Here is a 144179-nt window from a genome sequence, read left to right as displayed (position 1 = left end):
AGGTCATGATCTCAGGGTCCTAGGATTGAGCCCCGCATCAGGTTCTCTGCTCAGCGGGGAGCCTGCTTCCTCCTCTCTCTGTCTGCCTCTCTGCCTACTTGTGATCTCTCACTCTCTGTCAAAAAAAATTAATGAATAAATGAATTAATTAATTAAATGCTCAGGATCCGTGTGTCTCTCGTGGACCCCTCCAAGTGCCGCTTGCTCGCCTGCCGCAGAGAGACCTCTTGGTGGATCTTCAGAAGAGCACCATCTTGTTCCCGATGCAGCATCACGAGGGAGCGGGAGGAAGCTGGGTTTCGGGCAACCTCACTCAGCTCTGTGCAGCTGCAGCTCCAGGTGCCAGGCGTGGTGATAAAGGCTTCTGCTGCCTCGAGACTCCCTCACGGGTCCCCAGTTTCCCATCATCCTGAACACAAAGAATCTGCTGATTTGGAAGTTGTGCCTGTAAGCCTTTCCCTCGGGAACAGCTTCCTCCAACGCCATTAGAGAAGGCAGGAGGAGAGGGTGCTGCTGTCCACACCAAGGGTCAGCGGCTGGGGGCAGCCGCCTCCGGGGGTCCCCACTCAGGGGGACTTGAGGCCTTCTTGCTCTCCAATGACCACAACGTCAATGACCACATTCTGCCCCTCAGCCCGCCTTTGCCAGGAGCCCCAGCCCTTGCTTCTCTAAGCTCAAGTCCACCGGCCAGCTTTGATTGAGGCAGGGGATCCCCATCCCGACTGTACCTCAGAATCAGCTGAGGGGCATTGCTGGCACTGATGGCTGGACCTCCACCAGACCCACTGTGATCAGCCACGGTGGCGGGGAGTGGCGGGGGGGAGGGGGGTGAGGCTCAGACAGGGTTTACATTCACACTCCAGGCAATTCCAATGTGCAGGGCCCCTCATGGGCTATTCCATTTTTTGCTCAATTCAGTCTCATCTTGCAGAAATCCCTCATAGCCTTTGGCATGTGGGTGACAATGTTTCCTATTTTTCAGTGCTGACACGGGTTTTTTTCCTATTATTATATTGAGATCAGTTCAGATTTGTCTGCAATATAAGGAAGGCTCTCCTAACTGTCAGTGTTAGGAAATAACTGTATAACATCAGGAAAATAGGAAATCTGCCTCCACAGAGCTTATGAAAACAAGCCAGAGTCCTCTTGTTTCCTGCAGCTCTCTAGGTGAACAGCTACCAGGCCTGAGTCCTCCCCTGTGCTGTGGACTTATGCTGTAATCTTAATCCATCATACTAAGAGTCCCTCCATCGTGTAAAATTCTCCATGGGCAGTCCTTTCTTAGGGAAGGGGCCGAGATGAAGGGTTGTCCCTGGGCACGATAAGTAAAGAAATCTGGATGCCTTTGCAACACGAATTCCTCCTCTCTCCATCACTGCGATATTGTATTGATGCCCGATTTTGAAAAATACATTGTTTACTCTAAAGGCAAATTCAAGACTCCCAGACAATGTAGAACTTCCCTCAGAGGAATAAAATTGATCGCTGTGTCTATTCCCTGCACATTTAAATATGAAAATGTAACCATCACACAATGCATCAGATTACATTCAGCCTCTAACTTGTCTTTGTCCATTACCCTGAGCATCAGTAATTACTGTCACTCTGTGCCTTAACAAGCTCTCATATTTGTCCACTCTTTAGGCAACGGAACATGCATTTCCTCTAGGATTTTGTTCACCTTAATTTACCTGCAGGGCTTGCAATGGAAAATTGCACCAACTCAGATAGCTGGCTTCTTCACGCAGGCCTTCTCTCCCCCAAGTAGAGCAAGCAGATTGCTCTGCTCCCTTCCTCTCCTGCACACTATCCAGGTGCTGCACACAAGAGGCCGTGAATAAATGATGAAACCAAGTTTTAGCTTAGAGCTTGCTGTGTTTCATTTGCATAGCTATAATGTCAGATTCATTATTCATGAGCATATGCTACAATGGCCCTCCCCTTATAGCTCTATCCTCCACCGCTTCTGACTCTCAGATGTACAAGATGAACCATCTCTCCTGCAGCTTGCAGCAATTTCTCCTTTCTGAGTGCACAGTGGAGTGATGGTCCTATTTTTTATGCAAGTGTGGATCCTTGGATGAATAACATTTACAACATAACATAAAATAAAACTGAAGGTTTTGATACTGGAAGTCGTAAGCATATTGGGTCAACAAAAAAAAAACGAAGGAGCAGGGACTCCCTGTAGAATTCTGGTGGAGGGAAGAATTAGTCCAACTGTCAATAGAAGTAAATTATGACAGTGTATTGTAGGAGGCATGCTGGGAAGGCCTTACTAACCAAAAAAATCTCTCCCCCATATGGGTACCTCTCATGCCCGGGATTCCACTATTAAAAAATGTCAGGAAACATTGTCTCTTGGAAGGAAAAGATCCTTGGGAAGAACAGCATCCTGGACACTGCAGTGTACTTTAGCAGATCTTTATCCTCTCTGTGAATAAGATCAGCCCACTCTGATATGTGCTTCCTATGTAGCAAGCATTGTTCTAAGTGCTTTCCACACACTGATTCATGTGATCCTTAAAATAGCTGTAGAATGTGGACAGTATCATCACCATCATCATTGTCATCATCATTATCATCATCATTGTCATCGTCATCGTCATCATTGTCGTCATCATCACCATCATCATTGTCATCATCATCATCGTTGTCAACACCACCATCATCATCATGGTCATCACCATCACCATCATCATCATTGTTGTTATCATCATTACATCGTTGTCGTCACCACCATCATCGTCATCATCGTCGTCATCACTGTCATCCTCATCATCACCATCATCACAATGTCCATGTTCCAGGTGAGGCAAGTGAAACATGGAAAGGTTGTGTGACTGGCCCAATTCACCTGCAAGAGTTGATATTTGCAGCCACATAACCTGATGGCAGAGTCTGAACACAAGCACTGCACTGCACTGCATGGCCTCTGGGGGATGACACATGTGTGAGGGCTCTCTTGGGATGTCTGGAAATAACAGACACAGTGGGAAACATTCTGAAAATATGAAATATGGAGGCTTGCTGGATAGGGCAAGGGACAAAAACCTCCCGTAGCCTAGGATCTGCCTCCAACCCAATTATCTTCATTCTCGTCTCATTGCTGCCTTCCCCTCACTGCGCTGGCCTTCCTGCAGCAACCTGATACAGCACACTCACTGTTCTGTCTTCCTGGAATGCTCAGAGATCCACGTGATTCCCTCCTTTACCTCTTTAAAGGTCTGATGAAGCTACAGTAGCTTCATGTAGCTTCATCAGAGAAGTCTTGTCCAGCTGTCCAGTATAACATAGCACCATAGCATCTATCCCTCCAACCTTCCCAGTTCTCCGTCCCATTTCCTGCTTCCTTTTTCTCCACAGCACTTATAACCATATGTGTTATACATATCCTCATTTATTTATTAACTGCCCTCTACTACTTACCTGCCACTGGAATGTGAGCTCCAGGAGAGAAAGAGCTTTTCGTCTTTTGGTTCACTGATCCATCTCTTACTAGTACCTAGAACTGTCCACATTCAAATCTCAATAGGCATTTAGTAAATGAGCAGATGAATGATTATGAACTACTTCCTTTACAAGTCTTCCCAAGACAACCTCCAATTGGAAGATAAAACTTGAGACATCTTATAGGTCTGTCATATTCTATTTGGTTATGTGTGTCCAGGGCTGTAATTTAACAAGGCTCATTGGCAAATTAAATTGACTGATCTCCTTAGCAGTGACAAGGTTAGACCAGAAACATTTTTAGATGGAGACCAGTATAAATATAGCATCTGCCTAAGAAAAGGTTTTTGGTAGAGATGCTGACGTGTTGCTACTAGCACAGATCCTAGAAGCATTAGGCATGCAATCAGTGGGAGATAAAAGTGAAAAGACGGAGTGGGTGTTGCAGAAATGACCAAAGTCTTGCAGTTCGATCTGGTTTCAAGTCCTGGGTCTGCTATTTATTGTTCTATGACCTTGGGCAAATTAATCAACCTCATTGCACTTCATTCTTCTCATTTAGAACAATGGAAATAGGTAGCAATATGGCAGCACTGACCTTGAAGGACTATTGAGAAGGTCTAGTCAGACAATGTAAGCCAAACCATTTAGTACACAATAAGTTTCCTTTTTTTAATCATGACTCTTTCTACAAAGGCAGCGTGATTTAGTGAGACATCAGAAGCACAAGATAATCAACAAGACTTTGTTTAAATAGGAAAAACAAAAAACATAAAATTCACAAGGTCTCCAGCCAAGTACAACTGATCTTCTTTACTTCCAACAGCTCCCATAGTTCTACTTCATTACTTTATTTAAGCAAATCCTTCACTAAATTAATTTATTTACTGAGCTCTCACGAAATGCCAGGTGTCACCGCTTCGTGATTGTGTCTTTAAGCTCTCTCTTATGATTACTACTTTACTGGTTAAGGATACTTTTACTGTGTTTTCCTCTTCTAGCATACAAGTGTGGAAGGAGAAAGCGTTGTCAGTCCTTGAGCTGCCTGGGTTGCATAAGGAGAACAAGGATGCTGTCTGTTATTCCCAACATAAACAACCAAAATACCTTGAGAAATACTTCATGTTTTCAGTAGAATGAATCTGTGGGTGACAAAGGGTAGATGACGCCTCTGCAGGATAAAGTAGGAATGAAATGATTAGTTTGGGCCCAGGGTCCTTTGTTCTCCTAGTTTATGTGTAATCACTGTCAACTTCTCTCACGGGACCATTAACATCCACGTGCGTGGCCTCAAGCCTAAGAAAAGAAGAAACATTGCATGAAGTCTTATTTTATTATTAATTAGTTCTCTCCGGGCTCAGGGGATGCTCTATGTCTTTCTGTTTCTGTTGTGGAACACACTGTCTCAGGGCTGTTCTCTGACAGCCGTTTTTTGGCAGAACTGCATGCACAAAGAACTCCCATTCATTTCAAGGAGAGCGCTGTTGCTGCCAAGGCCAGGAAGGGATCGCTGGAAATCGCTGCAGAGGGAATAGTGGAGCCCAGGCCGAGGCCTGCGTTGCACAGCACCCATTCACCTAAGCTCTCTGGATAACGTCTCACCTGGAGTAGGCAAATCAGGGCTTCCGCTCCCCCTCACACCCACTCTTAAGTTTGGGAGGGATTCAAGGTGGTGTATAAAGTCAAATCCTTGTCTCAGGGTTTCTAGCTAAATGGTGACCGAGTAGCAACTAGATCTCAACCTTTGAAATCCTTGCAAATCCATGTTAATTTCTCTTCTTCTCACTATTCTCCCTTTCACCCTCAGTCCACATGGTGAGCCGTTGTGATTTTTGTTTTTTTCTGTGAAATGTAGCCCATCATTTCCTTGAGGGATACTTCTTGGAGGGTGGTACAATTGTGAAGAATACATAACAAAACTTTCCTGAGAAAAGTCCTAAAGTAGGGAGGCATTTTTCATTCTTATAATTCTCATGGTCCCCACTCACATGATGGGAAAAGTGAAAGTCTTAAAGAACTGGTGAAATGCATTTCATAAACCAAGTGGACAATCAATTACCGCAAAAAAATGATCCATTTGTTCTAGCCAAAAAGCAATATTACTCCTTGATTATAAACATATTTATTTAATGAAAATTGTGGAGGTTATATTGTTCATAGAAAACAGCAAGAACCCCGGGAATCAGTTGCTTTGATGGTAATAAATGTCTGATACATTCACAAAATCTCATGAAAACCAAAAGAAGGAAAGAAGAAAAAATAATACCCTAAGATTTGTAGTGGATTTTAATTTTATTGCATGAGCATTTTATTGGCTCTTTTCAAAAAGTATAAACAACACATTTGCATTCCCATCAAGTTTATAACCTTTTTCCCCTGTCCAGAAGGAATGTGAACTATCTCAGAGAGATGACTGTGACTTACAATTACAAAAAGAAAAAAAAAAATCATTTAGGGGAAATGGGTCTGAATTATCCATACATCTAAATACAAAATAGTTTTAACCATGATATGATCTCAAATATATTACAAGCAAATCAGACTACCAGCCATGTCTTTCTACATGGTTGGTTTAATGAATGAATGAGTCATTTATGATGAGCAGCACTCCTGGGCAGTAAAAACAATTTTGTTTAAAATTTTAAAGGTTATTTTCTTAGTAAATAGACCCCAGGAGCCCTACCCCTAGTATCACCATGAAAAAAGAAAACATTTTACTGTTGGTCAGCAAAGCTGGGAGATATAAGGGGCTAAATATAGAAAGAAAAAGAGAGAAAACATGTTGATACTTTATATTTTCTTAGCAGTCCTCTGTTTCACAAATATTTCAGTATCAATTTTCCTCTAACACCTATAGAATTATCTCTGAATCTTATTGCCGGTGCTTATGTCAAGATGATTTAACAGTACACGAATTTAATTATATAAAAGTTTAAGTTCTCCGAAAGTAAAATTCCTAAGAAAATGTCAGTAGTCTGACTTTCATTCCCAAGGGCCCAGACCTGCTCTAGCCCCTCAGAACACGTGGGATGCTTCCTCTGGGAATTTAGTCACCATAGGGAGAGGAGCCCATGGGGATGGGAGGGGTTGGGAAGTGGGTCATGGAGAGGTGCTCCAGTCTACAGCCCCAGATCAGCTTTCAGCTGGGTCCTCAGCAGCAGCCAGCAGCAACTGCTAGCCACATGAGTGAGCCACATCGGAGGTCTGGCACAGATATGACACCAGAAGACCACAGTCTCCAGAAGGATCTGACAGCACCAAAATCTGAAAGCAAGAACTGTCCAGTTGAGACTAGTCAAGTCACTGGACTGTGATAGATAAGAGACTATTGTCTGAAACCATTACATTTTGGAGTGGTGGGAGGGGTAGAAATAAGTCATTGGAAGAGTCCTAGGACTAGGATTTGGTCCTTATTGATCCCCTTTAGTTCCTTGTTGCTGGATCTACAGTAAGTCTCTAAATCTGCTTGTTTAAGGTGTAGACAATTCCCTGATCTCTAACTGGTCCCAACTACTTCCCTGTCCCCAAGTCCACCTTCCCCCACAGCTGAAACACTGGACATACACTACAACTCAATCTACCTTAGATTCTGAAACCAAATCATCTTTTTGCACCTCGTAAATCCCAACTCCTTGTCTTGATGGCTTTCTGTCAACAGAGCTTCCACCAGTTCTCAACCTTGCTGCTCATTGGGATCATTTGGGAAGTATTAAAAAAGAACTGGTTCCTAGTTCCCACACCAAGAGACCCTCATCTAATTGGTCTAGAACATGCTTTCTCCACACTGGCACTACTGACATTTGGGGCCAGATCATACTTTGTTTTGAGGGGCTGTCGCCACATTGTAGGGTACTTGGCAGTATCCTGGCCTTACCATTGGATGTCAGGAGCACCTTTATAGTGGTATTAATGACCAGAAATGTCTCCAGATATTGCTTAATGTTTTCCGAGGGGCAACGTCATCTCTGGTTGAGAATCACTAATGTGGGTTTCGGCCTGGGCATCGGGTAATTACTAAATTCCCCAGGTGATTCTAATGTCCAGTCAAGGTTGAGCAGTACTGATCTAAGTAGTGCTACTTTTCACACTTACACGTGTATATGAATCACCTGGGGGTCTTGTTAAAATGCGGATTCTGATTCAATAGGTCTAGGGTGGGCCAAGATTCTGTATTTATAACAGAGCTATAGGTGATTCAGGTGTGATTCTCAACCCATTCTTTGAATAACAGGGATGTAAACATTGCAATTTGCCTGAGGGCTTCCACTTAGTACCTTCACCTGAATACCCCAGAACCCTTCTCCCAACTGCTCCCAGAGGAAAATGGTTGATTGTTGAAACAGGGTACCTCTGCTCTCCGTAGTAAGCAAAGATGCCTGAAAACATGGTAGCAGAGAAATGACTTCAAGTGGATTATTCCCTTCTTCGGGATCCGTGCGCGGGCTACATACTGCATTTCACCAAGGTAGAACGTGCGGGTAGATTAGGGGAAAACTTCCCTACAGTTTGCTGCTTGTTGTTGCCAAGGAAGAAAGCCAAACAATGCCTGAAGCTGCCAGCCTTTTTCAATAACACAATTCACCTTGCCAGTAGCGAGAAAGCCTAAGTGTGGGATGGAGATTCCAGCCTCCTACCCCCACCCCCGCCAGAGCCCGGCCTTAGCGCTCCTTTGGCAAGTCCGTGGCTTTAATGTTATATCGCAAGGGTTAAACAAATGAGTCAAGAGAGCACATCTGCAGTTTGAAAAGGGATTTCAGGAAGTCAATTCCAGTCCCTACAGGACAGAGGTCAAGCTACAATGGAGTCAAGACAGACTAGCCTTCTGGAATTTACACAGAACTGTGGAAAGGTTACGTCTCCCTGCACTCAGGATACAGGTACGCGGAGGTTTGTACGACTCTGTTCTGCCTTGGCTTTTGTCCAAGAGAAGTGCTCTCATTTCGTTCTGGTGGTATTTATTTGCACTAAAATTACTTCAGAAGTATATACACTCTCACCTGTAAATCTAGCTAGGAACTTGACAGTGCTCGTGGCTAAGGAGTCTTCTGGGCATATTATTTAAATCCTACTGGCTCCATAGGCAGAAAAGGCATCTCGCTGTATGGGGATCTACAGTGAAGTACCAACCTATCTGTAGACTGTCTATAGATTCTCTCTCGGTGTATAGGATGTAATATCGCTGTACTTGTCACCTAGAAACCACCCCCCCGGCGGCGGGGGGGGGGGGGGTGCAGTGTGAATTGACTGCCCGTGGAAACAATTCTAATTAATTTCAGAGCATGCTTTGAGCGTAGCAACTATAGGAGAGAGTTCTTCTCTTCTACTTTCCTTCATGTCCCCAAGAGATAATTCTTAACAAACTTCCAGTTGATGAACACTACTTAATTTTGAATAGATGATGTCCCCAGTAACTCATATTTACTTCTATAATGTGAAGCAGGATAATGACCATGAAAGAAAGTTCAACTTCCTATTTACCTCTTTTTCTAAAAACCTTAGACCCAGTCAAACTAGTAACTGGCTCCTACATATGTCTCCCCTTTGATGAGGGAGCAGGAGGCTGGCTGAGGACAAAGCAAAAGCTGGCGCCTTGCACCCCCCCTTCATCCGCTCCCCTCCATATGTGTAGCATTTCTCAGGCACCCCTGACTGCCATAAAACGATAAATGATTAACTTGCTGAGATCACAATCCTGCAAGACAGGAGTCTCCCTTGGTTTGCAAATTTCCTTGAGATTACAACAAAGAAGTTACCTTATCAATAGCCCAATTTCCAAAGACACAGAACTCAGTTCCTCAAACCTAATGTTACCCTCCCCTCCATAAAAAACCGAGGGAGGTGGAAGTAGAAGGAAAAGTAAATAAAGTTAAATTTCTTCTAAACCTAAATCTCATTAACAAGGATGCTTGATAGCAGGAATGTAACATTCCACCAGACTTCCAATTGTCTTTACTTGCTAGCAACTAAGCCTTCAATATCCTGATAGTATTCTTTGCCCCAATAGCCCTTCTGAACACCCCTTTGTCCTCACCTACCCAACTCCTGTGTATATAACCAACCACTCCTCACAACCCGGGGCAGCCGCATCTCTGCCTGCCCATGGGTCCTGTCCCCGTGCTTTAATAAATCACCTTTTGCACCAACGACGTCTTAAGAATTCTTTCTTTAGTCGTCGGCTCCGAACCTCCTCACCCCACCGAACCTGACTTAGGTTCTGGGACTTCATCACCTTGACGGTATCTTAGCTCCTCTTAGGTAGAGAATAGGCAGGAGGATTAAAGCCTCCAGGGATATTCAGCAAAATCTGGAAACATTATTGGTTGTCCCTGTTAATGATGGAGGGTTGCTCCAGGTGGCTAATGGATAACAATTATCCCACCGAAAATATCAATTTGCTACCGTTGAAAACCCTGTCTTAGAATTTTAGCAGCTCAAAAGACTCTCAAGTAAAGTCTACTAGAACTGCAGGCCTCACTCATCCCACCACCCAAAATTCTAGCCTAGAAGACAGGGGAGGAGGACGAGAAAGGACTCCTTTGAGGAATTCCTGTCCTTCTCCACAAGGTTGGAGATCTTCCCACCCTGCTCCTCTCTGCTCCCCCAGAAGGGAACAGGGCCTGACATGTAGCAGGTACTTACTTAGTAAATATTTGTCCAAGAAATAAATCAGTCCCATCCCCCAAGTTCAAGGATTTCCTCATGGAGGAAAGGAAGAAGAGAAGTCATAGCTGGGACTTTTTCAGGACGTCTACAGCACAATGGTGTTCCTCAAGTTTAATGTGTGTGTGAATCACCTGGGGGTCTCATTAAAAATGCCGACTGATTCACTAGGTGGAGGACCCTTGCAGCCTGAGAGTCTGCCTTTCCCCCAGGCTTCCAAGCGAAGCCGGTGCAGGCCAGGTCCCGCTTTGAGCAGCAGCTGTAGACTTTCTCAGCTCCCCGTTCTGCTCCAGAAAACAGGGAAGGTAATAAAATCTCTGCTGTGCCCTCCTGAAAAACTTGTTTTGATGACTAAATTAAAAAATAATAATAATAGATGGGTATGTCCTGACATGATCTAGAAACTTTACGAGGGACTTCAGAAAATACAGACACTGAGCTCTTTCATTTTTCAGTGAAGAAACAGAGGCCCCAATTCACCTTAACTTGCCCAAGGGTCACAGTGGTGAATGGCTGTGGGTCGGAATCCAGCCATCCTTCCCCCTCTCCGCGGGCTGGCGGGCAGCACACACGGCCTAGCACCAGCTGTTGTTTGTTTGTCTCTGCTCTTCCCCTCCTGGGGCTGGATCATGCCTTGGCGAAAAAGGAACCCGGACCACTCCTCCCAGTGCACCTGCCACTCCCTCTGCATCCGATTGCCACAGCCAGTGGGATTGGCCAGCTGCAGCCACATCCCCGAAATCAACGTTTCTACTCCGCTGCTCCTTTTAGTGCTTCACAATGTCCTTCTTCTGGGTTTTGCTCTCCTGAGGTCTGAGAGATGCACAAACCAAATTAACTACAGGCAGAAAGAGCAGTTAGCCCGGTGCCAAACAACAGGGCAGGCACAGGGCTGGGACGAAAACCCCACATTTTGATTCCCGGCGCGTTCCCCACATCCCTTCAGAAAGGACGCGGCGGCCCACTGTTTACACCAAACCCTCATTAGTCCAACAGCCTGTTTTCTTAATACTAAAAACCTACTCATCAATAGCAATTTAGGTGAGGGGAAATTATATTTAAAGAGAAACGGTCTATCATTTATGGGTTCGCTTTAAGAATCCTACCCTCCAATTGTCTCGAAATAATCTTGAGTCTGCTTTTCTTCTCCGGCAAAGTAGATAATGCTGTTCTGAGAACCGAAGTTGTATTCCTGTCCTGTGTCTTTCCTTGCCACCCGGTTGAAGCGTCCCTCTGAGTCTCATGGATTTCAAGTGCCATCTAGTGGTGAATCTTCAGACGTTAGGCATAATGCAACTAAGTTTCATTTGGCAACTGTAGCCAGGTCTCCAGAAGTTGGTGGGATCATCTCTTCACCCAAGAATCATCAGATCTGCCATATGTGAATTACCAGTATTCGGCAGTGCTAAATTCGTTTTTAAAATAGTTCTGAATATTAATTTGAACGTCACTTTTTAAAAACTCACTTCTCTATCCTAGAGCTTTAGAAAGATCCTTATAGTTAGTCTTTCTCTTATATATTAGGAACAAATGGGAGAATTCTGCATATATTTTTAATTTGAAGACAGGATTTTTAAACCAAAAAGAGCAGTTTAACCCTTCTGAGTACCTTTTATTGGTATTTTCTTTTTCTTTTTCTTTTTTAAGATTTTATTTTTTATTTATTTGACAGAAAGAGAGGTCACAAGTAGGCGGGGAGGCAGGCGGAGAGAGCAGGAAGCAGGCTCTCTGCTGAGCAGAGACCCCCCACACACCATGTGGGGTTCGATCCCAGGACCCTGGGATCATGACCCAAGCCGAAGGCAGAGGCTTTAACCCACTGAGCCACCCAGGCGCCCTCATTGGTATTTTCTATTTGCTTTGACAACTCTATTTCTTCCATTACAGAGAGTAGCAACAACTCAGTATTTCATTCTACAGAGAGACCAAAAAAAGTCTTTCCTCACTTCCTCTTCTTTGGAGTAGAGGGAGACTGGAAAGACTGTGTCTCTTCTCTTCCTCCACCCACATGAGCCCTTAGCACCTGCTCCCTCCCATCTTTGGAGCCTCCCAACCCACCACTGCACTTAGGTGAATCTGGCTGAGTATTGTATGATTTAGGCTCCTTTGTCCGTTCTCTGTACAATGGCAGAAAAACAAAAGGGGAGCAGACATTAAGGAATGTGTCTACAGACTTACCACTAGATCATAACAGAGTTAAAGTTATTTAGATTTTCAGCTCCTGGTCTAATGCTTCCTCTTCAAGATCAAAAGAAGTTGTGGCAGAAATGCACTTAAAAAAGTAGACCCCAGGTCTTCAGAGTAAATGTGTACAGATAAAACACAGCCAGAGAGGTATGAAAACAGATGTGCCTCCAGTAGCACAAATGGAAAGTTCAAAAGGAGTTTTTATTAAAAATTATTAGATATCTTTGAACAGCAACTACTATTAAATGCTAGCTCACTACAATTTAATTCACTTTGTTTCTGATAACATTAGTTTTTCCAAATAAAAATGGTAACTATAGAAGATACAGACAAAAGCATAAGTGAAATATAAGCTATCCCTCATATATCCTGTGGATAGAGCCCTATTAGTTTCCCTTGGGTTGTTTTCCTATAGATGTCTAGGTATAGAGATTGGGATTATATATGTATAATGTTTTGTCCAGTGAGGCTTTTTCTCGTTTAACAATATATTATGAGCATTTTCCCATGTCATTAAATATATTCACAACATCAAAATATCCCATCTTATACATGTATGATATTTCGTTTAACCAGTACTTAATGATAGACATCAGATTGTTTCTAAATCCTTGCTCATACAGTTAAATCTCAAATGAACTAACCTGCAGACAAATAAGACAAATGGAAATATTTATTACAAATAGACTCCTAGGGTTTGAATTGTGGGATCAAAGGACGTGAATGTGTTTATGTTTTGTGATATACCACTACCGTTCCCTAAAAATATGACCATCAATTAACATTCTCACCAGGACCTTGTAAGTGTGCACTGGGAGGACATTTTCTTGGAGGAGGAAGGCCCCTACCTCATCAGCGTGTCTCCTTGAGCATCCAGCAGACCTGTCAAAAATCTCAACCTTTTACCATTACTATGCATGTGTGCAGGCCTTCTTCTCTCTTGAACCTGTGAGCACCTCCACATTTAGCTCAAGACGTCTCACAAAAAGCAGGTTATACATAAGACCAGCACAAGTGCATCCCTGGTCTCAAGGAGATGAGAGAAGTTTTAGTTGTTCTGTCTTCTACTTTTCTGTATAAATGTCTGTAAAATTCTGTCCAGACTTTGTAGTCACTTTTCTCATGTAGTGCTACCTGACATGAACAGAGATCTGATAATTACCTCGTATTACACTGACCTTCTCTTTCCCTTGTCTAGGTTGGTCTTTGGTTCGTGAGACTGTTTTCTTTTCCTCACAACCCTGTGAGAAGACCTATGTCCCACAAGTCAGAGTTTCAGTAGATATGGCTGCCTGGTAACAATAGGAATGGGAGAAGCAGATAATGTAATTCTGGAAATTCCATCTGAATTCACATAATAGAATTCTTTTTAAAAAATAGAATATTTTACAATTGACAAATTTTAAAAATTCTTATCATGTTTCCCTGGCTTCTTTTTTTTTTTTTTAAGATTTTATTTATTTATTTATTTGACAGAGAGAGACACAGCAAGAGAGGGAATACAAGTAGGGGAGGTGGGAGAGGGAGAAGCAGACTTCCCACCCAGCAGGGAGCCCGATGCGGGGCTTAACCCTGGGACCCTGGAATCATGACCTGAGCCAAAGACAGACAACTAATGACTGAGCCACCCAGGTGCCCCCCTGGCTTCTTATACATTATTATTTTCTGGATAACTGGTGGCATTCCTCAATTCTTTTAAATAAAAAAAAAAAAACCCTAGAAATATTTTTTTAAATACGTACCAAAGCTATTAGTCAAACTAACAAATTCTACTCTAAAAAAAAAAAAAAAAAAAAAAAAACCTCTGACTGAAAATTTGCTTTCTCATTCCTATTTAAGCTCCCTTCAATAATCAGGGGAAGCTCATCAGTTTTGCTGATTATTAAACTAGGCCAGTAGTCAGGACTTTGGCTGAACACTCCCAATTTCTCTCTTCTCCAAATCTGTCAGGGAGGGTTTTCAACTCTGAACACAAACAAAATAACAGAATGTATTATTCTGGTTGAGACTGACTAAATCCACACTGTAATTAGGCTTGACACTATAAAATTGACAATATTTGACTATTTGGTTTAGGGAAAAAATGGCAATTTTATATGGCACAAGCTAATAGAACAATTTATAATTACTAAATCATAGAATCAGACATTCAGAGGTGTCCCTACAGTGGGTTCTAGAGTTTGCTACCAGTCCCTCTTTGAAGATGCATTGCTGACCACTGAGCCAAGAGTGGCTGCAGGAGTGGTGTCTGCAAGACTATGGACCCAGCCTTCCTTTTTTTTTTCAATTTTTAAAAAAACTTTATTTATTTATTTATCTGACAGAGAACACAGTAGGCAGAGAGACAGGCGGAAGCAGGCTCCCCACTGAGCAGAGAACCCAATGTAGGGCTTGAACCCAGGACCCCAAGATCATGACCTGAGCGGAAAGCAGAAGCCCAACCCACTGAGCCACCTAGGTGCCCCAGACCCAGCCGTCTTTATCTGGCATCATCTCTGATCTGGTTCTCCACAGATCCCAGTTGATGGCCCATGCTGACTGGACTATTCCATGTCCTGCTGGTCATTTCCCAATGTTACAAGTCATTAAGTAGAGGTGAAGACTAAAGACCCCATCATTCGACCACCAGGGCTGGACCCATCCTCGGGCAGACCCAGAGACTGCCACATTGAACCCATCTGCACTCCACCCACCATCCTCAGGTCCTGTGTCTGTTATCAAATGACTAGGTAGGATCTAAACAAATCATCAGATTAAGGGAGCAGAAAAGTCAGCTTTTCCTTTTGATCCCATTGAATGAGAGAGGAAGACGCCCCCCCTTTCCAAGCTAATAGAGGAGGCACCAGAGACTCACTCGCTGAGATGCGGAGGCCTGCAAGAAAAGGAGACACATCTCTCCTTGAAGCTGGCTTTTGAAGCAGACTCACCAATAGGTCCTCCTGTGCCCATCTGAGCTAGAGGAGATGAGAATCCTTGAGAGGTAGCCACAGGAGGAAAGCCCTGAAGTGTCACCCTCTGTCCTGGCAAAGCTGTGTTAGTTCTGTTGGGTCTGGTGGACATATGGGCAAGAGAGCTGGACCTGAGCTTCCTTATTATTATTCAGTTAGAATCCAGGAACAAGAGACCAGGTTGGGGAGGGGGGGTTCTAGAGGGAGACAGCTGGGTGGCAGGAACAGGGAAGTGGAATAGAAAAGCAGAAGCCAAAGTCACAGCTTCTACAGAGGAACTGGAGGTCTTCCTTCTAGGGCCTCAGAAAAACCTATCCACAGGTTCCAAGAGAGAAGAGCACCTCCATCCTTACACAGAGAGGGTGTCACCCCTCCATCACTGTTGACTGGAGGAGCTGCGGTGTGCAAGAAAGGACAAAAGGGCAATCCAGTAAGTACAAGGGCCTCTGCCCTTTGACCCTGTTCCCTCCCCCCACCCCCACCCAGACTAGCTGCAAGAAGTACAGGAACCGCCACATCATCTTCCCACTATAAATCCGTCTGGCCACAGACCAGGCATCCATCGAGAATTAGGTAGATGAGTTTGGAGTTGAACGGAATTGGGTATTAATATCCACAAGTGCCCAAAAGGTAGTTAAGAGGCAAGAAGGGGAGATGCAATGGAGCATGATTAAAAGTAATGAGTGGAGACACATATTTTCATGCTTGTATGTCACCAAGTTCATATTATTCAATAGTCAGTTACATTAGTATCTGGACTGATGAATTAATTGAAATTTCTGGGTCTCTGTGGGTTCATTTGCTAAAAGTTCAGCTTTTAAGGGATAATTGAGTTCAAAGACAAGGAATCACCAGTATCAATTATAAAGGAGATGAAGATGAATTTTCATTTATAAAGAAATTCATCAAATTAAGCTAAATATAATGTGTAGTTTCATGTCAACTCACTGCAGCCACATACAATGCTTAAGAAGCAGAAATAATCCAATCCAGTAGTAGTAACCATGGCACATGAAAAAAAAAAAGAAAAGTGAATTTGGCTTATTTAATTGGTAGAACGTAAGGAGAAGAGTAAAGTTAGTTGTTTTTTTGTATTCTAAAAGTATGTTAAATGAATTTTTTGCTTTTCAGTTGTCCCCAAAATTCTAATTTACAATCCACAGATCATAGTGATACATTTATTCGAACAGGGTTGCCTTTTGGAATTTGATTCCATAAAGTTTAAGAGATTCAAGTCAGATACAATGACGTGACTTCACACAGTGCCTTTTCAAGGTTATTAAAGATGTTAACTACTTTACTTTTCACCATAACCTAGCCCACCACAAGGTAAAAATCGAATGGACATTATTTACTCATTATTAAGACATGTCTTTAGTTAGAATCATTAAACCCAAATATTATTCTCTCTAGGTCATTAATTTGGAAATTTTCTTATGAATGATAATAATCTACTTAGCTTCCTGTGAGACCTTGTAACTCTATTAGTTATTTTACTTTCTTTGCCTTGGGCATTTAGGATCTTAGAGTTTAATATCTCTGGAAATTTACGAAGCTTGTCTAAAGAGATGGCCACCGCAGTTTAACTTCTATATTAAATAGCGACTAGATTCTGGTTAATTCCTCATCTGTCAAGAACTTCTTGAACTTGAAATGGTCGTATTTCTACCAAAATTCTTAAGAGGAATCTCGGTTCTTCAGACACTTGAGACAAGTATGTTTCTTCAAAGCACTTTTAAAGTTCAAATATAGCACATTTATAACCATCTGCTTCTAGAAAACTTCAATGACTATTTCAAACACTAGCAAGTTTTCTGTCTCTTGTAGCTAGAAGCAATGTCTGCATGTCCTTTCAATAAGAAACGGCTAAGGCTCCTATTTATTCAGCAACATGTAAGTAATGGATAGGTGATTCAGGCATGGAATTGACAAACGATACTGTTCATGGCATGAAATTTGTAATTCTTTTTTTCACTTCCTCAAGGTTATCATTGTATTTCATAATTTGCTAAAACTCTCTTTCCCTTTCAAGTAGCAGAAAACATTTATGTTACTAGCCTTCGGGTAGGACCAGCTCTCCAATGCTCTTCCCAAACAGTACACACACCCAACACTTTGAGTTCTTGATAGCATTCTGCCAAAAAATGGCATAGACCGTGCACTGGTTTTGCCACTCATTATGCAAGCCTCAAATTAATAAGATGGTGTTTTTCTATAAATGATCTGTAATTATTGTCTTTCACTAATCTAATTCAAATTGGTTTCTCCTATAGAAAGTACAAAATAGCTACCTTCTACCCTCCAAGACAAACAAAGCAAGGTCTAGTATCTTTCCCAGCTAAGGCAGAGCCCAGGTTGTTAAGACTAGACTAACATCAGTGTGCTTCAATGGCCTGAGGTTGTAGGACAAGAAACTTAGGGCTAATCATGGCAAATTTAAAAGCAGAACAGGAAGTCTATTTAAGGGATGGATACAAACAACAACACTGGGCAGAGAGCTAGAATCCAGCAACATGGCAACAGGGACACCAAGCAAGAATAAGAATAAGGAAATACCCAGGGAGTTGTTGAAGGAGGAGCCTAGATAAGTTTCCAGGCACTGTGCAGCATCTACAGCACCTATGGCTTTAATAAAAAATTCAGAGACCTCGCCAAAATATGTTGGCATTCTTTTTTAAAGATAAGGCTCAAAAGTTCCAGCTAATCTCAGCCTAGATTCTCTGGAAATGGTTCTAACTTCCAAATCTTTGGAGTTCACTTTTCTCATGTGGAGAGTTTCTCTGCTGTTACGCATTTGAATTATGTCCCCCAAAATTCATATATTAAAATGCTAACCCTCATGTGACTGCATTTGGAGACAGATCTTTTAAGAAGGTAACTAATTTAGGTCAGTTCATAAAGATAAGGCCCCTGTTCAATGTGACTTGTGTCCTTCTCCAAAGAGGAAGGGGTGCCAGCGAAGCACACACACACAGACAAAAAGCCATGTGAGGACACCATGAGAAGGTGGCCACTGCAAGCCAGAGAGAGAGGACCTGGGAGAAACCAAATCTATCAACACCTAGATCTTGAATTTCCAGTCTTCAGAACTCCAAGAAAATAAATTTCTGTTGGTTAAGCCCCCCACCTAGAATATTTCTGAAACATCTGGGATTACTATTTAGATATTCTATCCATTGTCCTGTATTCTAAGAGAGACACTCTTAAAAATGTGACAGTATTTTTATTTGGCACAGTGACATCTACTTCTTTTATTTGTTATTGACCTACAATGTTGTATTAGTATCAGGTGTACAACCTAGTGATCCAAAATGTCTGTACATTATCAGTCTATTTTCAAAGGACAGCATTCTTATAGATTCTTGTTTAAACAGTAAAAAACTATACAAGCAAAGAGTACCATGTTCATTTAGTTGTTTCCACATCCTGCATAACCACTTACACTGATACAAGATTTACCTTAACTCCTTGGACTTCTACTCTTAAGGAGAGATGGGTGATAGCTATTATCTTTGTACGGTTTTTTATTTATTTGTTTGTTTATTTGTGAAGTATAATTGGCATAGAATTTTATATTAGTATCAGGTGCACAACATATTGTTTTGACGATTGTATACATTACTCAGTGCTCACCCCAGTGAGTGAAGTCACCATCTGTCATTGTACAACACTACTAAATATTATTGACTCTATTCCCTGTACTGTACCTTTTATTTCCATGACTTATTTATTTTATAACTGGAAGATTATACCTCTTAATCCCCTTCATCTACTTCACACATTCAGAACAGATTGCTGTCTGGCAATCACCAATTTGTTCTCTCTACTTAAGAAACTGAGTTTTTTTGTTGATTTGTTTGCTTTGTTCTTTAGGGTCCATATATAAGGGAAATCACTGGTATTTGTCTTTCTCTGTCTGACTTATCTCACTTATGTCCATCCGTGTTGTCACAAATAGCAAGATTTCATTCTTTTTTATATCTAAGTATTACTCTATGGCATATATACATACCTCTTCTTCATCCATTCATCTGTTGGTGGACACTTGGGTTGTTTCCATATCTTGGCTAATATAAATTATGCTGCAGTGAACATGGGGGTGCATGTGTATTTTCAACTTAGTGCTTTCATTTTCTTTGGGTAAATACTCAGTAATGGAACTATGGGATCCAATGGTATTTCCACTTTAAATTTTTTGAAGAAACTGCATATTGTTTTCCACAGTTGCACCAATTTTCAGTCCCACCAACAGTGGACAAGGGTTCCCTTTTTTTCACATCCTCACCATCACTTGTTATTTTTAGGGGTTTTTTTGTTTTGTTTTGTTTTTGTGGTTTTTTTTAAGATTTTAAAAACAGAGAGACAGGTGGGAGGGGGGCAGGCTTCCCACTGAGCAGAGAGCTACATGTGGGGCTCAATCCCAGGACCCTGAGATCATGACCTGGGCTGAAGGTAGAGGCTTAATCCACTGAGCCACCCAGGCACCCCTGTTTTGTTTTTGTTTTAGTTTTTGATACTGACTGTTCTGACTGGTATGAGGTGATAATCTCATTGTAGTTTTGATTCAAACTTCCCTGATGATTTTATGTGTGTGTAAGCCATCTGTACATCTTCTTTGGAAAGAAGACCTCTTCATATCATCTGCTCATTTTCTAATCAGATTATTTGGGTTTTTTGGTGTTGAGTTGTGTAAGTTCTTTGTACATTTTGGGTATTAACCTTTTATTGGACATATCATTTGCAAAAATCCTCCCCCATCACCAGATTGCATTTTTGTTTTGTTGATGGTTTCCTCTGCTGTGCAAAAGCTTTTTATGTTGGCATAGACCTAATAGTTTACTTTTGGTTTTGTTTCCCTTACCTCAGGAGACATATTCATAAATGTGTTACTAATGCCAGTGTCTAAGAGATTACTGCCTATGTTTTCTTTTAGGAGTTTTATGGTTTCAGGTCACACATTTAGGTCTTTAATCCATTTTGAATTTATTCTTATGTTTGGGAAAGAATGTGGTGCAGTTTCATTCTTTTGCATGTGGAAGTCCAGTTTTTCCAACACCATTTACTGAAAAAACTGTTTTTTCTCCATTGTATATTCTTGCCATAGATTAATTGACCATTTAAGTGTGGTTTTAATTCTGGGCTCTCTATCCTGTTTCATTGATCTATATGTCTCCTTTTGTGCCAGTACCATACTATTTGATTACTATAGCTTTTTAGTATATCCTTAAATCTGGGTTTATGTTACCTCCAGCTTTGTTCTTTTTTTCTGAAGATTGCTTTGACTTTCAAGGTCTTTTATGTTTCCACACAAATTCTAGGATTATTTGCTCTAATTCAGTGACAAATGCTATTGGTATTTGGTAGGGATTGTATTAAACCTGTAGATTGCTTTGAGTAGTATGAACATCTTAACAATGTTAATTCTTCCTACCCCTGCGTATGGTGTATCTTTCCATTTGTTTGTGTCTTCTTTAATTTCTTTCATCAATGTCTTAGAGGTTTCAGAGTATAAATCTTTCATCTGCTTGGTTAAGTTTATTCCTAGGTATTTTCTTCTTTTTGGTGTAAGTGTGAATGGATTGTTTTCTTAACTTCTCCTTCTGCTACTTCATTATTAGTATATAGAAACACAACAGATTTCTGTATATTAATTTTGTATCCTTCAACTTTAATGAATTCATTTATCAGTTCTGGTAGTTTTTTTGGTGAAGCCTTTAGAGTTTTCTATATGTAGTATCATAACATCTGGAAATAATAAAAGTTTTACTTCTTCCTTACCAATTTGGATGGCTTTCATTTCTTTTTCTTATCTGATTGGTACAGCTAGGATCTCCAATACTATGCAGAATAGCAGTGGTAAAAGTGGCATCTTTGTTTTTTTCTAGATCTTCGAGAAGACTCTTTCCCTTTTTTACCATTGAGTATGATGCTAGCTATGGGTTTTTCATATATGGCCTTCATTATGTTGAGATATGCTCCCTCTAAACCCACTTTGTTGAGAGTTTTTTCATGAATGGATATTGTATTTTGTCAAATATTTTTCTGCATATATTCAGATGATTTTTTTAATTCTTTCTTTTGTTAATGTGATATATCACATTGATTGATTTGCATATATTGAATCACTCTGCATCCATAGAATAAATCCCACTTGATCAATATGAATAATCCTTTTAACATTGTTGAATTCCATTTGCTAATATTTTGTTGAGGATTTTTGCATCTATGTTCATTGGACTTATTGATCTGTAGTTTTCTTTTCTGGGGAGATATGGGTATGGGGAATGTCATTGTCCAGTTTTGGTATCAAGATAACACTGGCCTCATAGAATGAATTTGGAAAGTTTTCCTTCCTCTTCTATTTTTTTTGGAATAATTTGAGAAGAATAGATATTAATTCTTCTTTAAGTGTTTGGTCAAATTTGCCTATAAAGCCATCTGTTCCTACACTTTTCTTTGTTGGAAGTTTTTTGATTGCCAATTCAATTTTGTTACTATATTTGGTCTGTTTAAGTTTTCTGTTTCTTTCTGATTCCGTTTTAGAAGATTGGATGTTTCTAGGAATTTGGCCACTTTTCTAGGTTGTCTGAATTGTTAATATAAATTTTTTTAACAATATTCTTTTATAATTCTTTTTATTTCTATGGTATTTGTTGTTATTCCTCCTCCTCTGTTTCTGATTTTATTTATTTGAGTCCTGTCTCTTTAATTCTTGATGACTCTGGCTAAAGGTTTATCAATTTTGTCTAGCTTTTTAAAGAACCAGCTCTCGGTTTCACTGATCTTTTCCTTTTTTACTTTTTGGCTTTCATTTTTTTTTTCCTGCTCTAATCTCTGTTATTTCCTTCTTTTCACTAGATTTGGACTTTGTCTGTTCTTCTTTTATTAGCTCCTTTAAATGTAACCTTAAGTTGTTTGAGATTTTTCTCATTTCTTGAGATAGGTCCATATTGCTATAAACCTCCTCTTAAAACAATTTTTGGACAAATATTTTGGACTGTTTTGTTTTCATTTTCATTTGTTTCCATATTTTTTTTATATTTACTATGATTTCCTGATTGGCCCTTCCATTATTTAGTAACATGTTATTTAGTCTCCATGTATTTGTGTTCTTTCCAGATTTTTTTCTTCTTGTGGTTAATTTCCAGTTAGGTGGTGTTGTGGTCAGAGAAGATGCATGGTATGATTTCAATATTTTTGAATTTGTTGAGACTTGTTTTGTGGCCTAATATGTGATCTATTCTAGAGAATATTCCATGTGCTCTTGAAAAGAGTGTGTATTCTATTGTTCTGGGATGTAAAGTTTTGAGTATAGAAGTTAGATCCATCTGGTCTAATGTGTCATACAAAGCCACTGTTTCCTTATTGATTTTCTGTTTGAATGACCTATGCATTGATGTAAGTGGGGTGTTAATCCCCTTCTATTATTGTACTGCTGTAAATCTCTCCCATTATGTTTGTTAATATTTGCTTTATGTATTTATGTGCTCCTGTATTGGGTGTATAGATATTTTAAATGGTTACATCCTCTTGTTAGATGGATCCCTTTATCATTATATAGTGCCCTTCTTTGTCTCTTACTACATTCTTTGTTTTAAAGTATATTTTGGGGGCAACTGGGTGACTCGGTTAAATGTCTGACTCTTCTGGTTTCAGTTCAGGTCGGGATCTCAGGGTCCTGGGAACAAGCCCCATTTCAGGCTCTGTGCTCAGTGCATAGTCTTCCTGTCCCTCTCCCTCCTCTGGCTCTCTCTCTCCACTCTATCCTTTTCTCTCTCTCTCTCTCTCAATCATTCAAATAAATAAATAAAACCTTAAAAATAATAAAGTATATTGTATCAATATAAGTACTATCATCCCAGCTTTTTATCACTTCCATTTGCTTAGAATATCTTTTTCCATCCCTTCACTTTCAGTCTGTATGTGTCTTTAGGTCTGAAGTGAGTCTCTTGTAGGCAATATATAGCTTGATTCTGGTTTTTTTAATCCATTCAGTCATACTATGTCTTTTGATCAGAGCATTGTCTATTTGCATTTAAAGTAATTATTGGGGCGCCTGGGTGGCTCAGTGGGTTAAAGCTTCTGCCTTCGGCTCAGGTCATGATCCCAGGGTCCTGGGATCAAGCCCCACATCGGGCTCTCTGCTCAGCAAGGAGCCTGCCTCCTCTCTCTCTCTCTCTCTCTCTCTCTCTGCCTGCTTGTGATCTTTGTCAAATAAATAAATAAAATCTTTTTTTTTTGAAGTAATTATTGAAATGTTAGTATTTTTGTCATTTTCTTAATTGTTTTCTGGTTGTTTTTGTAGTTCTTTGCTCCTTCTTTTCTTGCTCTCTTCTCTTGTGGTTTGATGACTTCTTTAGTGTTATGCTTTAATTCATTTCTCTTTACTTTTTATGCATCATCTATAGGTTTTTAATCTGTGGTTACCACTGGATTCATATATAACATCTTATGTGTATAACAGTCTGTATTAAGTTGATGGTTGCTTAAGTTTGAACATATCCTAAAAACATGAAATTTTTACTCCCTTTTCCATGTTTTCTGTATATGATGTCATATTTTACATCTTTTTATTTTGTGTATCCCTTGGCTATTTTTATACATATAATTGATTTTACTACTTTTGTGTTTTAACCTCCATACTGACTTTTTAGGTAATTAGTATAGTATCTTTAGTATATGTTTGCTTTTACCTGAGCCATTCTTTCCTTTCATAATTTTCTTACCTCTGATTACTGCCTTTTCTTTCCACTTAAGGAATTCTTTTTAATATTTCTTATATGGCTGGTTTAGTAATGATGAACCCCTTTAATTGCTGTTTGTCTAGGAAATTCTTTGCCTTTCCTTTTATCTTTCCTTCTATTCTAAGTGATAACCTGGCTAGGTAGAGTATTCTTGGTTGCATATTTTTTCCATTTAGCCCCTCACATGTATCATGTTACTTAATTCGAGCCTGCAAAGTTACTGCTTATTAACTTGTAGCTTTAAGAGATTCCCTTATATGTCACTGTTTTCTTTTCTCTCACCATCTTTGAAATTCTCTCTTTATCACGATTTTTTGCCATTTTAAATATTATGTGTCTTGGGTTCATTTTGTTAGTGGTTCTCTTTGATTCCAGAAAATAGAAAAAGACTTTTTTTTCTTAGATTAGAAAAAGTTTTTTTTTTTTAAGATTTATTTATTTATTTATTTGACACAGAGAGAGAGAGATCACAAGTAGGCAGAAAGCTAGGCAGAGAGAGAGGAGAAAGCAGGCTCCCTGCTGAGCAGAGAGCCCGATGCGGGGCTCGATCCCAGGACCCTGGGATCATGACCTGAGCCAAAGGCAGAGGCTTATCGCACTGAGCCACCCAGGCACCCCAGATTAGAAAAAGTTTTTAGCTGTTATTTCTTTGTGTACATTTTCTGCCCCTTTCTCTCTCTTCTCCTTCTGGGATTCCTAGAGTATGAATGTTACTATGCTTGATGATGTCTCAGCATTCACTTAACCTATTATTATTTTGTATGTATTACATATGTATATATGTATTTAGCTATTAAGCCTGGGTGCTTTCCATTACCCTGTTTTCCAGATCACTGATGCATTCCTCTGCATCCTCTAATCTACTATTGATTCCCTCTGTTGTATTCTTTATTTCAGTTATTGAATTCTTCAGCTCTGACTGACTCTTTTTTATATTTTCCATCTCTTTGTTGTAGTTCTCACTGGGTTCATCCAGTTTTTGCTCAAGTCCAGTGATTATGGCCATTCTTTTGAACTCTTTATCAAGTATATTGCTATCTCCATTTCATTTGCTTTTTCACTGTGATTTTTGTCTTTTCTTTCCTTTGGAACATATTTCTCTATCTCCTCATTTTGTCTAACTCTCTGTGGTTGTCTCTGTACTATGTAGGTTGGCTGCATCTCCTGGTCTTGAAAGTATTGGCCTTGTGTAGAAGAGGTTTGTGGTGTCCGTGGTGCAGTCCACACCCTGGTCACCAGAACCCGGCACTATAAGGGTGTACCCTATATGGTCTGTGTGCACCCTCCTATTGTGACTGAGTTGTGATTGCATTCAGCCCAGCTGGCTGCAGTGACCAACTTTGTCTGCTGTGAGCACAATGGGGAGGGTTTGTTCCCCGTGTTATTGAGAGACCTGGCTATAGCTGCTATAGACTTTTGGGCAGAACTGGCAGTCAACCTATCTGCCTGTAATTAGCCTCTCTGCGACAGCTGCAGATGTATCAAAGGGCTCGCTCCCTAAGCAGCCAGTTAAGAGACCCAGCTATAGGAATTGTAGGCCCACTGCTGTGTGACAGTTATCTGCCCCACTCTCCAGGGCAGGAGACACTTTGGAAGGATGCCTGCCAAGGAGGGAAGGTGGATAGAAAAATCTGCAGGGGAATGCCAGGGTGGGCACTTGATTCTCACAAAGTAGATAGAAAATGTTAGCACTGGACCCTGCAAACATTGGCTATCTAGGACAAAGGAGGGGAATAATAATGGAACCCACCAGCACTTTTGTTCCCAGAGAAATCTCCTGCAGATCCAGGCCTTTCCAGCAAAAATTCTCAGATTAGTCAATAAATTTCATTTGCATGTACTCCAGGTGCTTTTCAAATTGCTTCTTCTGTGCCATGCCTCAGGATGAGTTATTTAGTATGCTGTATCATTAAGGGCAGGGACTCCATTTCCTATTACCTTCTGGAAGTCCTGGAGTTATTCCCACTGATTTTTAAAGTTCCCAGTTAAACTTCACTGGTTTTCAAAGCCAGATGTCATGGGGACTCATCATCCTACTGCAAGCCCCCAGTTCTGGGGTGCCCAGTGTGGGATCTGATCCTCTAGCTTCTCCATGCTTGTGATGTCCCTCCCATTTATGGTTAGCCATGATGGGGATTTGGTTCCCAGCCATCTCTCTGCCCCTTCTACCATTTTCAATGTGGCCTTCTCTCTATGACTAGCTGTGCAAGGTCTCTGCTAGGCTTCAGATTGTTTTCAGAGTTAGTCATATAAATGTAGTGGTCACTTCAGTGTGTCCATGGAACAAAGTGAGCTCAGGATCCTCTTACTCCACCATCTTTCCTAGATGAGCACCATTTTATGCCTTTTTTAGCTTTACCACTACTTTCACCTTTTCTTCTATTCTGTCATTTATTAATTCATTCTACTGATATTTATTGAGTGCCTATTAACGTTCCAGGCACTGTGCTGGACATAGGATATACATACTTCTCCTGCCCACATGGAATATATAACCCAATGAGGAAGACAGAAGAGGAGAATTAACATAAACAAATATAGAAGTATAATTTGCTGTATGTGCTGTAAAGAACATGCATAAGATGCAGGGATAGAAAATAATGAGGGGCTGAGGGAAGAGTGGACATGCCTACTTAGTGTTTAGGGGAAGCCTCTGATCTAGTTTAAGGTCACACTAGCAGCTGCTGTAACAGATAAACTAGAAAATATTTGTGGTTTAACATAATAAATTTTTATTTCTCACTCACATATAACCCAACCAATTGTTAACTAGTCAGCCTTCCACATAGTGTTTCAGAGACCCAGGCTCCTTTCATCCCTTGTCTCTATCATCTCCTAGGACCTCGGAATCTTTTTTTTTTTAATTCAGTGGATGCAAACAGAGAGGATAGACGAGCCAAGGCCGTTTTTTTAAGTCCTTTAGCACTGAAACGGCCACATCACTTCTGCACACATCCCATCAGTGAAAAGTGGCCATATGACCTCATCCAGATGCAAGGGGAAATGGGAAATGTAGTCTGTAACTGATCAGCCACTTCCCTGAGACAACTACACACTATGGAAGGGAAACAGATGTTGGCATCTTTGCCCTCATATCCCTCTGAGGAAAAGATAACTAAAGAAGAGATCTGGAGCCCCTCGGTGGCTCAGTCAGTTAAGTGTCTACCTTTGGTTCAGGTCGTGGTCCAGGGCCCTGGGATGGAGCCCTGCATCAGACTCCTTGCTCCACAGGGAGCCTGCTTCTCTTTCTCTCCCTCTTACCACTCCCTGTGCTTGTATTTTCTTTCTCTCTCTCTCTCTCTCTCTCTCTCGCTCACTCTGTCAAATAAATAAATAAAATATTCTTTAAAAATAAATAAAAAAGGAAGGGGTCTAAAGGATAGCAAGAGTTCAGACTTGAAAGCTGTGGGAGGGTGGGTTGAGCCAGAAGGAACTAAATATTGGAAAGCCAAACTCTCGACAGAAAGAGCCTTTTGTGTTCTAAGATCAGAAGGAAGGGACTGAAGTGAAGTAGGCAGGAAAAATAGAGGAATTTCCTGACGTTAAGGCAGAAAAGGAGACAGATCTGTGGGCTAGGATAAGCCACACTAAGGAGTTTGGGATTTTTTTATCAAGATATCCAAATATTTTTATAATACTTGGATAATAATCTTACTCAAGTTATTTTCAAAATTATTTCTCTACAAGTCATGAGAAGATTGGCAAGAGGTGAGAAGTGAGGTTGAGAGACTTGAAATGACTCCTTTATTGTCTAAGCCAAAGGTGGTTGTGGGTGGAGCAAATGTAGCGATTATGGTGGAAAGAACAGAATCTGGCAACCCCAACAAGCAGTAGTTCATTTGCTTGACCAAACATGCACAACTCACTCATCTGACATGAAGCATATGGCATATGGGTAGCTCCTAGACCTTGCATTTTGGCAACAGTCTGACACATGTAGTGGTCCTGGGAAGGGGAGGCCCCCTAGACGAGGATAAATGATGGAAGAGACACCAGCATCCTAGTACTCACATTTGCGAAGAAATTCTAGATGATAGGGAGTTTAGCACATAAATATTGACAAACTAGAATGACAAACTATATTTGACTGCCCTTGTGATCATGGACATGAACGCAAGCAAATAATAATAATCTGTGTTTCCAGATCAGCCGTATTTATTTGGTATTTATTGGGCTTAAGCAGGAGAATGCTTTCCCTTCGTCTAGACTTTCAGTCTACTGCTGTGGGTGAGAATTTAAAATGTTAAGGGATGGGTAGCCTTTATTTGATCTGAGACTCCGGTTTGAAAAGTGAAAATGTTAGGGTTCCTTTCACACATCAAAATACCACGTTAGACAAATCTGAGTATCAAAGGATCTGAGAAAAGAAGGTGAACATGATTCCAAATTTGAGGCATCAGTGGAAGTTGCTCTCTTCACAGAACCCAGGGTGCTGTTCTCCCGACTTATCTGGAGCATTATCTATAAGCTTAGCTGCGTCCGATGAATTTTCTGAGGAAAGAAACCAACCCCTAGACTCTTTTAGAAACCCACAGATAAGGGGTGTGCTAGTGCTTCAGTGTAGTTCTGGTGTTTTTTACATAACCCAGGACTCTACATGCTGTGTGCACGGTGTTTTGCAAGAACACAGAAGATTCGTTTCTGCCTTAAAGGGCTAAGATACAGGTGATTTTTCAAAAGAGCTCCTTACTTGACACAGGATTAGGATAACTGGTATGAGTGAAAATAAGGTGATTGGAGGGCTTTACCCAAGGCAGGCAGCGCATTGTCTGCCATAGAAGGGATCCATTCATAGAATTAGGTCTAATGACAGGAAAAAGAGCCCAACATGAAATTATACTAATAAGGAAAGAAAAATCATCATAATTTCTGAAAACCCAGCTCACTGCAAAGTGAGGCTTGATAAGCCCTTTTGTGGAAATTCTGGATGATTCTACTAGACTTCCTCACTTAAATAGTATTAATGATATGAATACTTAAAGGAATACTTTGGCAATTTTCATTAAAGCTTTTGAAGAGGATCAAAGCCACCAGTGGGTGGACAGGGGCAGATTCTGATTAAAAGGAATGTTTAATCAGTTTTTTATCCAGCTTCTTGGCTACATGGGCCTCAGTCGTTTTGCAAGAACCTTTGTTGAGCTGTTTTGGGAACAGACTGACTTGCCAAGCACAATTAATAACTGTGAAGGGTTGGAAAACATAAGCATTCCTCTCTGCAGTTTCCAAACTCCAAGCATAAAGAAAAGACATTTTTAAAAATAAGAGGAAAGGACAACCTCATTGCCTGCATGTGCAAAGGTAGTATTGTGTCCTAGCACTTTTCCCAGGAAGCAGATGATCGAGATTGTCTTGCCAGCACTGCACACGTCCCAGTGGGATGGCTCTGGCGGGGTGTTAAGCCCCTCCGAGCCACAACTTTCATTTCTACAAAACGAAGGTGTTGGAATAAATGACTTCTAAATTGCCTCTTTTCTGTTCTAACGTGGAGCCTCTCCGACACAGTAATGGATTGGAAGCTTCACGTCGAGTGGGCAAAGACAACAGAAAGCACCGGTTAGGAAGGTCATGGAAGACACTGACAGATTTGGAGGTTTTTGCCCGTGTCCCTCTTGATGGGGAAGCCACATGCCAAGTGCCGAGCTTCCACCCACAGATCTAAGCTCATTCCACACTCAGAGCTCCAACCAACATTAATGGGACCTGAGCGCACACATCAATGCTGGGAGCAGTGGCTGCGGCAAAAACCCCAGAATGGAGCCAAAAGGAAAACTATGGCTGTAATTTAAAGCTGGCCTTTTGAGCAGACAGAACTTGATTTTCAAAGGAATAAAATGTCTTGATGTTTATGGTCTCCCTCAGAACACTCACGCTTTACCGTATGGGGGCGGGGGGGGATAGAATTAGAAACATTGTTTTTAGTGAATTAAACTCTTTCCAAATGATGGTCTCAAAGAACAAAAGAGTCTCCCATGGTCTCCCAGGGTTTCTCTCTTCACTGTGTGGCTTGTCTCATGGCATGTTGATCATCAGGGATGCAATGCAACAGAAGAGATGCAGAACCATTTTTAAATAATCATTTTCATTTGTTTTCGGTAAGTAGCATTTACAGAATTAGTAGCAGCCTGGCACAGAGCTTTGTAAATCAGTCAAGAAATCATTTAGATTGCCTTTACAGTTTTTGATAAAAATTAATTTGATTATCAGCTGGATATCATCGGCACACAAGATGCTCAGTATATAGAATATGATAGGAGAAGCTGAGGCAGAATAGTAATAGCATTTCAAAGCATTCTGGGGTGGAATGTAATTTAAATGGATAGTGGGGAGGACAGAATACATACCATAGAGAATAAAGTTCTGCTAAAAGACATTACTAGTTTATCCGAATACCCAAAATAGGCCATTTTCAATTTACCGTTTTTAAAATGTCCTTAATTTCTTCCTGTGAATGCAGCAGCAATGGTAAATAACATTATTTATTAAGTGCTTCTGTTTGGCGATACTGTTTTACATATTCCATTTAGTCATTCAGCAAATGGTTACTGAGCATTGACTCCTTGCCCCACACAGTATGAGGTGATAGGCATCGAATGGTAGAATCCTACCCTATCTGGAAGCAGAGGCAGAAACTGAATAAACACACTCATTCATACATGATTACAGACTGTGAACAGTGTGATTTTTGTTTTAAATAAAAAAATTTTAAGATTTTATCTATTTATTTGACACAGAGAGAGAGAGCACAAGCAGGGGGAGCAACAGGCAGAGGGAGAGGGAGCAGCAGGCTCCTGACAGAGCAGGGAGCCCGATTCGGGGCTCGATCCCAGAACCTTGAGATCATGACCTGAGCTGAAGGCAGATGCTTTACCAACTGAGATACCCAGGTGCCCCCCTGTGTGATTTTTTTTTTTTTTAATTAAGATGCTCAAGGAGAACGTAACTAAAAGAGAGAGAATGGAAATCCTCACTGTGAAAATGTCATTTGAGTCCACACCTGAAAGTCGTCCATCTGGCAGCTGGTGGGAGGACAAGCACTGCAGAGAAGTGATCTTGGGCAAAAGCTTCTGGGAGTAAATACTATCCCTATCCCTATTTAACAAAGGGGTCAGCTAAAGCTTACAGAAATTAACCAACTTTGCCTAAGGCAATGCAGCTAGTAAGTTGCAAGAAGCAAGGAGTCAAAGGCACAAGTAATACCAGAACTCTAATAACAAAGGGCCCCTGGAAATTAACAACAATTCATTCTCTATTATCACAGGGGTGAATTCATCACATCTCGTGCTTCAGATCAAAGGCGTCTTCTCTGAAGGTACCGGAAACAAAACTTCTTCCTTCATGTATCGCATCCTACAATGCCTGGGCAAATCATTATTGTCATTATTATTATTTGGCTCCCTCAGAATCTCCAGGCATTGGAGTGCTGCCAATGACAGGAGATACGAGGTTCACTGAACCAGAAGAATCATACCATAAATCCTGATGCCATTTTGAGAACAGTAAAAAGCAAACAACCCATTACATTATAGAGCAAGAAGATGAACAAATATCACCTTCCCCCTGAATATCAGTATGAAGTGCATTAGATAAACAGAAGGCTGACTGTGCAATACCAAGGGCACAGAGAACTACTGACGGAAAACAGGTGAACAAAATTAATCGCACTCTCTCGACTGGATAGCCCAGGTTCCCCAGTAGCTGTTTGTGGAGCTGTTGGAGACATCTGCCCAGGTTCCACTCCTGACCAACCTCTGTTTCTACTCTTTTTTCCCCAAGTAGCATCTCAAAAGTAAATAAGTCATTAATTCAAGAGTCTCTCCAAAATCATACAGCCAAGTTTAGAGCAAAGAACGGAACTCAGCGATACTGATAGGACTGAATCTCTGCCAGGTACCTTTCAAGGTAATTTTCAAAACAGGTAGACTCCTGACTCTCATACGGATATAAAACAAACATATATTGAAGATTTTATTTAACTCATTATTCATTGAGGGAGTTAGCAAGATGGAAAAACTGATTCAAATGAGAACCCAAAGAAGAGACATATCTATAGGCCAGAAATACTAATATTTGTGTGCAAATGGAGCCAAAACTATTCTCTTTCACAGTAGAGAACAGTCAGTTGAGTTTCTGCTGGATAGGACAGAATTCGCCTGTGTAAATATTGCCCTGTAGACTAGGGAAACCTCCAGGCCCAGCGACCTCCTTCCAGTCTATCCCCTGGAGGTCGCCAGAGGGACTTCATCTTGTCACCAGAAAAGAATACAAGGCCAGATCAGACAGTGGCTGAGGGGTGCAAGTGAAGAGTTCGTTAAACGAGAGAGAGCTCACTCTCTAGATGTGAGAAGGGGGAGCTGCATGCCCTACTCTATCTTTTATTGGCAGCTGTTAACTAGGGGGAGGAATATTTATTATTCAGGGAGGGGATGTTGTTGCAGGGATTTGTGCCTTTTCTCCATTACTTGGTCAGGGTGTCCAGCCTTCTTTGTCTTAGGCCCATCTAGTTTGATCTGGCTTTCTTGTGGCTTTGTTTTTGGAGTGCTTCAGAGGAGGTCGGGGGGAGATATCTGACTTTCCCAACGGCTGACTCTGACTCCGTCTTTGCTGGCCTCGAGGCATCCTGTTCAAACCTAACCAGCTGCTTACTCTAACATCTATGCAAGAATTATTTTGCATTGCCTTCCGTTATCTCTGCAGAATGGCAAAATGGCACAAAGACGATGGAAGTCTAGAATTGGGTAACCCTGGGGATGTGCTCTAGAAGGTGCATGGTTTTCCATGGAAGCACCAAGTCTCCTACACACAGATAAGATAACCACCACGGACCTTGCCATTGGATCCCTGCATAATGTAAGGATAAAGAAAACTTGAAAATAAGAGACTTAATTCTCCCTGTGGAAAATAAAAAAGCATCCCCTTTCCTTTTTCTTAGAGCACTGACTTTAGAAAACTTAAAATTGTAAGTACTTTCTTCTCTCTTTGAGATCTCCAAATCTTTTTGAAAACTAGATTGACCTTTTGTCACCTTTATGACCCAGGAATGTCTTTCTTAAGGACCGAGGGGCCATCTTTCTGAAAATGCAAACATCAAGGGAGAGAGCACTCCTGTTTCTGTGAGAGGCAAAGATGCAAAACTACCTCTTGTCATAAAAATACTCGATTTTCTCTAGATAAAGCCAATTAGGAAACACAGGGGATTGCCCCAATTACAAAATAAAGTTAAGATGACCTGTGTGTGACCAAGGGTACTATCAAGTCCTCTTACTTGAGGACTAGCTAGTGTTTACCTTGAGACTGTGTATGAAATAGATTGTGTCTGCTTGGCTATATTTGAGGGTGAGGTTCCTTTTGTCTTTGCAGTCCTTGGCAGATTGCATGATGCACATCAAAGTCTGGCTCAATATTTAACAATAAATCCATTTTCTTTCTCTGCTACTTTTATGAAGGTTTTCTAGGTCGGAAGAAAGATTTTGTTTTTAGTTCCATTTGCCCAGTAGTAATGTCCCAAATATACCACGAATCCCAGAAGCATTCAGCCAGATAAAAATCCTAGGAACCAAATCACTTGCTTCTGTTGGTCATTTCCTCCTTGCCTCTAGACACAGTGAGGACCTTTTGCAATCAACAAAAGAGGACTGAACAAATTGCCCCCATGCCAAGCATCCAGTAGGCCATCAGTAATGCATATGGGTTGATGTAGGCAATCAGGAGGACTGCGGACAAAAGGAGGCCCAGGAAAAGGGGAAATGTTGGAAACAAAGATGGCATCCCTTGATTATTGTTACTGTCATCTCTGAGCATGGAAAGTTGGCTCCCCGAATACCACTAGCACATCGTGTTGACAACGTTGTGATAGGCAATGTATGTATCACAGCATGTGATAGACAAAGCTGAGTTCATTGCTTACCATGATTAAGAGAGAAAACCATCTATGGGGCACCTGGGTGGCTCAGTGGGTTAAAGAGGGAAAACCATCTAGCAGTGCTTGGGCAGCATTCTAAGATGTGAGACGGTAAGGTCAGAATGCATTAAAAATTGGAAGATTGATTTAAGGCAGGTCTTTCAAGGGAGGTTAAGGGGAAAACTTGGGGGTCTGAGTAGGATTGGGTAAGGATTACAATATAATAGTCCAGGACTGGAGGAAACAGTAAGGTCAGGATTTTGAGGGAAGAGATTTAAAAACTCTTAAGGCTTGTCTGTCTGTTGATGTTTTCCACTGAGGATCTGATGAGTCTTTGGAGAAATTCCTATAAAGAACATTCAGATCATTTGCCCAAAGAGTGAAGTTCTGCTACTGAAGACAGAGGGATGGCATAAAGTAACATTAATGTAGACAGTAAGGCATGGCTTTAATTCTCAGGCTGAATGTGGGGGTAGAGGCTTTTGATTATTAAAAGCTTAAGCCAAAACTCGGATGTGCAGGAAATAATCTTTTAATTTTTCTCTAACTCAGCTTATTTTCTATTTTGGATCCTGTTAAGTTTTTAATATCCATATTTATTAATATTATCCTGAATACACACATGAGGTTTCTGGAGCAGAGCAGATTATCCACGAACAACAAAAAGTACAGGAAGATTTATTTTCCCACAGGCCCTGATTATCCTGGAAAACCCATCTCAGCCCATTAGGGTCCTTCATGCCTCTTTCCTCAGGACTGTAGCTAGGTTTCAGGGGCTCTCAGAGTACAAGGCAAGTGGAGGGAGCCCTTTCTGGTTCTCTGTACCATCTGTTCTCCCTGGAGCCTTTCCATCTGGCTCTTGGTCATCAATCCATCATTTACCCTTGAGGTATCCCTTCTCCCTCTTACCTGGTATGTTCACCTGGCAGCAACTCTCTCTCTCTCACCTCTGTGCTTTGGGCTAAGGGACAACTGAGGCTTTGGATGGTCATCTCTGAGGCTATCCAACAGGCCTTCTGGATCTGGACTCAACTACCTCCCCATGTCTTCTATCTCCCCACAGGTCTATCCAGGGAACATGGAACAAGGTTCCTGTGTATGAGAGATAGCCCATCTCTCATCTCTTTGCCTCTATTCAGCTCGTGCAACCCAAGAAATCTTAAAAGATGGGGGAAACCCTTGCTGTTCTCAAACATTCCATCTAAGTCTCTCCACTCCTCTGTACTAGGCTTTCTCAACCATATTCCCCCCCATTAACATGATAATTCTTTGCAGCATGGGGCTTGTCCTGTGGATTGTAGGATGTTGCTAATATATTGTGAGCTAATACTTAGCGCCATCCTACATGTACCTACTGGATACCCCCTGGCTGTGACAACCAGAGAGGCAAAATGTTTCTTTCAGGGAGAAAAATAGCCCCATGTCAAAAGTCATTATCTTAAAAGCTTGACTTTTCATGAAACAAGCACCAGGAGGAAAGTCTCTGAGTGTTTCCCTCCTGCTTGCCTCATGTCTCCCCCTGAGACCCTGAACTCAGGAAAGCCTCCCTGTGTGATGGAGCAAGGCAAAATGAAAGCAAATTTGGTGGAGGGAGAACACAGATTAATACTTCACCAGAATGCTCTATCTCAGTGCTACTCGTCATCTGGTGGCTCATTAAAAATGCAGAATCTCAGGCTCCACCCCGTAATTACTAAATGAGAGTCTTGGTTGTATATCAGCAAACTCCCTGGGTGATTCTTATGTCATGGAGACATAAAGGAAGACCATCCAGATGAGCACAAGCAGAGGCTTACTATTCAGAACTGGCTATTGCAAAGGAATCCGCCACCCATTGGCAAAGACTCAAAGGCAGGCAGAGGGATGGGAAAGCTTTACAGAGGGAAAAACAGAAGGCTTCAGATGTACCCTGCTTGGAGGTTCTAAAAGTAAGGAAGCTGAAGGAAGCTAACTAGACGTGTGACATCCTATGAGATCAGTTTGGGAATCTATTTCATTTCCTCTGGTGGGTCCCAAGTTGAGAGCAGGGATAAAAATTAGCAAAGCTGGCAGTGATCAACCAAAACCTCATGGCTCTGGGCAAATAGTTGTAAGTAAGGGTTGTGGTTTGGCTTCCCAGGCTGGGTGCTGCACAGGTTGTGGGTCAGGTTCTGTTGTCATAGATAGTCTGGCAATTGTCTGTCTGTCTGTATCATCTCTCAGCCACTAAAGCTTGAGAATTAGTGCCCTTTCCAAAATACCTGGCTGAGCCAAGGGTTAAAGATTTGAAGAAGGTGCCTTCTGGAGGTAAACTGTGGCTGACAGTTCAGCAGAGGAGCAGAACATGAAAACTACCTGCCACACAAGCCACACTGAGGCAGAGGCCCACGAGGGTGGTCAAGACAAGGTGTCCTGAGAACTGGGGGATGGGAGGAAGTCCCCCTGACTGGGAGATGAGGGAAGTCTCCCAGAGGATGCAGTGTATGGTGAACCTTGAAGGATCAGTGGGATTTCAAAACAAAAAAGCTGAACTAATAGGAAACTGTTACTTCTGAAAAAAATATATATTTTTAGTCAAGGGAGAGCCTCTTCAGGGCTCAGAACTAAAATCTGGTCTCTTTAGATTGCAGGGAAGGGATTGTACCTACAATTTTCCTAGCAAACCACCTCTTAGATTTTGCTGTATCTGTCTTTGTACCAGAAAAGACAGTAAGGCCAGGGCCAGTTACAGACTGATGTGTGTCCAGAAGCAAATGGCCTCGCCTTCCGGCCAGGAGCATCTCTGCCCCTGCGCTGCCCTTAAAGACTAAAGACACTCAAATAGCAGCAAGGTGTAGCCGAAGGAAGCCTGGGAAAGCGCCAAATCCTGGAAGGGGAGGGAAAGAAGGTAGGCATCGTGTGAATAACTTGAGCAGTGTGGAGAGGGACAAAGAAGACAGACAAAGGGGGGACAAAACGGGTCAGAATGAAGAACTGAGACAACTCAGGGACAAAAAGAAGATGCAAAATGTAGGAGGTTGAATGAGGAAGGAAGGGCCAGAGAGGACAAGCCTTTCTGGAGAAGCCATTGTGACCCCAGGAGGAAGAAGAGGGCAAAGCCTCCACGGGGATAAGGAAGGGGTGATGAACTACTTGGTACCACTGGGATTACAGAAAAATGGAAGAGCAGAGTGATCATGTCTAGAGGGTTATAGTCCCTCATGTGTGGGAATTCCTAATGCCCAGAGTCTGTTAATGGCCCATCCCCACCCTTCTGGCCCAGAGTTGGGAACCCACTGGTTGGAGCTGCCTAGTGAGTCCCAGAACAGGGCAGAAGGGAGAAGAGCTCAAGACTCTCTGCACAGGGAGGTGTCCAGGGCTTGCTTCCTTCCCAGGGAGCAAGGCAGTTATAGCGGCCTGTCTCTGCTCATCCGCCTTCCAGAGCTAATAATTCCTCTACCCTTCCCCTCTTTCATTCCCAGTGCTCCACTCTTATCTTTATACGAGGAAAGCAAGCGGGGATACAACGAATCTTCTAAGCGCTCTTGTTCTCCAAGAGATGTTAAAGACACATCCTCCTAGATTTTAATCAAAGTCCAAATATGACTATGCCCTCAAATCCACAACATTTTCCCCTACTTCCTTTCTCAACTGAAAAATTCTGTTTCCAATTAATTTTCTCAGTATGTATCCTGAGGCAAGGAAACCTAGGCAGGCACAACTATCTCTGAGAGAACCAGCCCTCCGCTCAAGGGTAAAGTAAGTGTAGTTCGTCCTTCTATGAGGGAAAACTAAAAAAGGAAATTCATATCTGATGGCAGCTGTTATTTGGCAGTCACTGAGATAAGTACATTTATATAAATTTGTACTTAATTTGAGTAACAACACTAGGAAGTTGGCACCGTGATCCAGGATTGACAGCGAAAACACTGAGGCTAAGGTGTTAGCAAACCAAGTCACTCCTTCAGAAAGCAGAGAAACCGAGGCCCAAACTCTGCCACTGGACCTCGGTCTTCTGCTCCCTTTGCCTTCATGACAACTTATCTCTGCCCACCGAGGAGCTTAGTTTCATGATGTCTCCTTCAATTCCCATAGAACCTTGCCTTTTGGAAAGAATTTGTTGCCGATCATTTAACCCTGAATCTATTTTCTAGAGAACATTGGTACTCTGAATCATGGGTTCCATAGGCAAGTAAATGTGGAAAGCACTGGACTAAACAAATGCAAACATAAATGATTACTGCAGGACTTTCTCAGAACCTTGATCATGGTTGTGGACACTGTAAAATAAGAAGTGGATATGGTGGTATCCTGGCATGGGGTGAGGCAAGATAATGCAGTGGGTTCCTCTCCCAGTGTCTGGGGCCAGATCAGTTAGGTTCCAATCCCAGATCTGGGCAAGTTACCAGGCTTCCTATGCTTTATAAAATGGAGATAATAATATAATTTATCTCCTATATGGGTTTGTTATTAAGGTTAAGTGAAATGATACATACCAAGTATCTTTAGATTAAAACCTGGGTGACAGCCGTGAAAATACACCTCTCAGACATCCCGCTGCAGGGAGCGAAGTTGGCTGATGGCCCCAGCTGCCCGCCTTCTGGATCCCCCTCTGAGTTGATGTAGACATCACATTTTCTCTCTAGCAGGGCACTGTGTGGGTCCCAGAGGAAGCCCATTCCCATGGGACATGGAACTTCTCCAGCAGGTGACTTCAGCTCGAGAGCCCCTCGTGCTCGCTGAAACTTTCCCGGCCCCACTCCACAGCCCGAGACTCTTCCTGCCTAATCCTCCTTCTTTCTCCCTCTGTGTTCCTGCCTGCCCCAGCTTCTTCGCTTTTATTCTTCAGCTGTTTTCCTAATAAATCTCTCGCATTTCTAATCCCATTTTGGCGTCTGTTTCCTGGAAGACCTGAACCGACCTGGGCTTACCATGAGACACAGTCCCCGAAGTGAGTTAGCGCACGGAGTCCCTTACTCAGGAAGCTACTCAAGCGACACATCCTGTGCAATGCATTTTGGGAAATTAGTGACTATATCGAGTTGAGTTTGCCTGTAGGTGGAGACATTTTAGGCATTTGTTACCAGGGAGGGAAGAAAGGGGACATAAGGGCAGGAGGATCCTCAAGTTAATCTGAAATCAAATTGCATACCAACGAACTACCCAACCCAGCACATATTACTGGCTCTAGCTGGCGCAGCAAATAGATTCTGCTGGGACTCGCAGACACAAAATAATCTGTGAAACTCTAAATTCACTTCCCACCATAGAACACCATGGATGTGAATTTAACTCCATGAGAACCCAATTTGCCCTGGAGAGGGCTGGGGGGGGGGGGGCAAGGACTGGAGAACACCAGCCCTCAGTACTGCCATTCAGCAGTGCCCTCACTCACTTCCCAAAGAAGGATTGGGTTGTCAGTAAGCACTGGTTCCATTCCCAGGTGCCAAGGATTATCTGACACAACAGTCAGATGTAGAAACAACTTCAACCCATGCGATGAAGGTCGTAAGGGAGTGTCAGATGCTACAGGAGCACAGAGGAGAAAGAACTTGACTTTGCCTAACACTGAGGAGGAGTCTTTCAGGGTGGCAATGAGTAAAGGGCATTCCAGGTGGACAGAACACCTTGTGAAAGAAAGAGCACACCTTGCTCGGAAAGCTCACCCTAATCTTAGTGTCTAGAATGAGAGCCTGGGGTGGGAGGAGACTATAAAGACAGGCAGAGGGCAGACCCCAGTGGGCATCCCCCTAGCACACTGAGGACTGTGTGCAACCCTAGGGTCCCTAGCCGGATGGTGTGAAACAAAGGATGAGACATCGGAAGATGATGTCAGTGTGGATGTGCAGATACCACCACTAGAAGAATTCACTGGGAAAAAAATGTAAAAACCTGTTGTCAGTATATATATTTTTTTTTTAATTTTTTTTTTTTTAAGTAGTCTCCACACCCTGCGCAGAGGGCACCATGGGGCTTGAACTCATGACACTGAGATCAAGACCTGAGCTGAGAGCAAGAGTCAGGTACTTAACTGATTAAGCCACCCAGGTGTCCCTGTAGCTGGTATTTCTTAAATTTGCACATATGCATGGTCTAGACCAACAGCAATGCATTCACCTGTGTATCAAAATAAAAGTAAAGGTTTCTCATATGAAAAAAACAAAAACAAAAACAAAATCAAAACAAAGAAAGATTGGACCCTTGCCCATGCAGAAGAGGCAAAGAGCTGTGCCGTCCGTCTTGCAATGAAGCCCCAGACACTCAGTATGAGGAGCTGGAAACCTCCCTTGAGGGAGCTGGGCCCAAACTGGTATCTGCAGGGCCCAATCAGTTCATGCTATGGGTGTAATAAAGCCAGGAATGGAGCATGTGAGCATTTACACAGGAACACATGTGTGTTACTGTTTTGTCCCCAGAAGAAAGGAAGCCCATTCTGTTGAAAATCATCAATATAGAATTGATCTGAAGCACTTACAATTTGCAGAAATGCCTTTGTTTTATACCATAACCATAGAAAGAATATGACTTGGGAAGAGCTGAGATTTCAGAGAGCTCTGTGATTTTTTTCTAACAAGTGGCAGGGTAAACTGTAGTTAACCAAAAGAACAGGAGATTTCTAAATTTGAAAAAATACAGTTCCAGCACCCTGGTATCATGTGACTCTTCTTTGTGCCCTCATTTTACTCTGTGCTCACAATTTCTTTAATCCCCATTTTAAAAACCCATATGCATATTTTATGAACTGAGCCTAAATGTCCCATCACCACAAGTTCCTAGGACTCTTTCTGCTCAAGAACTGATCATTAGCGAATTCATTTCGTATTCTGGTGGTTGTCAAAGGCAGTTCTGAAGGTGTTACATGGAGTTTTGACATTAATTGATGAACACTTAAACTCATCATAACTCTGCTGGGATTCAGAACAGCAGAAATTAGAAAGATGAATTTCAGGAGATGAATCCATTGAAAAGAAATGTGACTTCAGAGTCATTACTCTTGAATGCTCAGAATTCCGTGATACCCACACAGAATGCAATAAGGGCTCTGGTTGCATTCGAGCACAGGGCTCCGGTGGGAAGAAAGGGGGTTATTCTGCATGTGTCAAGCAAAGCTGGACCCAATCACAGTTCTCTGTCCTGGGCATGCATGAGAACTAGGTTTGCCTTCTTTTAACTCATGAAACACGAGCATCTCCACAAGATAGGAGAAAACTCTTTAGATGGAAATCATAAAGAGTTTTTATTTCTGTAACTACCAAAGGATTTGATGAAATAGAAAATGTCAGTCTTGGGCTGGCAGTCAGGAGTCAGAGCCATGGAATCCCATCGGCTCTGACAAGCAGGTGCTAAATAAAGTCATGGAGCTGACAGGGAAATAGAGCAGTTTCCCTTGGCGACAATGATCATGTACCCGCTTAGCGATGCCATTTGAATGGCTCCGTTGGGAGCTCAGGATGTTGCTCGATATTACAAAGCTTTCAGGAAACAGGAAATGATGATGGAATGATTATTACACAGGTTAAAATCGGAAAATATTCAAATTCTGTAGCTGTTATCCCAGTGTGGGTCTAAACCCTCTGGGGTCACATCCTTGGAATCCAAAGTCCAATCAATACAAATGACTTTCTTTCTATTTGCTTTACTCTTCAAAGCTCCACAAGGGAGTTTGTTTTCTTTTGTTTACTTAGACTCTAACCTACAGGCTTCCAACTAGTCATGAGAAAAACTATGTGCCAAAAGGTATGGAGGAACATAGAAGGCTTTATGAAGACCTTGTCTCAGTGAAGGCAAGAAAGTAATTAACTAAGCTTTTAGGAAATACTGCATTCATGAAAGTAATTAATAGCTGTACCTTCTTTGGTCCTGGCATAATGCTAGCCTCCATATACTTTTACTTCTCATGCATGAGGAAAGAGATACAATTATCTCTAATTTACAAATGAATAACTTCAGTCTTGAAAAAGGCCACTGAATTTTCAATCATATGGCTGGTAAATTTTGTACCCAGATTTCAATCCCATGCACCTTAACCTCAGAGCCCAATATACCATTTTATCTCCCAACTCCTGCCTAAGTTGACTTATTCATCATGAATGTCAAGTGCCATTCTAGCTGAAGGCAGAAGAGAACTGTTCTCACGTGACCAGCCAGCCAACCAACCGAGACCCTGTGTTTGATTCCATGTAGATTACAATGGTGTTACTAGTGGTCACACAATTGTCAAAGAGCCTTCTAGTGAACATTGCATTCAATCTTGCCCCTCCAGGGGCACCTAGGTGGCTCAGTCATTTACGCATCTGCCTTCAGCTCAGGTCATGGTCTCAGGGTTCTCAGATGGAGTCCCGCATGGGGCTCCCTGCTCAGCAGGGATTCTGCTTCTCTTTCTGCCCCTCCTTCCTGCTTGTGCACCCTGCCCCTGTCTTTCTCTCTCAGTCTCAATCTCAAATAAATAAAATCTTTAAAAAAAAATCTTGCCCCTCCAAACCATTTATAGATTTGGAAGCCAAGTAATAAATAAGTCATTCTAGTGATTATATTTTCTGGAATCTAGCATGCACCTCGTGTTCTTATGAGTTTTGTAACCTGTTTTGTTGTTCTTTAAAGATTTTTTCCTTAACCAACTAAGCCACCCAGGCACCCTAAGCATTTTTTTCTTGTAGTGAATATAATCTGAGCCAACGTAAAGGACCATATCCTTGAATTTGATTCATAAGAACCAGAGATCTTATGCAGTTTTGAGTCTTAATAACTTCATGAATTTAAGTAATCACAACGCATAGACAGAGCATGGAAAAGTCCAAAACTACCAACCCATGGCCAAGGTTCTTTCTTGTTCCAGTTCAGATTAAGCATACAGGGCTTTATGTGAAGGGTACAGGTAACATTTATACTTATTATATAGTCAGGAAACATCTCTATTTTATACTTTGAGAAGTATACATAGCTTTTGTGACGTCTTCCACTGACTTATGCTCCGGAAACCCATAGATTCTTGGTTAATTTAGCACAAGCAATTCTAGACAGACCAGGTACCTCTTGCTAAAATTGTGTCACAGATTCCCTACTGTTAAATACTAATAATGCGTTTGCTAGCAGGTCTTCCATTGACACATTCACAAAGGGACTTAACCAAGCCATCTTTCTGTTTCCCCAGTCCTCCCTCCATAAAGTAAAAGAGCGAACTCAGGGCTCCTGCCAATCCTTTCCCTCCCAAATAATACTCATTGGCGACATCTTTGAAAATATAGAAAACTGCCAGATGAAACTAGAAATCACCTGTAATTGCTCATTTAGAAATAATTACTATTAAAAATATGTTGTGTTTCAATCCTAGTCATTTCTCTGTACAGATTGTATCTCTATGCAAATTAATTACTGAGAATCGTATACTCTGTATCTGATACGCTGTAAACCACTGATTCTAGAAAATACATCGGGACTGCATTCCCTTATTTCCACATAATCTTCCAAAATATTATTTTTAGTGATTATATATTATTGTAGCATTTGGATTCAACATTCATTTTTATTTTTTTTTAAGATTTTATTTATTCATTTGACAGACAGAGATCACAAGTAGGCAGAGAGGCAGGCAGAGAGAGAGGTAGAAGCAGGCTTCCCGCTGAGCAGAGAGTCTGATGCGGGGCTCAATCCCAGGACCCTGGGATCATGACCTGAGCCGAAGGCAGAGGCTTTAACCCACTGAGCCACCCAGGCACCCCCAACATTCATTTTTAATAGCCATTATTGTGTATTTAGATTTCTATATGCCAGTAAAGTTTTCCCCCATAAAATTTGCAATTAAATACTACTCTCCCAATGAGGTATTCAAACACCAGAACTAAGCTATTTCCCAAAGCTAGATTTTAATAACATATTTTTAAATTTTATTAATTATATAGGAACCTATACCAGTCTGGATCTCTCAGTGGCTACAGTTGGTAGAGCCCTCTTACTGCTCCATACTGGTCATATGACATGACCAAAAAATAAATTGTTATGTTGAGTTCTTGATAGTTGGAGGCTATTTATTACTTCAGCATAACCTAGTCTATTTCTACTGATACACTTGCAAATACTTTTCCAATTTATTTCCTCTAACTTAAGTTTAGCTAATTTTCTTCTGTACAAAAATTGTTATAATGGAAAAAAATTGTTATAGTGGCAAATATCTCTGGCTTTGAAAATTGTAGGTTCTTTCTTTGTGTTTACTCATTGAAAGTTCTTTGCTAGTGATGAGATAAATATTCACCGGTGTTTTCTTCTAGTTCTTTTATGGTTTTGGTTTTCATATTTAGTTTTTCTTTTCTAAATAGCATTCATGACCTATTTTTCCTACTTGTGGGATTAATACACACTTGAAGCAAAAAAATCTTTAAAAACGTAACAGTAAACTGTTGAAATAAAGAAAAAAATCTTATAGTATGTCACCATCCAACGATGACCAGTGCTAAATACTAATTTATATATGTTGTCAGGAAATCTTTTTCCTATGCAGAAACATACATCTAGGTGAATAAATGAAATGACACTTTTTGTAAGATTTCAAAACCCATTTTTCAATGACATAAAACATCATACATGTCTTCTTAGATGCATACTTTCTAAAATTCCTGCCTAGCATTTTGCCATGTGCAGACACCAAATGTAATTTTTCTAATTCATTATTTCGGGGCCTTAAAATTATTTCCAGAAATAAATAATAGTGCAAAGACTATCCTTACATATGTAGCAGATAGCAATAAGAAGGACAACTGGGCACCCACTTGATCCTGGTGCTAGCAAAGAATGATTGCTCTTTTGAAGGCTCCCCACAATCCCCAGATCTTATGGTCTCCTGTCTGTGGATCCTTCCTGTCCTTATATTCCCCCCATGCCCCTCACCCTGCCTGTGACATCTTTTCTCTACTCTGAATGTAGGAAAAGTAGGATTTCTGCCTACCTGATTGATTTCATTCTCTCTTTGGTCTTGTTTTTATTTTACTCCAGAAATATTATTATGGCTGTGTTTGTCATTTCAGAAGGCCTCATTTGTGTAAATTTTCAGTCTTCCAATCTTGCTCCAGTAACATATCTCATGTCTAATTAGCTCCATATATTTCAATAGCAGCTGATAGTCTGGTTCCGACTAATTACAGCTATTAATGCAAGCTAATGATATAGTGGTAATAAAAAGACCACATCTCTTTTCATATTTTGGAATTTACTATAAGCTCCTCTGTAGCTCAAAAGAGGATCCTGTTTTCATTGCTCAGCTCAGAGACTAAAAGAAATGTCAGAAATCACATTTCAGTACACCATTAATATTTCTTTGCCCAGCTGGCTGTGTGGGCTTTCAGATTACAATCTAATCTGTTTTTGCAAGCTTTTCTACCTAATTCTTGGCTTTATCCCCAGATTAGATATTGAACACTGTTTTAGCTGCTAATTTCCTTGGTCAGGCCATCAGTACTACCAAACAGAGGCAACATTTGCAGTCATTTCTCAAGTCACAGAGATAACTGATACAGTTTGCCATAAAGCAACTAGGGAAATATATCAATTAATATCCCACTCCCTTCAAGGTCCAGGGACAGGTAGAGGTGAATAATAAAGGGATTGACAACTGCCTTATAGAAGATTGGGAATTCTCTTATGTTTATTTTTAATTTACCACAAGTCAGACAAGATAATACAATTAAAATCTGTAAAGTCAGAAACTCCATGAATACAGAGGCCAGGGGATTGTTCTATAAATTCCAACATTCAGTAAAATCCATATCAAAAAAAGGTGAATGAAGAGGAATAGAGGTCACTGATAATCCCAGATTAAATAAAACCGGTCAAAGCAGAGTATGAGATGAACTTAACATGCATGTATTCTATAGATGATATGTAAATGTGGATTTTTTTTTAAAGATACAAAAGATGAAAATAGTCTGTTGTTATGGTTTCTTATGAGAATTAAAGATTGAGAAATGAGATCTGAACTTAGAAAACTAAACATGGAAATTTACTAAAATGACAAAAAAGCAAGACCTAGCCCCCACTGCCACCCACTGCTCTGGGAGGAAAAAAAAGCTAAAACCATAAAAGTTCCCACAAACAAATTGCTTTGAAAACCCCATTCTAGGCCCCAGAAACAACTGAAAGTGACTACAACCTGCCTCCTCTCCTGATCCCAAATTGTTAAATTCCATCCTCATATCACCCCAGCTCTAACCCTAATCCCAATCCTAGGTTGATAAAAACCTTTCTGGAAATGCTCCTTCAAACCAGCATTGAGCCTTTGTTCTTAGCAGTTCTCTCCCTTGTCTGAAAGAACATGAATAAACTAGCTTGTATGGTTGAGGGGGTGTTTCCTCAGTGATCTTGGCGAGCTCTATAACACATGTGAGCTGAGCTTTATGGGGGGGGGGTATTTTTTTTAAAACTTTTGTTTTGTTTTGTTTATCTTCTTCTATTTGCTTGTTGGGATTTTTTTTTATTATTACTATGGTGAGAACACAACATGAGATCTACCCTCTTAATAAATTTCAAGTGCTTCATGCCATATTGTTAACCCTAAGCACAATGTTGTACAGATCTCTAGAACTTTTTCAACTTGCAAAAGTCAAACCCTATACCAATTGATCAACAACTCCCCAATTTCCCCCGATCTCCAGCCCCTGGCCACCACCATGCTATTCTCTATTTCTATAAGTTTGACTACTTTAGGTATCTCCTATAAATGGAAACATGCAGTATTTGTCCTTCTGTGACTGGCTTATTTCACTTAGCATAATGTCTTCAAGGTTCATTGGTATTACTACATATGGCAGCAGAATTTCCTTTTTTTTTTTTTTTAAGGCAGAATAATACTTATTCTCTTGGGGCACCTGGGTGGCTCAGTTGGTTAAGCATCTGGCTTCAGTTCAGGTCATGATCCGGGTCCTTGAATCAGCCTGCATCATACCCCATGTCAGGCTATGGGCTCCTTTCTCAGCAGGGAGTCTGCTTGTCCCTCTGCCTCTCTCCCTCCTCATGCGCTCTCTCTCTCTCTCTCAGATAAATAAAATCTTCATATATATATATATATGCAAATATATATATATATACATATATATATATGGTATGTATATCCTATATATTCTTTATCCATTCATTGGTTGATGAACATTTTGATTGTTTCCACATCTTGGCTATTGTGAATAGAGCTGCAAATGAACATGGGAGTGAATGTCTGTCCTTGAGATTCTGATTTTAATACTTTTGGCTAAATATCCAGAAGTAGGATTACTGGATCATATGGTAATTCAAGTTGTAATATTATTAAAGGAAACACCATACTGTTTTCTGTAATGGCTACACCTCTTTACATTCCCATTAATAGTGTGCAACAGTTCAAATTTCTCCACGTTCTCACCAACACTTGTCTTTTTTTTTTTTTCTTATAACAGTCTTTCTGCTAGGTATAAGATAATTTCTCACTATGGTTTTGATTTGCATTTCTCTGATGATTAGTGACATAGAGCATCTTTTCATATACCTGGTAACCATTTATGTCTTCTTCAAAGAAATGTCTATTCAAGTTCTTTGTTCACTTTTAAATCAGGATTTTGTTGTTGTTTGTATTGAGTCAAAGGAGTTCCTTATATATTTTGCATATTAAGTCCTTATCAGATCGAAAAATTACAAATATTCTCTCTCACTTTATAGGTTGTCTTTTCACTCTCAATTATTTCCTTTGCAGTGCAGAAGCTTTTTAATTTGACATAGTCCCACATTTATTTTTACTTTTGTTGCTTGTGTTTTTGTTGTCATAACCAAGAAATCATTGCTAAAACCCATATCATGAAGTTTTTCCCCTAGGGTTTCTTCTAGCATTTTACAGTTTCAAATTTTATTTTTAAGAGTTTCACATACTTGGGTCACCATACTTGGTAGCTCAGTGGGTTAAAGCCTCTGCTTTCGGCTCAGGTCATAATCCCAGGGTCCTGGGATCGAGCCCCACATCAGACTCTCTGCTCAGCAAGGAGCCTGCTCCCCCCCTCTCTCTCTGCCTGCCTCTGCCTACATGTGATCTCTGTCAAATAAATAAATGAAATCTCTAAAAAAAAAAAAAAAGAGTTTCACATACTTTAAGTTGATTTTAGTGTATGGTGTAATGGTCCAATTTTATTTTTTTCTGTGTAAATATCCAGTTGTCCAACATCATTGGTTGAAGAGACTATCCTTTCCCCCACTGCCAGTCAAGGTTTTCTTGAAATAAACTTACACATAACCATCTGATCTTTCACAGGCATGCCAAGATCATACCATGGGTTTTTTTTTTGTTGTTGTTGTTTTTTGACAGAGAGAGATCACAAGTAGGCAGAGAGGCAGGCAGAGAGAGAGAGAGGAGGAAGCAGGCTCCCTGCTGAGCAGAGAGCCCGATGCGGGACTTGATCCCAGGACCCTGAGATCATGACCTGAGCCGAAGGCAGTGGCTTAACCCACTGAGACACCCAGGCGCCCACCATGGGTTTTTTTAATTGAGGATTTAAATAAAGTCAATGCAACATTAGCTTTCCATGATGCCAAGTTCTCTCCTCACCAACTAAGCACTCCAACTACTGTCTGAGTCAGCAACTAAATGTTCACACAGCATGTCTTGCTCGCCCTTCATGCTATGCCTCCTGAAACAACTACCTAAGGCTGTGAGACCACAGTTCACACTCAACGTGCTCCAGACATTCATTCAAATGTTCCATCCCCCTCCTCCTTAACGTCAGAGCCTTGTAGAGTTTTTCTTCCTTACATTGACTCCTGGGCCTAAAGTAATTGTATAAGTACTATGAAAAAGTACCGTATCAAAGTTTAAAAGACAAGTTCTAGCCTACATGCTAAGTGCTGTATAGACTTTGTTACGCAATAGCCCCCTTTCCTCATTTGGACGATTACACTTGTGGAGTAGAGAATGAACAGATACATGTCTACAGACCTCATAAATTCTAAGTCACATGTCCTCAGACTCAGGAAATGCCACTAGATACACACAACAACAACAGTGACAACAACAACAATATCAGAAAGACTCAAACCTTTTCTTGTGCATCTTGAAAACCAGAAAGAGATGTTAATGCTTAATCCAGAGAAATGCTACATAAAATCTTCACCTCTTTCCAATACCACAGTTGCTCCAGGACCTCTCTCTGAAACTCCTACCCCTTGCCCCCCAATATATCTGTCTTCTTCCTCTTTTCCTTTCTCAGTAGTTTATTCCTCAGTACTTTCTCAGTACAATGGGCATCAGAATCATTTGGAGGCCTTGTCAAAACACAGATTAGGCTCCATCTCAGAGTCTCTGATTCAAGAGGTCTAGGGTGGGACCCAAGAATCTGCATTTCTAGCAAGTCCCCAGGTGATGCTGGTGGTCCAGAGATCCCTCTTTGAGAACTGCTGTTGTAGATCCTCTTAGTTGCTCTGGCTTTGTCTTTTCTTCCTGTCTCTATCATCCTGTCTCCGCTTTCTACTCTCCCAGTTCTCCACCACAGAAATACCAGAAACACAGCTCTGAAACTCAACTCTTCTGAAATGACAAAGACTGAATTCCTCTTGGCGGGCAGATTAATAGGAGGAAACTAAGTAGTCTCATTAATAAAGATTAGACCAGAGCTTATATAAAGTATGCAATACCATGAATGAATCTCAAAAACATTATGCTGAGAAAAAGAAACCAAACGCTGAAGATTACATGCTGTATGATTCCCTTCACGTGAAATCCTAGAAGTAACAGAATTACATTGACAGGAAACAGATTAATGGTTGCCTCAGGCTGGGGATCTGGGGAGAGGATTGACTGTACAGAGAGGCACAAGGGAACTTTTTGGAATGATGGAAATGTTCCATATATTGATTGTGCTGGTGGTTTCATAGACATATACAACTGTCAACACTCACTAAACTGTACACTTAAAAATGAGTGAATTTACCACATGTAAATTATGAGTCAGTAAATCAGGGGAAATATATATGTGTGCATAAAATGAAATGTCTCCAAAAATAAAAAAAAGATTCCTTTTAAATTCAACCAGTGGATCCTGCCCACTTTTCCTCTGATTTTAAAAGAGTTTTCTTGTTTTTGTTTTCTGTCTTCTACCCCATGTGCAAAAGGACTGCTATCCAAGCTATATTACACAAAATCTACTTCTGAGTTCATGAAAGTGAGCAAGACTCATTCTCCTCTCCCTGGCTCGGGTTCAAAGGAGTGTGTAGAATTGTATTTGTGAACCAATGAACACTGGCTAGAGTTGCGTGAGTGTGCACGTGGTTTACCCTATGAAGAAAAGGTAAGCAAAGTTCAACAAAAGAAACGGTGTGATTGAGGGCAGATCTTCACAAATCTTTCTCCGTGGCAATGTTTGGTGTCGTTCCTTCTTCTCCATCTCCCAGAGGAATAATTACACAAGTTCTGCTTTCTGCTCACCTGCCTCCTCATGTCAGATCTGGCATCTCTATTGCAAGATAATTGCTGCCTGGAATATTCAATTAGCTTTTAATTAAATATTGCTCATTAATATAACTGCAAGACAATAAAACATATGTCATTTGATTAGCCAAAAATTCAAATATAAATTACATTCATTTTTATGCCAACATGCACTTTACCTAATGAGACATTTGTCACCCTGCTATAAAAAGATCGTGTGTGATCTTATTTTCTGTTAGAGATTTTTTTAATGCCTGCAAGCAAAGTTTATAAATTATACACAACTCCTATTCTTTTTCTCATCTCCAGGTTAACCATCTAGAACAGAAAATTACATGCAGTTACATACAATAAAATTTCATAACAGCAGGTGTTTGCATAGTAGCTTAGCCCCCAATTTTTGACTGTGCCACTTTATTTATCAAAATCTTTCATTTGTTAAGGGGCAGATGTCTTTTAATTTAACAATGAATTTTTATGATTATAAAGGAGAGGGATATTTATATAGGAAACTTTCAGAAAATACAGAAGAGGAACTTGTTAAAACATTGAATATTTTCTTCCAGTTCTTTTTTTCTAAGAATGTTTTCTATGTTTCTTATTCTGCTTTTAAAATTTCAAATTATAGGGACTCCTGGGTGGCTCAGTCAGTTAAGTGTCTGACTCTTGGTTTTGGTTCAGGTCATGACCTCAGGGAGGTGAGATCAAGCCCTGCCTTGGGCTCCATGCTCAGTGGGGAGTCTGTTTTGCTCTCTCTCCCTCTGGCCCTCCCCCTGTTCACACACCTTCTCTCTCTCTCTTTCTCTAAGATAAAGAAATAAATCTTTTTTAAAAATTTAAACCAGGGGCGCCTGGGTGACTCAGCTGGTTAAGCGTCTACCTTTGGCTTAGTCATGATCCCGGGGTCCTGGGATTGAACCATACGTTGGGCTCCCAGCTCAGCCAAGAGCCTGTTCCTCCCTCTACCCCTTATCCTGTCCCCACTCATGTATGCATCCTCTCTCTCTCATTTGCTCTCTGTCTCAAATAAATAAAATAAATAAAATCTTTAAAATTTTTAAAAATTTGGGGCACCTGGGTGGCTCAGTGGGTTAAAGCCTCTGCCTTCGGCTCAGGTCATGATCCCAGGGTCCTGGGATCGAGCCCCGCATCAGGCTCTCTGCTCAGCAGGGAGCCTGTTTCCCTTCCTCTCTCTTTGCCTGCCTCTCTGCCTACTTGTGATCTCTGTCTGTCAAATAAATAAATAAAACCTTTAAAAAAATAAAAGACTAAAAATTTTAAAATTTAAACTATAGCATATATTGTTATATTTAATTGTGTTTTTTTCTTTTCAGTATTATACTGTGAACATGTACCATACCACTAACTCTCCTGAAAATAAAAGCTATATAATGTTCTATCATATAAATGAGCTATAACTTTTGTAGATTAGGGGCTTTTTCCCCTAAATTTTTTTGCTTTTACAGAGAAAAGTTAAGGCAAATATATTTATGCATACATCTGATCACATCTCTGATTATTTTCTTAGGATTGATTTCCAGAAATAGAATTATTGGTTTAAAAGTATTAAGAGAATACTGTATTTTCAGCTCCTTTGTCTTTTCTTTTTTTTAAGATTTTATTTATTTATTTAAGAGAGAGGGGGAGTACAAGCATGGGGAAGGGCAGAAGGAGAGAGAGAGGCAGACACCCTGCTGAACATGGAGCCCACCTTGGGCTCGATCCCAGAACCCTGAGATCATGACGTCAGCTGAAGGCAGACGCTTAACTTACTGAGCCACCCAGGTATCCCCAGCTCCTTGTGTCTTTACAGAGCATAGACAGTCCAGATCCAAACACTCTCAGACCCCATGTAGACCCTGAACTTGACCTTCCCGTGGGAAGAGTAACTAATGTGGTTGGAGAATTGGAGAGAGTGAGCCTCTGGTATAGGTTTGGTTAACTGCAGTACACCCCATCTCTTGACGTCTTGGCTCACTCAGCTCCTGAAGTAAGATTATCAGACAGGGACCCCCCACCACCACCCCAGCAAGGAGTGACTGCCTTTTTAAGCCTCACTACCTGTGAGATGGAGGAGTGTGTAGTCGGTAGTCAGAATTATCAGATCCTTGGGACTAGGATTGGAGGTGCCACCAGTTCTCCAATCCACTTTACTCAACAGGCCTATAATCTAGAACACTTTCTACTCCTTGACACAGTTTGGGGCTGTACCTCATCTCCAAAAACCTAAGTATGGAATAAAGGTGACTAGCAGGATTCAAGTGACAAACCCTTCATTAAACCTCTAACAAAAAGATATAAAATGAGAGCTCCGGGAAGACAGAGCAGTACACTCACACTTCGAAACACTGCTGCTCCAAATACATAGCAGTAATAGAAAAAAAAGAATGAAAACAAAAAACAAGTAGAAACTGTTTGGAAACAAAAAGATATATACCTTCATAGGTCATACATGGAAAAGAAATGCAAAATGGGAGCTCGGCTCTGGGCCAAGAAGCAAAGAGGAGCTATTAGAAATTCAGTTCCTACGAAGTAATGGGGAATAAAAAATGATTCACTAGACCAGGCAGTAAATCAGAGCAAAGCCACTGTCTAAGACGGTTCAGTAAAGGATCTGCACTTCATGAAAGCAGGCTAAAGAAAACTACTATCAACTCTGCCTCAGAACGTAGATTATAAGATCCATGGGAAGCCAAAGACATAGACAAAATAAAATCCCAAATAACATGACGACATCTAGTGCTAAGAAAGATGCTTAACAAACTTAATAGGATAAGCTTGAATTTATTCCAAGTGAAATTAATTTTAAATAACAATCTAAATGCCTTTTAAATAAACATTTTAGGCCCTCCAATTACATTAACAAAAGATATACAGCCATAAAAAAGAAGAAACTATAGAATAAAAATAAGAAGAAATTTTTAAAAATACAAGTGGATATAAAAAAAGATTGCTAGAAATATGAAAATATAAAATTTTTTAAATCAATGAATGAGACAAACTGTAGAAAAGATAAAACTGAAGAGAGAATTGTTCATCAGAAAATAGTCTGGGGATTCACCAAAATCACAACAGGAAAGACAGGGAAAATTACACATACACATATACATGTATGTACGTATATACAACCTATGTGCATACATACATGTATGCGTGCATATATAGAAAGCAGTAAGAGGCCTCGAGGGAAAAAATTGAGATATGTCAACATATGTCTCCTAGGAATCCCACAGACTAGAGGGAAGAAGAGAAGGGCAATTTTTAACAAAGGAGTAGCTGAAATTTTTCCAGAATCAAACATATGTCCTCAAGTTAAACACAAACTCCAACCACTGAGTAAGATAAATAAAAATAAACCCAAACTTAACTAGAGAGAGGAATTAGAGAACATAAGAAAAGAAAGAAAATCTTAAAAGCTACCAGACAGAAAAGATACATCATTTAAAAGACACACTAAGATTGACAGTCGATTTATCTTTTCCAGAAAGAGATTTCAGAAGATAATGGAGTAAAATCTTAAAAGCACTGAGACATAACGGTCTGTCTTGCATTTATGTATGTAAGCATGTATGTATGTGTGTTCTTCATGATCTGTCCAACATCTAAATGTTGGAACATTCCAGGGTTCAATCTTTGAATCTCTTCCTTTATCTCTTTTCACTCCCTCATGAGCTCATCTGGCCTCGTAGCTCCACGCCATCTGCATGTCAAAGAATTGTTTCAGCTATCTGTTGTTGCGTAAGAAACTTCCCTAAAACGTGATGGCTTAAAATAGCAATTTATGGGGCACCTGGGTGGCTCAGTGGGTTAAAGCCTCTGCCTTCGGCTCAGATCATGGTCCCAGGGTCCTGGGATCAAGACCCAAATAGGGCTTTCTGCTCAGCGGGGAGCCTGCTTCCCCCTCTCACTCTGCCTGCCTCTCTGCCTACTTGTAATCTCTGTCTGTCAAATAAATAAATAAAATCTTTTAAAATAAATAAATAAAATAGCAATTTATTATTATCTCTCACTGCTCTAGGGGTTTAGAGGCTCAGCTGGGCAATTTCAGCTGAGGCAGGAGACACATAAAGCATACTCATTTAGAGGTGCCTAGGCTGGGATGATTCTATAGTGAAGGGCCAATCAGGCATCTCTGTCTCTGTGAAGAGTTCCAAGTTTCTCACAGCATGGTAGTCTCAGATAATAGATCTTCTTACATGGTGTCTGATGCCTAAAGTAAATATTTAAGAGACCCAGGCAGAAGCTGCAAGGGTTCCTATCACTCAGCCTTGAATGTTCTAGAACATCCCTTCTGCCACATTCCATTGGTTAAGCAAGTTGCTGAGTTTTAGAGTCTATTTTCAACATAGCTACTAGGGTGGTTATTTTCAATCAATGTGAAATCATGGTATTTTTTTTTTTTTGACCAAACTCCCCCAGCAGCTTCCCACATCATCCAGAATAAAAAGCAAAGCCCTTATACTGAATGACTTTGCCTTATCCAATCTGATTTTTTGTTCTTCTTAGACTTCGTCACTAGGTGTTCTTCTTCCGCCACCTCCCAGCTTCATCTCACTCCAGGCACTATAGACAACTTGATGTTCTTTGGACACAGCAGACGTCCCGCATCTTCCTGTCTCAGGGCCTTGCATGTAATTCGTTCTAGTCAGACCGCTCTTCCGTACACCGTGCTCCCTCACCTCCTCTGAGCTTTGCCAGGTATCATCTGGCCTCATCACTCAATGAGTCTTCCCTTGCAAATCTGCCTACTACCCAACATCCTTACCCCTCTTCCACTTTACGTTTTAACCGCAGCAGTTATGATCATAGGAATCCTGTGTATCCATTTATTTAGTCAATGATTGCTATCTCTGTCTACTACAGTGTAAGCTCCCCAAGGCCAGGATTTTTATCTGTTTTGCTTCCAGATGGATCATACAACTAAAACAGGGCCTGGCATACTGTAGGTGCTCAGTATATAGTACTGTGGGAGTAAATGTTTAGTGACCAGCTCTCAAAAACAGTAATAACAAGGACAAACACTCTGATTTGTTGGCATTTGCCAATTTCCATGGTGTATATACTCCTACCGTGCAATTTCAAACTCTGTGTCACTAAACATGGAATTGGGAGCAATAGGGACAGTTGGTTCTCATGAGCCGATACAAGCTGGGTCCAGCACACCACTGTTATGGGTTAAAGGAATGGAAAAGAAGAAAAGGAAGGAAGAAAAAATATATATCTGTGTTATAATCCAAAATGAAAGGAAATAAAGACTTTTTCAGATAAAGATTTTGGGAGGATACCATGAACAAACCCTCACTGAAGGAACTACTAAAAACTATTTTATTAGAAGAAGGGCAAGACTGGAGAGATTGCAGGGAACATAAGAAATAATGGTAGTGCAGCAATTGATAAAATGTATCAACTATAATGTAATAAATGTAAGTAACTATCAACTATATAAATGTAATTAGCTATCAGCTGTAAAAATAAGAACTAATTTTATATGTTTAAAAATGCATCCACTAAAACTCTAGACACAGTGTAGGGCCTAGCACAGAGCAAGTGTGCTATTGTTACTCCATGGTGAGAAGCAAATAGATACATATTCAAAACATGGAGAAGGAGCAACATTAGCATGCTACAGATGTAGAAAGAAATACTAAAAGACTCATCTAAAAGATTTAAAGGGGGGGGGGACCTGGGTGGCTCAGACCGTTAAGCAATAGACTACTGGTTTCTGCTCAGATCCTGATCTCAGGGTCCCGATCTCAGGATCCTGGGATCCAGTCCCAAGTTGAGCCCCTGCATCAGGCTCAGCGCTCAGCAGGGAGTCCGCTAGAGGTTCTCCCACCCTCTCTCCCTCCCCTTCTTTTCCTCCCCCAACCCCCAACATCCACAGGCACACATGCTCTCTTTCTCTCCTAAATAAATAAAATCTTTCAAAATAAATAAATAAGTGAAAAAATGTAAAGGTATTTCATCTGGGGGAGGGAAATAAAGTGTCCTAGGTTTTTCACAATAAACCTCATAGACTATTTGATGCTATAATTGTGCTTTAAAACAAAACAAAACAAAATCATAAAAGAAAATGAGAAATAAAAAAGCAGGGAAGCTGGCAGGCACACTGACAAACACTAACCAGAAGAAAGCTAGTGTAATAATATTCATACCAGATAAAATAGAATTCAATTATTTCAGAGGGATAAAGAGGGACATTACACAATTACAAAAATATAATACTTTTGAACTTGTGTGTACTAGCAGCAAAGCTTTACACTAGATAAAGCAAAAATTGACGGGATTATAAGAAGAAATGTTTTTAAAAACATAAACAATCATACTACCACAGTCAGAAGTTAATGCATGAAGCAAAGGAAAAAATAGTGTGTAGATTACTATTTTTTTAAAGATTTTGTTTATTTATTTGACAGAGAGAAAAACACACAGTGAGGGAGGGAACACAAGCAGAGAGAGTGGGAGAGGGAGAAGCAGGCTTTCTGCTGAGCAGCAAGCCCGATGCAGCACTCGAGCCCAAGACCCTTGGATCATGACCTAAGCCAAAGGCAACGCCCAACAACTGAACCACCCAGGTGCCTCTATGTATATGGATTATTTGAGCAATTAAATGTATAAACGAAATACTCTTAACAAATAAAATAAAATTTAAAAATTCAGATCATGCAGACTTCACTCTATGTCCACAATGAAATTGAATCACATATCAATAGTTAAAAGAACATTTTTAAAGAGATACCCATATGTTTGAAAAGTTAGGTTAAAATAAAATAATAATAGAAAATACTAAATAAAGAGAGGGATAATGATGAAAGTTCTGGCATCAAAACTAATGGATATTGGGATGTCTTGCTAGCTCAGTTGGTGAAGCGTGCAATCTCAGGGTTGTGAGTTCAAGCCTCACACTGGGAGTAGAAATTACTTTAAAAAAATAAAATAAAATCTTAAAAAAAAAAAAAACTAGTGGATGCAGCTAAAGCAATTCTTAGTGTTTCAGTAATGTCTTTAAATGCATGTATAGGGGCACCTGGGTTGCTCAGATGGTTAAGTGTCTGCCTTTGGCTCAGGTCATGATCTCCTAGTCCTGGGATGGAGTCCTCTGTCAGGTTCTTAGCTCAGCAGGGAGTCTGCTTCTCCCTCTCCCTCTCCCCCAGCTTGCACTCTCTGTCTCTCTCTCTCAAATGAATAAATAAAATCTTTTAAAATAAAATAAAAAATAAATGCGTATATAAAAAACAAATGAGATAATGTTCATCTCAAAATAAAACCTAAAGAAAGTAGACTCAAGGGGCACCAGGGTGGCTCAGTGGGTTAAAGCCTCTGCCTTCGGCTCAGGTCATGATCCCAGGGTCCTGGTATCGAGCCTCACATCAGGCTCTCTGCTTCCGCCTCTTTCTCTCTGCCTGCCTCGCTGCCTACTTGTGATCTCTCTGTCTGTCAAATAAATAAATAAAATCTTTAAAAAAAGAAAAAGTAGACTCTAAATTAATTAATTAATTAGAAAAAACAGAGACAATTAACAAAAGGTGATTTCTTTGAAAATATGAATAAGACTTATAAATCTCTGGCAAAAATGATCAAGAAAAAAGATTAAGAAATGTTAGGACCAAAAAAATAGTATATTAAGCAAAGAGTTTCCTATGCTTCATTAAATAAATTAGACATAGAACTGATATTTTTATATAATAGAGTAGTATTTAAAAAATCTTGTCACCCCGAAAAATTATAAACATGAATAAAATAGACAATTTCCTAGAAAAATATAAATTAGCCAAATTGACTCAAGATGAGATAAAAACCAAAGTGAACCAATAACCATTAAATAAATGCTAAGGGTTAAGTGGGAGATGGGTATTAAGGAGGGCAATTGTGATGAGTACTGAGTATCACATGTAAGTGAGGAATCACTGAATTCTACTCCTGAAACTAAAATTACATCATATGCTAACAATTGGAATTAAATAAAAACTCAAAACTAACTAACGAGATAATCAAATATTTTCTCACTCTTCCAGCAAGTGACATCAATCCTCGATAGCCTCATAGGTGAGTCTTCGGAGCATCTAATCTAGTGTTTTTCCATAGAAAGATTATGCAAACCCCTGTGTAATTTTACATTTTCTGGTGACCACACTAAAAATGTGACATTCATTTTAATAATATTTTTTAGTGACAATAGTGAAAATTTTTCATTTTGATACATGACAATAGAACATTTAGTTTTAAAGTATTAGGGAAATAATTTATACACGTTTTTCCATACTAAGTCTTTGAAATACACTAAGTATTTTATATTCAATTAACAGTAGCCACATTTCAAATGCTCACTAGCCACATATAGCCACAGATTACCATGTTATACAGCATAGCTATAATCTCTATTTTAGACAAACTGTTTCATATAATAGAAGAGGAAGACCTGTCCAATTTATTTAATGAGGCATAGAAGACCCTAATACCAAAACCAGACAAGAACAGTATAAGAAAAAACGTAGAGACCAATCTCACTTAGAGTATAATAAATAAATTCTTTTAAAAAAATTACATAAGATTCATATGAAAAATTAAGGCCAAGGTGATTTGGAAATAAACAACAGAGTACCAAGTTGCCCCACAAGATATTAAAACTTATTTTAAAAGCAAGGTAATATGATTATGTGATACTGTTGCAGGATCAGACAAATAGGCCAAAATAACAATATACAGAACACAATTTACGACCACAAGTAACACTGCAAAGGGAATGTCCTGTTCGGTCTATGGTACTACAACAAATTACCCACAATTTAAAAAAGAAAACAAAGAGAAAAAGAAAAACAAATTGAATGAGGTCCCTATTTTCCATCTACGAAAATATGTGCTAAATGATTTAAAGACCTAACTATAAGAAATGAAATTTTAATATTTCAAAAGAAAATATGTAGTGGAGTTTCTTGTTTAAGAAACTCCACTACATATTCTTTTCTTTTTTTTTAATATTTTATTTATTTATTTATTTGACAGAGACAGAGTGAGAGAGAGAAATTATGAGCAGGCTGGGAGGCAGAAGGAGAAGCAGACTCCCTGCTGAGTGGGGAGCCCAATGCGGGGCTTGATTCCTGGATTCCTGTATCATGACCTGAGCCAAAGGAAGACACTTAACTGACTGAGCCACCCAGGTGCCCCTTGAAACAAGATTTCTTAAACAAGACCCCCCAAAACACAACTTATTTGGGCAAATATTGATAAATTTTACTATCCTAAATTTTAAAACTTCTGTAAAACAGAGAACATCACAGAAATAACGTTTAAAAATCATGTCCAGGCTGTGAGAAGGTATTTATAATGGTAAAACTAACAAAGGAAATAGATCTGGAATAAATAAGGCATACTTAAAAATCAATAAGCAAAAGATGAAAAATCCAACAGAAAAAAGGACAAAGAAAATGAAAAGAAAAATGTTCACACCAAAAAAAGAAACACAAATGTCCATTAAACATATGAAGAGGGGTGCCTGGGTGGCTCAGTTGGTTAATTGTCTGATTCTTGGTTTCAGCTCAGGTCATCATCTCAGGGTTGTGAGATCAAGCCCCACGTTGGGCTCCATGCCAAGATTCTCACTGTTCCTCTGTCCCTCCCTCCCCCTCAGCTGCTACTTGCATGTTCTCTGCAGAGATTAGTGAGAACACAGAGCAACAGGAACTCATATACTGCAGATGTGAGTATGAATTTGAACAAACAATATGGAAGGCAATTTAATGATATCTAGTAAAGCAGAGAAGGCATAGGCTCCATCAGCAATTACACTTCTAAGTAGATACCCTTGAGAAATTCTAATTTGTTGGATAAAAATTTATTTTTTTTCTTTTTGTCCTACCTTTATCCCCTCCAGACTAGGTCCAAAGGAGACTCCACGTCCTCAACCCCAAAGCACATCAAGCTATCTTGTGATGTTCTTTTCTTAATTTTTTTTTTTTTAGTATATTTGACATACAGTGTTACATTAGTTTCAAGGGTAAGACATAGTGACTCAACTTCTCTTTATGTTAGCTGTGCTCAACACAAGCACCACAAGTATGGCTACCATCTATCACCATGCAACATTATTACAATATTGTTGACTATATTCCTTATGCTATGCGTTTCAATCCTAGGACTCATTCATTCCTTAACTGGAAGGCTGCATCTTCCACTCCCTTTCACCCATTTTGCCCAACCCTCCAACACTTCCTCCCCTCTGGCCACCATCAGTTTGTTCTTTATAGGTCTGATTCTGCTATTTGTTAGTTTATTCATTTGTTTTGGTTTCTTTTTTTTTTTATTCCACATATGCATGAAATCATATTCTTAGTCTGAATTATTTCACCTAGCATCATACCCTGTAGATCCATCCATATTGGCATAATCCAAATGGCATAATCTCATCCTTTTTGTGGCTGCAAAATAATCCAGTGTGTGTGTGTTTGTGTGTATCACAATTTCTTCATAAATTCATCTATTGATAGATATTTGGGTTTCTTCCATATCTTGGCTATTTAAATAATGCTGCAATAAACATAGAAGTACATATATCTTTTCTAATTAGTGTTTTCATTTTCATTGAGTAGATACCCAGTAGTGGAATTATTGAATCATATAGTATTTCTATTTTTAACTTTTTGAGGAATCACCATACTATTTCCACAGTGATTGTACTAATTTACATTCCCACTAACACTGCAAGAGGGCTTCTTTTCTTCACCAGTATTTTTATTTCTTGTCTTTTTGATTTTAGCCATTCTGACAGGTGCAAGTTGGTATCTCAGGTGATATCTTAGTATTTGTATTTTTCTAATAATTAGTGACATTGAGCATCTTTTCATGTGTCTGTTCACTATCTGCATGTCTTCTCTGGAAAAATAAACATCTATTCAGGTCTTCTGTCCAGTTTTTAATCAAATTTTTTTGTTGTTGTATAAGTTCTTTGTATATTTTAGATATTAACCGTTGATCAAATATATCATCAGCAAAAATCTTCTCCCACTCACTAGATTGTGTTTTTTGTTTTGTTGATGGTTTCTTTCACTATGCAAAAGCTTTTTATGTTTTATGTTTATGTCCCAACAGTTTATTTTTACTTTTGTTTTCCTTGCCTTAGGAGACATATCTAGAAGAAATGTTGCTCTAGCCAATGTCAGAGAAATTACTGCCCAGGCTCTAGGATTTTTTATGATTTGGGTTCTCACATTTAGGTCTTTAATCTACTTTGAGTTTATTTTTATGGATTGTGTAAGAAAGTGATACAGTTTCATTCTTTTGCATATAGCTGTCCAGTTTTCCCAACACCATTTATTAAAGACACTATTTGTTCCCCTACTGTATAATCTTGCCTCCTTCTTCATATCTTAAATAACCATATAAGTGTGGGTTTACTTCTGGGCTCTCTATTCTGTTCTGTCGATCTATGTGTCCATTTTTGTGCCAGTACCACACTCTTTTGATTATTACAACTTTGTAGTATATCTTGATATCTGGGATTGTGATACCTCCAGCTTTGTCTCTCTTTCTCAAGATTGCTTTGGCAATTCAGGGTCTTTTATGGTTCCATGCAACTTTTAGTATTATTTGTTCTGTTTTTTTCCATTTGTTTGTGTTATCTTTAATTTCTTTTATCAGTATTTTGTGTTGGCAGAGTATAGGTCTTTCACCTCCTTGGTTAAGTTTATTCCTAGGTGTTTCATTCTTTGGGGTACAATTATAAATGGAATCACTTTCTTTGTTTCTCTTTCTGCTACGTTGTTATTAGCATATAGAAATAGTCAATTTCTGGGTATTAATTTTGTATCCTGCAACTTTACTGAATTCATTTACCACTTCTACTAGCTGTTTGGTAGAGATTTAAGGCTTTTCTATATAGTGCCATGTCATCTGCAAATAGTAACAGTTAAACTTCTTTACTGATATGGGTGTCTCTTGTTTCCTTTTCTTATCTGGTTGTTGAGGCTAAGACTTCCAGTACTATTTTGAATAAAAGTGTAAAGATGGACATCTTTGTCTTGTTCTTGATCTTGAAGGAAAAGCTCTCAGTTTTTTACCATTGAGGATGACATTAGCTGTGGGGTTTTTTTGTTTGTTTGTTTGTTTGTTTTTTATATAAAGCCTTTATTATGTTGAGGTGTGTTTATTATGGTGTTCTCTTACAACAAATACCAAAAATCAGCTTCCCTGAGATTATGCCACTGGCCAATAATACAAAAGTTGCTATGGTCAATTTTGTTTAAAATATTAGTTTTCTGGGGTGCCTAGGTGCCTCAGTTGTTAAGCGTCTGCCTTTGGCTTAGGTTATGATCCCAGGGTCCTGGGATTGAGCCCCTCATCGGGCTCTCTGCTTGGCGGGAAGCCTGCTTCTCCCTCTCCCACTCCCCCTGCTTGTGTCCCTTCTCTCACTGTCTCCTTCTGTCAAATAAATAAATAAAATCTTTAAAAAAATATATTAGTTTTCCTTCCCATCACAGATATAAATTCCACAGTAGTAGGAAAGCATTGACAGGAGGAGAAATAAAAATGCAAGTTATCTTTGAGTCCAGTTGCATTTAGAATAAAGCCCAAAATCCTTAGCAGGCCAGTAAGCTTTTGCACATTTTCTCACTGGCCCATGGTCCTTCAGCATCATGTTGCCCCACTACCCAGTTCTTCCCAGTTCCAAGGTAATGAGCATCACCTTACTCCTCGAATTCACCAGGCCTTTCCCATCAAATGGCTCTTGTTCCTTCTTCCTGAAAGCTGCCTTCTCTACCTCCTTTGTCTTGCTAACTAATACTCAGTTTACAAGTAGTAATTCTTGGCAAAACAGTAAACACTCAATAAATATTTTTTATCTGATACAGAGTGGCTAAACACTCAAGTGATTTGTCCTGCTTGACTATTGATCTTTAGGAATTGAACCTGATAAAAATGCCCTTCAAAATGAGGCCACAAACTAGGAGCTATGCCCAGTCCCAGGGGGATTAGAAGCCTGGGGAGGCAGATAGCAGGATTATATCAAAGTATCTGTGGGAACCAGCTGCATTCAGGATCAAAATGTAATGCCATCTTGGAAAAAATGTCCATCACTCCCAAAGCCTGACATGAATGGAAATATGAAAAGAAATGTCCTGTAAAGCAAGACCATCTCGAGGGGACACAAGAGTCTCTTCATGGTCCTGCCAAAAATATCAGAAGTGGTGTTTTTGTGCCTTCATCTGTAAAGTGTAAAACCAACAAAGCCCCATTTGGATCATTTGTGATTCAGCTAGCCAGATGGCATCATGGCATAGTCAAAGTGCCGGGGTACAGTATCCAGAAGAGACACACAGTCTCCCACATTTGAGACTAGCTCACCTCCCTATTTGGCCCTGGCCATCTGGCCGCTGTGAGGCCCTGGTCCTCCAAGCAGCACTCTTGTGTGGAGTTATCTGCCTGTGGCTCTTGCCAAGCTGCAAAATCTCAGATGACAGGGCTGCTGAGGGTGCAAGTGTCTGCTTGAACCCATAGCGCTCTTGATCCCAGTATAGAACATGTCTGGCCAGGAGTTTAGGCTGACAGGGAAAGGATGATAAAGCGTTCAGATACTATATCTCCAAAGCGCTGTGAATGCCCCAGTTTCTCTCAGCTGCCAAGCTTAGGTGGTCTGCATGTCTTGTCCTAGCATGCTGTGCTCTCTTGGGGCAGACTTCACACCGCCTAGAGGCAGTAGTAGCAGCTGTCTCCTCATGAGATAACTGGCCTTACATGTGCCCAGCTTCCTGGGCCTTGGTCAAAAAACTGGGTCCATCATTAATTAAATGCAAAGGCAAGAACCAATTACCCAGAATTCCATGATGCATTGGTTCCTGTAACCAGGACCTAGGATGTGGTACAAAGTTTGGGAAGTCAAGTCCTGCATCAGAATGAACGTCCACCCATAGACCCAGCACCCTTGGAGGAATTAGTCTGCCCACAGGAGTATGTGTTTGCCACGGGATTTGTAGTAAGTAGGAAAGTGGATGGGCCAGGAGTCCCAAGACTGTGGCCAGGGAATTGTGGACATGATACCAATGTGCTTCGCTATTTGCAGTGAATATATCTATTCAGAAAAGCTCAGGGCCTCAGAAACCTGATCTAATGAACCCAGTGAGACTTGAAGCTGGCCCATAGATAATGCCAGTCAGCCAAGCCCTGCCAAGGTCTGTGGATGGCATTGTTAAACATCTGCGTCAGGCCAGCCACCAACAGATTGCTTGGCTCAGGCTGGAGGTCGAGTTGTTTTCAAGTAACAGACAAGATCCGGTGGGGAGGTCCTACCCATTCCTGCTTTCCTACAGGGCGAGGACCTGCCATGCTCAACCCCCACGTAAACTGCTGCTTGACCTTCATACATGCAGTAGGGTTAAACAGATCTAGAAAGGGTGGTAAGACATCAGTGGGCAAAATGGGAAATATGTCCATTGAGAACTGCCAAAGCCAAAGTAGATAGTGCCCTCATGTGGAAGAAAAAATTTTTTAAGGAAAAAAATTCTCCTATGGGTGACCTGTTGCTATTGAGTATTTTTCAGAAATACGCAGGAGGCTGATACACTCCACCAACCAAGGGCAGCCTGCCGCCAGTCCTCCGTGGATCAAGATGGCTGAAATTCTGAAGCCAAACACTACATGACGAAATACTACACGCAAAGAACAAATGATTAACTTTAGCATATAAAATTTAAGCCCAAGAAGTTGTATGGACTTCAACAAAACCAGACAGCTTATTTTTACTCTAAAGAAGTAAATATAACATCTAGCTAATAGAAAATTCATTTTTCCTGTCCCACTAAATAAGGGTGAAGATTGTTTTGTTTTGTTTTGTTTTTAAGGACAGTTTAAATAAGTGTCCAGTTATTCATCTTCCCTGAGGAAACACTTGCTGGTACTGGACCCTAAGGCATAGCCCCAGGAAGGGAAGAGCAGCAGGGTTTCACAAGCTCACTCCTGATTTTTTTTTTTTTTTTTTTTCTGGGAGAGGCAGGAACAGTGGTGCTTGAGAGCACTGGACACGAAGCCAGATCTTTGCTCAGTGCCCTCCACCCAGAGCACCTGCAAGAGGGGTGGCGGTGCTCTCTGAAAGAGGAGGCCATGTTGAGAGGAAGAGAGAAGAGGGTTTGAACTTGCAGGGAACTGATGTCTTGTGCTGGTCTTCAGGAGTACCAGAGTGACCTGCCAGCTACATAAGTGTGATAGGAAAGATAGATAGAGAGAGGGATAGATTAGATAGATGATAGATAGATGATAGATAGATAGATAGATAGGAAGAATATAGTACCTCCATGGAAAGCAGCAAACCCTACAAAGGAGGGGATTTCTCCTGGAGAGCTGGCTGTTTACCAAAACACCACCGCTCCTATTAATTAGTCTTAAGCTGTCTTACACTTTGAGCCCTGCTACCTTTGGTATTCATCAGCTCTACACTTTTATTCCTTTCCTCTGTCCTGTTTGCCTTGTGCAGTCACCTTCCCGGGCCTAACCTCTTTCCAAAGCCAGTGAGGACTCTCTGTTGCTTGCCCTGTTAACTACACAGTCCTACCCTGTCTACAATTTCCCACCTATGAATCCATCGAATCTATGCCCTTTTTTTTTTTTTCCTACGTCATGGCGTCCAATGGCATCCAAGCATTGCTGGAGAAAATGTCATAGCCTGAATGTTGGTGTCATTGAAATCTGTGGTATACAGCTTCACAGTCTCCTCGGTGCTTCCTGGAATCTACTTGTACTTGACCAGTTTAGCTGTGATGCAACGTACACCTAATATATGTCGCAGTTGACCCCTCCTTCCCATTCTGTCATAGGATGAGGTATTGAATCATCTGACATGACGGTGGTTATGTAGTGACATCTAGGATTCTGGTTGACGCGGGACACCTGGGTAATTCGGTGGGTTAAAGCCTCTGCCTTCAGCTCAGGTCATGATCCCAGGGTCCTGGGATGGAGCCCCACATTGGGCTCTCTGCTCAGGAGGGAGCCTGCTTCCCTCTCTCTCTCTCTCTGCCTGCCTCTCTGCCTACTTGTGCTCTCTCTCTGTCAAATAAATAAAATCTTAAAAAAAAAAATTTACAAAAAAGATTCTGGTTGACATATATTGACCATCTGCAAAAAAGCAATTCTCTGAAACAAAATGATTATTCATTCCCTTTTTTAATGAATCTCAGAGCCAGGGGTCTGTAATATAAATCCTCATCAATGAAAACTTGTCCCAGCATCTACCCAGGTCTGTTTTAGCGAGCCAGGTAGCTTTCTCCTTAAATTAGTCATGGGCTGTTTTACTTGCATCCTAGTATATGAATACAACAAGAAGTAATTACTATAGCATATATTTTTCCTTCACTAGTTAAGAATAATTCTAAGGCTATGTGACTACCCACAATAACTCTAGCTAGTGAACTTAAATTTAAACTGGTTTATTATGCGTCTGAGACAAAGGTGTATAATTCATGTTTTACTAAATTTTGACATTCTTTTTCAGTTGTGCTTCTTTTTCCTTTGAACTGTGGGAATTGTGACCTATGTAGTATGCATAAAGAGGGAGGTAGTTTTCCTTATAGGAAATTTTTCCAAATAACCTGTGCTTGCTTCTCTTTACAGATTTTTGGGCATTATTTTCAAGGAAGCATGATTTCCTAGTACTTTTAATTTTCTGAAAATCTCTAGCAATTATCCTCAATACACAGGTTACGTTAGCATGTGGCAAGCAGGAATATTTCACATAATTAGTACTCTAACAGAGACAGATTATGCTGAGAGCATAAGTATAAATTAATACAACAGGACCAGGCAAAATTTTTGTCTCTCAAGTTGGGCAGATTCCTTGAGTGGAGTTAAACAGTTCCTGCAAAGTAGGTGCATCTGAAGAGAAGAAAGTAACTATTGTAGGAAGAATGGCCCTAATAGGGGCACCTGGGTGGCTCAGTGGGTTAAAAGCCTAGGTCATGATCTCAGGATCCTGGGATCGAGTCTTGCATTGGGCTCTCTGCTCAGCAGGGAGACTGCTTCCCCCTCTCTCTCTGCCTGCCTCTTTGTCTACTTGTGATCTCTGTCTGTCAAATAAATAAATAAAATTTAAAAAAAAAAAAAAAGAATGGCCCTAATATTAGCTCTTATTTTTGAAAGGCTGGGTTTTGCTGATACCATTATAATGATTTTAGCAAAAGCATTTTGCAATAGTGAGGTCAAGGTTTAATTTTTACAAGACTAAATAAAGGTTGGGATTAATGATGTAAGGAAAATTTAAGTTATGGAAGATCCTATGAAAAATAATCTACCTGTTGAAGCGTTTGAAAGAATAGTTAATAAATTTGTTGGCAGACAGTTAAATTCACAGCCTAGCTATAATCTGAGAAAAACATATCAGGAAGTTTGGTTTTCTTTTTCTTAAGTGGCAAAAACCATACAAATCTAAAATGACAGAGTAAAGATAAGGGCGATTGTATTGAGTGAGAAGTCTTTTAGTTAGTTCATAGAGGATATCAAACAAAATACAATAGTAAGTAAGGTTAATGGTAGAGTAAAGGAAAAGCAGATGGGTGATAAAAGATTAGAAGATAAATCTTTTGGGAGCACCTGGGTGGCTCAGTCACTAAGCATCTGCCTTCAGCTCAGGTCATGATCCCAGGATCCTGGGATGGAGCTCTACATCAGGCTTCCAGCTTGGCAGGAAACCTGCTTCTCCCTCTCCCACTTCCCCACCTTATATTCCCTTCTCACTGTTTCTTCCTCTCTCTCTCTTTTTGTCAAAAAAAAAATGAAAACTTAAAAAAAAAGAAAAGAAATCTTTTCTTGGGTGGAAGCTGCTTTTTCTGTAATTAACAATATGGTCTGTCATCTTGGGTAAAAAATTTCTGTAGTCAGAAGAGGCTTCTGGAAAATTCCTAAAAAATATAAATTTAAGGTCTCTGAATGGAAAGGACATCAAGTTGTCAGAGGAAAGTAATACATGTCTTGTAAGTTGAGATCAAAACCTTGGAGTTTTACCAGGATGTCAGTAGTTAATATTACCAGGTAAGGTCTATTCCACTGGGGCTTGGGGGTAGTTTTTTCTCTAATGGCTCCTTTACAAGACCAAATATCCAAGATTCAGATCATGTAGAGTCTACCTAGGTAGATGTTTTAGAAATGTAGCTTGTTGATAATTAACCTGGAAGCATCAAACAAGCCTCCAGTAGTGTTCCGTCTTATCAGCTTATACTGGGTTAGAATTTGGGATGGGAAACAATGCCCAACGGCTTGATGCAAACTGGTTTTTAACTCACAGGGAGATAACTTACGGTTCCAAAAAGGAGAATCATTGCTGCTATCACCGCTCATGGCAAGAAATCGGCCTTAAAAATGTAAGGTTTCTTCAAACTTTGATAGTTATAGTTTTAGAATTCCTTATGTTCTCGTCATTTTTCCTGAGGTTTGTCAATGATAAGGATAGTGGAGATTCTGAGTAAAAGATAAGGCTAGAATAGAGGGAAACTCAGGAGGATTTCTACCCACTGTGAAAACTAAGAGGCTAAGAAAGTGAGCTGACCAAGAGAGATAAGGAAGCCACGTGCTGACAAAAGATTTGGGAAGAGTCCAGTTTTTTACTTTCAGGTCTGTCTAAGACCCATCTATATTACTACTCACAAAACAACCTGTATTTTCATAATAATTCTTCCTCCTCCCTTTCCTTCTCTTCTACTTTCTTCTTCTTTGCCTAAGTAGCATTGGTATACGTTACTTGCTCCTCTTGACTAAAGTTGGGATAATTTGACTGTCAATTAGAATAATAACTGCAATGATCCAAAACACATAGTGTATGTTTAAATTCTGAGCACATATAAAACTTGAAAAATACTAATTGGTCATTATAGGAGGATGTTATAAAGCAACTAACTTGTTTGAAAATGTTTAAATAAAGACAAAAGAATAAGCATTTAGACTCCTTCTTCCTATTTGAATGATATTACTCAATGCCCAATATTAGATGAGAAATTTCTCTTTTAAAAAGCATTCCACCTGGGGCACCTGGGTGGCTCAGTGGGTAAAGCCTCTGCCTTCGGCTCAGGTAATGATCTCAGGGTCCTGGGATCGAGGCCCGCATGGGGCTCTCTGCTCAGTGGGGAGCCTGCTTCACGCTCTCTCTCTGCCTGCCTCTCTGCCTACTTGTGATCTCTCTCTCTGTCAAATAAATAAAATCTTTAAAAAATAATAGTAATGATAAAAGTAAAAAGCATTTCACCTAATAAATTTTTAAATGAGTGATACAATATCACCATTTTCAAGCCCTAATTAATTATCAGACCTAGATACTAAGCTTTAATGGCACTTAACATCATACACACACACACACACACACACACACACACCCCCAAAGAGACAACTAGACATTATATGCAACTCAATGGCAGAAAATCACCCTACCAATGAGGTATCCTTGTTATAAAAGTTGAACCTGAATCTGATAAAACCCCTATATACAGAAACCACAGGGGACAAAGAAGCATGTTAAACATGACAACATGTACACTGCAATCAGCAAACACCAACCAAACTCTGAAAAACAAATCTGCAGTTTTTTCAACAAATGAATTACAGGAATGAAAAAGCAACAGTGAGAGAAAGAGAGATTATCACAGATTAAAAGAAGCTTAAAAGATACCAACTAATCCCCATTTTGACCCTCATTTAGATCTTGATACAAATTGTAAAAAAAAAAAAAAAAAGTTATGATTGGACATTTGAATAGTTACTGATACTTTATGATCTTAAAAATTATTATTGGGGTGCCTGAATAGCTCAGTCAGGCAACTGGCCCTTGGTTTTAGTTCAAGTTATAATTTCGGGGTCCTGAAATCAAGCCCCGCATTGGGCTTCCACACGCAGCAGGGACTCGACTTTCCCCCCTCCTCCCACCCTCAGACTCCTTCCCCCACTCACTCTCTCTTTTTTTCTCTCTCTCTCAAATAAGTAAAATCTTTAAAAATGATTAATTATTTTTAAGGGTGATAATTATATTGTGATTATTTTTTTAATAATATAGTCCTTATATTTTAAAGATGCTTGAGCGACTTATGGATGAAACACCATGCCTGTGATTTATTTCAAAAATAATGTATGAGGAAAGAAGTAAATGGTAGAGATGAAACAAATTGTCCATGGGTTGAAAATGATCAAAGCTGAGAGATGAGAGTTCATTAAACAGTTCTGTGTACTTATCATATGTGTTTGAAAGTTTTCCGTAATTTTTAATTATACTGGATCAATTGGATATTCAAGTAAAAACATTCTTTTAAGATTTTTTTTTATTTATTTGAGAGAGAGAGAGAGTTGTGGGGGAGAAGCGGAGAGCAAGGGAGAGAGAGAGAATCTCAAGCACATTCCATACTGAGTGTGGAGCCCAGCACAGGGTTCCCTCTCAGGACCCCAAAATCATAACCTGAATCAAAACCAAGAGTCAGATGCTTAACTAACTGAGCCACCAAGGCACTCCTCATATAAAAACATTTTTTAAAACACTTAAACTTTTATTTTTTTTAAGATTTTATTTATTTACTTGACAGAGAGAGATCACAAGTAGGCAGAGAGAAGGGGGAAGCAGGCTCCCCACTGAACAGAGAGCCTGATGCGGGGCTCGATCCCAGGATCCTGAGACATAACCTAAGCCAAAGGCAGAGGCTTAACCCACTGAGCCACCCAGGCGCCCCTAAAACATTTAAACTTTTAAAGAGGAATTAACACCACTTCTTCTTGAACTCTTCTAAAAAATGGAAGAGGAGGGAACACTCCCAAATTCATTTGAAGAGTTTTCTTATAGTGCCCTTATCTGATATTAAGGTCAGATAAAGTACACTACAAGAAAAGAAAACCAGTATCTCTGAAGAATATAGATGCAAAAAATTTCAACAAAATGTTTGCAATCCAAATTCAACAACAAATTACGAAGACTACACACCATAATCAATGGGGCCTATTCCTGTGGTGCAAGAAAAATTGAACCTACAAAAATCAATTACTGTGATACACCACAGATTGAAAGAGAAAAATCATATAATCTTCTTAATAGATGCTGAGAAAACACTTAACAAAATATAGTATCTTCTCATAATAAAAAGAATTGTGTATAGAAGCCTCAACATAAAGGCTATATATGAAAAACTTGCAGCCAACATTGTACTCAACGGTGAAAGGCTGAAAGCTTTTCCTCTAAGATCAGGAACAAGACAAGGATGCCTAATCTCACCATTCTTACCTGACATCTTACTGAAAATATGATCTAGAGCAATCAGGCAAGACAAAGAAATAAAAAGAAAATAAAGAAATTGAAAGGAAGAAGTAAGTTGTTGTTGTCTGCCCATGGTACGATCTTATATGTAGGAAATCCTAAAGACTATAAACACACACACAAACTATAAGAACCAATAAAGGAATAAAACAAAACTGCAGAATACAAAATCAAGACACAAAAATTAATTGCAGTTCTGTGTCCTAACCGTGAACAATCAAAAAAGGAAATTAAGAGAATAATCCCATTTATAATAGCATCAAAAAGGAAAAAAATAGGAATAAATTTAATCGAGGAGTTTAAGGACTAATACATTGAAAATTGCAAAACACTAATGAAATTAAAGAAAACAAAATGGAAAGATATCTGGTATTCACAGACTGGAAGAATTTATTATTACAATAATTGTATTACTCAGAATGATCTACAAATTCAATACAATCCCTATTAAAACCCCAATGGCATTTTTTACAGAAATAGAAAAAAAGACCCTAAAATTCATATGGAACCACAAATCATGCCAAATGGCCAAGCAACCTTAAGAAGAAGAACAAAGTTGGAGGTCTCATATTTTCTGATTTTAAGACTTATCACAGAGCCACCATAATTAAAGGCAGTATGGCACTGCCATAAGAACAGACATGTAGAACAATGATACAGAATAGAGAGCTCAGAAATAAACACACACATGCAGTCAGTCAATTGGTCTTTGACAAAGGTGCCAAGAATACACAATGGGAATAGGATAGCCTCTGTAATAGACGATGTTGGGAAAACTGGGTATCCACATGTAAAAGAATGAAACTGGAACTTTATCCTACACCACACACACATAAATCAGGTCAGTATACAGCTCAGAATGTATTAATGCAATGAGTTCTACAACTCATAAAAGAAAATATTAGGGATCTTCATGACATCGGTCTTGGCAATGATATACTTTTTTTATATGAATCCAAAAGTACAGACAACAAAATAGGAAATAGACAAGTGGAACTATACCAAACTAAAAAGTTTCTGCACAGCAAAGGAAACACTCACAAAAAGAAAAGATCTCTTATGGAAAAGGAGAAAAATATTTGCAAACTGCATATCTGATAAACGATCAATACGAAAAACACACAACATACTCCTACAACTCAATTGCAAACAAATAATCCAGTTTTTAAATGGGCAAAGGTCTTGGGGCAGCTGGGTGTCTCAGTCAGGTAAGCATCCAAAACTCTTGATTTTGGCTCAGGTCATGAACTCAGGGTTGTGAGATCGAGCCCTGTGTGGCCCCATGCTCAGCAGGGAGTCTGCTTGAGATTCTCTCTCTTTCCCTCCACTCCTCTTCTCTGTCTCTTTCTCTCTCTCTTTTTCTCACTCTCAAGTAAATAAATAAATAAATCTTTTCTAAAAATAAGTTAATTAATTTAATTTAATGGGCAAAGGTTTTGAATATACTTCTCCAAAGGTGTCAGCAGGTGTGTGAAAGATGTTCAATGTCACTAATCATCAGGGAAATCCAAATCAAAACTACATTGAGATATCACTACACAACTAGTGTAGTTAGTACAACTAGTATTTAAAAACAAAAAACAAGGAAGCCTGCGTGGCTCATTTGGTTAAGCATTTGCCTTCAGCTCAGGTCATGATCCCACGGTCCTGGGATTGGGCCCTATCATATCAGGCTCCCTGCTCAGCTTGGAGACTGCTTCTCCCTCTCCCCCTGGCTTGTGCACTCTCTCTCTCTCTCTCACACTCTCTCTCAAATAAATAAGTAAAGTCTTAAAAAAAAAAAAGCATTGGCAAAATTGTAGAGAAATTGGAACTCTTACATACTGCTGGTAGGAATGTGGAATGGGAGAGTCAGTATGGAAAACAGTATGACGGTTCCTCAAAAAATTAATAATAAAATTACCATGTGATCCGGCAATCCCACTTCTGGTTATTCATCCAAAAGAAATCAGGATCTCAAAGAAATGCACGTGCTCCATGTTCATAATAGCTAAGATTTGGAAACCACCTAAATATCCACCAGCGAACGTACTGGATAATATGGCATAACCAGTTTTAATTTTTTAAGAAACTCCATACCATTGTCCACAGTGGTTACACCAATTTATACTCCCACCAACAGTGCATAAAGGTTCCTTTTTCTCCACAACTTTGCCAGCACCTTCTTTCTTGTCATTTTGATACTAGTCATTCTGACTGGTGTGAGGTAATATCTCATTGTGACTTTGATTTACACTTGCAAGATAATGAGTGATGTTGAATATCTTTTCATGTGGTTTTTGACCATCTGTATGTCTTCTTTGGGAAAATGTCTATTCAGGTCCTCTGCCTATTTTTTAATTGGATTCTTTCAAGTTTTTTAGTGTTACGTTGTATAAGTTCTTTACATATTTTGGGTATTAACACCTTATCAAACATACCATTGGCAGAAATCTTCTCCCATTCTCTAGGTTGCCTTTTTGTTTTGTTCATGGTTTCCTTCACAGTGTAAAAGCTTTTTATTTCAATGTAATCCCAACAGTTTATTTTTGCTTTTGTTTCCCTTGCCTGAGGAAACACATCCATAAATATGTTGCTAAGGCCGCTAAGAGATTACTGCCTATGTTTTCTTTTAGGAGTTTTATGGTTTTAGGTCTCACATGTAGGTCTTTAATTCATCCTGGGTTTATTTTTATGTATGGTATAAGAAAGTAGTCTTTTTTTTCCAAGTAGCTGTCCAGTTTTCCCAACATGATTTATTGAAAAGCGTGTCCTTTCCCCATTGCATATTCTTGACTCCTTTGCCCTTTAAAAAAAAAAAAAGGCATTTCCAGTAAGCCAACCTGTAGAGCTAATTTGACTAATAACACCTGACATTTGGGAGCAGGACCCCATGTATGTTGCAACCCTCAGGTCCCAGAACAAGGTTCCCATCATAATAAGTACTAAAAAAAAAATAGACACCAAAAAATGAAAGTACAATTAGGTACATATTTTATGGACGCATTTCCAGAATAACTTTTTTTTTTTTTTAAGGAAAAGGGAACTCACTCAACGGAGTGATACTTTACTTATAAACATGACTTTACAAAATTTTGTCAGCTGAGAAATTTTGACATAGGTTGGCTTAAAAATGAATATATCCATCACTTGTAACAAGAGTGAATGAAAAAATAGCTCTATAATAAGAAAGAGGCAATTTCCAAAAGATATTTGACACAATTCTTCTGTCAGTAACTCATGTCTCACTAGAGGGAGCTCAGAACCCACTGATCAAGGGCAAGAGAAGCTGAATAAAATGTCATTTCACTTCTGGGGAAAGAGTCTGAGTAAACATGACATTGATTTCCAGAAGCTGGTAATTTTGCCAGTTATTAACTTCACTTTTTAATTATGTAATAGGTAAATAATACAAAGCCTCCTAATAATCATTCAATGAATTTAATAAGCTATTATTGTAAGTAGGGTGTGGGGCAGAAAGAGATATGACATTATTCTTGCCTTCTTAGGGGAAAAATACCTAGTATTCATGAAAAAAGAAAATAATATAGTAATGACTGTAGGTACCCAGGAAGGGTGTTTGGAGAAATAGAATTCTTGCTGTCTCACTTCTCTTTTCCTATCGACATGGGTAAACCTGTAGACCATCTTTCCCTTTAAAGTTGTGCCTTCTTGGGTACCTTTGGGGAAGGGGTCTTTCTCACAGCCATATGCTGTGAGAAAGCCATATGCTCAGCTGTCTGCTTCTTCCCCTGTCACCCCCTACATCTCCTCTGACACTCTCACCTGAGAAATTAAAAAGCCACCATCCCTTCCTCATCTCAAAGGGGCTGACCCACTGACCTCAACTGTCAAGTCCTTCATTCCCAACAGCACTGTTAGCTCAAGACTTGGTGGAGAGAAGTTTCACTGAAGGCTTAGGGAGAAACAGCATCTTCCAAGTCCCTTGTTTCACAGTCCTCTCATCCCCACCACTGGGGACCTCACACTGAATGTCATTTCTCCTCAGATTTCAAAACCACTGCCACCCACAGGTTGCAAAACCTTACTCCACTTTTTGAAAATTTTCACACCTTTCTTTACCCTAGACTAGAGTTCCAATACGTCCTATTTGAGTGCATCGCAAATATTGGATGTAACATACTTATACTAAAAAAAAAAAAAAAAAAAAAAAAAAGTTCCTTGTGTATCTGAAATTCAAATTTTACTAGGCATCCTATAATTTTTCTAAATCTAGCAACATTACTCTAAGAGCCTGTACTCTGCTTCCCCTAAGGTCAGAGAAGGAAATTCAGGATTCCTCTCTCTTCTTTAAATGAGTCCTATTTTATCTTCTCCCATTCACACAATAGCCAGAAAAAAATAACCTACATCACTTCTCTCCCTTGGGACATGAATTTGGTTTATGTTTTAAATAGCTGAGTTTTTCTTTCCATCTGATAACTTGTGTCCAACAAGTTAAAGGAATTTGTTTTCAGGTTTCATTATCATGATTGAAGAGAGGTGTTTCAGAATTGCCTCATCCACACATTTAGTTCATGGAACTCACTGTTAATTCAATGTATACCGTGCATTAGACACTATACTAGCTAGGTACAAAGATATCAGGAGAAAGAGAAGGGTCCTGTCTGGCAAGGGAGTGGACTTTAAAATGAGGAAGTAAACAACTACTTCATATCAGCTGATGGCTCAGACACCCAGCTGAAAAAGTGAAGTCTGCCTACTGTTTTAACATTTTGACTAGACATGGTCTTTGAGTTGGTGGTTTCTTTTGTTTTTTGTTTTTAGGTTTTGTTTTGTTTTGTTTTTGAGTTGATGGTTTTTGAAGGGAAAGGGCGGCCTTCTGGAACACCAGCATTATACTTAGATCATTCTTAAATAAATTGCTTCCTTTGTAAGCAACCCTGGGAGTGAATTCTGTCCTGCTGACCCCCTCTCAAACTAAGACAAATGCTTAGAGCAATTTTGGAGACCGCTGGAGAATCCTTCTCAAGAAAGTGTAGACACCCATCCTTATGGTGACTGACTACTACCGTTAGATTGACTCATTCAGTGTGAATAGATTCTTAGTAGTTTTCCTCTTTGAGGATTATTTAGTTTCCAAATTTTGAGGTACATAATGGCATTTGCCATTTGTACCTGTTACAGGTACAGATGTACGAACAGGTACATCTGTTATAATTTGATATGAAATTCATCAATTATTATTAAAATATTTTTTAATATCTTAAGGGTAATTAATTTTTCTTCATATCTGTCCTAGGACCTTGCTACTTAAAGCGTGGTCCTCAGACAATCAGCTTTGGCTTCTCCTAGGAGCTTGCTAAAATGAGGACTTGGGTTTCACTACAGACCTGATTAATCAATGTCTATATTTCCACACCATTCCTAGATTATTTGAAGAAAACTGGATTTGAAGAGCACTGGCCTAGGGCCTAGCATGGTGCTTGGACTAGTCAATGCATAATAAATACTAGTTGAACTGTATAATGCACGATCATCTTTCTTTATCTAGTGCATAAAAGAACACTGACTTTCCTTCTAATCACAATCATGATCATCTTACCTCATTCTCTTTATCATTTTAAAGTCATAGTCAAGCGGCACCTGGGTGTCTCAGTCCCTTAAGCATCTGCCTTCAACTCAAGTCATGATCCCAGGGTCCTGGAATAGAGAGCCCTGAGTGTCAGGCTCCCTGCTCAGCAGGGGAGTGCTCCCTCTCCCTCTGTTCCTCCCTCACCCCCCCACCCCCGCCTCTTGTGCTCTCTAACTTTCTCTCGCTCTTTCTTTCTCAAATAAATAAATAAAATCTTTAAAAATAAATAAATAAAGTTAGAGTCTACTTACTGGTTTTCCATTAACTGCTTTGTAGCGCAGTGTGATCTTCCTCTGCTTAAGGAGAATAGAGCAGCACTCACGCAGGACTTGGGAATTCAACATGGATAGCTGGTATGCCAAAAAGCACTGGGCCAAAGGAGATAGTCACTGACACCCCATGCCCCACCATCAAGCTCTGGAGTTCTTTCTAGCTATAAGGAATGCTTGGCTCTTGTGCTGGGAAGCTCTTCTTTTAGATGATACAAATACCTCCATTTCTAATTATTTGCCACTACCCTAATAAAAAGTGTTTCAGACAGTGCCCTAATTTTATCTATATTTTTTAAAAAGCTCTTTTTAGAAGTCATTAATAAATTATGAATAACTGATAATACTTCATTATAGCATTTCCTGAGTGTGTTCTGGAAAGTACACGTTCATCGAGATGAGCCATGGAAAGGAACCACATCAGTCAGGGAAATTCTCCCTATTCTTTGTCCCTTGGGTAGAATATAGTCAGCAGTACAGTGGTAAGTGATTGAAAATTGGCTTTCTGGAAGGAAAGTCCTGATCTCTGAGATCTGTATGTTTCTGTGTTATGAATACTCTCACCATGGCTGATTTCAAGCTACCAACATGGCGTCCCTGACAGAGCTGGTAATGGATATGTAGGAGCACGAGAGTACACAGTATTTCCACTCAACAGATACCACGGACATAAATAACCTCAACGGCAGAGATAGCAGAGAAAGGTTGTAGGAATTGGGAGGTGGTAAGTTTTGAGTACTTACTACTCTTATTTTTAAAATCTATTTTTTTTCTTAGATTTTTATTTATTTATTTATTTGACAGACAGAGATCACAAGTAGGCAGAGAGGCAGGCAGAGAGAGAGAGGAAGGGAAGCAGGCTACCTGGTGAGCAGAGAGCCCGATGCAGGACTTGATCCCAGGACCCTGGGATCAATGATCTGAGCCGAAGGCAGAAGCTTTAACCTACTGAGCCACCCAGGCACCCCACTACTCTTATTTTTATGTACTTCATTTGATTGCATTTCTTTAATTCCATTTTTAATGATGACTATGTCTAACAATTGGCTTGCACACTGCCTGACATTTTGCAGCCACCTGTCCAGCACACACAGGAGCTGACCTCAGCTCACCACTGGAAGAGCTGTCTCACAGCTCAGACATTCCCAGGCTGTGGTTCATGCCACACACAGAGAGGGAAATGGGGCTCATTCCCAAAGCTAATATCGTAGAGAAAGAGTCTACTTGTTCTACCATGATTGGGTGTCTATTCTGATCCTGCTAGCCTTGTCCCAGGAGGTGGACATAGGTGTCCCAGGAGGTAGATTTGGGATGGAGGGTAGATTTCTAGAGGAGAGTTGGCTTATTGGTAAGGTGCATCCCTTAAAATGCACAGCAATGTCTATTTTAGCTATGGCTCTACCCTTCGATCAATTATTTTTTTTTAAGATTTTATTTATTTGACAGACAGATCACAAGCAGGCAGAGAGGCAGGCAGAGAGAGAAGAGGAAGCAGGCTCCCCACTGAGCAGAGAGCCCAAAGCGGGGCTCGATCCCAGGATCCTGGGATCATGACCTAAGCCGAAGGCAAACGCTTTAACCCACTGAGCCATCCAGGCGTCCCTCAATCAATTTTTTAAAAATATAATCCTTATGAGGCTTCCCAAGCAAGAAGTGGGTTTTTTTTCTGTTTTGTTCTGTGTTTTGTTTTGTTTTGTTTTTTAGCAACTGGGGTTTCCACAGTCAGTAGAAAGAAGTCATCTGTGATGGTAAGTTTCACACTTTTTTCTTGTATATGCCTTCAGAAGTTTTAAAAATCATTATCTCAGAATACTTTCAGGTATACATTTATGAGTTCTCATCATAAATTTTGGCAGTTGCCAAGGATGTAATTTCTGGTGTATTATACATATTGGCCCTTCTAAATATTCAAATATTCAAATATTTATTTATCTATTTATTTGAGAGAGTGAGAGCCCTGGGGGAGGTTTGGTGCAAGGAGTGAGAGAGAGAGAAAGAATCTGAAGCACGCTCCCCACTAGGCACAGAGCCCAACACAGACTCGATCTCACAACCCTGAGATCATGACCTGAGCCAAAATCAGGAGTTGGATGCTCAACCAGCTGAACCACCCAGGTGCCCCAGCACTTTTAAAATAGATGTGTTCTTGGGGTGCCTGGGTGGCCGAGTGGGTTAAGCCTCTGCCTTCAGCTCTGGTCATGATCCCAGGGTCCTGGGATCGAGTCCTGCATCGGGCTCTCTGCTCAGCGGGGAGCCTGCTTCTTCCTCTCTCTCTGCCAGCCTCTCTGCCTACTTGTGATCTCTGTCTGTCAAGTAAATAAATAAAATCTTTTTTTAAAAAATGAATAAATAAATAAAATAGATGTGTTCTTGCTGGTGGGAATGCAAGCTGGTACGGCCTCTCTGGAAAACAGTATGGAGGATCCCCAGAAAGTTGAAAATAGAGCTATCCTATGACCTAGCAATTGCACTACTGGGTATTTACCCCAAAGATACAGAGGCAGTGGTCCAAAGGGGTACCTGCACCCCAATGTTCATAGCAGCAGTGTCCATAATAGCCAACTGTGGAAAGAGCCAAAAGGATGAATGGATAAAGAAGATGTGTGGTATATATACATCATTTTGTATGATATGTATATGTATATATGTATATATATACACACACACAATGGAATATTATTCACCCATCAGAAAGGATGAATATTTACCATTTGCATGGATGTGGATGGAACTGTAGGGTATTTGCTGAGTGAAATAAGAGAAATAAGAGAAAATAAGAGAAAAAGCATTATCATATGGTTTCACTCATATGTGGAATACAGGAAACAGCACAGAGGATCCATAGGAGAAGGGAGGAAAAATTGAATGGGAAGTCATTAAAGAGGGAGAAAAACTCCCTCTTTAACTCTTTAACTCTTAAGTAAAGGAAAAAAAACTGAGGGTTTCTGGAGCGGAGGTGGGGGGGGGATGGAATGCCTGGGTGATGGGCATTAAGGAGAGCACATGATGTGATGAGTACTGGGTGTTACATGCAGCTGAGAAATTGTTGAACACCATTCTGAGACTAATGATGTACTATATGTTGTCTAATTGAATTGAAATTTAAAAAAATAGATGTGTTGTGTCATTCATTTAAATGTATCTAATGTAATCTAAATACCAAACTTACTTAATACTTATCATCCATTTGAAAAATGCACAAACCTTTTACATCATTCCTTTTTCTCTTCCAAGTCATATTTTTATCACCTACAACATTTCATCTAATGAAATGAAATTTATGTTTGAAATTCTTTTATTGGTCAATGTATACTTCCCTATAAAAGTAGGTATGGTGTGTATATATTATATATGTGTGTGTTTATTTTATATATATATATATATTCTTTATATTCTATGTAGATATATATTCTATATGGATATATATTACATATGGATATATATATTCTTGTGATTACAAAGCTCTAATTTTTTTTATCTTGGATTGAGTTGTCTTCATAATTTTAATAATGAGAAAGTGAAAACCAACTCAGCTGGAAGTCAAGACCACACTGCAACTGCAAGAATTACTTCTGAATGACTGCCCCTTTCTTATTAGTGACACTCCGACCCCAGAGTCTCCTTCTGTTCCTTCCACTTCTTGAACAAATTTACAAAAGTACCCAACTGCCAAACGGTCCCAACTTGACATTATGCAATCCAAATCTGACCCTGCTTCCCTTCGCTCTCCTCAAAAATCTTCTAGCACAAAGCAAAGTAAGTCAGTCAGAGAAAGACAAATAAGATGTGATTTCAGTCATAAGTGGAATTTAAGAAACAAAATAAACAAACATAAGGGGTACAAAAGGGGAGACAAAACAAGAAACAGACTCCCTTTTTTTTTTTTTAAGATTTTATTTATTTATTTGACAGACAGAGAGAGAGTGCACACACATAGGCCAGGGAAGTGGGAAAGGGAGAGGCAGCCTATCCACTGAGCAGGGAGCTCTGTGTGGGGCTGGGGTCCTATGCTGGGCTAGATCCCAGGACCTGGGATCATGACCTGAGCCAAAGTCAGACTCTTAACCAACTGAGCCACCCAGGCACCCAAGAAACAGACTCTTAACTATAGAGAACAAATTGATGGTTACCAGAGGGGAAGTGTATAGGCAGATGGGTGAAATAGGTGATGGGGATTAAGGAGGGCACTTGTGGTGAGAGCCATTGTCTTATAAAATTATTGAATCACTAAATTCTACACCTGAAACTAATGTCATACTGTTTGTTAACCATATGCTAACTATATGTTAACATACTATATGTTAACTATCATACTATATGTTAATATATAGTTAACTACATGTTAACTATAATAACATACTATATGTTAACTATGATATAGTAATCATACTATATGTAACATACTATATGTTAACTTGAAAAGAAAAAAAAATCTAGCACAAACCCAAATCCTGTAATAATCTCCACTCAACTCTCTCTTACAAGAAACACCATAGTTTCTTTGGTCTGTGTGTTACTTTGTTGAGACAAACTAAATGAACTTTGACTTAGTGTCCTCCTAGTAGCGTTTGGGGGGTGGACTTCAACACACTTAATCAACACAACATAAATACATCAAAATAAATCTCAACTTTTCTGACAAAAAACATTTTTTGGGGAATGCATCTCATTATGACAAAGACAGTCTTCCCACACACTTAGTTCATGCACCCACAGACTGCTATTACTTATTGCTAAAATAGTATAGTGTCGTTGTTAATTGCATTATTATACTTTTGTATTATATAGGCACTGAGGAAACTTTCCACATATTAAGTGATATATTTACCCCTATTCTTAGTTCAATTCTCAAAACTCCGAAGTCTATGCAAAAATCAGTGATTCATACTCAAAAATTATTTTGAGTGGCCAACTGGAGTTGGTCCTCCATTTTCACGGAAAGCAAGACATTGAAAACGGTGATTTCCAGCAGAACTGTTGAGTTTAGAGGTATTTATTCTCATCCTGACAATAAAATTTTAGATGGTGCAGGAGTTTTTACACATGGGTGTATGTGCTGTAGTACATTCAGGAAGAACAGAGAATTGTGTCTCTTATTTGTAAGAAGGGGAGAGAAAACTACAATGGCAGAGCGCTGCATGAATGAAGGGGTTCTCAGGCAGCTACATACAGAGGGAGGTGAGCATCTACAAACTGATCTCTTAAAATAACCCTTTCTATGAACCTCTTGGAAAGTCTCCCTGAACTTTAAAGCACGAACTGAAACTTTGTGGAGCATGGGGCCAAACTCAGCAAGAGAATTTAAATGAACTGAATGGTTATTTGCTTCAGATGGATATGGTCAGAGGCATCCAAGTAAGAATGGGCGCTACCAAGAAGACCAAGAACTCAGTCCATGGTGAAGGCTTCCTCTCTCTGAACAGTGCTTAACGGATCCAGTCCAAGTTTCCCAAGGTTTTTGCAGTCCTTTACCACTGCTCGACTTTCTAAACAAGACACCCCCTTTTCTCGGATACACATTTTTTCCTGCTGGGCCAAAGCATTTTTTTATAAATGTTTTTTTTTTCTTTTTTAAAATTTTACTTACTTGACAGAGAGAGACACAATAGAGAGGGAACACAAGCAGGGGGAGTAGGAGAAGAAGAAGTAGGCTTCCCGCCTACATGGAGCCCGATGTGGGGCTTGATCCCAGGATACTGGGATTATGACCTGAGCCAAAGGCGGCTGCTTAACGGCTGTGCCACCCAGGTGCCCCTGGGCCAAGGCATTTAACCAGGCTCTGTTGAAAACTTGCCTGAGAGCAATCATTTGATTTTTGCTTACTTGTGCATCTGTCATTTATGTGTAGATCTTACTGTTTAGCTTTCAGAAGCAATCTCTCCAAACACACACCCTCTTCTGATTTTTTTGTTTGTTTTAATTCTTGGCTGGAGAGAATTTTGCTCTCTCCACGGCACTCAGCTCCAGGAGCCTGCCGGACTCTGCCGGACTCTTTCCACTACGAATGGCCACCAGCACAACCTGGCCTCGGAAAGAGAACGCTTTGCATCTCCAGGCCCCGCCCCTTAAACCCAGCTCCACTGACCAGAGCACGCATGCGCAGGGCGAAGCGGACGCGGACGGCGCGCGGAAAGCACAGCGTCGCCCGACGGTACCAGCGGGAGCGCGCGCCGGCGTGGACGCCGTAGACCGGGCAGGCGTGCGCAGGGAGAGAGTGTGCGCGGAGCACCCGCATCTCGGCCATGGCTCATAGGCCGAAGAGGACCTTCCGGCAGCGCCGGGCCCACTCTAGTGACAGCGACGGCGCGGAAGAGCAGTCTTCTGAACCCGGGGCCCCGGAAGAGCAGACGGCCCCGGGCCTTACGGAGGAAGGGCCGCCCTCGGGTGGGGGACGCCTAGAGGCGACGGCCCGGCGTGGTCGGGGTCGGGGCCGGGGCCGGGGCCGGGTGTGGGCAAGTTCCCGACGCGCGGCGGGAGCGGCTACGCGCACCGAAGGCGGCTTGAGCGTCCCAGGTGAGGCAGGGCGCGGGGGGAGCCGGAGGTGACGCGAGGTAGGGGAGGCGGGGAGAAGCCCCCGGGGTTCACCGGAGGTTCTTGTGTCCCGCTGCTGACCGAGAGCAGTCGCGGCGACCGAGAGCAAGACAACCCGCCTTCGAGTGCTCGCCCGCTGCTCGCAAGCCCATGTTCGTGGGGGAGGGGGGGGGTCGAATGGGAGACCGGAAAGAATCCTGTACGGTGTGTGGCTCGTCTGTGTTTGCATCATCGAGAGAACTCTGATCCGTTGTCGCTTTAGTGCAGTACTTGTTGTTGTGAGGAACCTAAGTTGTCCCAGAGGTTTAAAAAATCCCTAATACTTTCAGGTAGGGGAAAGTTTTATGTACTTTTGGAAACATCCCCAAACAATCAGAACAGTACATTAGACGAATCTAGGTGACAGACACTTAGGACGTTTTCATTTGTTTTGTTTTTCATCAGTTATTTGCAAGAACGGAGATTAGAATAACGCTGTATGTCCCAAAGTAGCATAATGGGTTGACGACCCTGTAGACTGTACCAATCATGGCCTTAAATTAAGTACAATGTAATAGTATTGAAGTACCCCTAAATACAGAATTTAATACAGTACCCCTTAAATACATAATTTAAGCAGCATAAAGTTGTTTACATTAAATATGTTTTAGTTTGAATTGGAGCTTAAGAAAAATGCTGTTTTCGGTGTAGTATTGAGGTTAAAAAGTTATCTTCCACTGTTTTTAGTACAAGTGATTTTGGTGATTTCTTAATTATCACCTTCTGTTTGTCTAAAGCTTTTTGTATTTTCCCACTCTGAAAGTCACCTGTTCAAACTTTAATAGGTAGAACAGAGTCCAGGAGTTGCCCCCCCCCCCGCGCTTTTTTTTTTTTTTTTTAAGATTTTATTAGCACAAGTTGGGGAGGGGGAAGGCAGAGGGAGGAGGAGCCCCCACACCAGGAGGGAGCCCCATGGGGACTCTCCCAGGACCCAAGATCATGACCTGAGCCTAAGGCAGCTGCTTAACTGACTGAGCCACCCAGGTGCCCCCAGGAGTTCCTTTTTGCTTACATTCTAAAACAGTGGTTCTCAAAACTTTTTGGTCTTAGTATCCCCTTTATAAAGGTATCCCAAACATCTTTTGTTTCTGTGTATTATATTTATTGATATTAACCATGTTAGAAATTAAGATAAATTTTTATTCATTTTTTTTCCCTAAATTAAACCATTACATGTAAGGATAAATAACATTTTGTAGGAAGAAAACAAAACAAAACAACTTTTCCAGAAAATAGAATGACATTGTTTTCAATTTGCAAATCTTTAATGTCTGATTTCATAGAAGACAGCCGACTTTTCAAAGCTGCTTCCACATTCAGTCTGTTGTGATGCATTGTTTCATTTGAAATATGAAAAAAAAAAAAGGTATGTGGTGTAATGGGAATACCTAATAGCCTTTTTAGATCATTGAGGGTGTTCTGCTTTGATATGACAAAAAATGATCAACAAATAGTAGCTTGCTTCTTAAAGGTAGTTTGTAATGGCATCTGAAACCGTACCTGTCAGTTTTTTTATACTCCATTACATTAAAATCCACTGGTCTGTTTTGCACTTTCAATGGAATCTTTTATTCATGCATGATTGGTAACATCATGCATTGACCATTGGAAAGTATTGGTTCACTGAGTTTGCAAATGTTGGTACATTTTATTACATAATATCCCCCCAAAAACTTGTTAATGTTACGGTGTTACTTCTGATAATGATCAGTGGTTTAGTGATGGAAAGAAACTAAGTTCACAGTACACGATGTAATTTTTCCAAAACTCTAGTTTTCACTTGAAATCTCTAATTCTTGAAGTGATAGGCATGCCTTTGCTCATTTTTGAGGAAATTTCTTACTTATCCATGTAGGAATAATTGGAGTTTGTCAGTCGTTCTCTTAAGTAAAACAGTGTTGCTCCTTGAAAGCAGTGGCTAGTTCAACTTGCAGCTGATCATACAAATGCTTTTCAGTGAGGTAACCGTTGTTTCAGTATGCCCCAGAAGTGCTGTATACACACTTCCATTTTGTCCTACAGAATATTTAAAAGATGTGTACTCCAAGGTCAAAATTTAATAAAGTTAATAATTTTGTATTGCTTCATTGAGGATGGTAAATACAACTGTTTTTTGTTTTTGTTTTGTTTTGTTTTGGTTTTCCTGGCAGTGCATGGTGATGAATACAATGGCTGCCAGTACAGATAGCTGTCACTGTCTTGATTCATACTAATAAACCAGTTTTACCCACCACTGCTTTTGCTGCATTATGTAAATAGCAACAAACTAAAAAGGGCAAATAACATGATAATATGTGATGAAAGTAGTTTTGAATTCACACACCCTCTGAAAGGGTCCTAGGGATTTCCAGGGCTTAGTGGACCATGATTTTGAGAACCACTGCTCTGATGTTAATCCACTTTGAGAACAGGTAGGAGTTGTCATAAATAGTAGCAAAGAAAGATGTAATCTGTAGTTATATTACTTTGTATTCTAAGTTTTGATCTTACTCCAGGTTTTTTTAGTTAACATATGTTAATGTTAACATACCTATATAGAACTAAAAAAACCTGGAGAAAGATACTTAAAATACATGGAGAGAAATTAAAACACTATACATGTATAATGCTATGTGTTGTGTAGAATTTCAGTTAGTAACTCCACTGTCTTGACTCTTTCTTGTTTTTTTTTCAAAAAATGTCCTGTTAGAATCCAGAAAAGTTGATCTTTCAACAGATGAAGAAGAGGATGAAACAGCTCATTCCTTAGAAAATAAGGATGATCAGAGTTCATCATCTAACAGCTCTAGCTCTCTGGAAGAAGAATTTTCATCAGTAGGTTGGTAAATTTTATAATTGTGATTAGCTTTATTTCTAATATCGGTATCCTCTATGCCAGTGATTCTTAATTATTGGTAACACAGCTATAGTGAAGTATGGAGCAAACAAATCATTACCAATGATTGTCAAAGTGTCAAAATTGACTGCTTTTTTCCCATTACATGACATGTGCAAGATCAGACACTTTTTAAGATCCAGAGCTAGGATTCAGACTCAGGTAGTCTGCTCCAGAACCTGTTCTTAACCACTGTGCTGTACTGTACTGGGTGATTCATGCCAGTATCTGAAGAATGGTAAGAATTTGTTACTGAGGATGTTTTGGGTATAGGATATAGCAAATGTTGAACTCTAGGGAAATTAGCATATGCAGAGAACTAAAAATAGTTGTTGGAATGAAATATTTAGTTGGAGTTTAAGAAGGCGGAGCAATAAAAACATCAAATTGGAGTCAGATAATATAGAGTTTGGGAGAACTACTGAAAATTTTTTGCATACAAATGACATGACCATTTTTAGAAAGATCATTCCAGTTTAGGGGTTGGCAGATTACCACTTGTGAGCCAAATGTGAACCATCACATGCTTTTGCAAGTAAATCCTTATTAAAACACAGCCACTCTCATTCAATTATGTATTGTCTACGGCTGCTTTTGCATTACATTGACAGAGTTTAGAAGTTGTGACATACTTTATGGCCCACAAAGCTGAAAGTTTTTCTCTGGGCTATTATTTAAGCTCAAGGTTTTGTAACTTGTTTTGTGCTTTGGACTTTTGTCAGTCTCTTGAAGTCTGAGACGCTTCTTGAGAAGAATATGTAGCGTTCTAAAAGAAACAAATTAACTTGAAATGTAACTGTCTAAATATATTTTTAAAGACTTGTAATAGGCCACCTGGGTGGCTCAGTAGTCTGCTGCAGCTCAGGTCATGATCCAGGGGTTCTGGGATCAAGTCCCACATCAGGTTCCCTGCTCAGCAGGGAGTCTGCTGCTCCCTCCAACCTTCCCCACTTCCCATAATATCTCTCTCAAATAAGATCTTTAAAAAAAAAAAACAAAAAAAACTAGTAACTCATAATTTTTTTCTTATACAAGTTCACAAGGTACAGAAGTCCTTAGTGATGAAAACAAAATTAAGAATCGAAGCCTGGTAGATACATGATGCTTTGTCTAGACTCTAGATATGGTGCTGTCCAATAGAACTTTCTGCAGTGATATAAAAATTTTATATCTTCATATAAAGAAGAGCTCTTGAAATGTGGCTAGTGCAGCTAAGGAACTGGATTTTGAAATTGGCTAAATTTAAATGGTCACATATGGCTAGTGCTAACTGTATTGTACAGTGCTGCTTTAGAAGATGAATTAGTATAAGCCAGTAGTTATAAAGTGTTGGCAGCTTTACATACCTAAGGAGAGAAGACAGTGTTTGGCAATGTGTGGGATAGTTTTTAATTATTTTAATTATTTTTAATTATTGTTGTGACTGAGGTGTTGCTGGCATGTTGTGCCCTGGAGATAAGAGATGATAAATTTCTCAGAGTACAGGACAGTTCAGCACAGTGAAGAATTGTCCCTCCCCAGAGCTCATTTCAGAAGTACTGAAAGTTGAAAATTTGTCCTGTTTTTCTTTCTTCTGGAGAAGAAAAGATGAAGGAATGTGAGAGGTTTGGGGATTGGCTTATGGATCAAGGAGTGCATTTATTTTTTGTTCAAACAGTGCAACTATTAGAATGATCCAGTAGTGGAATATCTGCCTTGAGATGTTGTAGATAGTGCATGTTACACATGGGCATGATAGTAACCGGTACTGCTTAGATGAGATGATGTATATGAAAATTATTTAACTTAACAAATCTGCATGTTTTTATTATAAAGCAGTATGCTAACAATTCATTCATTCCATGTTTGGCCAGCATCTGCTACAAGGTAATGTTGGATATAGATAGGACAGGATAATAACTCTTCTCTTGAATTTTTTTCCCTTTATTGTAGCTTGAGAGAAAATTAGCTTTTTGTAGCACTGGTATTTTACTAGTGAGTCCATTGCCTGTGATTTATTAAACCCCATCAAGTCATTTGCAGATGAATCCCTTACACTTCCAGAATTTCTGCTATTGTATTCATACAGTTGAGTATTTGAACCTCCATGTATCATCTTCCTCCTGATTTTACATTAAAATTTCCTAGAAGGCTATAAAAACATAGTGCTGCTCAGCTCCACCTCAGATCAACAGTCCAAATCTCTGGGATGGGGAGCTTAGGTACCAGTAGATTACCAAGCTTTCCAGGTGACTCTAATGTGCAAGAAGCGTCAAGAAATGCTAGTGGAACCTGGTTATATTTAGCTGTCCCTCCCAGCTTTAAAGACATGTCTTTTTAGCTTTGTTCACCTCACATTAAGATCATTAAACCAGGCAGGACAACCACAGAGCCCTTAACAGATCCCTACAGTGCTTCATAATCAGCATATTTTTTTGGAGAAATAATTCAACTAGTTAGGAATTCAGTGCACTACGTGATTTTCCCCACACATTTTAACGTTATCCACAAGGAAAAAATGCAACTGTTAAATTCTTTGGAAGGATGAAGAAACATCTCACCTGCATCATTTCTCTGTACTAATCTATAAATTTGTACTAGGTCCTTAAAAACTAAGTCACTTGATTAGCTATTCCTTTTTTTTTTTTTAAGGTTTTATTTATAGGAGAGACAATAAGGTTTTATTTATTCGAGTCATGAGTGGGGACAGGGAGAGGGAAAATGAGAGAATCTCAGGCGGACTCTGCACTGAGCACAAAGCCCAATGCAGGCTTGATCTCATAACCTTGAGATTACGACCTGAGCCAAAACCAAGAGTTGGATTCACTTCTCCGCCGGTCCTACCTTTCAGAAAGTGGTTGTTTTTCTGTTTCCAGAATTGCTGTTCTTCTTCTCTTCGATCTGGCGATGGATTTTCAGGTGTTTGCAATCTTTAGATAAGCTATCTAGCTGATCTCCGGCTAGCTGAAGCAGTCTCAGCCTGCTACTTCTCCGCCATCTTGACTCCTCCAAAACCAAGAGTTGGATGTTTGGCCTATTGAGCCACCTAGACACGCCTGATATTCCTTGTTCTTAATGAACATACGTTGGTTTTTAATGATCACCTGTTACTGTTGATAATTCAAGAGCTTGTTTGCCTTAGTACCAATGTCAACATCTCCAGGCATAAGACATCTTTTTATTTCTCAAAGAATTTGGAACAGTTTATGGTAAAGTTTAGAACATTTTACTTGGGCCTCGGTAGCTTAACATCCCTAATTATCATTTTGAAGTGCTTGAAATAGTGAAAATTTCCTTTACCATTTGTTTACCAAGTATTTTGCTTAAGAAACTTTTTTTTTCCAGAAAGTAAAGATAAATTTCAGCTTAGATCATGTATAAGAAAATTGTTTTGAATTAGAAGAGTACACATTAATATGGTTTATACACTATAAAGAAAAACTAAAACAAGGATGTATTAAAAGATGTCACTAAAATAGTTTTCACCTGGTAAATGAACCTGATTATTTTCGTTACACTTTTTAACTTCTTACATTTATTCATGTGGAAATCACCAGAGGACCTTGGAGACTGATTGAGCTGTATGCTGGTTTTAGTCACTTTCTCACTCTCTCCATGCCTGGATGCCCTAAGGGGAGGGGCATCCTCTCCCTCTTCTTGAATCAGACTGGCCTGTCCACCTTCATCCTAACCTCTACAGTTCTCACTAACTAAGCCATCCACAACTCTCTTCACATCCCAACCCAAATAATCTCAGAGCTTCTAGAAATGAGAAATAGTCCTCAACAAAAAGCCAGCAACATCTGATGCATAAGGGAGCTAAGAGATAAACTGAAGTGATATGAGTACATTTTCTGATAATTCTAGATTAGATTCATTTTCTGATTTTCTATTTTAATATCTGTAAAAGTAATTTTCTTTCATTATTGATGTAGGTTTTGAGCTGTGCAATTACATTCATATCAGAATATGAAAAAAATTAGACACTGCCTTTTTTTCTATTTAAATATGAGAAATACGTATTTCTGTTACTGTTTGTTTTTCATTGTCTCCCTCTTTGTTCCTTTCAGTAAATATCCCTGATGCAGCTTTTATTCAGGCAGCCCGCAGAAAACGTGAATTGGCCAGGGCCCAAAATGACTTTATTTCTTTGGATGTAAAACATACCTCTGCCATCCCTGGGATGAAGAAAAACAGTGGTGAAGATCCTGAGAGTGAGCCTGATGACCATGAGAAGAGAATAGCATTTACTCCAAAGTCTCAAACCCTTAAACAAAGAATGGCTGAAGAAACAAGTATATACTTAATTTATTTACAATGTATTAACATTAAGGGATTTTTCACTTGAATATAATATTATGTTAAAATCTCCATAAAAACATAATGTAGTATTTACTTTAAAAGTGTAGAAGTTGGTTTTTATTTAATACTAGTTTGGTCAGTGACATAATAGTCTGTGAAAGACATGTCTGTTAAAATATTATTATCAAATAATGTGTAATAACGTTTACTATTATCTGACCTCCACTTGATCTTTTTTGGCAGATTAAGAAAAATTGTACAATGTCTTATTTTTGATATTGAAAACTTTCATTGTCACCTTTATAAAGATTTTTTTTTTAAGATCTCAGTAGGCATCTTTTTTTTTTAAAGATTTTTTTTTAACATGGAAGCATCTACAGGGATTTTACTGTCATTTATTAAAATCTCCCCTGCTCTAATAAAATATTTCCTCTACCGATAATCCTTAGGTCTCAAAGGACTTTTTTCACATTTCACATTTATAAACAATATGTTTTACCAAAACTTTTGTTACTTCAAATAGGAATTTTTCAGAATGAGACTTTTGGTTTCCTTATAACCCAGAAATTATTTTTCAGTATTCAGATTCTGAAGTAGAATTTATAATCTCTGATAAGGAATAGTAAATGTTTCTTTTTTACAAGGTTTTTTTTTTTCCCATATATGAAACTGTAGTGCTTTCAGTGGGATGGTTTGGTGATGGGTACTGATTCCAGGATTCAAGACTCAGCTGCAGCACATTCCTCAGACAAGTAATTTAACCGCCTGATAGGAATTCCCTCAGTATTTAAAAAAAAAAAGAGTGATAATAGTGCTTTCTACCTAGAATTATTGTGAAGAATAAGTTAACATATGTAAAGGTACTAAGCCAGCACGTTATAAGCCTCCCAAAAAGGTTACCTGATGCTATTAGAATGGAAAAATATGGATTTATTTTTGAATTTTTTTCCTAGCACCCAGAAATGAAGAAACAAGTGAAGAAAGTCAGGAAGATGAAAATCAAGATATTTGGGAACAGCAGCAAATGAGGAAAGCCGTTAAAATCACAGAGGTAATAATTTTTTATACCAATTGTGTTCTGTGGTTGCTGTAACAAATTAATCACAAACCTGATGGCTTAAAAACAAGAAACATATATTCTCTCCTAGTTGTGGAAGCTAGAAGTCCAAAAACAAGGTATTAGTAGGGCTGTGTTCCCTTTGAAAGCCTAGGGGAGAATCTTTTCTTGCCTTCCAAATCTGGTCACCCCAGATGTTCCTTGCTTTGCAACTGCATAACCCCTCTCTCTGTCTCCTTCTTTATATGGTCTTCTCTGTGCCTCTACTCTCATTTTGTAAGAAAAGTTCTCATTGCACTTAGGACCCAGCTGGATATTACAAGATTTCTCATCTTGCAATATTTCACTTAATTAAAACCACAAAGACCCTTTTTCCAAATAAGGCTATATTCACAGGTTCTGGGGGTGGGACATAGACATATCTTCTGTGAGACCGCTCTTCAACTTACTATACCTTTTATATTATGTTCTTTTCCTACTAGATCACTACCGGAGATGAAACCAATAGTCAGTCATTCATATGACTGTGCACCTGGGCACCCTAAATTATTTCATTTTCTAAATCTGTTCTTTTATCAGTAAAATGGGAGGATAATGTTACCTGCATGAGTAGGTGGCTATAGGCTCAAAATCACCATTTTTTTTTTAAGATTTTATTTATTTATTTGACAAACAGAAATCACAAGTAGGCAGAGAGGCAGGCAGAGAGGAAGGGAGAAGCAGGCTTCCCGCCGAGCAGAGCCCGATGTGGGGCTCGATCCCAGGACCCAGGGATCGTGACCTGAGCTGAAGGTAGAGGCTTTAACCCACTGAGCCACCCAGGCACCCCTCAAAATTACAATTTAAATCAGCACTTACAGATTATTTAATATTCAAATATAAGGTTTTATTTTTTAATCTGTTTAATGAGAATGTTTTGAAAGATTGTTTGCTCTTTTAGGTAAGGAAGTATTGTTAAAATCTCCATGTTATTAAAACCAAAAAGCTAAGTAAAGGTAAACGTTTGGTTGTAACAACATTTAGAAATCTCTAACCAGAGAAATGGTTAGAGGGCTGTTTTTATGATGTAAAAACAAGAGCTATAGGTCTTCCCTCCTCTTTTTAGTAAAATCAGTATAGCATGAAAAAAATGCTTTGAGAAAAAACTTGTCATAGTCCTTACTCTGACTGCTCAAGTTTGCCTAATTCCTTTTTTTAAGTATTTGTTTAATTGCAGTCATAGTATATATTAGAAGGTCCCAGACTTCCCATTCACAGAACCCTCATTGTCAGTAACTTTATCCTGGTTCCCCCTGGCCCAAAGAAGTAGCAAACAATTCCATTTATGAAGTAGTTACAGTCAAAGAATTTAATAACATTTGTGTCCTAATAACTTAGTAGGCTTTCAGAAAAAACATAGATAAAGTGAAGAAAAAATCTGTTAATTTCATTTTTAAATAATCACAATTACTTACTAATGGGCAGCACCTCTTAGGCACTGCGTGCCATCTCAAGCCTTGGAATGAGACTTGCATTGTCATTCTCACCTCCTTTCCAAATTGATTTTCAATCACTATTTCCTTTTTATTACAGCCACCAAGAACCTGCCTTCATTAATAAGACTTTATCAGAGAATTGTAGCACTACCTGTGAACTAGGAAAAACTAGTAGTCCGACAAATGATGAATATGTATTCCCCTAAAATATTTAAATATTTAAAATATTTATATTTAAAATATTTCACAGCACCCCTCTGAGTTCACAGGGATGCCTTGGCATGTAGTTTGGGAACTATGGTATGCATACAATTTCAAGTTTGGGGTTTTTTGCTTGACATGTTATAAATATTTTCCCCTATTTCTTTCTTTTTTTTTTTTTTTTTAAAAGATTTAATTTATTTATTTATTTAACAGAGAGAGAGAGAGAGAGAGAGAGAGAGAGAGAGATATTACAAGTAGGCAGAGCAGCAGGCAGAGAGGGGAGGAAGCAGGCTCCCCGCCAAGCAGAGAGCCCAATGCGGGGCTCAATCCCAGGACCCTGAGATCATGACCTGAGCCGAAGGCATAGGCTTAACCCACTGAGCCACCCAGGTGCCCCTCCCCTATTTCTATACATAGTTATCATAGTAACTAATTTTTTTAAATTGCATAATATTTACTAGAGTCAGTGAATCATAATGTTTTTAGCCATTCTTCCTTTTGGCAAACATTTTAGATTAACTGTCTGAATCTTTTTTTCTATTATTAATAAGAAATAGAAGGGTCACCTGGTGGCTCAGTGAGTAGAGCATCCAACTCTTGATCTCAGGGTTGTGAGTTTGAGCCACAAGTTTGGTGTAGAGATTACTTAAATAAAACTTTAAAAGAAATAATAAGAATTGGTAAATATTTGCTTTCCTTTTTTCCCTTCCTTTTCTTTCTTTTGTTCAGATGTATGTTATCTTGGGATAATAGGATAATAATATTATCTTAGGATAATGGCCAAGAGTAGTATTACAAATAAAGGACATGAACATTTTTATGGCATTTACTACATTTTTCCCTATTGCTTTCTAAAGAGAATTTAGATGAGTTTGTAACGCCACTGATATTATGAGAATGTTTCATAACAGTCTTGCCAACTAGGTGCAAGATTAGTTGGACCTAAAAAATGGAATCTCAAGCTATTTGATTTGCATTTTTTATTATTAACTATGGGTATATTCACTGGTTCCTTTATTGACTATCTACCACTTGCTACTGTCTTAGTTTCCTGTGATTGCTGTAACAGATAACCACAAGTATTGTGGCTTAAAACAACAGAAATTTATTTTCTCATATTTCAGGAGATCAGAAGTCCAAAATCCAGGTATTAGTAGGGCTATATTCCTTCGAAAAGTCTAGAGGATAATCTGTTCCTTGACTGTTCTAGCTTGTGGCAGCTGTTGACATGTAGCTACCTCTCTCTGTCTGCTCCATCTTCACATCACCTCCTTCTCTGCGCCCCAGAACTCCCTCTCCCTCTCTTATAGGATATGTGTATTGCATTTAGGACTCATCTGGGTAATCTTGGATAAGCTCCTTCTCTCCAAATCCTTAATCACATCTTTTGCCATGTAAGGTAAAATTCACAACTTTGGGAGATTAGGATATGGACTTCTCTTTTTGGGGTTGCTGTTCAGCTGCTGCACCACTTAATAATGATAGACAGTAGAATGTACAGTCTTTATAGGGGAGAAACAGCTAAACAAAATAATTGTAGTGAAATCTTACAGGTTGTCTGACAGAACCTGTACAGGGTCCTGAGATGGCACATAGGAGCAAGTGAGTGGTCACTTTCATGAGTGAATAGGGAGACTTGGAAGAGCTGCTGCAGAAGTCGATCATATTTAGATGGGTCTTTGAAAGATGCTTAGAATGTAAGGGATTTGAGACAATGTATCAGGATGTGAAGACATAAGATGTGAAATAGTCTGACTAGTTTGAGGATTTGCAGGAGTGATAGGAGCCTGATGGGAGGTTTGGTTAAAAATTAACATGAAAAATGATGATGCCTTGTGGAAAACAGAAGGATAGTTAAGTCAGTGGTTTGGCTAATTATCTGGTCTACTTCTTTGCATATCCTTGTCTAGAACACATTCTTCAGAACTCTTTTTTCAACATTCTGTGTATGGTGGTGATAAGTAATGATTAACCAGAGGACAGTAATATGAAATGTTATGAGATGTACTAACTAGAACATGGTCCTCAACTAGTAATAGAAAACCCAAATAATAGTAATAGCTTAAACAGAACTAAAAGCTTTACCTGGAAATCCTCCAGAAGACTTCCATTTACTTTTCTTTGACTAGAGCAGTTAAGTGGATACTTCTATCATGGAAAACATAATTTTCTGGGAGTACATTAGATCATAAACAAAACTACCTTTAAAAACACTGAGAAGCAGGGCACCTGCGTGGCTCAGTGGGTTAAAGCCTCTGCCTTCAGCTCAGTGTCCTGGGATCAACCCGTATCAGGCTCTCTGCTCATCGGGGAGCCTGCTTCTCCCCTTCCCCTCCAACCCCCACCTGCTTCTCTGCTTGCTTGTGATCTCTGTCAAATAAATAAATAAAATCTTTTTTAAAAAAAAATGAGAAGCTAGCTTTTGTGAAAAATAAGATTTTGTAATTTGCCTCTTGCGTGCAAAAGTGACATTTTATTTAATTATTTTTTTAACTTTTTTTTTATTTGAAAAATATGAGCGGGAAGTGGGGGACCGGGGCGGGGGTGGGGGGAGATAGGGTGGCGCAGAGGGAGAGAATCTTTAACCCACTGAGCCACCCAGGCACCCCAGAGGGAGAGAATCTTAAGCAAACACTGCCCCGAGCCCAACAGAGGGCTCAATCTTGTGACCTGTGCCGAAATCAAGAGTTGAATGCTTAACCGACTAAGCCACCCAGGCGCCCCTAAAATTCTGTATCTTAAAACTGAGAACTGTAAAAACATTTCATTATAACTATAAAAACCGTCAAAGCCATGGAGTTTTGATCTGGTAAGACACTGGAATACCCATCTGTTTTCATGCTATTAATGTTTATAAGATTAATGACAATTAATCTTTTAATTGTCTTTTAAAACAATACAAATTTTCATATTTTTAGGGACGAGACCTAGATCTTTCCTACAGCAGTGAACCTCAAACAGTAAAGAAGTTTGATACTTCGATTTCATTACCACCAGTAAATTTAGGAATTATAAAAAAGCAATTAAATACTAGGTAAGTAATTGATTTTAAAATACATTTGTCCTAGACATTTAATAGTGGGAAAAAAACACTATGTTCTTCCTAAGTACAAATATTAATATTAAACAGATTTGTAGGAAAAAAATAGCATCACCTGTGTTATCACACTAGCACCACTGATTTTTTATATGTGTCTTTTTAGTCTTTATAATAGATACATGCTACATAGTTAAAATCAATAAATATCAAATTCTGCTTTTTTTCTTACTATTTTATAACCCTTTATCAGCATTGTTAAATGGCCTTTAATTCTTAAAAGTAGTAAATTGGGAGTGATATCAGGAAGATGCCAGACCTCATTTCCCCTTAAAGATACCAACTTACTATACAGTCTAAAAAGCCTTTTTGAGAATTCAGAAACCATTTAGCACAAAACCAAGAATAGCCACATTGAAATGGGGGAGAATCCATTTCTTTTTTTTTTTTTTTCTTAAATTCAGTTAATTAACATATAGTGTTCTACTAGCTTCAGAGGTACAAGTCAGTGATTCATCAGTTTTATATAATACCCAGTGCTCATTACATCACCTGCCTTCCTTAATGTCCATCACCAAAGCCATTTCATTTTAGCCGCATCAACCACTCTTACAAGCCTGTACTGCTTATGAGAGAGAAAAAGCCCAATTCACAGCTTCTCCATTGAGAGGAAAAAAGAGGAGTGGAACAGACCTCCAACATTTTGGCTTTTGGAGGGACTGCGTGAGGGACTGTTTCTGTCTCCTCTGTCTCAGCTGTAATGGGGAACTGTCACACCTTGGATGACTGGGGCCCACAAAGAACAAAAGACAGCTCTGTTGTTGCAGAGCCAGAAAGCCTGCCATACTACAGATGAACACCAGAGGGACCAAGTGACTACGAATGCCTTAAAAAAGGAACCCACAAGCCTTCTAATAGGGAAATTTCATATAGAAGCCCAAAGAAGATACATCCCCCACAAAAGATTTGAGGATACCTCACCCTGCCCCCCAGGTCTCTAGCCAGGCTGATTGGTGATGTCCCTTCCCCATCTGAAACTTTTTCCCTTAAGTGCATTTCCAAATGCATAAGACAACAACAAAAAATAACAGGAGGCAGAAACAAGGAAAACCTGGCCAAACCAAAGGAGCAAAATAATTCCCCAGAATCAACCTTAAAGAAGCACATCTATCAATTACTTGGCAAAGAGTTCAGAAAAATCTGATAGAAGCTGAAAGTGCTATAAGAGAGCACACACAACTGAAGAAAATTACAGAAACAGTATATAAACAAAGTGAAAATATCAACAAAGAGAAACTATAAAAAAAGAACGAGAAATTTTGGAGCTAAGCAATATAATAAGTGAGCTGAAAACTTCACTAGAGGGGATCAGCAGCCTATTTGATCAAGCAGTGACCTCAAAGTAACCTCAGAGACTGGTCATTTGAAATTATCAAGTCAAAGGAACCAAAAAAAAAAAGATGAAAAGTGAAGAAAGCCTAAGGGACTTAGAGTATCTGTCAAACAGAGCAACGTATACATTATGGAAGTCCAAGTAGGAGAAGAGAGTGGGGCAGGGAGCTTATCTGAAGATATCATGGCTAAAAACTTAACAATCTGAGGAAGGAAGTGGATATCCAATTTCAAGCTTAAAAGATTACAAGAAGGTTGAACCCAGAGAAGCTCACACTGAGACACATAATCAAACTTAAAAGGCAGAAAGACAAAATTTAAAAGCCACAAGGCAGAAGCCCCTCATCAGATACTAAGGAGCCCCATAAGATTATCAGTAGATTTCTCAACAGAAACATAGGCCAGAGGAGTAGAATGATATATACAAAGTGCTGAAAGAAACTCCCACCAATAAAAATTATCCTTCAAAAATGAAGGAGAAATAAAAACTTCAGATAAAAGCTGAGGGTGTTCATTACCTTTAACCTGCCTTACAAAAATTACTATCAAAAGTTCGATTGAGAGGAAGCCAGCTGGTAATAGGAACCATGTCAGAACAAAATATAAAGGTGTCTAGTAGGGATGCCTGGGTGGCTCAGTGGGTTAAAGCCTCTGCCTTCGGCTCAGGTTGTGATCCCAGGGTCCTGGGATCAAGCCCCACGTCCAGCTCTCTGCTCAGCCGAGAGCCTGCTTCCCTTCCTCTCTCTCTGCCTGCCTCTCTGCCTGCTTGTGATCTGTCTCTCAAATAAATAAATAAAATCTTAAAAAGAAAAAAAGCTGTCTGGTAAACATAATATATAGACAAATAGATATTCAGATTCTACTGTAAGGGTGATGTGAAAATCAGTTTTAGTTCAGGTATAGAATCTAAAAGATAAATACCTACAAAAAACTAATGCTGTTAATACAAAATTTTAACATGTAATTTTTGACATCAATAAAAAGAAATGGAGGAAATAAGGAATAGGTACAGTTTTTTATATGTGAGTGAAGTTATTATCAGCTTAAAATAGGTTAGAACTATAAGATATTTTTTGTAATCCCTGTGGTGTGTACACACACACATACACACACGGAGAGAACCTATAGAAGATGCACAAAAGAAAATGAGAAAAGACTGAGGACATGTCCCTATAAAGAATCAACAAAACACTAAGGTAGTAAGAGAAAAAAAGGCAGAAAATAACTACAAGACAGAAAACAATTTACAAAATGGCAATAAGTAAGTCCTTCTGTATTAGTGTTACTTTAAATATAAAAAGATTAAACTGTATAATCAAAAGACATGGAGCAGCTAAATGGATTAAAAAAAAATTAAGATCCAGCTATATACTGTCTGCAAGAGACTCATTTAGATTTAAGGATACATATAGACTAAAAGTGAAAGGACTGAAAAATATATTCCATGCAAATAATAAACTAAAGAGCAGTAGTGTCATGGTTAAGAACTATTACAAGAGACAGAGAATGACATGGTGGTATATAAAGAGATCAGTTTATCAGGAATTATAATAATAAACAATTATAAATAAATACGCATCTTAACATTACAGCACCTATATAAAGCAAATATCAACAGCTGAAGAGAGAAATACAGCAATACAGTAATAGAACAAGACTTCAGTATCCCACTTTTCTATAATGGATAGAATATCCAAACAGAAAATCAAGGAGGAAAGAGTGATCCTGAACAAAATGGACCTAACCATACAGATGGAACATTCCACCCAACTGCAGCAGAATGTACATTGTTTTCAAGTACACATGGAATACTCTTCAAGAAAGATCAAATGTGAGGTAACAGAAAAGTCTTAACAAATGTTAGATTGAAGTCACACGAAGTATCTTTTCCAAACACAATGGAAGGATGATGTTCATAAAGAACATTTTCATTGCTTTTTTTTTTTTTTTTAATACTTGGGAATTTTTTTCTAATACAGAGTAGTACATTCCAAATTTTCTTCCCCTGTATCTTTTGTGTAAATCAGCTTTAAAGTCGTTTCATTCCGTAATTATATTACACCTAAGAAATATTGGTCATAGTTGCTCATTTAAATGGTTTGATGTAGAAAAGGACATTTTATAGCATTGTATTATGAAATAAATATAAACATATATAGATGTACCAGTTTTAGATACTGGGCTATCTATATTATAGGGAGTTAGCAAACTGCCAGCCCACTGCCTGTTTTTGTAAATAGAGTTTCATTGGTACACAGCCATACTTACATGTTTATGCATTGTCTTTGGCTGCTGTTGAGTAGTAGCAATAGCAACCATCTAACTCCAAACCCTAAAATATTGACTGTCTTGACCTTTAGAGGAAAAGTTTGCCAAGCTCTGTCCTAGGTCACTGTTTTTCAGTGATATTAAATGAAGATTGCCTTGATTCAAGACTTTTAGTAATAACCTTACTATTATTTGCTGTCCTTCTGATAGTCCCTCCTTAATTGGAAGAACAGAACTAGAATTATACTCATTGCATGAAAAATTACATGGAGGTTTTTGTTTTGGCTTTTTTGAAATTGTGTTGGAAACCGTTGTCTTGCATGAATTATATAATAGTAAAGAGGTAGCAGACCACTGATAGAGATTAGCATTTCACTTTATCTGGATAGGTTTTATTTTTAACTTTAGTGTATTTTTTTTAAGATTTTATTAATTAGAATATACAAGAGCAAGGGGAGGGTCAGAGGGAGAGGAAGAAAGAATCCCAAGCAGAGTCTGCCGAGCGTGGAACCTGATGCAGGGTTTGATTCCATGACCCTGAGATCATGATGCGAGCCAAAATTAAGAGTCAGATGCCAATCCAACTGAGCTGCCTTATTTTATTTTGTTATTAACTGGGTTTTTTATTTTAAAAAGAAAGTATGTTTTTGTGGTCCAAAGACTAAAGACAAAATCAAACAGTACAAAAAGATAAACAGAGAAAAGGAAGTCACCTTCCGCAGAGGAAACCATCCTCCCAGTTTCCTTGGTTTCATTCCAGAAGTAGTCTGTGTATCTATACAAGCACATATATACTTAGATATTGCCCATTTTTTTAATACAAAAATGAAGCACACTGTATACCCTGTATACCTTGCTTTTCTCATGTAATATGTATTTATGAGCTTGTTATTATAGCCAATAATATTCCACTCAAAGCATTTTATTCGTAATGTTTTCTGTCCATTATTGTCTTATTTCTTAACTGTCTCCATTCTTTACATAAAGCAAAGAAAAACTTTGAAAGACAAACGCATTAGTCATTGTTCCAGGGAAATGGATAGATAACATTTGGTCTAAGCAAGTACTTACTGACTTTTCATTATACAGCAGGTTAGCTGGAGGAGTTGAATTCTTGGGAAAAAAAAGTTCAGTTGAAGACCACATACTACAAATTTGTTATTTCATTTGTAGTTAATTCTCTAATTATAATGTACGCACAGTGTCGAATATTAGTGGAAAACACATTCCAGGTATTTTTAACCAACTGACCCACCCAGGTGCCCACATTGCAGATACTTTTAAAGAAAGTGTTTCTTACTCCTCTACTGTCAGGTGTATGGGGAGATAACTGCATTTTAAAAAATAAGCAAACATTGAATTGTATTTGACACTTTTTTTTTCACATTACATCAGTTGATACATGTGATATTCACAAGGTTGAAAAAAGGCTGTTTATCAATAAAAAGTGTATGGGGGGGCTATATCAAAAACAGGAAATGAAATATGCCTCAGAGGGGCGCCTGGGTGGCTCAGTGGGTTAAGCCTCTGCCTTCAGCTCACGTCATGATCTCAGGGTCCTGGGATCAAGCCCCACATCAGGCTCTCTGCTCAGCAGAGAGCCTGCTTCCCTCTCTCTCTCTGCCTGTCTCTCTGCCTACTTGTGATCTCTTTGTCAAATAAATAAGATCTTAAAAAAAAAAGAAATATGCCTCAAAGAACATGAAATTCTAAAGGCAGATAAAACCATTGAATCACAAAACACGTTATACCAAATCATAACATGCTCAAATGGTTTTAATACCAGCTTATTCAAATGTTCTAAGAAAGACCACAAATTGTTCTTACAGTAACTCCTGATGGACTCCTCCTGAGTTTCACATAAAAGACTTTGGATTGTTCTAGAAACTCACCAGTTCTAATCAGTCAACACTTAACAGCTTTCACCCTAAAATTACCCTCTGATTAGCTTGAGCACCTAAAAACCTTTAAGTGTCCTTCCTTTCATACCTTGTCCTTTGAGACCTCTTTCATTGTGCCCTTCTCCTTTACACAGAAAATCTCGTAGACCCAGGTTTGTAAGATTGTCAGTTTCCTTGGTGGTCTCTGTAAGATAGCTTTGAAAAAATTTCATTAGACTGCTGTTTACTGTAGTAGAAATAAAAGTTGGAAAAACAGTTTTTAGTATTCATTTTTCTGTATTTTGTTTACTTAGATTAACATTGCTACAGGATACTCACCGCTCACACCTGAGGGAATATGAAAAATATATACAGGATGTTGAAAGCTCCAAGAGTACCATCCAGAACCTAGAGAATTCATCAAATCAATCTCTAAATTTTAAATTCTATAAAAGCATGAAAATTTATGTAGAAAATTTAATTGACTGTCTTAATGAAAAGGTAATGTGGTTATAAATACAGTATTTCCTTTTTTATATAGAAATCCCCTCGCCACAATATTTTTTAAAAGTAAATCCTACAATTAAATTCTTTCCTCTAGGGTTTTCCTATACATTTTTTACATACTACAACATTAAGTATCCCCTTAATGTTGGACAGTTAGGTTTTTTGCAGTTATTTTGGTATTATGAAGTTTTGTATATAAATTTTTGTGTTAAAATTTCATCTGTTTAAGGAAAATTTCTAGAAGAGGAATTACTAAGTCAGTGTCTAAATATCCTTAAGGCTTATAAAACATTGTTTAGTTATTCACCAAAAGGATTTTATCAGTTTTATTTCTAGCTTATTTCATTTAAAAAATGATGGTTTTTATATTTTTTTTCTCATTTTTGTCCCTTTTTAAAAATTTTAAATATAATTGATTAACATATAGTGTGTTATTAGTTTCAGAGGAAGAGTTCAGTGACTCATCAGTCTTATACCCAGTGCTCATTACATCACGTATCTTCCTTCATGTCTCTCACCCAGTTACACCATCTCCAACCCCAACCCCCAGGGGCAGCAGCCCTCAGTTTGTTTCCTATGGTCAAGAGTCTCTCGTGGTTTGTCTCCCTCTCTAATTTCATCTTACTTGTTTATTTTGATCTGAAACAACCCTTTGTTTTATTAACCCTTGTAGTCTTTTTTTCTTGCGAATTATTTGTTGTCTGTGCCCTGTTGTCTTTTTAGTTCGTAGTGGGGATTTTTCTTTTTCTTTTTCATTTTTCCTTATATGGTGAAAATTTCTTACTGCTTAGAATTTTTAAATGTTTTATCCTACTTGATGTAGAAAGCAGTTTGTCTTTTGATTTCATTTGCAGTTTTTTTTTTTTTTGACATCCTGATGTTTTGAAATTTTTACATTAATCAGATCTTGAATCATTCTTTCCCTTTATAATTTCTGTTTTTGTTCTGTACATACTAAGTTCTTACATTAGGGTCTTGGGTTGACTTTTTTTCTTTTTAAGTTGATGAATCACTTTAAAAAAATACTTTCTACTTTCTTCATTGCTTTTTATTTACATTTAAAATGTTACCGAACAATTGGATTTCTTTTTCTCCTGTTGTTTCAAATTTACTTTTTATTGTCCCTTGGTAGTTACTTTTTGACGTATTTATTGCAATACCACTTAATTCATTGATCCTTGAAGAATGACGCTGTTAAAATCTCTTGGCCTACACATTGATGTACCCATGGCTATGAGTTAACATAGAACATCATTGGATTGGGGGGGAGTTGTTGCCCAAGAAATATAAGAAACACTGATTTTAAATAATCACTTATTTCTGCTTAGTAGTTTCTTTACCTGTCTTGTTAGGTCTCCTCCATTCTCCATTTTTTCAAATTAATCAGTTTCATCAGTGTGCCTCCTCAGCTGATGAAAAATAGCTGGTATTCCTCATTTTCTCCTGCTCCTCATATTTCAAATAAAGAATCCTGTTTCTTATCTATCCATTCTTAACCATGTTCCTAACTCTAGCCCATTTGCTTTTATTATTTATGATATTTATAGCTGTTTTAGTACTGTAAGTTGATTTTCTGGTTTTACCAATATTAAAAGCATTGGCAGCCACATCGGTATCTCACAATAAATACTGTGGTATAAATGTGGTAGTATTGAAAATGTTCCTTTATGTAAGAATTGAGCATAAACACATGCTTATGTATTGCTTTTTATAATTCATTATTGATGACCTACAAAATGTTACTTATATATGTATTTCAGATTGTCAGCATCCAAGAAATAGAATCATCCATGCATGCACTCCTTTTAAAACAAGCCATGACCTTTATGAAACGCAGGCAAGATGAATTAAAACATGAATCAACGTATTTACAACAGTTATCATGTTAGTGTTTTTCATGTTCAATATAATTTATTATTCATTAAGCTGAATTATCAGCTAAAGAATAAAATATTTTTATTCCTATACAAAAATATGCTTTTTTTTTATGCCTTTCATCTACCCTTTCCTAAAAACGTCAAAATATTTAGAGTCAGGGCTTTAAAATATCCTAAATTAAGTCTAAGACAAAAATTATATCTTCTAATCACTTAGTATTTGAGACAAGATATATGGTCCGATGAGTGTTTTGAGAGGAGTTGACGTAAACCTATAAGCCTGTAGGCTTACAGAAATCTAACTTATTAAAAATTTCATGGTCCTTCCACAGATTAGTTGTGGAGGTTAAAGATGTTTTGGTGGGTTTCGGTGATTATCTGTGAGATCTCAAATAAGATTTGGATGCTACCTTTTAGTTCTCATGCTGGTTTCAGAGATGGCTTCTTTGGATTAAAGTGCTGTCCAGGGAATAGTGAAAGAGATGAGATCATAACCAAATAGCTGATGAAAGCAAAGTGACTCTCAAACACATGACCTATAGTTGGTTAGAAATTATGGTACATTCTAAAGTAGAAAATAATATGAATAACATATTGGTAATACAAATAATTGTAGCAATTTAGGGGTTAAAAAAAAACTGGTGAAAACTACTGAAAAAGAATGTGAGAGAGAGAAACTTGGAAGAATTTCGTCAGTATTTTCAAGTGCTGATTTATATTCACCAGCCAAGGTATCAGGCTAGCAAGCTCAATGCCTATTAATATTGTGATAGGGAGTTAACATTGAAATTTCATTGCCTGATGAAATATGCAATTTAAGCATATTAAGTGTATTTATATATATCTATATGTATAGACACCCAAGATACAACTTTTGTTTAATAGTTTCTCACTATATTTCTTTTAAGAATTTACAGTATGAAATCAATTTTATTCATTAACAGGCAGAACTGAAACATCAACAAATGAAAGCTTGGCTGTAGATGAAAAAACTCAATGGATTTTAGAAGAGATTGAATCTCGAAGGTAACTGTATAATCTGAAGACTTAAAGCATCATTGAGCAATTATTTTTCACTACTTAAATATAGTTAACCCATATGGTATAATTAACCATAACTGAACGTTAGCTTGTGAGAATGATATAAAACCAAAATTGAGTTAAATGGTCCTCACCCCTCAAGGTTTAAAGACACACTGGTGTTTTGGGTCAGTCAAAAGGAAAAGGTAAGATGGCATGTATTGGTCCAGGAGTTTCTCATAACTACAGCCAGTCATTATTATATTGTTACTCCCTCTTTAAAGTCTGGGTAGCCCATGGGAATGTCCTGTAAGAAAAAGAGGGAGAACCACCAATTCAGATTAATCAAGCTGAAATGCCAAAAATATTAGCATAAAATTGTGTGATGTATATTCTGGGCATTTCTTTTTGTTTTAAAGCATTTCTTTTTAGCAGGAACTGTTCGTTTTCAATTTGTTTTTGGTTTATTGCAAAACATAGATCACGAAGAAGACAAGCAAGGGCACTTTCTGGGAATTGCGATCATCAGGAAGGGACATCTAGTGATGATGAACTGTCTTCAGCAGACATGAATGACTTCCAAAAAACCCAAGGTCAGTTACCAAGTTTTTAATATGTCTTAATTTGAAATATTAAAATGGTAGGAAGTGCTTTACTGTGCTTCCCCTTAAGTACATAAGGGCAATATATATATAAAATAGTTGGGAAATTTCAGGAAAAAAGAATACATTTTTTCCTTTTTTTTAGACTTTTTTCTTGGGGTACCTGGCTGGCTCAGTAGCACATGTGACTCTTGATCTTGGGGTTGTGAGTTTGAGCCCCCACTTTGGGATTTATTTAAAAAAAAAAAAAAGACTTTTTCTACCTCTGAAAAAATGGGATGAAATGGAGGAACATTGTGAGTGTTCTGCATCTTTATAGTTTTGCATCTTTATAGTTTTTTTCCCTCAGTCTTCCTCATCTTTTGTAAAGGAACCATGGACATTTTGGTTTCTTTTTTTTATGACATACTTTCTATATCGTCATTTTTAATTGAAAAGTTAAATTTAGGGGCTCCTGGCTGGCTCATTCACTAAAGCATACAACTCTTGTTCTCGGGATTGTGAGTTCAAGCCCCACATTTTGGGTAGAGGTTACTTAAAAATTGTAGTGAAATGAGAAGGTAAAATACTGTGTTGTAAGAATTGGAGCCTTAATGTTAGATAGGTTTGAAGAAGGGCTGTATCTTAGGCAGATCCATTGACCTCCCTGAATCTCATGTTGCTTATTTGCTTGTTTTTTGTCTGTAAATAGGGTAGTAATACCTGCTTTGTAGGGAAGATAGTGACGATGCTAACGTAACAGGGACTCTATAAGTGGTGGAGTTCCTTAGTGTCGATATGGCTATTAAAGCATTTTTCTTAATAAAAACTAATTTATGTTAATATCAAAGGAAAGTTTTCAGCTCAGTTGATCATATACATCTTTGTACATGATTGTTTATAGGAAACAAAGGTCACAAATTTAAAATGTATTATATACAGAGACTCATTTTGTTTACAGATGACATTTCACAGGATCATAAGAAGATTTTTGAAGATGTACATGATGATTTTTGTAATATCCAGCATATTTTGTTGAAATTTCAACAATGGCGAGAAAAGTATCCTGATTCTTATTATGAAGCATTCATTAGTTTGTGTATACCGAAGCTTTTAAATCCCTTAATCCGAGTTCAGCTGATTGATTGGAATCCTCTTAAGGTATTTAAGCTTAACATATAAAGGAAATAATTCTGTTGTGTTAATTATTTAAATGCCCTTGTTATCAGGTAGCTTTAAAACACATAGAGTTGGAATTGATAATTAGTGCTTTGGGGTAATAGTTTGCATTCATCTTTTTTATTTTTGGTTCTCCCTTTATTTTTAAGGCCGAATAGCACTAAACATCTGCAAAGGAAACTTTTTTGGTTTTTGTTTTTTAGCTTCTTCTATGATAAGTTTAATATCTTCTTAAATGATTTAAAAATGTAAAGGTAGTGTTAGCTTTTGGCCTGAGGAATTTGACATACGTACCAAGAACTCTGAAGTTGGAGATGGTATATTGGTAATAATTTGGTTTGGAAAGCTGCATGGAAGAAGGGGAGTGGAAATGAGGATTGGAAGAGTAAAGAAGATTTAAACGAGACAAAATTTTTCGTAAAAGTGAATAAGGAGAAATCGTAGTTCAAGAGCTAGAGACTACGTAGAGATTCAGATCCTAAATTAAGAGATAGGAACTTACCTTGGTAAATAATGGGAGGAGTAGCATTTTGAGAGTAATGTTTTAGGAAGCCCTAGCAGCAGGCTAACTTGGAGAGAAGGGAAATAAGAGGTGGATATAATACTGAAAGGTACTACTCTACACCGAGTCCAAGGTAGTGAATTCTTCACACAGAATGGTAGTGACAAAGGAGAGAGAAGGGTTGATTATCCAGAGAGAGAAAGAGATACTGAGAGTCATAACCATGGAGAAGAAACTGATGGTTACCAGAGGGGAGGGGGACAAGGGAGTGGGTGAAAGAGGCATGAGGATTAAGCAGTGCACTTGTCCTGATGAACACTGGGTGATGTATGGAGGTGTTGAATCACTGTATTGTATACCTAAAACTAATACAACTCTATGTTAACTATATTAGAATTAAAATGAAAGAATTAGTAAAATACTAAGAATAACTCTGACATCATCACATCAAAAGGTTGCCCCAGTGTTTTGATTCTGGGTTATTAGAGCAGTGGTAGTTCCATTAATAGGAATGGGGACTTTCCAGAGGGAAAAAAATTTTGAAGGAAGTTTTACTGATAGTTTTACTAATAGTGGAACGTCCATGTGAATATATCTAGTAAGGAGACAAATGAGAAAATGAAGGAATAGAGAACCAAAGATAAAGACTGAACAAACTAAAGGAGACAGAGCCATGTCCTTTTATCTTTCTCTGTCCTAGTTATGCATGCCTGTTGCTGTGTTACATTCGGGTCCACGCAGTCTTCATAGTACAGGAGCTAAGCTTATCTCTAAGAAAATAAGTAGTTGGTTAGACAGCAGCATAGTTGTTAACCGCTCAGCTGATCTGTTCATTCATTCAACAAATAATAATTTGCCATCTGCCACTTGCTTATTAAGCTAAACCACCTGTAAAAAACACATTTGTGCCTATGAGAATTGAGGGAGCCAGAAATGAATTTTGCATGAGGCAAATGAATTTTTATAAACAAATTCCAGGTTATATTAAGTACTATTCTAACAAATGTATATTTTGTTCCCAAAAGTAAAGTGTGGCAGGTTCTGAACACAGTGGGCATTTTCGGAGAATTTGTCATACAAACAATGGATAGAATATAGTTTCTTGTCATACTCTTTAGACATCAATCTTAGTCATGTCATCCTGCCTAGTCTTGGTGGTCTAGTGCTAAATACAGGGGCTTAAAATGTGGAATTATTCTTTTTTGATTCTCAGAAAGGTTCCAGTGATTACTCAAAAATATAACTATTCTAAAGTAATGTTTAAGAATGTATTGATAATTTTGATAATTTTATTTATAAGTGTGATGCCATAGGTTTAAAACAGATGCCGTGGTTCACATCTATAGAAGAATTTATGGCTAACAGTATGGAAGATTCAAAGAAGGAGGATAGTTCTGATAAGAAGATCTTGTCTGCTGTCATCAACAAAACAATTATTCCTCGACTTACAGGTACTACTGCTTTGTAATCTTGGTAAAATTAAATTATTCTCTGGCAGAGTCTAAGATCATTAATTTCTGTTATATTCACAGATTATTTTTTAGAAGTTTTTGAACACAGGGAAATGTAAAATGCAGTAAAAATCAATAGATGTCATAATTGAAGGTAATTAAGGAGTGCTTCTTTACACAAGTGATTGGCTACCAGACTGCTAGTATTCTTCAGCCTTTAGCATTTATGACATTAGTGTTACTTTTTTTTTTTTTTTAATATTTTATTTGTTTATTTGACAGCTAGAGAGAGAGCACAAGTAAGCAGAGTGGCAGGGAGATGGGGAGAGAGAGAAGCAGGCTCTCTACTGAGAGCCTGATGCGGGGCTCGATCCCAGGACCCTGGAACCATGACCTGAGCCGAAGGCAGCCGCTTAACCAACTGAGCCACCCGGGCGCCCCCATTAGTGTTACTTTTATAGCATCTGAGTCATTTATTAGTGATATACTTTCATTCCTACTGCAGTAGGATTTCTTCCTTTCCCTTGACTTCATCCCATTTCTTTTTATTTCTTTCTTTAAAAAACCTTACTACATCTTCCTCACATCTGCACTTAGCATTGATGCTTGTTTGCTTCAGTCTGAAGAGTTGTTTCATCTGAAATTGTACTTGATAAGGAACTGTTTCACCATGTCCCTGAGAACAGATTTGGATAGCAAAGGCTGCAGAATTCTTAAAAAGTGAAACAACCACTTTTGTATTGCTTCTTAGCCAATTTGGCTAACTTTAAAGATTTTCCTCCGTGTATCTTGCAGTACAGTCATGGTTTAATTAGAAAGTTACTACTTTTACCTAGCTCTGTTAATGGTAGCACAGATTATGTATGCCTCATATAAGTTCTCTTTTAAAAACTCCAAATACAGGGGCGCCTGGGTGGCTCAGTGGGTTAAAACCTCTGCCTTTGGCTCGGGTCATGATTCCAGGGTCCTGGGATTGAGCCCCACATCGGGCTCTCTGCTCAGCAGAGAGCCTACCTCCTCCTCTTTCTCTGCCTGCCTCTCTGCCTGCTTGTGATCTCTGTCTATCAAATAAATAAATAAAATCTTTAAAAAAAAAAAAAAACTCCAAATACATCACTTAAAATAAGTAGAATTATGAGAAATTAATATTATATATTTATTCTTGAGCTCTGTCCTGGATCCTCTTATACTCTTCATGAGCCCCATGGGTAATCTTATGCACTCATTTAGTGACATCTGTATCTGTGCTGTTCCGTGTGGTAACCAGTAACTAAATGTGATTATTAAAATTTTCAACTAGGTAAAATTAAAATTTACTTGCTCGGTTACACTAATGACATTTTAAATACTTAATAATTACATATATGTAGCTCATAGCTATCATAGTACAAATATAACATGTTTTTTCCATCATTCAGAAAGTTACTTCAGATAGCGCTGCTCTTTGCAATTTTAAATCCAAAAGAACTGGAGGAAGTCCAGATCTCTCTTATCAAAGTACCTTCGAAGTACCTCTACTTGGATGTCCAGCAGTCACTCGCAGTGCACATGTGAAGTCATACTTACCATCTTTGCTACAGATATACTCCTCGTGTTCCTTGTCAAGAAAATGGCATCTCCATCTACCCATGTATTCAAACCAGAATTTTCAAGTCATTCACTCTCTTCCTTTTTCTTGCTTCCTTATATAAGCAATAGCCACATCTGGTTTGGGTCCCCCCAGCCATTTTCTAACCTATTTTCTGTACTACAGCCAGTGTAATTTGTGAGTCTAAAATGTGAGTCTGGTTCTGTCATAACTCACTTAAAACACTTTCATCATTCTTAACTCCCCCTTGGGATGAAGCCTCAACTCTTTAACATGGCTTTCATGGCCTTTCAGAATCACATCTTTGCTTAGGAATTCTCTAGCCCCATCTCTTGCTAAGCTCTCTTCCTTCTTTTCCTCATCCTTTCCTCTACTACATTTTAGCTATATTCTTCCTAGGCCTTTGTATCTTCTATGTTCTATCCATTTGGCAAACCTCCCAGCCCCACCCCTTCCTCCTGGCTAATTCCTCTTCATCTTTCAGTATAGACATCACTTTTAGGAACTGGTTTACACATACCTCTCTGGGTTCCTGTAGCATTCTGAACTCATACTTATGGTTACACCAACACATTGAATTATAATTGTTTATATAAATGTATTTGCCTTAGACAAAGTTGTTCAAAGGCAGCTACCTACCTAATCTTATTCATTGCTGTGCCTCTTGTATTGAACACTAGGCACATAGTAGGCTCTCAGTACTAGTTGACCAAATATTTCTACGGTTATTAGAAACCTAAACTTCTGGGGCTCCTGGGTGGCTCAGTCAGTTAAGCATCTGCCTTCAGCTCACATCATGATCCTGGGTTCCTGGGATCAAGCTGTACATCGAGCTCCCTGCTGAGCAGGGAGCCTGCTTCTCCCTCCTTCTGTAGCTCCCTCTGCTTGTGTTCTCATGCACTCTCTGTCAAATAATTGAATAAAATATTTTTAAAAAAAAAAAAAGAAGTCTAGATGCTTGAGAAGTCACTTTTATTTTTGTTTTTTTTTCTTTTTACCTATTTCATTTTTTCTATTATTTAACTTATATTTTATAGGGTCTGCCTGATATCAGGCACTGTTATTGATTCAGCACATACATTAGTGAACAAAATAATAATCCCTTTCCTCCTGGAGCTTACATTCTGCAAAAAAGACGGATAACAAATAAAAATCTAGAAAACGTTAGTTATGAGGGCTGAGATGAAAAAGTAAGAGAAAGGGATACAAATTATCAAAGAGGAGTGCAATTTAAAAAAGATTGACCAAAGAAGGCCTTCCTAAGAAGTTCATAATTGAGTAGATTCTGAAAGGAAAAAGTGGGCCCTAAGAATATCTGGGGAAACAGAATCCACGACAGTGGGAACAGCAAATGCAAAGGACCTGAGGTAGGAGCCAGCCTGATTTCCTTGAGAAATAGCACATAGCTCTTTGTGGCTATAGTGGTGTGAGGATGGGCAGAGAACAGAAAGAGGTTAACAAGATGACAAGAGCTGGGGCACTTGGGTGGCTCAGTCATTTAAGCCTATGATTCTTGGTTTCAGCTCAGGACATAATCTCAGGGTCGTGGGATCGAGGCCTATATCGGGCTCTACACTCGGTATGGAGTCTGCTTGAGATTTTATCTCTTTCTCTCCAAAATAAAGATCTTTTTTAAAAAAATGACATGGGCTACATTATATGGATTCTTATCATTTGTAAGGACTTCACTTTTTATTGTAATTGAAAGAGTGAGAAATAATTGGTCTGCCTAACATTTTGACAGAATCACTGTGGTTATTGTGTTGAGAATGAACTGTAGGCAGACCATTTAGGAAGCCTTTGCAGTAATCCAAGCGACAGATGATACTGGCTTAGGCTAGGGTGTTAAAAGTGGAGTTCTGAAAAGTGGTTGAATTCTGCATACATTTTGAAGATAGCACTAACAGAATTTTCTAATGGATTGGTTATGTGGAGCAAGAGAGAGAAGAATTCAAGAGTGACTGCATGGGTTTGGGCCCAAGCATTTGGAAGGACAGAGTTGCCATTTTCTGAAGTGGAAGAGACTGAGAGGAGCATGTTTAGAGCAAGGAGGTCTTATCGGGAGCTTAGTTTGACAAATGCTGAGTTTGCAGTGCCTGTCATCCAAGCAGAGATGTCAACTAGGTTGTTGAATACATGAGTCTAAAGGAGAGGGCCAAGTAGCAGACATAAATTTGTAATTTATCAGCACATCAATGACAGAGCCACAAAACTGACTTTAAATACTAAGGGTATTTATAAATGTCGATAGGAAAGAGAAGGTGAGTGACCTGAGTCCTGAGGTACTCCAGCATTCTTTAATCAAAGAGATGACAGGCAGCCAGCAAAGGAGACCACAGAGATAGGTGGGAAATCAGGAATGCTATCCTGGATGCCAAGAAATGTTTGTAAGGGGAGTGGTGAACTGTTCCAGTTGTTGCTGATAAATCAGTTGGGTTGCTGATAAATCAGTTGGGGACTAGAATCAACCATTAGGTTTTGCAAGGTGAAGGTCATCTCCAATGGTAGCAATAGTTTAGGTAGAATGGTTGGAGATAAGGTCTAATTGAAGTGAATTCAGGGGTTAATAGGAGGAAAGAAATTAGACAGTTTTGACAGTTTTTTGAATTTTGTTGTAAAGTAAAGGAAAGAAATAAGGCAATATTAGAGGGGAAAGAAGGGGCAAGGGAAGGGTTATTTTTAGTATAAGAGAATAATTGTTTGTAGGCTGATGGGAAAGATCCGGTAGAAGTGATGGCAATACCGAAGTTAAGAGGGCAGAATTCTGGGAACAGTATCTTCCAGCAAGCCAAAGGCATTGAGAAGAAAAGTTGGCCTTCATGAGGAGCTTGGGGGCTTCAACCATAAGAATGGAAGACAAATTAAGAGTATGTTGGGGGTGGGGTTATGGACATTGGGGAGGGTATGTGCTTTGGTGAGTGGTGATTCACAGACCTATACCCCTGGGGATAAAAATACATGTTTATAAAAAATAAAAAAATTAAAAAAAAAAAAAGAGTATGTGGGCATGGATGTAGGTAGGTGTATAGATTCTGCAGTAGTTTATGGAACTTTTCTTCTGTTTTTTCATCAGTTGAGGAAGTCTCAACATGAGGGCAAGAGCAAGGGAAGAGAAAAGAAAATGTAAACAGCTGTCTGGAAGAGTCAAGTCCATTAACTGAGAGAGCAAGGAGGGGAAAAAAGGACAGGAAATGATCATCTGGATAAGAGGAAGGAGGAATGGGCCAGGGAAACATGATTGCTAGGCAGCATGAAGGGCTCACTGGAGTTTCACAGTGATAAGTTTAAAGTATATTTTTTTTTTCCAGCCATGATTTAGCCACATGGTTGGAGCCACAGACTTGGTGACAAGTAGATTTAATTTACCTAGGGCTGTGGTTGAGTTAAACAAGTTTAACAGAGCCCAAAAAGGACAAGGAAATTGAGGATGTATGCAAATACATAATGGTAATGATTGGCATGGATTTTAAATTGCATAGGATGGGAGTCTTTGCTAAAGGCCTCAGCTGTTTATATGTGAAAAGCAAAGCAATCTAGTAAATAAATTGTACATTACTGAAACTTTTGTTTCAGACTTTGTAGAATTCATTTGGGATCCCTTGTCGACCTCACAGACAACAAGTTTAATAACACACTGCAGAGTGATTCTTGAAGAACTTTCCACTTGTGCAAATGAAGTTAGTAAAGGCAAACAGGTAATAATTTCTAGAGTTAATAAATGTCTTGATTTATTTATAGATTAATGTAATTTTGTTCTAAATCTTTGTTTACAGAAGATGCAAATGAAGTAATTACCAAATAACAATTTGGGGAGAAATAGATTTACTTCTGATTTATAGAAACTAGGATTGACCATTTCTTCTTATTGATAATAAGATGAAAGAATATACCTTCATATTTATGAACACTCTAATAAGGATGACAGTTGTTATTAATTATAGGATACACATACATGTAATAAGATCCAGATTATTATATTAGTTTATTCCTCTCTGTTCAGTGGCCTGATTTTTGTTCCCATGGTCCAGCCACCCATTTTTCAGGTTTGTGAATATACTTTGGACCTGCAGAGATGAACAGGCATAAATGCATTAGTGCAAATTTGTTCCTTCTAAGAGGGAAAAACAATTATTTACTTTTTTTTTTTAGCAATAATCTGGTATTATGGCTTCACTTTAATAATAATTTTAAAATTAGGTTAACATTCATTATATTAACTAGTTACTTGTAATCGGCCAAAGTTAAGAGCAGTAATCTCTTTAAGGATTCCAAAAGTTCAGTGAATATGGAGCACTTGGCTGGCTCAGTCAGTAGAGCTTGTGAGTCTTGATCTTGGAGCCTGAGTTCAAGCCCTACATTTGGGTGTAGATTATACTTAAAATTTTTTTTAAATCCTTAAAAAAAAAGTTTAGTAGGATAGATTTTCATCATACCATTATTTAGAATTGAGTTTTGTTCAACATAAGACCTAAGGAGAGACCTTTTAGAGGCTTTGGTGAGAATGTGTTAAATCTTACTTTTATTGTGGTACTCCTTTTTATCATTCTGCTTTTTGATGAGAATGTCACATATTCATACAGTTAAATCAGTAAATCAAATATATATTGAGCTTTAAGGAAATTGAGAGAGAATTGACAGTCTGGAGATTGTCCAGAGTAGAATAAGCAAAGTGGTTGAGAAGCAAGGAGGCATGTCACATTCGTATTCTGAACACCATTAAATTTTAGCACTGGGAATTATTATGAAGGAGGGAAGCTGTAAGAAGTAAGAGGGAGAAGAGGGAAACCAGCATGATTCTGTCTTCAAGCAACATGTGATCTTAAAGGAAATAAGATGTGCATAAGTTGTTATTTAAGGGGTGCCTGGGTGACTCAGTTCATTAAGCTCAGGTCTCGGTCATGAGTTCAAGCCCCACGTTGGGCGTGAAGTCTACATTAAAAAGGAAAAAATTATGTTATTTAAAATAGGAAGTGAGAAGTGGAGGAAGACAAGGAACAATTATTTAATTCCTGCTATGTACTTCGCACTCTCTTGGACCTTGTTCCTGTGTCATCTTAGTTCTAGCTGCTCTATTAAAAAATGGGTGATAGCTTAATTTTACAGATGAAGATACAGTCTCAGAAATTGGTTCATAGTAATACCTTGAATTAGAACTAGGATTTGAACCTTAATCTTATTTCAAAGCCTAAGCTTGCGTCACTGACCACATTGCCTCCCCTCCCCTCCCCCAACCTGTGCAGCCCAGATAAAATACTGTGAAATGTTTAAGGTGGCATTTGAGCCCAGTGGAAAGTCAAGGATTTGAACATATAGCAACTGATGGGGGTAAGAGCGTCTTCACCTCGTTCCAATAGGATAAAGACATACAACTTGAAAATCATTTCAGAAATTAGAGCTATTTAACTTAGAAAAAGATACACATGAAGATTCTTTATTTGAAGAAGGAGTGGGTTTATTCTGTGTTGTTACAGAGCATTGAATCAGGATCAGTAGATAAGAACCACAAGGAAATAGATATGGAATCTTATATCTGCTCTCTGTATGGGACTATGTAAGTGTAACCTAAATATAATCAGTGCTTTTCTATTTATTAAACACTTTCACATTGTCTCATTTGATCTTCACAACCCTGTAGAATGTGTTGACTTTAACTCCATTTTACAGATGAAGAAGCTGGGGCCCAGAGGGCCATGTCCCTGGTAAAAGGTCACTTGGGTCTTAAGTGGTAGACCTGGCACTTTGTAATTTATAATAACTAAAATCTTTCAAAAGTGTTAGAGATCCACTCATGAAGTTCTTATACAAGCAATTTTTATTCTGGAAGCCCTCCCACAATGAATGTGGAAAATGGGTTCTTTGTGTAATTAGTAGGAGACTGGACTGTATCAGGATTTTTCATCTTCAACAGTCTTGGCATTTGGAGCAAGATAATTCTGTGGAAAGTTGTCCTGTGCTCTGTAGTGTGCTTAGCAGCTTCCCTGGCCTATAACCACTAGATGCCAGTAGTGCTCTCTAGTCTCGACAACCAAAAATCTCTCCAGACACTGTAAAACACTCCCTGAGTGTGGCATAGTCACTCGTACATAAGAATCTCTGAACTACATAGTGTTCCTGGCTACTGAGACAGTTTGCCTTGCCAGTGACATCACTCTGTTTTTTCAGTGATGAGTAAGAAATTGAAGAGAATGAAAAAGATTCTAGAATAATGGACTCAAACAGCATAGTTCTTATTTTCAAAGTAAGAAGCAAATGATTCTATAAGCTAATGCCTGGTTGAGAATAGTTTTGATTCTTGATAAGATTCTAAAATAGATTATTACAGAGGTAGATTGTGAACACCTGAAAAAAAAAAAAAAGTAGTAATTACTATAATCTATCACTGATAGGGTTCCTAAATGCAGGTGATTGCTTACTGAAGCAAAGTGTCCCATATTATCTCAGTTACTTTCACTGAATAGTAAGGTACTGTGCAGGTAGAGTAGGTAGTGTATTTATAATTGTTCCTGAGGATTAAATGGGGAAAGATAAGCTTAGCAATTTACAGTTAGGTACAAGAAACTGGTAAGAGTATGGCTATAGAATACTGGACCAAGAGGAATGTGGCTACCTTTGGGGGGAGTCTTTTAGTATTAGGTATCTTCTTAATATTTGCCCTGTTCAATATTGAACTGGATGAAGATGTAAAATGCCTGCTAATAAAATTTGTCAATGGCACAAAGCTAGGAATTCTGCATAGACTTATAGATAGTAGAATAGTATTCAAAGGGATTTCAAATATTGAGAAAATGGACTCTCAAAGTATACGGTGTGAAAGGAATATATATTATGTCCTACCTCTGTATTCAGACATTCAACTGCATAAATAAAAGATAGGAAAGAAATGGCCTAGAAGCAGTGTAAAAACTACTAAAGCTTTTAGAGTCTTTTCAAAGCTAGTTTAAAGAATGTATACAGAGTGTGTTTGTATGTGTGTCTGTGGTCGTTAAAACTTTACTGTTTGGAGAACTTTTCCCCCCTACGAAATAATGTATTTGAATAATCGAAAAACTTAATGAGCTCAGAGTTTAAAAATATAGGAGTTTGTTTTAAACAAATTTTTGGAAATAATGTCAAATTACAGAAAATTCTCATGAATAAAAATAGCATGCTCATAGGCCCTTTACCCAGATTCACCTGTCATTAATATTTTGCTCCATTATGCTTTATTATCTGCTGTTCCATTGTATATATACACAGTTTGTTTCTCCTGAACACTTTGTGAGTAAATTGCTTATTTGTTAAGAATAAAAAGTCTGGGGGGAAAAAATAAGAATAAAAAGTTTGTTACATAATCATGGGACACTTACCATTTTCAGTAAACTTCATATACTTAATCTACCATCCATATCCCACTTCCAACATTTAACTCAATAATGTCCTTTGTAGCATTTCTTTTTAGAAAACTGTTTTTAAGAAACACAAATTTTAAACAATATGGAAATATTTGTCAAGGCTGGCATTCGAAATGATGTATTTTAAATGGAAAAGAACTTTTATACAATATTGTGTGTAATATAGCTCCCAAACTGGAAACACCTGAATATCCCATTATTAGTATTGATGTGACAGAATATGCCCTACAACAATGAAAATGCACTAGCTACAGCTGTATGCACCAACATGGGTGAATAAAGTTCTCTTGTTACCTCATTGATAGTGATTTTAACACCTGATTCTGTGTTACAGTATAGTACAAATTTGTACTATACTTTTAAAATTACTACTTTTGGTAAATAGACTTCTACCTATGGCTATCACTGATGCTTTTAAATTTTTCTATAATAGGACTTACTTAAATCCGTTGTTGTGAGAATGAAGAAAGCAATAGAAGATGATGTTTTTATTCCTCTGTATCCAAAGAGGTAAGAGCTTTTGATTTTTAGATTATATGTAATAGCTAATCATGTAACGCAAACTTAAGAATGCAGTGCAAAAGAAACTAAATTAAGTGTTCTCTAGGGGCACCTGGGTGGCTCAGTGGGTTAAAGCCCCTGCCTTTGGCTCAGGTCATGATCCCAGGGTCCTGGGATCGAGCCCCACATCGAGCTCTCTGCTCAGCAGGGAGTCTGCCTCCCTTCCTCTCTCTCTGCCTGCCTCTCTGCCTACCTGTGATCTCTGTCAAATAAATAAATAAAATCTTTAAAAAAAAAAATTAGGTGTTCTCTCAAATATACATACACCTAATAAGGTGCAAATTGGGATTTCAGCAAAATAATTCACTTTTTCATTCCATGTATGATATCTGACACACTTGGACTTAGATGTTTGTTTTTTTTATGTTAAGAACGTAGCAGATGGCATCACAGTGTGATTAAATCCAGATTCTGGAGCCCAGATTTACTAGATATTTGACTTTGGGCTTGTGTGCATCAGTGTCTTTGTATGTAAAGTAAGGTATTAATGCCTACTTCACAAGACACTGTGAAGATGAAACACATGCTCAGAGCGGTGCCAGCACAGAAAGCTAGAAACTCTGTGAATTATGGATTTACTTTAGGAAACAAGTAGGGGTTTTTTGCTTTTGTTTTCCTTGCCTGAGGAGATATTTTTCCTAGATGAAAAATGTTGCTATGGCTGTTGCCAAAAAAAATTATTGCCTGTGCTCTCTTCTAGGATTCTGAAGTTTTCAGGTCTCACATTTAGGTCTTTAATCCATTCTGAGTTTGTTTTTTTGTATGGCAGAAGAAGGTGGTCCAGTTTTCCGGCACCATTTGTTGAGATTATCTTTTCCCCTTTGAATATTCTTGCCTTTTTTTATTGTAGAATCAATTGACCATATAAATATGGGTTTATTTCTGGGTCTTTATTCCATTCCATTAATCTATGGGTCTATTTTTTTGCCAGTACCGTACTGTTCTGACTACAGCTTTGTAGTGTATCTTGAGATCTGGAATTGTGACACCTCCAGTTTTGTCCTTTCTCATGCTTGGTTTGACTGTTTCGAATTTTCTGTTGTTCCATACATATTTTAGTATTATTCTAGTTTTGTGAAAAATGCAGTTGGTATTTTGATAGGGATTGCCTTAAATCTTTAGATTGCTTTGGGTAGGGTGGACATTTTAACGGCATTTGATCTGCCAGTCCACGAGAATGATATTAACTTTCCATGTGTTTTATGTTGTCTTTAGTTTCTTTCATCCATGTTTTATAGTTTGCAGAGTACAGGTCTTTCACCTCATTGGTTAAGTTTATTTCTAGGTATTATGTTCTTCTCAGTACAGTTATAAATGCAATTGTTTTTTTTTTTTTAAAGATTTTATTTATTCATTTGACAGAGAGAGATCACAAGTAGATGGAGAGGCAGGCAGAGAGAGAGAGAAAGAGGGAAGCAGGCTCCCCGCTGAGCAGAGCGCCCGATGCGGGACTCGATCCCAGGACCCTGAGATCATGACCTGAGCCAAAGGCAGCGGCTTAACCCACTGAGCCACCCAGGCGCCCTAAATGCAATTGTTTTCTTAATTTCTTTTTGCTACTTCATTATTAGTGTATAGAAATGCAACAAATTTCTGTATATTAATTTTGTATCTTGTGACTACTGAATTCACTTATCAGTTCTAGTAGTTTTGGTGGAATCTTCAGGGTTCTATATACAGTATCATGAAGCAAGTAGTATCTGAAGCTTTTTATACATTTGCTAAAAAGACAGTTTATAGTACTGGATCATGAACTAAAGTGATCCAGTGAGCGTTCACAGGATGGAAGAGCTTCTGTGGAGAGAAAAGAAAGGAACTTCTGAGCTTTCTGGCTAATTTAATTGTGAAGAGATACCTGCGTATAAAAATTATGCCCTGTTAAAGTTTGTAGTATAATGTTTAAATAAGAAATCTATTCATATGGTTCAGAAGTATGAGTAGTAAGAGTATGTATATTTTAATTTATATTTAAAACGGAGTCTTACTCCCTCCCCTCCTGCCCTCCATCCAGTTTTTGCCCCTCCTCTTCCATATACATAATAATCACTGTTAGTAATTTTTTTACCTTTCCATAATTTCGTCATGTAATTAGAATTAAATACTTACATATGCCGTAATCTTATTCCCACCCCATCATTCTATAGCAGAGAAGGTACATTTGTAACCATAGTCTTGTACCTTATTTTGACTTAGTATATCTTTGAGATCATATCATCACAAGAGTACTTTCCTCCTGTTTTAAGCTGCCTAATTTGCCTTCATATAATGTAATGTAACTGGTGGGCATGGGAGTGAAAAACCATTACCAACAGTGCTGTGAATAATTTTATAGACCCGCCAACCAGTACATGTGCAATAATACCTCCAGAAGGCATTCTCAGAAATAGGGTTGTTGGATCAAAGTGTACATGTAATTGTAATTTTGATATCAGAGCACTCTACTTACATTCTGTTAATGTGTTAAAGTTTAATTTAGTTGCTTAAAAAAAAAGAGTTTTTTAAACCCTGGTTCTGTAAGATTAACAGTTTGCATTTTGTTCTTTCTTGGTTTCAAATTAGCACTGTAGAAAACAAAACATCACCACATTCAAAGTTCCAAGAAAGGCAGTTCTGGTCAGGTTTAAAGGTAAGCAGGAAAAACTACAAAAATAAAATTTTTCTCATTTACTAGTATGTGGTAGAGTAGAGATTATCAAACTTCTGTAAAGGACCAGGTAGTAAATATTTTCTGCTTTGAATGTTCATTGAACTATTCAACTCTCTGCCTTGTAGTATAAAAGCAGTTATAAACAATATGTAAACAAATAAGCATGGTTGTTTCAGTAAAACATTACTTACAGACACTAAAATGTCAGTGTCTTAAGTTTCACTTGTTACAAAATGTGTTTTTTGGGGTGTTTTGTTTTTGTTTTTGTTTTTGTTTTCAAAATAATAGGTCATTCTTAGTTTACCAGCTCTGCAAAACCAGGCAGCAAGCTAGATTTAATCCACAATCCATAGTTGGCCAACTCCTAGTCTAAAATGGTGAAGTCATTACTAAGTCAGTGGTAAGAGGGAGAGATGGTAAAAAGTTGGGTTCAGAAGATACTTAGGATGGAGCACTGAAAAGACTTGATGACTAAATTATAATTACATGTGAAGACCAGGGTGCTAGCCAAGTTTCTGACTTTGGCAGCTTGGTAACTTGGAGGGGATACAGGAAGAACAGGCTTGAAGGGAAGATAAAGGTCTGTTTCAGATGGTAAATTGAAATCTATGGGGGAAAATATAGGAATAGATAGAAGTCTGGACTGCAGGAGGCAGATCTTAGTTGGAGATTGAGAAGTCAGCCACATGGAGGCAGTATTAGGAGGAATGGCATGAAGCATGAGAAGAAGGCTAACAACACAACCTTGGGAAAGAGGGACATGAGGCAGGCAGAGAAAGTGAAGTCTTCAAATAAGCGTTAGAATTTATTGTGAAACTTAGAGTAGTCACAAGAGGGTGGCATCATGAAAACTAAGCAAAGAATTTTTAAGAGTGAAGACAAAGTATTAAATACCACCCAAGAGACTTGGGAGAAAGACTGAAAATGTTTACTGGATTTTACAATTAAGAGGGTCTTGGGTGACCTCAGCAAACTTAGTTTTTAATAGGGTGAATCCATATTTGTTAGGTGGTTGAATCAGGGAAAACACTTTCCAGAAAGAGGGAACAACGTCAGTAATGACAAAGTGTAGAAAGATTGCATGTTAGAGTAATACAGTACTGGGAAGAAAATGGAAATCATAAAATTCACAAAGATGGATTTAGAGGAAGGAAAGGCAACTTATGTTAGTTTTATTGGAATATCGTGTTTTTAAATCTTATGTATCAGAGCAATGACAGTTTCTCAGAATAACACATTAGTAACAGTGACACTGACTTTAACAGTAGTCCTTTATGAATATTTGGGTCCTATGGTCTTGCGCCTGATGACCCCAGACTCTGGGAGTGGGAATCGAGGAGGAAGATCACTGATCTGGAGAGGGTCCAGTGAAGATTGAGATGATGTTGGGTGATAGTCCTAAGAAATATGATGAGCAAATATATGGAGGTTGTAAAGAATTAGGTATTTGTTCAGAAATGTTTTCTAGTGATTGTAAAATTGATAGACCAATGTTTTATGTTTGTTGGAAACTACTACCTTTTTCCTTTAGGGGAAACAGCTGCACAGTCACTTAATCTTTATTTTATTTTAGCTGTTCCGCAATATTCTTCTTTGGAATGGACTCCTCCCAGATGACACCTTGCAAGAACTAGGACTAGGGAAGCTCCTAAATCGTTACCTTATTATAGCTCTTCTTAATGCCATACCTGGGCCAGATGTTGTTAAAAAGTGCAACCAGGTCAGTGTAATATTACTTTTTAAAATTCAATTAATACAGTCTGTATTGTGGGGCACCTGACTATCTTAGGGGGTAGAGCATGTGACTCGATCTCAAGGTCAGGATATTGGGGTCTAGAGATTACTTAAAAAGTTTAAAACCTATATTGTAACAGAATAATTAAAATTGTTGTGATACTCATAATAATTTAATAGACTAGAAACCCAAAAGCAACCAACCTCTCAGTATTTAAGGATTTGTATACTAGTTTGAATTATCTCCAGCAGGGAAAAGAAAAATTATTTAATAAATGGTGCTGGGCCAGTTGGTTAACTCTTTACAAAAAGAATGATAAATCCTCAGCTTTCACTAAATACCAGTATAAATTTCAGATAAAGTATAAAAAAGAAACTGTAAAATACTATACTAAGAGGATAAATGTATCTTTTTGAACTTAAAAGCAAGAGAAGAAATGGTGAAAAAAGATTTAATGAAAGTATAAAACTTCAGTGAATTTAAAAACATTTAAAAGGTATCAAGATTTGATCATTGTTAAAACTGAAGGATAGTTTCATTGGGGTGACCAGTTATTCCTTCTTCTTTTCTATAATTAAAAGTTAAAAGGAAAACTGAGAAATAAAAGTTATAATCCATAGAAAGATTAACATCCACCTGTTTAAAAAAGCTCTTTAAAGTTAGTAAACAATTCAGATATTCCAGTTAAAAATAGACAAAAGACATGCAACAGGAAATTCACCAAAAACAGAATATGTAAAAGTTTCTAAACTCATGGAAAAGATCAAAAGTACTAATAAGAGAAATGCAAAATAACATAGTAAGGATATTATTTTTACCAGTTATGCTGGCCAGGGTTTTGTTTGTTTGTTTGTTTTTTGCTGTTATTTCCTAGTTCTTGTCATAAGCATGAGGAAACAATTGCACATTATTTCCGGGGCACCTAGAATGGGTGATGCCGGGGTTCTGAGAAACAGTCTTCACTGGTGGAATGAGGGCTTGAACTCCATAGAGTTGGCACGATGGGTACAAACCTTTAAAGTTCATACCCCTTGTCTTAGGATAAAATTCCTTGAAGTAAAATTGTTGAGTTAGAGATCAGAGATGAACATGTAGATTTGTGAGAAAATGCAATGGAGTACATTTGAGATCTAAGTGGCTTTATTAAGGTTCTGTGACTCGGGCAGCATTCCATCTAGCAAGTAGAGAGATCCTCTGAGGAGTTGTACACAATGAAAGGGTTTCATAAGAAAGAAGGTGAGACAAGGAACTGTTAGCAAAAGAAAAGGATTATTTCAGGCTGGGACAGGGTCTTACTGGGGAAAGGAAAATGGCATGGTTTTTATTTTACAGACCTCAAATCTGGGGATTGACTGTTTAAAAGTGACATTCCTGGGAGGAGTTGAAACTGCAGTTCAGATCTTGGGTTTGCTGTTGTAAGGAGCAAATGACCCTATTTGGGGCTTGTTTCTTTATCAGAGTTTAAGTACAAAGAATATTGTAGCGTTATTTATAATAGAGAGTTGCCAACTCTCTATCCAAAAACATTGTCTGTTCATCAGATAAGTCAGTTTTAAGAATATAGAAAAATGTTTATAAATTTAAAAACAACATAAGAAATTAGATAGCAGTTCCTAACCCATCATGATTTTTTTGGCTATTGTTTTTATATCACACAGTTTTAAACTGCATTATCTCCCCAAAATGGAATTCATCGTCCATGCTATAAATTTCAGGTTCAGTTTAGTCCTCTTTGACCATGAGTCTACTACCAGAAATAGAAAAGTGGCAGGATTCTCATCCTTTTAAGATGTATAAACTTTGACAATGAAAAATTCTCGATATTTATTTTACCATAACCATAAAGGGCTAAATGAGATGGACTGATGTTAGCAAAAAGCCTTAGATAACTATTACTAAAAACTGACCATGTGTTTTAATTAACAGATAGCAGCGTATTTACCAGAAAAATGGTTCCAAAGTTCTGCCATGAGAACGTCTATTCCCCAGCTAGAAAACTTCATCCAGTTTTTGTTGCAGTTTGCACATAAATTATCTAGAAGTGAATTCAGGTAATTTGCATATTTGTATCTCCATAAGCATAGTTCAAGGATTCTATTTTACACTCAGTAATTTTTAGAAAAATTTGTACTTATTACTCTATTTTTAAAAGTCTATGGAGACTACTCACTATAGAATTAGTATTTTCATGCACAGCCTTTGGAATCACTATTTTATACTCCCACCTCATGCCTAATAGTTCATATTTTTAAATGTAAACCTCTTCTAAAATAAGCAGTTCCAGAAAACTATCACACAGGAGAATTTAGGAAACTATAAATCAGAAGCCTCTTACTAATCATGTTTTTCATTTTCCTGGCCATTTAAAAATCTCAACTATTGTTTAAGTACAGGTCTGCAGCCTGCCTTTTACCCAGCAATAGCTAGAATCTCTTGGATGTTTCATTAACAACACTAAGTGTTTAGGGGCTTCATTAACACCACTAGATGTACAGTGGTGTTCTGGTAAACCACTACTCCAAAAGTTTAAAAAATTTTTAAATAAAAAGCACAGATTTGTAGCATCCATAGGTAAATATTCCTACGGAGGCTCCCCCCATCATAGTCCTTACAAGCTGATAGCCCCACACCCACCGTAACTTTAAATCTACCATCAGCTTTCTGATGGTAGATTTAACTGCTTTTTAATCATTCACATTAAAATTTGCCAGCATACATCCCCTAATGACTATAGCTGAATGCTCTATGGAGAAGGTAACATCTGAATATTTTATGCTATTTTAGATACTGGGTTAAAATTTTTGTTTCAGATTAACAACTAATGATTCACTATGCTTTCAAACCTTTTTTTGTTTTTCAGGGATGAAGTCAAAGAAATAATTCCTGTTCTAGTGAAAATAAAAGCTTTGAGTCAAGCAGAATCCTTCATAGAAGAGTATCACCTAGACGATCTGAAATCAGTAATTAAAGAAGTTTGAACAAACTATGGGAAAGTACTAACATGAGATTTTAATATAATCATACTTGCCTCCTTTGCTTGGGGGCCAGGTGGAGCAGGACTTCATCCTTCCAATCCTCCCCTTACCTTTTGGTATCATGAAAGGCTGGCCCCCCTGTGGTGGTTGCAGGAATTAAGCACACAGGAGCATTAAGAGTTTAACATAGTCCCTTTGATTCTTCTCACTTTTCTAGTTGAAGAGAGAAATTGAAGAAACCTTGCTGTCTGGGCTTTGGTGAGTCTTCCGAACTGCACCATAAAAACATGTTAGTTTTCTTCACTTTAACGATCTCTGTTTACAAATAAGTTAAATGTAAAACTTAATTGGAATGAATTATTTGCTAAGTATTAACTGAGTAAAGGCATTTTAAGGTTTATTGATAACTACTGTAACAGAGGCCAGTGAAACCACCCTCCCCCCCAGCCACAGGATAGGTATTACCTTTTTTTTCTTACTCCATGCAGATTTAGTAGCTATAAAAAATCATATTTTAATTATTCATTTTGGCTATTAGAGAATAAGTATTTTTTTCTTTTTGGCTGTTTGTAATTTTTTTTTAATAACCCATTCATCTTAGGGATTTGTCAGAACCTTTTATATTTTAAAGATACTGTCCCTGTCCTATGTTATAGTTTCCTCATTGCCATTTTTAATTTTGTGTATGATGTTTGTAGTGTGCTAAGGTCATCATAGTTGTTACTTACTTGACTACTCTTTTGTTACTGTTTTTTCATTGGTGATAGGCTTAGATAAGAAACAGTTACTTTAAATACTCAGAACAGGTTATAAACTTCCTAATAAAATATTGGTGTAATTGAAAAGAAATTTTAAAAATTACTAGTAAATTCTCATTTTGAGAAATCTTTTCTTAAATCTATTTGTTAAATAACTCAAGAGAAACCCTGAATATGTATTTCATAAATTATTGCCCCAAAGATAATCAGGAAATCTTTGATTGTAGAGGATTTGAGCATGTGGCTTCTACCATTATCACCTCTAGTTTTGAAGTTGGTGTATATTTTAACAGATTGATGTGTTATTTCTACTGCAGTGAAGACTTATGATTCACTAGTAGGAATAGTTTAAATTTTCTTTTAGTTACACAAATTATATAAGAATGGAATTTCTAGAAATTCAAACCATTACTCAGAGGCATTTAGCATTCCTGCCGTTACTGTCCCAGAGGTGAATGTTGTTTTCATTTTAATGTTATCCTTTCAGACCTTTTCTCTACTTACAAACATATGTGTGTGTTAACATAAGTGACATTGTTATTGCATATGAAATTTCTAATTTTTATTAATAAAATATGTATTTGAAAACTTTCCTAAGACTTCTGCATTTTTAATTAAAGATGTCTTAGATATGTTCCCTATGTTTTTAATTTGAGCAGAGAGATTTCTCTTTTTGTAGAATGGAAAATGTTAGAACTGCTTTCAGAAATACAAATTGATTTAAACTCCCAATAGCTTAAATACCTATCATTATACTGGATTTCATTATACTTAGTGTTTGAACCTCGAGATTTTTATCCTTCATATACTCTAATTGAGGATATTCAAAAACATGTGAAACTTGATTTTAATTCAATCCCCAGGCCAGGTTTTTTTTCTTTGTCCCCTCTGAGTGTAGAATGGATGGAATGAAAGGGAGGAACACAACAAGCAAGAACAAAATCTTGAGTTAGAAATTCATATCTCAATTCTCTCCCTGGGTTTTTTACCTTTTCACATAAAAACTTAACAATCTTTACAGAATCAGAAAGATGACTTTAAAGCTCTTTGTTGTTAGGAACCCAAAAATGCCTTGAAAAAACACCTCAAAACAACTGATTTTTGCATTTCCTAGGCCTGTGACAAAATGTTTATGTAGCTGTATCAAATATACCATATGTGATTAAAAAAAAAAAAAACCTGAAAAAAATTATTACAGACCAATATTCTTCATGAACATATGAATGAAAGTCCCTTCAGACATTAGCAAACTGATCCTAGCAGCATGTAAAAAGGATGATAATACATCTTGACTAAACAGGTGTTCTTTTAGAAGGGCAAGGTTTAACATTAGAAAGTTCAATCAGTATGATTCATCTATGAAGAGAGTAACAGAGGAAACCATATGATCATCTCAATTGCAGGAAATGCATTGGACAAAATTCAGCATGCCCTCACAATACAAACCCTGGGAGTATAAGTTCCTCAGTCTGATAAAGAGCATCTGCAAAAGAACATCTATGCTTAACATCATATATGTCATGGTGAAATATGAAGCAAACCAAGGATGTCTGCTCTCACCATTTCTGTTCAGCATTGTTCAGTAGCCATACAGTCAGTCAAGAAAAAAGCATAAAGATTGAGACATAAGAGTTGAATAGTCATTCACAAATGATATGACTGTTTACATAAAAAAACCTTATGTTCTCCACAAAAGAAAACCAACAAGAATAAATGAATTTGGCAAGATCTTAGAAAATCAAAGCCCAGGTCATGCTGGTCATCTGACTGGAAACAGATTTTAAAAACTAGCATTCCAATAGCAGCAAAATCATAAATTACTTAGAAACAAATTTATAGAAAGATATGCAAGAACTCTGCACTAAAGAGCAAAACATTGCTGAGATGATGTTCTTAAAACAAAGGGAGAGACCTAGCATGTTCATGAAGTGGAAAACGATCTTTGGTTAAGGTGTCAATTCTCCTTAAATGTATTTATAGTTAGCTATTCATATCAAAATCTTTTTAAAAAATTGTCTAATGAAATTTTATTTATTTGACAGATCACAAGTAGAGAAGCAGGCAGGGCAGGGAGGGAGGCAGGCTCCCCGCTGAGCAGAGAGCCCAATGTGGGGCTCAATCCCAGGACCCTAGGATCATGACCTGAGCCGAAGGCAGAGGCTTTAACCCACTGAGCCACACAGGTGCCCCATAATCTCATTAGACTTAAAAAAAAAAATTAATATTTTTAAAAGTTATATAGTAGATGGCAGAGGATTAGGAGACTTAAATCTCGTCGGGTCCCAGGAATTCAGCTAGGTAGTTATCAAACCATTCTGAACACTTACAAACTCAACAGGAGATTGAAGAAAAGAATAAGCAGCAATTCCAGGAACAGAAAAGTGACCACTTCTGGAAGGTAGGACATGGAGAAGAGTGAATCCAAGGAGACATACAGGAAGAGAGACTGCAGCAGGGAGAGGCCGGCTTCCAGCAAGTGGTAGATCAGTGAAGCACAAAATCAGAACTTTCAGAAGTCTGCTCTGCAAAGGGATGTTGCTCCAGTGGCTAAGCAAGGGGTGGAGCCCTTCCTGAGACAGTGTGGTCTCAGGACCTGTGGAGTCACAGAAACCAGGGGTGCCTGAGTGCAGCAGAGCTCCCAGGTATTGGAGTAGGAATCCAGCTGCAAAGACAGAGCCGAGGAGTGGGCTCTCAGCTCAGGGATGCCATAAACTGGTCCAAGGCACGGTTGAGCCACTACTCTTCAAGCAGGGACCCCACAAGTGGCAGATACAGGAAGGCCCCTCCCCCCACTTCCTTCACTGGGAAGAGCGGCGTAGGAGCCCATTGCAGGAATCTGCTGGGTTTGGAGACTAATTGGGGCTGTGCACCAGAGATAGAAATGCTCAGTCACAGGCCGGGTGAGCCCGGAGCACAACTGGAGACCAGGGAGATGGGTGGGATTGACTGGTTTTCTCTGAAGGCACACTGAGAAGTGGGGCCCCAAGCTCTTGGCTCCTCCTGGTGGAGATTGGAAGGCCACCATCCTCTTTCCAGTCCTCTGAAGCTCTACGGAAAGGATTCAGGAAAAAAAAGTGAGAGCAAAACCAAGATTATTTGGCCTGGTCCCTGACAAGGGCAGTTCAATTCCACCTCAGGCAGAGACATTTGAGAATCACTGCAACAGGCTCCTCCCCCAGAAGATTAGCAAGAACAGCTAGTCAAGACCAAGTTCATTGATCAACATGAAATGTGGAACTCCAGAGCTAGGGGAATGCAATACACAGAATTCATGGCTTTTCCCCCATAATTCTTAGTCTTTCAAAAATAAATTTTTTAAATTCTTATTCTATTTTTTTCATTTTTTCTTGTTTCCTATTTTAGCCTTTTTAAAACTATTTTATCTTATAAATACCTTTTTAAAAATCTTTAAATTTTTATTGTTACAGTCGTCTTCTATCTCTTCATTGTATTCAATCTAATTTTTTGTATACATATAAATTTTTCATTCTTTAAAATTTTGGGATACAGTTTCTTCTAACAGATCAAAATATACCCTAAATCTAGCATATGGCTTTGTTCTAGTCTACAGCCTAACCACATTCTTTTTTCCTTTTTTCTTTTTTCAAACAACTCTTACCAATTCTTTTTAGAATCTTTTTTGATTGTCATCTTTAAAATCATATTCCATCCCTTCATTGTGTTCACCCTTATTTTCATAGGTTTTTCTTTCTTTAAAATTTTGGGAGTAGTCTCTTCTAACATACCAAAATACACCCAAAAATCAAGTGTGTGGCTCTCTTCTAATCATATATATGTATTTTTTTCTCTTTTTTCTTCCTCCTTTCTTCTCCCCCCAGGTTCAGGTCTCTTCTGATTGGGCTAGTGTATATTTTTCTGGGGTCATTGCCACCCTTTTAGCATTTTGTTCTCTCATCTATCTGTTCTCATCTATTCTTCTCCCATCTCATCTATTCTTACCTGGATAAAATGGCAAGGTGGAAAAACTCACCAAGAAAAAGAACAAGAGACAGTACCAATGGCTAGGGACCTAATCAATACACATGTAAGATGTCAGAACCAGAGTTCAGAATGACAATTATCAAGATGCTAGCTGGGCTTGAAAAAAAGCATAGAAGAGGGTGCCTGGGTGGCTCAGTGGGTTAAGCCTCTGTCTTCAGCTCAGGTCATGATCTCAGGGTCCTGGAATCAAGCCCCGCATCAGGCTCTCTGCTCAGCAGGGGGCCTGCTTCTCTTCCCCTCTGCCTGCTTCTCTGCCTACTTGTGATCTATCTCTGTGTCAAATAAATAAATCTTTGAAAAAAAAAAAAAAAGTAAAAGCATAGAAGATACTAGAGAATCCCTTTCTGGAGAAATAAAATCTAACCAAGTTGAAATCCAATGAAGTTGACATCAAAAAAGCTATTAATGAGGTGCAATAAAAACTGGAAGCTCTTTACTGCTAGGATAAATGAAACAGAAGAATTAGTCATATAGAAGACCAAATGATGGAGAATAAAGCTGAAAAAAGGAGAGAAACAACTACTGGACCACAAGGCTCCCCTTGTGAGAGATAAGTGATAAACAGTATTAGAGTAATTGGGATCCCAGAAGAAGAAGAAAGAGTGTGGGGCAGAAGGTATATTGGAGCAAATTACAGCAGAGAATTTCCCTAGTTTGTGGAAGGGAACAAGCATCAAAATCCAGGAGACACAAAGAACCTCCCTTAAAATAGGTCCATACCCCGTCATCTAATAGTAAAACAAGTCTCAGTGACAAAGAGAAAATCCTGAAAGCAACTCAGGACAAGAGGTCTATATATTCAGAGCACAAAATTAGAAAAATAAGTAGCCAAGAATACTATATCCAGCTAGGCTGTCATCGACAATAGAAGGACAAAAAAAAAAAAAGAATTTGCAAACATCAAACCAGCCCTACACAAAATATTGAAAGGGGTTCTCCAAGCAAAGAGAAATCCTAAAATATTGTAACAAACCAGAAAGGAACAGAGACGATATACAGTAACAGTCAACTTACAGACAATACAATGGCACTAAATTCTTATCTTTCGATAGTTACCCTGAATGTAAATGGACTAAATACCCCAATCAAAAGACACAGGGTATCAGAATGGATAAACAACAAGATCCATCGATATGCTGTCTGCAAGAAACTCATTTTAGACCCAAAGACACCACCAGATTTAAAGTGAGGGGGTGAAAAACAATTTGCCATGCTAATGGATACCAAAGGAAAGTGGGGGTGGCAATCCTTATATCAGATTAATTAGATTTTAAGCCAAAGACTATAATAAGAGATAATAACAGACATTATATCATACTTAAAGGGTCTATCCAATAGGAAGATCTAACAATTTTAAATATCTATGTCCCTAACATGGGAGCAGCCAATTATATAAATCAATAAATAACAAAATCAAAGAAACACATTGACAATAATACAAGAGTAGGGGACATTAACACCCCCCCTCACTGAAAGGGACAGATCATCTGAACAAGAAAATAAAAGGCTTTAAATAAAACACGGACCAGATGGACAACAGATATATTCAGAATTTTCCATCCCAAAGCAACAGAATACACATTCTTCTCTAGTGCACATGGAACATTCTCCAGAATAGATCACATCCTGGATCACAAATCAGGTCTCAACTGGTACCAAAAGATTAGGATCATTCCCTGCATATTTTTAGACCACAATGCTCTGAAGCTAGAACTCAATCACAAGAGGAAAGTTAGAAAGAACTCAAAAACATGGAGGTTAAAGAGCATCCTAATAAAGAATGAACGGGTCAAACCAGAAAATTAAAGAATTTTTTTAAAAATTTCATAGAAACAAATGAAAATGAAACACAACTGTTTAAAATCTTTGGGACACAGCAAAGGTGGTCCTGAGAAGAAAATATAAAATACAAGCCTTTCTCAAGAAACAAGAAAGGTCTCAAGTACACAACCTAACTCTACACCTAAAGGAGCTGGAGAAAGAACAGCAAAGAAAGCCTAAACCCAGCAAGAGAAGAGAAATAATAAAGATCAGAGTAGGGGGAGGAGTTAAGATGGCAGAGAAGTATCAGGCTGATATGACATCAGGTAGCAGGAGATCAACTAGATAGCTTATCCAACCACTCCAAACACCTACAAATCCAACAGGAGATCAAAGAGAAGAAGAGAAGCAATTTTAGAAACAGAAAATCAACCACTTTGGTAGATCCGGCAGAGAAGTGAATCCAGAGTGAAGGGAAGATAGACCATGGGGGAAGTGGCCGGCTCCCAGCAAGTGAAGGAGCAACGGAGCACAAAATCTGAACTTTTAAAAGTCTGCTCCACTGAAGGACATTGCTCCAGAGGCTAAGGTGGGGGTGAAGCCCACACAGGAACAGCGTGGCCTCAGGTCCCACGGGGTCACAGAAGGATCAGGGTATCTGAGTGTCACAGAGCCCATGGGTATTAGAGCAGGGAAGCCGGCTACAGAGACAGAGCTGAGGAGTGAGCTCTCAACTCGGGGTTACCATGAACTGTGGTCTGTGGCACAGGCCACTGCTCTGTGAGCGGAGACCCTACAAGATCCAGGATGACCCCCCCCAAAAGAGCTCAGAGATCTACAGGGTTCAGAGACTCCAGGTGGGACTGTGTGCCAGAGACAGAGATGCCTTGTCACAGGCTGGGTGAGCCCAGAACATAACTGGAGGCCAGGGAGACAGGAGTGTTTCAGCGCTTTTCTCTGAGGGCGCACTGAGAAGTAGGGCCCAAGCTCTCGGCTCCTCCGGGCTGAATACTGGGAGGCCGCCATTTTCATTCCCATCCTCTGGAACTCTACAAAAAGCATTCAGAGAACAAAAGCTCCTGAAAGTGAACCCAAGCAGATTACTTAACCTGGCCCCTAGTAAGGGTGGTGCATTTCCACCTCAGGCAAAGACACTTGAGAATCACTACAACAGTTCCCTCCCCCAGAAGATCGACAAGAAATCCAACCAAGACCAAGTTCACTTACCAAGGAGAAGAGCGAAATTCCAGAGGAGGAGAAAGCAAAGCATGGAATTCATGGCTTTCTCCCCATGATTCTGTAGTCTTGCAAAGTTAATTATTTTTCTTAATTTTATTTTTTTTTCTTCTGCTTTTTTTCCCTAAACTTTTATCTTTTCCTCTTTTAACATTTTTTAACTAGTTTATAACAACAATACCTTTCATTAAAAAAAAATCTTTTTGGAGGGCACCTGGGTGGCTCAGTGGGTTAAGGCCTCTGCCTTCGGCTCAGGTCATGATCCCAGGGTCCTGGGATTGAGCCCTGCATCGGTCTTTCTGCTCAGCGGGGAGCCTGCTTCCACCTCTCTATCTACCTGCCTTTCTGTCTCCTTGTGATCTCTGCCTGGCAAATAAATAAATAAAGTCTTTAAAAAACATTTTTTTTGAAACTTCATTACTATAGTCATATTTTATCCTTCATTGTATCTAACTTTATTTTTTGTATACACATAGGGATTTTCTTCTAGAAAATTTGGGGTATAATTGTTTCTAATAGATCAAAATACACCCTAAATCTAGCACAGGGCTTTGTTCTAGTGCCCAGCCTGAGCAAATTCTCTCCACTTTCTTTTTCTTTATTCTCCCAACCAACTTATCGTATCAATTCCTTTTTTAGAAATTTAAAAACAATACAAAAACTTTTCATCTTTATAGTCAAATTCCATCACTACATTATGTTTACTCCTATATATGTTTTAAATTTTTTACAATTTGGGGAGGTAGTTTCTTCTAAAAGACTAAAATATTCCCAAAATTAAGTGGGTGACCCTGTTCTATTCACCAGTCTAATATATATATTTTCTTTTTCATATTTTTCTTTATTAGTTTACTTTTTTTTAAATTTTTTTTTCTGAACTTCCTTTTACCCCCTTTCTTCCCCCCTGATTTGGGGTCTCTTCTGATTTGGTTAAAGCACATTTTCTTGGGGTATTTGCCACCCTTTTAGTATTTTATATGCTCCTTCATATATTCTTATCTAGATAAAATGCAAGGTGGAAAAACTCACCACAAAAAAAAAAAAAAAAAAACAAAAAACAAACAGTATTGAAGGCCAGGGACCTAATCAATACAGACATTGGTAATACGTCAGATATAGAATTCAGAATGATGATTCTCAAGGTGCTAGCAGGGCTCGAAAAATGCATGGAAGATATTAGAGAAACCCTGTCTGGAGAAATAAAAGCCCTTTCTGGAGAAATAAAAAAACTAAAATCTAACCAAGTTGAAATGAAAAAAGCTATTAATGAGGTCCAATAAAAAATGGAGGCTCTTGGGGCACCTGGGTGGCTCAGTGGGTTAAAGCCTCTGCCTTCAGCTCAGGTCATGATTCTAGGGTCCTGGGAGAGCCCCACATTGGGCTTTCTGCTCAGTGGGGAGCCTGCTTTCCCCCACCCCCTCTGCCTGCCTCTCTGCCTACTTGTGATCTCTGTCAAATGAATAAATAAAATCTTTAAAAAAATGGAGGCTCTTACTACTAGGATAAATGAGGCAGAAGGGAGAATTAGTGATGTAGAAGACCAAATGATAGAGAATAAAGAAGCTAAGCAAAAGAGAGACAAACAACTACTGGGAGAATTCGAGAGATAAGTGATACCATAAGACAAAACAACATTAGGATCATTGGGATTCCAGAAGAAAGAGAGAGGGGAGCAAAGGTATATTGGAGAGAATTATTGTAGAGAATTTCCCTAATATGGCAAAGGAAACAATCATCAAAATCCAGAGAACCTCCCTCAAAATTAATAAGAATAGGTCCACACCCCATCATCTAATAGTAAAATTTACAAGTCTCAGCAACAAAGAAAATCCTGAAAGCAGCCCAGGAAAAGAAGTCTGTAACATACAATGGTAAAAATATTAGATTGACAGCAGACTTATCCGCAGAGACCTGGCAGACCAGAAAGAATTGGCATGATATATTCAGAGCACTAAACGAGGAAAAGCATGCAGCCAAGAATACTATATCCAGCTAAGTTATCATTGAAAATAGGAGAGATAAAAAGCTTCCAGGACAAACAAAAACTAAAAGAATTTGTGAACACCAAACCAGTTCTACAGGAAATAATGAAGGGTGTCCTCTAAGCAAAGAGAGAGCCTAAAAGTAGTAGACCAGAAAGGAACAGTAACAGTCACCTTACAGGCAATACAATGGCACTAAATTCATATCTCTCAGTTACCCTGAATGTAAATGGGCTAAATGCCCTAATCAAAAGACACAGGATATCAGAATGGACAAAAAACCAAATCCCATCAATATGCTGTCTACAAGAAACTCATTTTAGACCCAAAGACAGCTCCAGATTTAAAGTGAGGGGGTAGAAAACAATTTACCATGCTAATGAACATCACAAGAAAGCTGGGTAGGCAACACTTAGATCAATTAGATTTTAAGCCAAAGACTATAGTAAGAGATGAGGAAGGACACAATATCATACTCAAAGGGTCTGTCCAACAAAAAGATCTAAAAATTTTAAATATTTATGCCCCTAACATGGGAGCAGCCAACTATATAAACCAATTAATAACAAAATCAAAGAAACACATAGACAATAATACAATAATAGTAGGGGACTTTAACACTTCCCTCACTGAAATGGACAGATCATCCAAGCAAAAGATCAACAAGGAAATAAAGGCCTTAAATGACACAGGACCAGATGGACATCATAGATATATTCAGAACATTCCATCCCAAAGCAACAGAATACACATTCTTCTCTAGTGCACATAGGACATTCTCCAGAATAGATCACATCCTGGGTCATAAATCAGGTCTCAAATGGTACCAACAGATTGAGATTATTCCCTGCATATTTTCAGACCACAATGCTCTGAAGCTAGAACTCAATCACAAGAGAAAATTTGGAAAGAATCCAAATACATGGAAACTAAAGAGCACCCTTCTAAAGAATGAATGGGTCAACCAGGAAATTAAAGAAGAAGTAAAAATAAAATCATGGGAACAAATGATAATGAAAACACAACAGTTCAAAATCTGTGGGACACAACAAAGGCAGTCCTGAGAGGAAAATATATAGCAATACAAGCCTTTCTTGAGAAACAATAAAGGTCTCAAATACACAACCTAACCCTACACTTAAAGGACTGAAGAACAACAAAGAAAGCCTAAACCCAGCAGGAGAAGAGAAATAATAAAGATCAGAGCAGAAATCAATGAAATAGAAACAAAAAACAAAAAACAAACAAACAAAAAAAAACAGATCAAAAAATCAACAAAACTAGGAGCTGGTTCTTTGAAAGAATTAAGATTGATAAAGCCAGGGCGCCTGGGTGGCTCAGTGGGTTAAGCCGCTGCCTTCGGCTCAGGTCGTGATCTCAGGGTCCTGGGATCGAGTCCCGCATGGGGCACTCTGCTCAGCAGGGAGCCTGCTTCCTCCTCTCTCTCTCTCTGCCTGCCTCTCCAACTACTTGTGATTTCTCTCTGTCAAATAAATAAATAAAATCTTTTAAAAAAAAATTGATAAAGCCCTGGCCAGGCTTATTAAAAAGAAAAGAGAAAGGACCCAAATAAATAAAATCATGAATGAAAAAGGAGAGCTCACAACCAAAACCAAAGAAATACAAACAATTATAAGAACATACTATGAGCAACTATACGCCAGCAAATTTGATGATCTAGAAGAAATGGATGCATTCCTAAAGACATATAAACTACCACAACTGAACCAGGAAGAAATAGAAATACTGAAGAGACCCATAACCAGTAAGGAGATTGAAGCAGTCATCAAAAATCTCCCAAAAAGAGCCAAGGGCCAGACGGCTTCCCCGGGGAATTCTACCAAACATCTAAAGAAGAATTAATTCCTATTCTCCTAAAACTATTCCAAAAAATAGAAAAGGAAGGGAAACTTCCAAACTCATTTTATGAGGCCAACATTACCTTGATCCCAAAACCAGACAAGGATCCCATCAAAAAATGAGAATTACCAATATCCTTGATTAACACAGATGTGAAAATTCTCACCAAAATACTAGCCAATAGGATCCAACAGTACATTAGAAGGATTATTCACCACGACCAAGTGGGATTTATTCCAGGGCTGCAAGGTTGGTTCAACATCTGCAAATCAATCAATGTGCTATAATACATTAATAAAAGAAAGAACAAGAACCATAGGATACTCTCAGTAGATGCTGAAAAAGCATTTGACAAAGTACAGCATCCTCTTCAAAGTGTAGGGATAGAGATTACATACCTCAATATCATCAAAACCATCTATGAAAAACCCACACTAGTATCATTCTAGTATCAGAGCTTTTCCCCCAAGGTCAGGAACATGGCAGGGATGTCCATTATCACCACTGCTATTCAACATAGAACTAGAAGTCCTAGCCTCAGCAATCAGACAACAAAAAGAAATTAAAGGCATCCAAATTGGCAAAGAAGTCAAACTATCACTTTTTGCAGATGACATGACACTATACTATATGTGGAAAACCCAAAAGACTCCACTCCAAATCTTCTAGAACTTGTACAGGAATTCAGTAAACTGTCAGGATATAAAAATCAATGCACAGAAATCAGTTGCATTTCTTTACACCAACAAGACAGAAGAAATAAATGTACCCAAAACCATAAGGTACCTAGGAATAAACCTAACCAAAGAGGCTAAGAATCTATACTCAGAAAACTATAAGGTACTCATGAAAGAAACTGAGGAAGACACAAAGAAGTGGAAAAATGTTCCATGCTTATGGATTGGAAGAACAAATATTTTAAAAATATCTATTCTACCTAAAGCAATCTACACATTCAATGCAATCCCTATCAAAATCACATCCAGTTTTTTCAAAGAAATGGAAAAAATAATCCTAAAATATGTATGGAACCAGAAAAGACCTTGAATAGCCAAAGGAATATTGAAAAAGAAAGCCAAAGTTGGTGGCATCACAAATAGAGACTTCAAGTTCTATTACAAAGTTGTCATCATCAAGACAGTATGGTACTGGCACAAAAACAGACACATAGATCAATGGAACAGAATAGAGAGCCCAGAAATAGACCCTCAACTCTATGGTCAACTCATCTTTGACACAGCAGGAAAGAATGTTCAATGGAAAAAAGACTGCCTCTTCAACAAATGGTATTGGGAAAATTGGACAGCCACATGCAAAAAAATGAAACTGGACCATTTCCTTATACCACACATGAAAATAGACTCAAAATGGATGAAGGACCTCAATGTAAGACAGGAATCCATCAAAATCCTTGAGGAGAACACAGGCAGCAACTGCTATCAAAGTACAGCATCCCTTCCTGATCAAAACTCTTCAAAGTGTAGGGATAGAGGGTACATACCTCAATATTATCAAAGCCATCTATGAAAAACCCACACTAATATCATTCTCAGTTGGGAAAAGCTGAGAGATTTTCTTCAGGTCAGGAACATGGCAGGGCTGTCCACTATCACCACTGCTATTCAACATAGTACTAGAAGTCCTAGCCTTAGCAATCAGACAACAGAAAGAAATAAAATATATCCAAATCAGCAAAGCAAAAGTCAAACTCTCACTCTTTGGAGATGATATGATATTTTATGTAGAAAACCCAAAAGACCCCATTTCAAACTTCTAGAACTTGTACAGAAATTCAGTAAAGTGTCAGGATATAAAATCAATGCACAGAAATTAGTTGCATTTCTATTCAGCAACAGCAAGACAGAGGAAAGAAATTAAGGAGTCAATCCCACTTATAATTGCACCAAAAACCATTAGATAACTTGGAATAACACTAATCAAAGAGGCAAAGAATCTGTGCTCAGAAAACTATTAAGAGTACTCATGAAAGAAATTGTGGAAGACACAAAGAAAGGGGAAAACGTTTCATGTTTATGGATTGGAAGAACAAATATTGTGGAAAATGTACATGCTATCTAGAGCAATCTACATGTTTAATGCAATCCCTATCAAAATACCATTGACTTTTTTTTCAAAGAAATGCAACAAATAATCCTAAAATTTATATGGAACCAGAAAAAATCCTGAATAGCCAGAAGAATGTTGAAAAAAGAAAACCAAAGTTGGTAGCATCAGAATTCCAGACTTCAAGCTCTATTACAAAGCTGTCATCATCAAGACAGTATAGTACTGGTACAAAAACAGATACACAGATCAATGGAACAGAATGGAGAGCCCAGAAATGGGCCCTCAAAATTATAGTCAACTAATCTTCGACAAAGCAGGAAAGAATGTCCAATGGAAAAAAGACAGTCTTCAATAAACGGTGTTGGGAAAATTGGACGGCCACATGTAGAAGAATGAAACTGGACCATTCCTTATACCACACAGAAAAATAGACTCCAAATGGATGAAAGACCAATATGAGAAAGGAATCCATCAAAATCCTTGAGAACACAGGCAGCAACCTCTTCCTAGAAACATCGCCAAAGACAAGGGAAGTAAGGGTAAGAATTAACTATTTGAGACTTCAAGATAAAAATATTTTGCACAGCAAAGGGAATGGTAAACAAAACCATAAGACAACTGACAGAATGGGAGAAGATATTTGCAAGTGACATATCAGATAAAGGGCTAGTATCCAAAATCTATAAGAACTTATCAAACTCAAGACCAAAAGAATAATCCAATCAAGAAATGGGCAGAAGGCATGAACAGACATTTCTGCAAAGAAGACATCCAAATGGCCAAGAGATACATGAAAAAGTGCTCCACATCACTCAGCATCAGGGAAAAATAAATCAAAACCACAGTGAGATACCACATCGCACCAGTCAGAATGGCTAAAATTAACCAGTCAGGAAACAACAGGTGTTGACAAGGATGCAAAGAAAGGGGAACCCTCCTACATTGTTGGTGGGAATGCAAGCTGGTGCAGCCACTCTGGAAAACAGCATGGAGGTTCCTCAAAAAGCTGAAAATAGAGCTACCCTACAACCCAGCAATCACACTACAAGGTATTTACCCTAAAGATACAAACAGTGAGGGGCACCTGGGTGGCTCAGTGGGTTAAGCCACTGCCGTCGGCTCAGGTCATGATCTCAGGGTCCTGGGATGGAGTCCCGTATCGGGCTCTCTGCTCAGCAGGGAGCCTGCTCCCTCCTCTCTCTCTCTGCCTGCCTCTCTGCCTACTTGTGAGCTCTCTCTCTCTGTCAAATAAATAAATAAATAAAATATTTAGGAAAAAAAAAAAAAAGATACAAACAGTGATCTGAAGGGCATGTGCACCAGAACATTTATAGCAGTAATGTCCACAATAGCCAAACTATGGAAAGAGCCTAGATGTATCAACAGATGAACGGATAAAAATGTGATAGGTGTACACACACACACACACACACACACACACACACACACACACAGAGGAATACTCTGCAGCCATCAAAAAATGAAACCTCGCCATTTACAACAAAGTGGATGGAATTATAGAGTATTATGTTAAGCAAAGTAAGTCCATCAGAGAAAGACAATTATCATATGATCTCTGATATGAAGAATTTGAGAAACAGGGTGGGGGTTCGTGGGAGGAAGGGAATGAAACAAGATGGGACTGGGGAGGGAGACAAACCTAAGAGACTCTTAATATCAGGAAAATAATTGAGGGCTGCTGAGGGGGGTGGTTGTGAAGAGACAGGCTGGCTGAGTGATGGACATTGGGGAGTGATGGACATGGTGAGTACTGTGAATTGTGTAAGACTGAAGATTCAGATCTGTACCCCTGAAACAAATAATACATTATATGTTTAAAAAAAAGGGGGGGAAAAGAAAAAAAAATTTAAAAGTGTAAAAACCATGAAAAATTGCTCCATATCACTTGGCATCAGGGAAATACAAATCAAAACCATAATGAGATATCACCTCACACCAGTCAGAATGGCTAAAATTAATAAGTAAGGAAATGACAGATGCTGGCAAGGATGCAGAGAAAGGGGAACCCTCCTACACTGTTGGTGGGAATGCAAGCTGGTGCAACCACTCTGGAAAACAGCATGGAGGTTCCTCAAAATGTTGAAAATAGAACTACCCTATAACCCAGCAATTGCACAAGTGGGTATATACCCTAAAGATACAAACGTAGTGATCCGAATGGGCATGTGCACCCGAATGTTTATAGCAGCAATGTCTACAATAGCCAAACTATGGAAAGAACCTAGATGTCCATCAACAGATGAATGGATAAAGAAGAAGTGCTATATATACACAACGGAATACTATGCAGCCATCAAAAGAAATGAAATCTTACCATTTGCAATGACGTGGATGGAACTAGAAGGTATCATGCTTAGCGAAATAAGACAATCAGAGAAAGACAACTATCATATGATCTTCCTGATATGAGGAAGTGGAGATGCAACATGGGGGGTTAACGGAGTAGGAGAAGAATAAATGAAACAAGATGGGATTGGGAGGGAGACAAACCATAAGTGACTCAATCTCACAAACCAAACTGAGGGTTGCTGGGGGGAGGGGGGTTGGGAGAAGGGGGGTGGGGTTATGGACATTGGGGAGGGTATGTGCTATGGTGAGTGCTGTGAAGTGTGTAAACCTAGAGATTCACAGACCTGTACCCCTGGGGATAAAAATATATGTTTATAGGGGCGCCTGGGTGGCTCAGTGGGTTAAGCCTCTGCTTTCTGCTCAGGTCATGATCTCAGGATCCTGGGATTGAGCCCCGCATAGAGCTCTCTGCTCAGCAGGGAACTGCTTCCCCCTCTCTCTCTGCCTGCCTCTCTGCCTACTTGTGATCTCTCTCTCTGTCAAATAAATAAATAAAACAATTTATATACATATATATATAAAATAATTAAAAATAAATAATTTTTAAAAAATAAAAAAAGTATAAAAACCTTAAAATACCCAAACCAGTCTTGGACACACTGCTGCTTATCTGATGTCAAAACTTACCATAAAGGGGGAGCCTGGCTGGCTCATTCGAAAGAGCATGCCATCTTGATCTCAAGGTTGTAAGCTCAAAGTTAGAAAGTTAGAAAGTTAGAAAAGAATACATACCTTATGGTTCAACATATAGCAAATATAAGAACAGACATAACCAACCATTTTGGATGTAGAGATTACTTAATAAACTTTAGAGAACAGAAAAAAAATTTAAGTAATCAAGACTGGTATCAGAATGAGAATAGATTAATATATCATAATCAAGAGCCCAGAAACAGATCTACACATACACAATTTTTAACCAAGATGCCAAGTTAATTCAGTGGGAAAAGGAAAGTATAACTGTTGGTGGAACACTGAGTATCTCTGTGAAATAGAAAGCCTTGACCGTCACTTTCTACTCAGACATGCTTATGACATGCTTGCACACACACACACACACACACACACACAATCATGGATTTAAATGTAAGACCTGGAAACAAAAGTAGAAAAAAAAATTATCTTAGTGTCTTGAAGTAGATGAAGATTTCTTGGGTTGGACACAGAAAGCAATAACCAATAAAAAAAAAATGGACAAGTTAGACTTCATCAAAATTCAAAATTTATGCAACATCTTAGATCCTCTGGAAAGTACAAATTAAAATCACACTCATACACCATTTCACACCCACTAGAACTGAAAAAGACTAACATCCACAAATGCCAAGAATGTGAAACCACTGAAATACTCCTACGTTGCTGCTGAAAGTATAAAATGGAACAACCACTTTGGAGAACTGTTTATCAGTTTCTTAGTAAAGTTAAAGATTCATTTACCCTCCAGTTCAGAATACCCATTCTAAGCATTTATGCAAGAAAATAAAAAATATGGTGGAAGGCCTGGGTGGCTCAGTCTAGCAGCCCACTCTTGATTTCAGCACAGGTCATGATCCCTGGGTCATGAGATCAAGCCCTGCATTGGGCTCTGTGCTGGGCATGGAGCCTGCTTAAGATTCTCTCCCTTTCCCTCTGCCCCACCTCTGGCTTGTACATTCATGCATGTTCTCTCGCTTTCTCCAAAATAAATAACTAATGTCTTGAAAAATACGTTCACAAAAA

At 38.6% G+C, this 144179-nt stretch overlaps 1 protein-coding gene across 10 annotated transcripts; it reads left to right on the top strand.

Annotated features, from left to right (window-relative positions):
- The first annotated feature begins 83457 nt into the window (after positions 1–83457).
- Positions 83458–127768, top strand: GCFC2 (GC-rich sequence DNA-binding factor 2). 10 transcript variants are annotated; one of them, XM_032352592.1, is made up of 17 exons: positions 83459–83884; positions 86631–86759; positions 90866–91090; positions 92051–92148; positions 96752–96867; positions 102725–102911; positions 104678–104801; positions 105739–105820; positions 106295–106407; positions 107357–107556; positions 109377–109527; positions 114689–114810; positions 118940–119016; positions 121627–121693; positions 123288–123434; positions 125376–125500; positions 126310–127768. In XM_032352592.1, the coding sequence occupies exons 1-17, from the start codon at positions 83614–83616 to the stop codon at positions 126425–126427; spliced, it is 2352 nt and encodes a 783-aa protein (XP_032208483.1). In that variant the 5' UTR covers positions 83459–83613; the 3' UTR covers positions 126428–127768. The 10 variants fall into 10 exon arrangements, 7 of the variants coding, with proteins under 7 accessions (XP_032208484.1, XP_032208485.1, XP_032208486.1 ...); XM_032352593.1 differs by lacking the exon at positions 125376–125500 and having other exon boundaries at positions 83458–83884; positions 126310–126412; XR_004287872.1 differs by lacking the exons at positions 123288–123434; positions 125376–125500; positions 126310–127768 and adding an exon at positions 116587–116666 and having other exon boundaries at positions 83458–83884.
- Positions 127769–144179: the final 16411 nt, after the last annotated feature.

The sequence above is a fragment of the Mustela erminea genome, chromosome 7 (assembly GCF_009829155.1).
Source record: "Mustela erminea isolate mMusErm1 chromosome 7, mMusErm1.Pri, whole genome shotgun sequence".
Taxonomy (NCBI): Eukaryota; Metazoa; Chordata; class Mammalia; order Carnivora; family Mustelidae; genus Mustela; species Mustela erminea.
Note: the sequence above shows the minus strand (reverse complement) of the source record. Positions and strands in the feature narration are given on the sequence as shown.

Bases quoted from the DNA above. Each gene is read 5' to 3' on its own strand.
- GCFC2 (XM_032352592.1), top strand. From the start codon at position 83,614: ATGGCTCATAGGCCGAAGAGGACCTTCCGGCAGCGCCGGGCCCACTCT. The intron at 92,149-96,751 runs GTAATAATTTTT...TCATATTTTTAG, and splicing joins AAGCCGTTAAAATCACAGAG to GGACGAGACCTAGATCTTTC. The intron at 125,501-126,309 runs GTAATTTGCATA...TTTGTTTTTCAG, and splicing joins TTATCTAGAAGTGAATTCAG to GGATGAAGTCAAAGAAATAA.